General features: G+C 51.7%; 5 protein-coding genes across 5 annotated transcripts; 1 reads left to right on the top strand and 4 right to left on the bottom strand.

Annotated features, from left to right (window-relative positions):
- Positions 1–6622: 6622 nt before the first annotated feature.
- LOC125125156 (proteoglycan 3-like) lies at positions 6623–10738 on the bottom strand. Its single transcript, XM_047775701.1, has 6 exons — positions 10690–10738; positions 10203–10338; positions 9417–9727; positions 8536–8667; positions 7591–7702; positions 6623–6799 (listed from the first exon to the last, which is right to left on the bottom strand). The coding sequence occupies exons 2-6, from the start codon at positions 10261–10263 to the stop codon at positions 6741–6743; spliced, it is 675 nt and encodes a 224-aa protein (XP_047631657.1). The 5' UTR covers positions 10264–10338; positions 10690–10738; the 3' UTR covers positions 6623–6740.
- An 11446-nt stretch (positions 10739–22184) lies between these two features.
- Positions 22185–41885, bottom strand: LOC125124433 (uncharacterized). The gene is given in 15 exon segments (XM_047774542.1): positions 22185–22361; positions 23152–23263; positions 24097–24228; positions 24993–25036; positions 25039–25302; positions 25776–25911; positions 26263–26334; positions 26426–26493; positions 37723–37839; positions 37934–37981; positions 38771–38882; positions 39711–39842; positions 40564–40874; positions 41350–41485; positions 41837–41885. Coding segments are annotated over 14 exon segments (1668 nt in total). The 5' UTR covers positions 41411–41485; positions 41837–41885; the 3' UTR covers positions 22185–22302.
- A 5056-nt stretch (positions 41886–46941) lies between these two features.
- On the bottom strand, positions 46942–51048 carry LOC125125155 (proteoglycan 3-like). Its single transcript, XM_047775700.1, has 6 exons — positions 51000–51048; positions 50513–50648; positions 49731–50041; positions 48845–48976; positions 47900–48011; positions 46942–47118 (listed from the first exon to the last, which is right to left on the bottom strand). The coding sequence occupies exons 2-6, from the start codon at positions 50571–50573 to the stop codon at positions 47060–47062; spliced, it is 675 nt and encodes a 224-aa protein (XP_047631656.1). The 5' UTR covers positions 50574–50648; positions 51000–51048; the 3' UTR covers positions 46942–47059.
- Positions 51049–62020: 10972 nt separating this feature from the next.
- Positions 62021–86141, bottom strand: SLC43A3 (solute carrier family 43 member 3). The gene is made up of 13 exons (XM_047775699.1): positions 85967–86141; positions 84576–84944; positions 83982–84111; positions 81991–82037; positions 78378–78454; positions 78090–78182; positions 75490–75629; positions 72666–72763; positions 70971–71144; positions 70639–70758; positions 65376–65568; positions 64401–64524; positions 62021–63126 (listed from the first exon to the last, which is right to left on the bottom strand). Exons 2-13 carry the CDS (start codon positions 84757–84759, stop codon positions 63025–63027), a joined length of 1482 nt encoding a protein of 493 aa, XP_047631655.1. The 5' UTR covers positions 84760–84944; positions 85967–86141; the 3' UTR covers positions 62021–63024.
- A 31266-nt stretch (positions 86142–117407) lies between these two features.
- Positions 117408–133880, top strand: RTN4RL2 (reticulon 4 receptor like 2). Its single transcript, XM_047775698.1, has 3 exons — positions 117408–117963; positions 123739–124220; positions 132492–133880. The coding sequence occupies exons 1-3, from the start codon at positions 117933–117935 to the stop codon at positions 133239–133241; spliced, it is 1263 nt and encodes a 420-aa protein (XP_047631654.1). The 5' UTR covers positions 117408–117932; the 3' UTR covers positions 133242–133880.
- The last annotated feature ends 7039 nt before the right edge of the window (positions 133881–140919 follow it).

Here is a 140919-nt window from a genome sequence, read left to right as displayed (position 1 = left end):
TGGTACCTAGTTGCCCCCCCTTCCACAGAGTAGAGATAATAATAGTAATAACTAGCGGCCACAAGGCCTACCAGGTGCCAGGCCACATTTCACACCCATTATCTCCTTTAATCCTGAGAACAGTGCTACGAGGTAGAGATTCGTTTCCCTAGTTTGAAGATAAACTGAGGCTCAGAGAGACTGAGTCACTTGCCCCAGGCCACACAGCCAGGAATTGAGTGAGCTGGGATTTGAACCCAGGTCTGATTAACTCCATCACCCACACCCCACAAGGAGAGAACAAACGCCCAGGAGGTGTCGGCGCTGCTGCTTCAGGCTCCTCTGCTTTGACCAGGATTGGGGTCGGCTTCGTAAAGTAAGCCCCAGCCCATCCCCAGGAATGCGGCAGGTCCCATTTTAGGGGCAACCAGCCAGACCCCAGTGCAGGGCAACACTCTTCTCAGACTAGAGTGGGGTCCCCAATTCAGAAGGAAACAGGAGGCGTAACTGTCAGTGAATTTTTCCTTCCCTCAGCCCAAGCCAGAGCAGGGGCCATTCTTGCTTTCTCTGGGACCCCCACGTGCCCACACACATCTGGGCCCCTCACTGCACAGCTGTGTAGGACACGCCCCCCCCCCGCCCCCCTCACAGAGTGGGATGGGATTCCCGGACCTGGGAACACAATGATGAAAAGGTCCAGTAAGACCCAACACCCTGCACCCTGCCAGCAGGAGTTCAGCAGGGCTTTCCCCGTGGGGCCCCTAATGAGATGGTCGGTCTTCTAATGTCAGAAACTAAAAGGGTTTTAGGAACCATCTTGTCTGATTCTCTTGCTTATGGAAGAGCACACTGAGGCCAGAGAGGGAAAGTGACTTGTCTGGAGCTCATACAGTTACGGGCCCAAAGAGACCCAGGTGTCCTGCTGCTCAGGAAAGGAGGTGGGAGCAGGCGGCTGCAAAGGCTGTTGAGCAAGACAAGCCCACTTGCTTCCCTTTGCTCCCGACACCCCCTCCCATTTCTAGGCTTTTCCACAGTGGAGACCCAGGAATCTCACCAGGGTAGAGCTCAGGAGCAGATCCAGGTTTCTGAAGCCTGAAGCATATACAATATGGGTCTTCTTTTTACAAATGGTACAGAATTAGGTATTAGAAGGGACTTCGGTGGGCCCTGGAGTATACAGTCAACTTCTTCTTTTTTTTTTTTTTTTTTTCCTTTTTAGGGCTGCACCGAGGCATATGGAAGTTCCCAGGCTAGGGGTCGAATCAGAGCTACAGCCACAGCAACTCTAGATCTGAGCCACATCTACAACCTATACCACAGCTCACAGCAATGCCAGATCCTTAGCAGGAACTCCCTATACATTTCACTTCTCACTTGCTTCCCAGTAAATGTTCTGGAAAGGTTGGAGCACAGGCCTGATCATGAGGCCTTAGCAGAAACAAGTTTGACTCTTTGTGGAGGCTGGCCCCTCTATAGAAGGTGCGGGAAATGGGGTAGGGGCAGCCTGGGGAGTAGTTTGGGAGGACCAAGCTGTAGGCACTTGCAAAGGCCCACCCCAGTGATCCCCCACCCCAGGGGGAGGGGCAGTAAGATTCCCCCACACCAGGCCCATCACCCCTTTCCCTGCTCAGCCTTCACCCCCCACCCCATCCTTAGGATGGAATGGTAACACTTCCCCAGGGGCAGCCTAGGGGTGACGTGACCAGTAGACACCTGAGGGAAGCAGTCCTGGATTGGCCAACCAGGAGTCCCACAGGCATCCCCAGTGAATCCAGCTCTCAGGAGGCTGGGCTGAGGGTAGGATCACAGGAATGTTCTGGGATCTTGACTTCTGTGCCACAAGGGCCTGGGGAAAACTAAGTTTGTTGGCACCTTCTTTTCCATAGGTGTTCAGCTAAGCCAGGTTTTGCCTCGGTAACAAGTAAACTGCAAAATCTCAGGATATAATATAAGAAAGGAGGCTGGACAGCCCCCTCCACCTGGCAGCTAGGCCACCTGAGACACACACGGCCTCCCAGATCACTGTGGCAAGAAACGTGAGAACTGGAGGAACACGGGGACCATTGAAAGCCTGGGCCCGGATGGGGCTTCTGTCACTTCCAACCACATTGCACTGGCCAGACTGAGGATGGAGCTGCAGAGCCCAACTTTCCTAGAAGAAATACTGAAGAATGTAGTCTTCCAAGGTCCCAGGAAGAGAAAAAGGCGAACACAGCACTCTCTGCTTCATTATCTCCATTTTAATAGCTTTTCTTCTCCACTTTCCCCACCCATGCCCACTAACAGTTACACACATTTTTCCCTTCTGTGTGCCTTCTCACAAAACCTTGTTCTCAGCAGGTTACCAGTGAATCTCCCAGAGGTATTAAGAGATAGCACACTCAAGAGTTTCTTCTCCTAAGAATAGGTGCTCTTTAATCAAGGACTTCAAAACTGAAAGGCCTTAAACAGCCAAAGGAATGAATATATAATGGTTGAAGTTGAGGCTGTGCTGGATAGTTAAAGGACATCTAATTTACTGTGGCCTGCGTCAAGCAAGCTTCAGTCTGGAAGGGTCTAGGCACCCTCCCCACCCACCACTCTCCTCCCTCCTTCTACCTCTGGCCTTGGCTGGCAGTATACTGGAATACTGGCAATGGCTAGAGCCCACTCCCCAGGAAGGAGATAAGTAGAGGCTGATAAGAGGAAGCTTGCCATTCAAAGTACCAGTCTCAGAGCCACCTATGCGGAGCGCATCCTCCCTACCCCCACTCCCACTGCTCCTGATGCTTTAAGAATTACAGTGTCAAGGAGTTCCTGCCATGGTAAAGCAGAAACTAATCCGACTAGGAACCATAAGTTTGTGGGTTGGATCCCTGGCCTCTCTCAGTGGGTTAAGGATCTGGCGTTGCCGTGAGCTGTGGTGTAGGCCAGTGGCTACAGCTCTGATTAGACCCCTAGCCTGGGAACATCCATATGCCACAGGTGTGGCCCTGAAAAGACAAAAAAAAAAGCAAAAAAAAAAACAAGCAAAAAAAACTTAGCCTGCTGGTGTTCCCATCGTAGCTCAGTGGTTAACGAAACCTACTAGTATCCATGAGGACACTGGTTCAATTCCCTGGCCTTGCTCAGTCGTTAAGGATCCGGCATTGATGGGAGCTGTGGTGTAGCTGGTAGACCCGGCTTGGATCCCACATTGCTGTGGCTGTGGCATAGTCCGGCAGCTATAGCTCTGATTCAACCTCTAGACTGGGAACCTCCATGTGCCACTAGTGTGGCCCTAAAAAGACCAAAAAAAAAGAAAGAAAGAAATACAGCATCAAGAATTAGCCTGATGCAGTACAGGATGCAGGGACCTGGGGGGAGCCCTGACCCCAACCAGCACCCCTTCCATGCCCTTGGGAGACTGACAGGCAGTGATCGGGAGCTTTCTGGACCAGTCTCCATCCAAGGCAGAGGCACAGACCCCTCTACTGAGGACAAGCCTCTTCACCTAGAGGCAGGCCCTGGGGCCCAGCGCTGGTGAGGTTCAGGGCCGTGCCAAGGCCCATGCTCTCGTTGCCAGAGGCCCGCTCGTGTTCATCCCTCCTGCTTCATCACCAGCCATTTCCCCTGGGCTTCTCCAAACCTCTCCTGTTCCAGCAATTCCAGCACCTTTAGCAACAAAGCGCATCTGGCAAAGCTTGAATCTCCACCTCTTAGTCACGTGGCTGTTCGGATACACAGCCATGTACACACGCAAACGAAGACCTGCACACGCGTGTGCTCAGACACACACTGACATGCGTTCACACTCCCGAACACACTGGCCAAAGACACAGAGGCATGCACATATGCATGTGGACACAGATTCGGGTGTATCAGGAACAAAGCTACCCAGATACACACCCTCAAAAATGGACACACATACAGGCACATCCATGCGCAGAGATGGAGAAAATGTACAACTTCCTGTTGTGGCTCAGCAGGTTAAGAACCCAAGTAGTATCCACGAGGATGCAGGCTCCAACCCTGGCCTCTCTCAGTGGGTTAAGGATCTGGTGTTGCTGCAAGCTGCAGCATGGGTCCTGGATGTGGCTCAGACCTGGCATTGCTGTGACTGTGGAGTAAGCCTCAGCACAGCTCCTATTCAACCCCACCTGGGAACTTCCTTATGTCACATGTGTGACCATAAAAAGACCAAAAAAAAAAAAAATGAGCTCTCATCGTGGATCAGTGGAAAGGAATCTGACTTGTATCTATGAGGACCCAGGTTTGATCCCCAGCCTGGCATACTGGGTTAAGGATCCAGCATTGCATGAGCTGTGGTGTTGGTCACAGACGCAGCTGGCTGTGGTCTATGCCAGCAGCTTCAGCTCAGACTTGACCCTAGCCTGGGAACCTCCACATACCGCAGGTGTGGCCCTGAAAAGAACAAAACAAAACAAACAAAAAAAAGATTTGGAGTTCCCACTGTGGCACAATAGGATCGATGGAGCCTTGGGAGTGCTTGAACACAGGTTTAATCCCCAACATGGCACAGTGGGTTAAGCAGTGTTGCTACACCTGCAGCTTAGGTCATAACTGCAGCGCAGATCTGAAACCTGGCCTAAACTCCTTATGCCACGGTGTGGCCGGAACAGGAACAGGAAAAGAAAAAAAAAATCTATGGCGTTCCCATTGTGTCTCGGTGGGTTCTGTTGGGGAGATGGCTTGGATCGTCAATGTTGGAAAACGAGACACGTGAACACAGGGAGATCTCAGCAAGGCTCTTTACTTCTGCAGAAGGGCCCAAGTACCCAAAAAGCAAGGACAAGGAAGAAAAGGCCCTCCCTATTATCCATAACACAGTTGATGTACCTGTCCCCTTCCCATTGGTAGGGCAGGGGGCACATTTTTCTCAGTTGGCTAATTTGAAACGAATTGCTACTGGGGGGGGGGGGGGGCGCATCCCAGGAAGGCGTTTCAGCCTAAACCAGAACAAAATGAAGTAAATAAGATTTCCTTTGATGGAAAAGACATTATGTTACATTCCACAGATAAAAACCCAACTAGTATCCACCAGGATGCAGGTTCCATCCCTGGCCTTGCTCAGCGGGTTAGAGGATGTAGTGTTGCCTTGAGCTGCAGTGTAGGTTGCAGACTTGGCTCAGAGCTGACATGGCTGTGGCTGTGGTGCAGGCTGGTAGCTGCAACTCCTGTTAGACTCCTGGCCTGGGAACTTCCATATGCCACAGATACTGCTATTAAAACAAAAAGTGGGAGTTCCCGTCGTGGCGCAGTGGTTAACCAATCTGACTAGGAACCATGAGGTGGCGGGTTCGGTCCCTGCCCTTGCTCAGTGGGTTAACGATCCGGCGTTGCCCTGAGCTGTGGTGTAGGTTGCAGACGCGGCTCGGATCCCGCGTTGCTGTGGCTCTGGCGTAGGCCGGTGGCTGCAGCTCCGATTCGACCCCTAGCCTGGGAACCTCCATATGCCGCGGGAGCGGCCCAGGAAATAGCAAAAAGACAAAAAAAAAAAAAAAGTGTTCACACGAACAATGCAAATACATGCTGACTCACACACAGATGTATGCATTTGTACAAATACAGACTCACCTGCATGCGGTATGCACAGGCTTACAAAGACGGACTCAGGTACACACCAAGATACACGTCCACCCAGAAATACAGGTCCCATTTCCCAAGAAGTCACCCAGGCCTCTCTGCCCGCTGAATACCCAGTTTCAAGTCTGAGCCTCCCACGTCATCCAGCTCAGACCCTGACCAGATAGAGCCCAGGCTGGGACAAAGTCAAGAGCAGCAACAGCTCTCTCTCCACGTCCCTGGGGTCGGAGAAGGTGGGAGAAGCCTGGGGCTGTAGCACCAGGACTGCAGCCCCATGGCTACCAGAGGCCCTGGATTTGGCCTCAAGGTACAGGGGTGAGGGACAGGGAGCGCGGGGAGGGGGGGGGGGGGAAGAGGGGGGGCGGAAGGGGGCGGGGGGGCGGAAGGGGGCGGGGGGGGGCAGCTCCCTCCTGAGAATGTGGTCCCTCTAGGGAGGGAGGCGGGGGGTTGGGCTGGGGCTGGGGCTGGGGCTGGGGCAGCCACCCTCCTGGGAATGGACTAGGGAGCCCAGCTCAGAGGACGTTGGGGCCTTTCCACTCACCCACAGGTGGCTGGGAGGAGAATGGGAACTAGGGGCCACCATCAGAGGGGAGGAAGACCCAGGGCCAGAGAAGCCAGCTGCCCCTGGAGGCTCCTTTCTCCTCCCTCCCAGCCATTACCGCAGGGGGGACCTCCCTGCGCCACCCAACTCTTGAATCAGCAATATCGCCGCCTTTTGGTAAAACCGCCCACCTCCCACCCCACCCAGCATCCCTTCCTGAGACCCAGCGAAACTGGAGGGCCAGTGCCCCATGCCCTCACCAAAGGCGCTGCTCCCCTGGAGGCATGAGGGAGGGCCTTCCGCAGGGAGACCGCCGCCTAGTCCACGCTCCGCCCCGGGGTGGCGCTGCAGGAAACCATCCCAACGCGCCACCCCGTCCCCCCTCAATCCCGCTGGCGCTGGCCTCAGAGGTCTTTTACTTTCCTCAGAGCCCACCCCCCACCCCCACCCCCCACGAAGCAGGAGGGCGTGCTTCGAGGGTTTTCCAACCCAGAGGAGTCCTGCAAAGCGCACGAAGAAGAAACAAGGGTCGGGGAATGCTGTGGGAAGTCTGGCTTTATTAATCGGCTTGGCTGGGGCACAGGAGTGGGTGGGGGCATCCAGGAGGGCGTCGAGGGAGCGAGCGGCTCCAAGGCAGGGGCTCCTTGCCTATGGCTTAGATAGAGCAGACGAAGGGCAGACTCTTTAGGCATGAAATTAGTCGCCAGCGACCTCCTAGCGGTGGAGAGCACAGTGCTGTCAGGGATGTCAGCTACTTGGGAGTGGCCTGTGCCCCCTCCTTCCCTCCACAGGCACCTCCTAAGTCGGCTCTGCCTGTGGTCCTCCGGATCTGACAGCCTGACTCCCACACCCCTCAGCCAACGTCTGTCCATCTCTTCCCTGGCAGAGGCAACGCACTAAGAGCTTTCCATGGAGGATGGCTTCATCCTCCCCATGCCTCCCAGAGGTCGGTGCTCTCATCACTCCCATTTCACAGATGAGGAAGCTGAGGCTTGGTGGGTGTGATACCTTGCCTGTATCTCAGCCGGCAAGTGGCAGAGCCGGGACGTCAATGGCCGCATTCTGACTCCAGCCCATATGGTCTTAGCCACTGTACCAAGTCCGCTCCCTTACAACTGGCAGCCGTGCTGGTCCAGTCATCTGTCCGCCATCCCTAATTCCCACAACTGTTCCTCCTCCCTCAGCCCTACCTTACACTCACATCTGTTTCGCCCATCTCTCCCAGACTCACTCCTTTGTCACCATCATCTCCAAGGAGGGAAAGGAGTGCCCAGGCCCCAGGCCTAGCTCTGTGCCCCAACTAGCCCCTGCCCAGGGCACCCCATCACCTGATTTTGCTCTGAGGCATCCTGACATCTCAGCCCTTCTCACAAACAGGACGTTGTTTCTCCAGGTGAAAGAAGGGCATGGGTTTGTGGAGGTGTGTTCAGGCAGCTCAAAGGCTCATATGTGTGGGAGTCCACCTTGCCACCCCTTCCCCTGGACTGCTGCCCAGACCCACTCACCTCTGGCAGTCATGGACACGCAGTGACCACTCCCATTCCTAGGCTGCCCTGGGGCCCAGAATTGAAAATTCCAGTGACTCCCATCACTCCACTGAAATCTCCTGTACCGGGTCTGAAGAAGAGATAGGCTGGGTCAGAGGGTGGTGTGTGGGAAGACAGGCAGATTCTGGGGCTCCAGGGAAAGCACACGCAGTTTCCCTTTCTGGCACTGTAATCTCCTCTCACTGCCCACCTGGCTAGGAGCCAGGTACCTTAGAGATGCACCCCTGAGGGCTTGTAGGCAATGACAATGGCAGACAAAGCATCACTTGCAGCCTTCCCACAGGTTAAACTGCACAAACAGATCTCCTAGGGATCTCGTTCCAGTGCAGATTCTGATTCCAAAGGACCCAGCATTGTGCATTTCCAAGAAGCTCCCAGGCGATGTCCATATTGCTGGCCCAGGCAACACACTTGAGTGGCAAATATGACGGCACTTACTCATCCACAGTCCCAGGGCCACTCCGAGAGAAGGACCCCACTTGAGAGATGAGGAAACGGAAACTTGGAGGAAGTCCTTCGGCTAGTAAGAGACCGAGCTGGAGATGGGATTTATCTCCTCACTCCAGGGATGTGCTGGTAATCATTTAACAACCAGCCCCGGGGGAGGGAGAGAGGCACCGGGAGGGAAGAAACCTGATTTGTAACAACTGCCCATTCCCTTTGTGCAAGTACATCCAGCGGGGCCGATTTCAGGCTACAAGCATGTCATCCCTGAACATGGAGTTGGGAAGAGAAGCCCTCAGTTGTCAGTTCTCCTAAGCCAGGGCTAGCCAGCTAGAGCACGGCACTGTGCGCCACTCGAAGGCCACTTCAGGCGCCAGAATGAGGCCTGAAGCCAGCCAGTGTTCCATTGGGGGCAGTCAGAAAGACTACCCTGTACCTGGGAGTCAGCCCCTCACTTACCAAGGGCCCTAGGAAGCCTCCAATCCAGACCTGTGCTTGGTTGCGCAAATAGATCGCATTCTGGATGAAAGAGTTTATCTTGTAATTGTGGATGGAGGCCAAGTTCCCTCGGTAACACCTGCTGCAGACATTCTACAGAGAGAGGAGACGAGGTGGAAAATTAACTCTTTTTTCACAACAATACATGCCAAGTATTATTTAATCCTCACCACATCTCTAAGAGGTGGTACCATACATTTCCATTGACATGAAAACACAACAGCCCTGAGGGGCGAAGTGACCTGCCCAGGTAAAATAGCCAATGGCAGGTGGAGCCAGGACTTGGTACAAGTATATCTTACGCCAAAACCCTTTATCGAACTAAACCAGTGCTTCTCAAAGTGCAGTTGCCAGGCCGGAATTATCAATACCTGGGAATTGGGTAAAAATGCAACTTCTTAAGCCTTGGACTTACTCAACCAGAAACTGAGAGTTCACAGGCCAGGAATCTGTGAAGGGCTTTTTGGGGGTTGGGGCATTGGCCATACCTGTGGCATGTGGAAGTTTTTGGCCAAGGATCAAGCCTGAGCCACAGCAGTAACCTGAGCCATATGAGTAACAAGGCAAATCCCTAACTTCTAGGCTACCAAGGAACTCCCCAGAGACCTGTGTTTGAATAAGACTTCTAGGAGAGGCTGATGCATACATTCTAGGCTTGGAGAACCACTGCTCTATATAGATAGAGAACTGAAGGTTGAATCCACTCTCTTCTCCTCCCCCTGGCTCCCCTGCCACTCACCTGAGCTTTCCCAAATGTCCTTGGTCTAAAGGATAGGGAACAGAAGGATGAATCCACTCTCTTCTCCCTCTGCCTCCCACATAGTAGCCTCCATGCCACTTACCTGAGCTTGCTTAAATGTCCTTGGGCTCCTGACCAACAAGTAGAAGTGGGTCAGGCCCCCAGTGCTCGCCTGCATTTGAACACTGTCCTCTTCCCTGGGACACTCCACATTCTCATCTAGGGCAGCTTGGTCTGACTCCATGGCCTCCTCATCCACAAAGGCATCTTGAGAGCTGGGAGCCCTGGCCTCTCCCTCTGACTCAGGCACTTCATCATTCAGGGCCAGCTCTCGCTCCTGTTCTCCTGAGCCTTCCAGATCCTGCCTCAGGTCTGCTTGAGTCTCTCCTCTGCCCTGATAGGGAGCATCATTCTCTGGGAAGAAGAGGTAAGCTGCCCTCAGGCCCGGGTCCCCCTTCTTCCAGGACCACGGACAGCTCCAGTGGCCCCACTCAGCCTTCCTAGAATGCCATCTAGAACCAAGCCTGGAGGAATCGCCCTGGCCTTGGGAGACACCAGAACTCTTGCAGTACATGGACAGCTGCATGCGTGCGAAGCTGATGCTGCCTGACACCACCTGTGTGTGTGTGTGTGTGTATTTGCGGTGGGGGAGGGGGAGGAAGCGCCTGTGGGAAGTCCTTCCTCTTCACACATGGGCATTTCCCCTCGCAAAGGAGCCCCGAAGGAAAGCTCAGGTCACACTTCTGGGGGTCCAGGAGAAATCTCACTAGAGACGGGCTGGGTCACCTGAAGAGGGGAGGCTGTGGCCCTGGCCCCAAGAGCAAAAGAAGTCGCAGGGGGAGAGAAGAGAAACGAGGAAGATGGATGAGAAAGGGAGGGAAGGACTTACCCAGATAAAGAGCCGAAACTGTCCCCAGCAGCAGAAGGGGCAGGAGCAGGAGGCCTTTCATATCCACAGAGTCTTGGGACAGGGAAGACAGCTTCACCTGCCCTCCTTGGCGATGTCCTGTGTGTTTGCACAGCCCCTGGCACACGGCAGAGAGGCACTTTTTGCTTAACAGGTCGGTTAAAGGGCAAGCTGGAGCGCTTCCTTCTCCCCCAGTGAACAGACCAGGCGGGTTATCAGCTCAAGAACTGAAGTCCCTTTTTCCTGAGAGCTCCATCACTGCTCGCAGGAAAGATGGCCGCAGAGCAGTTGCCCCTGCGGAAACACGGCTGCGCACCATCAAGGCCAGTTTCACTGACACAGGGGAAGAAGGGGAAGGGCAGTGACCATTCGGGTCCTAAGGACAAGCTTCCTAGGTGTTTTCTCTATAGGCTGTGGCATCCTCCCAGCCCTGGGCCCGTCCTCCCTGGGCAGCAGAGGGAGCACTTACCTCTCCAGAGTCTGAAGCCCTCACACTCAGTGCCTCTGGCCGCTGGACCCCAGAGGCAGCCCTTATACTGGGCTTTTGGGGAAGTGAGAAGGGGCCAGGATGATTGCCCCAGGCTTGGGGAGTGGGCAGTGGAGCTGATAAGAGGTTTGCTTAATCCTCTCACCGGTGGGCCCTGCTCTCGGCTGGCACTCCAGGGGCCTGCCTCCTGCCACATGTAGCTGCCCCAACCCCCTAGTGGGCGCAAGACAGCTCCAGATGACTCCGATCCAGGCATGATTCTGCCGGAAGAGGCCCTGAACAGCACTCTTTAACATCAGAACAGCCTTCCTCTGGTCGGCATGCCAGCAAGCGAAGTGGAGGCTCCCAGGGAGCTCAGGAGAGGAGCCAGGAGGTGAAAGGGAGCCACAGCCCTGCTGAGCTCTTGTCTAGACCAGGCGCTTCACCTACATCACATCCCTGCCTCCTCACCTTCCTAACCCCTGTCCCTCGAGAGTGGGTGGTCAGCCCTGCCTCAGAGAGGTGAACAATGAGTCTCAGAGAGGGAGAGTGGCTTGCCAAGGTTATGCAGGAAGGGGGGGCACTCAGACCTCTAGTCTTTGGGGCTCCAAAACCACCTCCCTCTCTCGCTCTCTCGCTCTCCCTCTCACTCTCCCTCCATCCCTCCCTGCCTCCCTCCTTCACTCTCTTCCTCTCTGTCGCTCTCCTTCTCCCTCTCCTTTTTCTCCCCTTTAGCCTGTGCAGAGCCTAGGCGCTTGAGACGGTGCCTCTCCACCAAGGTTCTCAACCTTTAGGCGCTTCCCATTTGGAACCAAAGAGTTCTTTGCTGAGGGGGAGCCGTTCTGCGTCTTGCAGAAAGTTGAGCAGCATCTCTGGGCCTCTACCCACTAGGTGCCCATCATCCTTTCCCCAGGCGTGTCAATCAGAAATGTGTCCACACTTTTCCAAACGGCCTCTGGGAAGCAAACTTGCCCCCGGGGAGGGTCACTGACCTAGAACATGCCATTTTGTCCAACCTGGAGGCATATCTCTGGCCAAGAGGCAGCAGCTGGAATGGAAGCATTCCCATGCAGAGGCACTCAGGTGCTCTGTGGGCCGCCCTCCCCGCTCCCAGACTCCCCATCTCCCACCAGCCCTCCATCACCACCAGGGAGAGGACTAAGGGGAAGCCAGTGAGGCACTTGCTTGCCTCAGCTGCACAATGTCAGGGGACAAGTAAGAATTCAGTAGTCGAAATAAACAAACAAACATTTAATGCAATCTTTCTCCCCAAGTCAGAATCAACTGCAAAAATACCGTGATGAACAAAATGTCGGAACTTGAACCACTCATGTTCCAGCCAAACTCACTGCACTTCGGGGAGAGGCCAGCGAGTGCTGAGTCCTGTTTTGCTGGACTTCCATGCCAAGAGCCGGTGGACCTGCTGGTCAGGGTGACTCAACTCAGTGGTACCCTAGCTGGGCAGCACCAGTTTGTTCCTTGGCTTCCAGCCCGGCCCTCCAGGGCTCAGGGCACCAGGGACAAGCAGCCCAGAGGGTGAAAAGGCCTGGGTTCCTTCCCTTCCTCTGCTCTCCCCGTGCACCTGCAAATGGAGAAGTAAGTATCTGAGAGGTCACTCCTGGCCTGATTGCAGAGTAACGGTCTTGGCCGTTATCTCCCCAGCCCAACGGACCTGAATTTCGGCTTATCTACCTGACTTGGGGGTGGCGGGGGTTGTGGGGGTGGTGGGGATTGGCTAGTTCCAGGGCCCCAAACTGGTCTCTGGATTTCAAGCGGGAGATGTCCCCAGGGGGGTGGGGGTCGGGCAGGGAGGGAGGGTTTTGCCCCTCCCCATTGTTCTTCCCCCACTGTTCCCCATTAGAGTTTTACCAGCATTATTTGGTAAAATGCCCCTGTTGTACACATTAGGCCATGGCATCTCAGAGAGCTTAACTGAGTTGCCCAAGGTCACACAGCCAGTCAGAGACAGGCCCAAACTAGGTCCCCCAGCTCCTTATCCATCCATGGCTGCCTTCCCTCTGCCTCCTCTCACTGACTCCCCTTCCCTCCACTCTCCCCTCCCCATGTTGACCCTGGGCAAAGAATTCCCACGGACTTCAGGGACATCCTTGGTGACCTTGGTGTTGTGTGTCTGATTTAAAACTGGAAGTACCTTGTGTGTGTTTGTGTGTGTGTGTGTGTGTGTGTCTTTTTAGGGCCAAACACACCACATAGGGAAGTTCCCAGGCTAGGGGTAGAATCAGAGCTGCAGCTGCCGGCCTATGCCACAGCCACGGCACCTTGGGATCTCAGTACATCTGTGACCTACACCGCAGCTCATGACAATGCCAGCTCCTTGCCACACTGAGCAAGCCAGGGATCGAACACGCACCCTCAAAGATCATAGTCGGTTCCTTAATTGCTGAGCCATGATGGGAACTCCTGGGAGGAACATTCTTGAAGGCCAACCACGGACCAAACAGTATGCTTCAGTAAGGCTTCTACATCATCTTTATTCTACCTCATCTTTACAATCATCCCACAAACTAGTCACTGCCATTCTGGGCTCCATATCTGCTCCAAAAGCTCAGGGAGGTTAAATAACTGGTCCACGTTCACACACCTAGCAAGAAGTGGCATGTCGGACCCGAGGCTGCCTGACTCTCGTGTCCTGGCTTTCTTCGATTTGCCCAGATGCGTGACCTCCAGTCTAGCCAACGGTGCCCACCCTTTTCAGCACCCACAAAACTCCAGCTCTCTGGCTTCCTAAGAGGGATTTATATCCGCAGGGATCTCAAACTAAGCCCCTTGTCTCAGATTTCCCGCCTGCCCCACATTCTGTGGAAGGCAAGCTAGTGTGGTGTCCAACAGAATCACCAGTTCAGAGTCCACCCGTCTGGGTCTCAGTTCCCCATCCATAAACTGAGGCTAATGACAGGACCTGCCCCTCATGAGATCAGCTCCAGTAAACTCTCAGAACAGGGCCTGGCACGTGGGGTTGGGGAAGCCCTTGCCAGGAAACTGGGACTGAACTGTCACCTTAGTCAACAAGTAAACACCAAGAACTGGTTGAGCTCCTGCTCTGTGTGTTGTGCGATGTCAGGAATTCCAGGGAGTCCATTGTGGAGACACCAGCTGAGTTTCCCAGAGCTCACTTAGCATCTTTGTGGATGAGCAAAATAACACACAGGGACTTCTAGACATAGCTCAGCAAGATGAACCCGACGAGTACCCATGAAGTTGCGGGTTCAACCCCTGCCTGACCCAGGGGGGTTAAGGGTCTGGCATTGCCATCAGCTGTTGTGTAGGACGCAGACGTGCCTGGGATCCCCAGTTGCTATGGCTGTGGCTGTGGCTGGCAACCGTAGTCCCAATACGACTCCTTGTCTGGGAACTTCCATATGCCACAATATGGCCCTAAAAAAGCAAAAAAGCAAAAAAAAAAAAAAAAAAAGACAACACAAACCCATTTTGGGGATGGAAGGCCAGTCCTCTCATTTCATTTCTTTCACCCTTTGAAACCTTTTCTTGAGGATGGTTAGCGTGCCTCTTGTAACGTGGAGAGCTCGGGGGGGGGACTGTCGCAGAGGGAATGCACCCAGGACCTGTGCCCAGCTGAAGATAAGGATGTTCCTGGGAGTCCACACACCTCCTTCGTGCCCCCTTCTTCACGTTAACCCCCCAAAAGGGAACCTCCTTGGACCGGAAGTACACTTCTGCCACAAACACACAGAAGAGGCTTAAACACACAAGCTCTCCTTCACACAAAAAGAAGACAAAGTCCACCTAGCACAAAATCCCTTGGCACAGAGCTTGGCACTTATGAAATGCTCAATAAGTGGAAGGCTTTATTAGTCTTTGTTATTTTATTTGGCTGCACCCATGCCATGCACAAGTTCCCAGGCCAGGGATGGAACCTGCACCGTAGCAGCAACCCAAGCCACGGCGGTGACAACACTGTGTCCTTAACCTGCCGCACCACAAGGGAACTCCCTGTTACTCCTTATTATTAACGCTAGAATGAAGAGAAGCAATGCCTCCCCACACCAGAGTACAAAGTCCACAAGGGCAAGGGGGAAAGTTCTGCTCTAGCTGTGTCCTCCAGAGCATCCGGCACAGGGCTGAACCCATAAGAGTGTTCATAAATCCTCAGTCAATGAAATCAACAGCACAGCCGTTACAATGGCCTTCAGTTTGATTTCTATCTTTTTCAACCTACCATGCAACCTTGAGCAAGTAGTCTTTAAAAAAAAAATTCAAGTTCTTGGAGTTGCCCCTGTGGTGCAATGTATTAAAATCCAGCTCCTGGGGGTTCCCTTGGTGGCACAGCAGAAGCGAATCTCACTAGGAACCCTGAGGTTGCGGGTTCAATCCCTAGCCTCCCTCGTAGAGTTAAAGATCCGGCCTTGCTGTGAGGTCTGGTGTAGATCACAGATGCGGCTCGGATCTGGTGTTGGCTGGTGGCTGCTGCTCCGATTAGACACCTCACCTTGGAACCTCCTATACTGTGTGTGCAGCCCTTAAAAGACCAAAAAAAAAAAAAAAAGAGAGAGAGAGAGAGAGAGAAAATCCAACCACATATAGAGGGAACATACGTTAAACATAATAAATGTCATTCATGACAAACCCACAGCAAATAGAACACTCATTGGAGAAAAGCTGAAAGTCTTCCCACTAAAATCTGGAAGAAAACAAGGATGCCCACTCTCAGCACTTTTATTCAGCATAGTGTTGGAAGTCCTAGCCTCAGCAATCAAGCAAACAATACAAATAAAACTTATCCAAATTGGAAGAGAAGAGGTAAAATTGTCACTGTAGGCAGGTGACATGATACTATATATAGAAAACCCTAAGGACTCAACCCAAAAACTACGCAAAATGATCAACAAATTCAGGAAAGTAGCAGGGGGTAAGATCAACATTCAGAAATCAGTTGCAGTTCTGTATACTAACCATGAAACATTAGAAAAGGAATACAAAAATATAACACCTTTTATATATGTACCCCCCAAAAATCAAATACCTGGGAATAAACCTTACCAAGGAGGTACAAGACTTATATGCTGAGAACTATAAAACATTAGTCAAGGAAATTCCAGAGGATTCAAAGAAATGGAAAGATAGTCCATGCTCCTGGGCTAGAAAAATTAACACTGTAAAAGTGGCCCTCCTACCCAAAGCAATCTACAGATGCAGGGCAATCCCTGTCACACTACCCATGACGTTTTCCACAGAACGAGAACAAACAATCCAAACATTTATAGGGAACCACAAAAGACCCAGAATTGCCAAAGCAATCCTGAGGAACAAAAACCAGGCAGGAGCCATCACCCTCCCAGACTTCAGGCAAAACCACAAAGCCACAGTCATCAAGACACGTGTCGTACTGGTACCCAAACAGACATACAGACCAATGGAACAGAAGAGAGGACCCAGGAATAAACCCAGACACCTACAGTCAACTAATCTTTGACAAAGGAGGCAAGAATATAAAATGGGAAAAAAGACAGCCTTTTCGGCAAGGGGTGCTGGGAAAACTGGACAGCCACATGCAAATCAATGAAACTGGAACACACCCTCACACCCTGCACAAAATTAAACCCACAATGGCTTAAAGACTTAAGCACACACCAAGACACCATCAAACTCCTAGAAGGGAACATAGGCAAAACATTCTCTGACATCAACCTTACAAAGGTTTTCTCAGCTCAGTCTCCCAAAACAACAGAAATAAAAGCAAAAATAAACCAGTGGGACCTAATCAACCTGACAAGCACAGGCACAGCAAATGAAACTACAAAACAAAAACAAAAACAAAAACAAAAAAAAGACAACTGACAGAATGGGAGAAAAGAGTTTTGAACGATGCAACTGACAAGGGCTTACTCTCCAAAATATACAAACAACCTACACAACTCAACAGCAAAAAAAACCAACAACCCAATGGAAAAATGGGAAAAAGACCTGAAGAGACATTCCTCTAAAAGAGATATGCAGAAATAAAATACCTAGGGGTAAACCTACCTAAAGAAACAAAAGACCTATACTCTGAAAACTACAAGCCACTGATGAAAGAAATCAAAGATGACACAAATAGATGGAAAGATATACCATGCTCTTCCATGGATTTGGAAGAGTTAATATTATCAAAATGACTATACTACCTAAGGCAATCTACCGATTCAACTCAATCCCTATCAATTTACCAAGGACATTTTTCACAGAACTTGAACAAAATATTTTAAAGTTTATTTGGAGGCACAAAAGACCCAGAATAGCCAAACACATCCTGAAAAAGAAAAATGGAGTGGGAGGAATCAGGCTCCCGGGATTCAGACTATACTACAAAGAAACAGTCGTCAAAACTGCATGGTACTGGCACAAAGACAGAAATATAGATCAGTGGAACAGGATAGAAAGCCCAGAATTAAACCCACGCACCTACAGCCAACCCTTCTATGACAAAGGAGGCAAGAATACACAATGGAGAAAGGACAGCTTGTTCACTAAGTGGTGCTGGGAAAACTGGACAGCCACACGGAAAAGAATGAAATTAGAACACTCCCTAACACCATACACAAAAATAAACTCCAAATGGATTAAAGACCTAGATATAAGACCAGACGCTATTCAACTCCTAGAGGAAAACATAGGCCAAACACTCTCTGACATAAACGACAGCAACATCTTCTCAGATCCACCTATCAGAGTATTGACAATAAAAAGAAAAATAAACAAATGGGATCTAATCAAACTTCAAAGTTCCTGCACAGCAAAGGAAACCCTAAACGACACAAAAAGACAACCCACAGAATGGGAGAAAATCTTTGCAAGGGAATCGACTGACAAGGGATTCATCTCCAAAATTTATAAACACCTTCTGCAGCTCCATACCAAAACAACAAACAGCCCCATAAAAAATGGGCAGAAGATCTAAACAGACAATTCTCCAAAGAAGACATACACATGGCCAAGAAACACATGAAAAGATGTTCAACGTCACTCATTATTAGAGAGATGCAAATCAAAACCACTCTGAGGTACCACCTTACACCAGCCAGAATGGCCATCATCCAAAAGTCTACAAACAATAAGTGCTGGAGAGGGTGTGGAGAAAAAGGAACACTAGTACACTGTTGGCGGGATTGTAAATGGGTGCAACCACTGTGGAAAGCAGTATGGAGATTCCTCAGAAAACTAAACATAGAACTACCATTTGACCCAGCCATCCCACTTCTGGGCATCTATCCAGAGAAAACCACGACTCGCAAAGACACTTGCACGCCAATGTTCATTGCAGCACTATTTACAATAGCCAAGACATGGAGACAACCTAAATGTCCATCGACAGAGGAGTGGATCAAGAAGAGGTGGTACATATACACAGTGGAATACGACTCAGCCATTAAAAGGAACGAAATACCGGCATTTTCTGCAACATGGATGGACCTAGAAACTATCATGCTAAGTGAAGTCAGCCATACAATGAGACACCAACATCAAATGCTTTCACTGACATGTGGAATCTGAAAAAAGGACAGACGGAACTTCTTTGCAGAACAGATGCTGACTCACAGACATTGAAAAACTTATGGTCTCCAGAGGAGACGGTTTGGGGGGTGGAGGGATGTGCCTGGGCTGTGGGATGGAAATCCTGTGAAGTCAGATTGTTATGATCATTATACAACTACAGATGTGATACATTCATTGGAGTAATTTAAAAAATGGAAAAAAATAAAAACAAATAAATAGAAAGCAAAAAAAAAAAAAAAGAAAAGAAAAGAAAGATGTGCAGAGGGCCAACAAGCACATGGCAAGATACTCAACAGCCCTGATTATCAGAGAAAGGCAAACCAAAACGACTATGAGGTACCACCTCACACCAGTCAGAATGGCCATCATCAGTAAGTCCACAAGTAACAAACGCTGAAGAGGGTGTGGAGAAAAGGGAGCCCCCCTACACTGTTGGTGGGAATGTAAATTGGCGCAGCCACTATGGAAAACCGTCCGGACCTCCCTCAGAAAACTGTACATAGAACTACCATATGGCCCGGCAACCCCACTCTTGGGCATATATCCAGACAAAACTTTCCTTGAAAAAGACACATGCACCCGCGTGTTCATCGCAGCCCTGTTCACAACAGTGAAGACTGGGAGACAACCTAAGTGTCCATCGACAGGTGATTGGTTCAAGAAGATGTGGTGCATACTACACCCCAGGGACTACTACTCAGCCACAAAAAGAAAAGCTAATGCCATTTGCAGCAACATGGAGGGGACCAGAGACTCTCACACTAAGTGAAGGAAGTCAGGGAAAGAAAGACAAACACCATATGGTGTCACTTATATCTGGACTCTAATATGAGGCACAAAGGAACCTTTCCACAGAAAAGAAGATCTTGGTCTTGGAGGACAGACTTGTGCTTGCCAAGCAGGCAGGGAGTGGGGTGGACTGGGAACTGGGGGTTCATACAAGCAAACTCTTGCCTTTGGAATGGGTAAGCAATGAGATCCTGCTGTATAGCGCTGGGAGCTCTATCTAGTCACTTATGATGGAGCATGATACCAGGAGAAAAAGAATGGATATAGGCATGTGTGACTGGGTCATCTTGCTGTACAGCAGAAAACTGACAGAACACTGTAAACCAGCTATAAGGGAAAAAGGAAGACATTAAAAGCATAAAACTACTGGTTAGCAGTGGCCAGAGCCCACTCCCCAGGAAGGAGATAAGTAGAGGCTGATAAGAGGAGGCTTGCCATCCAGTCAAAGTACCAGTCTCAGAGCCACCTATGCGGAGCGCATCCTCCCTACCCCCACTCCCACTGCTCCTGCTGCTTTAAGAATTACAGTGTGAAGGAGTTCCCGTCATGGTACAGGGGGAACGAATCCGACTAGGAACCATGAGGTTGCGGGTTGGATCCCTGGCCTCTCTCAGTGGGTTAAGAATCCGGCATTGCCATGAGCTGTGGTGTAGGTTGCAGACACGGCTCGGATCTGCCATTGCTGTGGCTCTAGCAGAGTGTAGGCTGTCAGCAACAGCACCAATTACACCCCGAGCCTAGGAACCTCCATGTGCCCCTAGTGCGGCCATAAAAACACACACAAAAAAGAAGAAATACAGCATCAAGAATTAGCCTGATGCAGTACAGGATGCAGGGACCTGGGGGGAGCCCTGACCCCAACCAGCACCCCTTCCATGCCCTTGGGAGACTGACAGGCAGTGATCGGGAGCTTTCTGGACCAGTCTCCATCCAAGGCAGAGGCACAGACCCCTCTACTGAGGACAAGCCTCTTCACCTAGAGGCAGGCCCTGGGGCCCAGCGCTGGTGAGGTTCGGGGCCGTGCCAAGGCCCATGCTCCCGCTGCCAGAGGCCCGCTCGTGTTCATCCCTCCTGCTTCATCACCAGCCATTTCCCCTGGGCTTCTCCAAACCTGTCCCGTTCCAGCAATTCCAGCACCTTTAGCAACAAAGCGCATCTGGCAAAGCTTGAATCTCCACCTCTCGTCACGTGGCTGTTCGGATACACAGCCATGTACACACGCAAACGAAGACCTGCACACGCGTGTGCTCAGACACACACTGACATGCGTTCACACTCCCGAACACACTGGCCAAAGACACAGAGGCATGCACATATGCATGTGGACACAGATTCGGGTGTATCAGGAACAAAGCTACCCAGATACACACCCTCAAAAATGGACACACATACAGGCACATCCATGCGCAGAGATGGAGAAAATGTACAACTTCCTGTTGTGGCTCAGCAGGTTAAGAACCCAAGTAGTATCCACGAGGATGCAGGCTCCAACCCTGGCCTCTCTCAGTGGGTTAAGGATCTGGTGTTGCTGCAAGCTGCAGCATGGGTCCTGGATGTGGCTCAGACCTGGCATTGCTGTGACTGTGGAGTAAGCCTCAGCACAGCTCCTATTCAACCCCACCTGGGAACTTCCTTATGTCACATGAGTGACCATAAAAAGACCGAAAAAGAAAAAATTGGGGGAGTTGTCACTGTTTTGCAACAGGAACGATGGGGCCTTGGGAGTGCTACAACGCAGCTTTGATCCCCAGCCTGGCACCATGGCTTAAGGATCCAGCGTTGCTACAGCTGCAGCTTAGGTCCCAACTGAGGATCAGATCTGACACCTGGCCTGAACTCCCTATGCCACGGTGTGGCCAAAAAAGGTAAAGAAAAAATACAAAATCTATGAGGTTCCTGTCGTGGCTCAGCCCCTGGCCTTGCTCAGCGGGTTAGAGGATGTGGTGTTGCCTTGAGCTGCAGTGTAGGTTGCAGACTCGGCTCAGAGCTGACATGGCTGTGGCTGTGGTGCAGGCTGGTAGCTGCAACTCCTGTTAGACTCCTGGCCTGGGAACTTCCATATGCCACAGATACTGCTATTAAAACAAAAAGTGTTCACACAAACAACGCAAATACATGCTGACTCACACACAGATGTATGCATTTGTACAAATACAGACTCACCTGCATGCGGTATGCACAGGCTTACAAAGACGGACTCAGGTACACACCAAGATACACGTCCACCCAGAAATACAGGTCCCATTTCCCAAGAAGTCTCTCTCCCCCACCACCCAGGCCTCTCTGCCCGCTGAATACCCAGTTTCAAGTCTGAGCCTCCCACGTCATCCAGCTCAGACCCTGACCAGATAGAGCCCAGGCTGGGACAAAGTCAAGAGCAGCAACAGCTCTCTCTCCACGTCCCTGGGGTCGGAGAAGGTGGGAGAAGCCTGGGGCTGTAGCACCAGGACTGCAGCCCCATGGCTACCAGAGGCCCTGGATTTGGCCTCAAGGTACAGGGGTGGGGGACAGGGAGCGTGGGGGGAGGGGCGGGCAGCTCCCTCCTGAGAATGTGGTCCCTCTAGGGAGGGAGGCGGGGGGTTGGGCTGGGGCTGGGGCTGGGGCAGCCACCCTCCTGGGAATGGACTAGGGAGCCCAGCTCAGAAGACGTTGGGGCCTTTCCACTCACCCACAGGTGGCTGGGAGGAGAATGGGAACTAGGGGCCACCATCAGAGGGGAAGAAGACCCAGGGCCAGAGAAGCCAGCTGCCCCTGGAGGCTCCTTTCTCCTCCCTCCCAGCCATTACCGCAGGGGGGACCTCCCTGCGCCACCCAACTCTTGAATCAGCAATATCGCCGCCTTTTGGTAAAACCGCCCACCTCCCACCCCACCCAGCATCCCTTCCTGAGACCGAGCGAAACTGGAGGGCCAGTGCCCCATGCCCTCACCAAAGGCGCTGCTCCCCTGGAGGCATGAGGGAGGGCCTTCCGCAGGGAGACCGCCGCCTAGTCCACGCTCCGCCCCGGGGTGGCGCTGCAGGAAACCATCCCAACGCGCCACCCCGTCCCCCCTCAATCCCGCTGGCGCTGCCTCAGAGGTCTTTTACTTTCCTCAGAGCCCACCCCCACCCCCCACGAAGCAGGAGGGCGTGCTTCGAGGGTTTTCCAACCCAGAGGAGTCCTGCAAAGCGCACGAAGAAGAAACAAGGGTCGGGGAATGCTGTGGGAAGTCTGGCTTTATTCATCGGCTTGGCTGGGGCACAGGAGTGGGTGGGGGCATCCAGGAGGGCGTCGAGGGAGCGAGCGGCTCCAAGGCAGGGGCTCCTTGCCTCTGGCTTAGATAGAGCAGATGAAGGGCAGACGCCTTTTGCATGACGTTCGTCGCCAGTGACCCCCTAGGTGGAGAGCACAGTGCTGTCAGGAATGTCAGCTACTTGGGAGTGGCCTGTGCCCCCTCCTTCCCTCCACAGGCACCTCCTAAGTCGGCTCTGCCTGTGGTCCTCCGGATCTGACAGCCTGACTCCCACACCCCTCAGCCAACGTCTATCCATCTCTTCCCTGGCAGAGGCAACGCACTAAGAGCTTTCCATGGAGGATGGCTTCATCCTCCCCATGCCTCCCAGAGGTCGGTGCTCTCATCACTCCCATTTCACAGATGAGGAAGCTGAGGCTTGGTGGGTGTGATACCTTGCCTGTATCTCAGCCGGCAAGTGGCAGAGCCGGGACGTCAATGGCCGCATTCTGACTCCAGCCCATATGGTCTTAGCCACTGTACCAAGTCCGCTCCCTTACAACTGGCAGCCGTGCTGGTCCAGTCATCTGTCCGCCATCCCTAATTCCCACAACTGTTCCTCCTCCCTCAGCCCTACCTTACACTCACATCTGTTTCGCCCACCTCTCCCAGACTCACTCCTTTGTCACCATCATCTCCAAGGAGGGAAAGGAGTGCCCAGGCCCCAGGCCTAGCTCTGTGCCCCAACTAGTCCCCTGCCCAGGGCACCCCATCACCTGATTTTGCTCTGAGGCATCCTGACATCTCAGCCCTTCTCACAAACAGGACGTTGTTTCTCCAGGTGAAAGAAGGGCATGGGTTTGTGGAGGTGTGTTCAGGCAGCTCAAAGGCTCATATATGTGGGAGTCCACCTTGCCACCCCTTCCCCTGGACTGCTGCCCAGACCCCATCACCTCTGGCACACATGGACACACAGCGACCACTTCCATTCCTAGGATGCCCTCGGGCCCAGAATTGAAAATTCCAGCAACTCCCATCAGTCCACCGAAATCTTGTGCACCGGGTCTGAAGAAGAGATAGGCTGGGTCAGAGGGTGGTGTGTGGGAAGACAGGCAGATTCTGGGGCTCCAGGGAAAGCACACGCAGTTTCCCTTTCTGGCACTGTAATCTCCTCTCACTGCCCACCTGGCTAGGAGCCAGGTACCTTAGAGATGCACCCCTGAGGGCTTGTAGGCAATGACAATGGCAGACAAAGCATCACTTGCAGCCTTCCCACAGGTTAAACTGCACAAACAGATCTCCTAGGGATCTCGTTCCAGTGCAGATTCTGATTCCAAAGGACCCAGCATTGTGCATTTCCAAGAAGCTCCCAGGCGATGTCCAGATTGCTGGCCCAGGCAACACACTTGAGTGGCAAATATGATGGCACTTACTCATCCACAGTCCCAGGGCCACTCCGAGAGAAGGACCCCACTTGAGAGATGAGGAAACGGAAACTTGGAGGAAGTCCTTCGGCTAGTAAGAGACCGAGCTGGAGATGGGATTTATCTCCTCACTCCAGGGATGTGCTGGTAATCATTTAACAACCAGCCCCGGGGGAGGGAGAGAGGCACCGGGAGGGAAGAAACCTGATTTGTAACAACTGCCCATTTCCTTTGTGCAAGTACATCCAGCGGGGCTGATTTCAGGCTACAAGCATGTCATCCCTGAACATGGAGTTGGGAAGAGAAGCCCTCAGTTGTCAGTTCTCCTAAGCCAGGGCTAGCCAGCTAGAGCACGGCACTGTGCGCCACTCGAAGGCCACTTCAGGCGCCAGAATGAGGCCTGAAGCCAGCCAGTGTTCCATTGGGGGCAGTCAGAAAGACTACCCTGTACCTGGGAGTCAGCCCCTCACTTACCCAGTGTCTGATGAAGCCTCCAATCCAGAAACGTGCTTGGTTGCGTGAACTGGTCCAGCGCTGGATGAAACGGTTTGTCCGATAATTGTGGATGGAGATCAGGTTCCCACGGTAGCACCTTCTGCAAACATACTGCAGAAAGAGGAGATGGGGTGGAGAATTGACTGGTTTTTTTTGTTGTTGTTGTTCTCAACAACACATGCCAAGTATTATTTAATCCTCACCACATCTCTAAGAGGTGGCACCATACATTTCCATTGACATGAAAACACAACAGCCCTGAGGGGCGAAGTGACCTGCCCAGGTAAAATAGCCAATGGCAGGTGGAGCCAGGACTTGGTACAAGTATATCTTACACCAAAACCCTTTATCGAACTAAACCAGTGCTTCTCAAAGTGCAGATGCCAGGCCGGAATTATCAATACCTGGGAATTGGGTAAAAATGCAACTTCTTAAGCCTTGGACTTACTCAACCAGAAACTGAGAGTTCACAGGCCAGGAATCTGTGAAGGGCTTTTTGGGGGTTGGGGCATTGGCCATACCTGTGGCATGTGGAAGTTTTTGGCCAAGGATCAAGCCTGAGCCACAGCAGTAACCTGAGCCATATGAGTAACAAGGCAAATCCCTAACTTCTAGGCTACCAAGGAACTCCCCAGAGACCTGTGTTTGAATAAGACTTCTAGGAGAGGCTGATGCATACATTCTAGGCTTGGAGAACCACTGCTCTATATAGATAGAGAACTGAAGGTTGAATCCACTCTCTTCTCCTCCCCCTGGCTCCCCTGCCACTCACCTGAGCTTTCCCAAATGTCCTTGGTCTAAAGGATAGGGAACAGAAGGATGATTCCACTCTCTTCTCCCTCTGCCCCCCACATAGTAGCCTCCATGCCACTTACCTGAGCTTGCTTAAATGTCCTTAGTCTCCTCACCAACACATAGTGCAGGTCTGGCCCCCAGTGCTCGCCTGCATTTGAACACTGTCCTCTTCCCTGGGACACTCCACATTCTCATCTAGGGCAGCTTGGTCTGACTCCATGGCCTCCTCATCCACAAAGGCATCTTGAGAGCTGGGAGCCCTGGCCTCTCCCTCTGACTCAGGCACTTCATCATTCAGGGCCAGCTCTCGCTCCTGTTCTCCTGAGCCTTCCAGATCCTGCCTCAGGTCTGCTTGAGTCTCTCCTCTGCCCTGATGGGGAGCATCATTCTCTGGGAAGAAGAGGTAAGCTGCCCTCAGGCCCGGGTCCCCCTTCTTCCAGGACCACGGACAGCTCCAGTGGCCCCACTCAGCCTTCCTAGAATGCCATCTAGAACCAAGCCTGGAGGAATCGCCCTGGCCTTGGGAGACACCAGAACTCTTGCAGTACATGGACAGCTGCATGCGTGCGAAGCTGATGCTGCCTGACACCACCTGTGTGTGTGTGTGTGTATTTGCGGTGGGGGAGGGGGAGGAAGCGCCTGTGGGAAGTCCTTCCTCTTCACACATGGGCATTTCCCCTCGCAAAGGAGCCCCGAAGGAAAGCTCAGGTCACACTTCTGGGGGTCCAGGAGAAATCTCACTAGAGACGGGCTGGGTCACCTGAAGAGGGGAGGCTGTGGCCCTGGCCCCAAGAGCAAAAGAAGTCGCAGGGGGAGAGAAGAGAAACGAGGAAGATGGATGAGAAAGGGAGGGAAGGACTTACCCAGATAAAGAGCCGAAACTGTCCCCAGCAGCAGAAGGGGCAGGAGCAGGAGGCCTTTCATATCCACAGAGTCTTGGGACAGGGAAGACAGCTTCACCTGCCCTCCTTGGCGATGTCCTGTGTGTTTGCACAGCCCCTGGCACACGGCAGAGAGGCACGTTTTGCTTAACAGGTTGGTTAAAGGGCAAGCTGGAGCGCTTCCTTCTCCCCCAGTGAACAGACCAGGCGGGTTATCAGCTCAAGAACTGAAGTCCCTTTTTCCTGAGAGCTCCATCACTGCTCGCAGGAAAGATGGCCGCAGAGCAGTTGCCCCTGCGGAAACAGGGCTGCGCACCATCAAGGCCAGTTTCACTGACACAGGGGAAGAAGGGGAAGGGCAGTGACCATTCGGGTCCTAAGGACAAGCTTCCTAGGTGTTTTCTCTATAGGCTGTGGCATCCTCCCAGCCCTGGGCCCGTCCTCCCTGGGCAGCAGAGGGAGCACTTACCTCTCCAGAGTCTGAAGCCCTCACACTCAGTGCCTCTGGCCGCTGGACCCCAGAGGCAGCCCTTATACTGGGCTTTTGGGGAAGTGAGAAGGGGCCAGGATGATTGCCCCAGGCTTGGGGAGTGGGCAGTGGAGCTGATAAGAGGTTTGCTTAATCCTCTCACCGGTGGGCCCTGCTCTCGGCTGGCACTCCAGGGGCCTGCCTCCTGCCACATGTAGCTGCCCCAACCCCCTAGTGGGCGCAAGACAGCTCCAGATGACTCCGATCCAGGCATGATTCTGCCGGAAGAGGCCCTGAACAGCACTCTTTAACATCAGAACAGCCTTCCTCTGGTCGGCATGCCAGCAAGTGAAGTGGAGGCTCCCAGGGAGCTCAGGAGAGGAGCCAGGAGGTGAAAGGGAGCCACAGCCCTGCTGAGCTCTTGTCTAGACCAGGCGCTTCACCTACATCACATCCCTGCCTCCTCACCTTCCTAACCCCTGTCCCTCGAGAGTGGGTGGTCAGCCCTGCCTCAGAGAGGTGAACAATGAGTCTCAGAGAGGGAGAGTGGCTTGCCAAGGTTATGCAGGAAGGGGGGGCACTCAGACCTCTAGTCTTTGGGGCTCCAAAACCACCTCCCTCTCTCGCTCTCTCGCTCTCCCTCTCACTCTCCCTCCATCCCTCCCTGCCTCCCTCCTTCACTCTCTTCCTCTCTGTCGCTCTCCTTCTCCCTCTCCGTTTTCCCCCTTTAGCCTGTGCAGAGCCTAGGCGCTTGAGACGGTGCCTCTCCACCAAGGTTCTCAACCTTTAGGCGCTTCCCATTTGGAACCAAAGAGTTCTTTGCTGAGGGGGAGCCGTTCTGCGTCTTGCAGAAAGTTGAGCAGCATCTCTGGGCCTCTACCCACTAGGTGCCCATCATCCTTTCCCCAGGCGTGTCAATCAGAAATGTGTCCACACTTTTCCAAACGGCCTCTGGGAAGCAAACTTGCCCCCGGGGAGGGTCACTGACCTAGAACATGCCATTTTGTCCAACCTGGAGGCATATCTCTGGCCAAGAGGCAGCAGCTGGAATGGAAGCATTCCCATGCAGAGGCACTCAGGTGCTCTGTGGGCCGCCCTCCCCGCTCCCAGACTCCCCATCTCCCACCAGCCCTCCATCACCACCAGGGAGAGGACTAAGGGGAAGCCAGTGAGGCACTTGCTTGCCTCAGCTGCACAATGTCAGGGGACAAGTAAGAATTCAGTAGTCGAAATAAACAAACAAACATTTAATGCAATCTTTCTCCCCAAGTCAGAATCAACTGCAAAAATACCGTGATGAACAAAATGTCGGAACTTGAACCACTCATGTTCCAGCCAAACTCACTGCACTTCGGGGAGAGGCCAGCAAGTGCTGAGTCCTGTTTTGCTGGACTTCCATGCCAAGAGCCGGTGGACCTGCTGGTCAGGGTGACTCAACTCAGTGGTACCCTAGCTGGGCAGCACCAGTTTGTTCCTTGGCTTCCAGCCCGGCCCTCCAGGGCTCAGGGCACCAGGGACAAGCAGCCCAGAGGGTGAAAAGGCCTGGGTTCCTTCCCTTCCTCTGCTCTCCCCGTGCACCTGCAAATGGAGAAGTAAGTATCTGAGAGGTCACTCCTGGCCTGATTGCAGAGTAACGGTCTTGGCCGTTATCTCCCCAGCCCAACGGACCTGAATTTCGGCTTATCTACCTGACTTGGGGGTGGCGGGGGTTGTGGGGGTGGTGGGGATTGGCTAGTTCCAGGGCCCCAAACTGGTCTCTGGATTTCAAGCGGGAGATGTCCCCAGGGGGGTGGGGGTCGGGCAGGGAGGGAGGGTTTTGCCCCTCCCCATTGTTCTTCCCCCACTGTTCCCCATTAGAGTTTTACCAGCATTATTTGGTAAAATGCCCCTGTTGTACACATTAGGCCATGGCATCTCAGAGAGCTTAACTGAGTTGCCCAAGGTCACACAGCCAGTCAGAGACAGGCCCAAACTAGGTCCCCCAGCTCCTTATCCATCCACGGCTGCCTTCCCTCTGCCTCCTCTCACTGACTCCCCTTCCCTCCACTCTCCCCTCCCCATGTTGACCCTGGGCAAAGAATTCCCACGGACTTCAGGGACATCCTTGGTGACCTTGGTGTTGTGTGTCTGATTTAAAACTGGAAGTACCTTGTGTGTGTGTCTGTGTGTGTGTCTGTGTGGTGTGTGTGTGTGTGTGTGTATGTGTGTCTTTTTAGGGCCAAACGCACCACATAGGGAAGTTCCCAGGCTAGGGGTGGAATCAGAGCTGCAGCTGCCGGCCTATGCCACAGCCACGGCACCTTGGGATCTCAGTACATCTGTGACCTACACCGCAGCTCATGACAATGCCAGCTCCTTGCCACACTGAGCAAGCCAGGGATCGAACACGCACCCTCAAAGATCATAGTCGGTTCCTTAATTGCTGAGCCATGATGGGAACTCCTGGGAGGAACATTCTTGAAGGCCAACCACGGACCAAACAGTATGCTTCAGTAAGGCTTCTACATCATCTTTATTCTACCTCATCTTTACAATCATCCCACAAACTAGTCACTGCCATTCTGGGCTCCATATCTGCTCCAAAAGCTCAGGGAGGTTAAATAACTGGTCCACGTTCACACACCTAGCAAGAAGTGGCATGTCGGACCCGAGGCTGCCTGACTCTCGTGTCCTGGCTTTCTTCGATTTGCCCAGATGCGTGACCTCCAGTCTAGCCAACGGTGCCCACCCTTTTCAGCACCCACAAAACTCCAGCTCTCTGGCTTCCTAAGAGGGATTTATATCCGCAGGGATCTCAAACTAAGCCCCTTGTCTCAGATTTCCCGCCTGCCCCACATTCTGTGGAAGGCAAGCTAGTGTGGTGTCCAACAGAATCACCAGTTCAGAGTCCACCCGTCTGGGTCTCAGTTCCCCATCCATAAACTGAGGCTAATGACAGGACCTGCCCCTCATGAGATCAGCTCCAGTAAACTCTCAGAACAGGGCCTGGCACGTGGGGTTGGGGAAGCCCTTGCCAGGAAACTGGGACTGAACTGTCACCTTAGTCAACAAGTAAACACCAAGAACTGGTTGAGCTCCTGCTCTGTGTGTTGTGCGATGTCAGGAATTCCAGGGAGTCCATTGTGGAGACACCAGCTGAGTTTCCCAGAGCTCACTTAGCATCTTTGTGGATGAGCAAAATAACACACAGGGACTTCTAGACATAGCTCAGCAAGATGAACCCGACGAGTACCCATGAAGTTGCGGGTTCAACCCCTGCCTGACCCAGGGGGGTTAAGGGTCTGGCATTGCCATCAGCTGTTGTGTAGGACGCAGACGTGCCTGGGATCCCCAGTTGCTATGGCTGTGGCTGTGGCTGGCAACCGTAGTCCCAATACGACTCCTTGTCTGGGAACTTCCATATGCCACAATATGGCCCTAAAAAAGCAAAAAAGCAAAAAAAAAAAAAAAAAGACAACACAAACCCATTTTGGGGATGGAAGGCCAGTCCTCTCATTTCATTTCTTTCACCCTTTGAAACCTTTTCTTGAGGATGGTTAGCGTGCCTCTTGTAACGTGGAGAGCTCGGGGGGGACTGTCGCAGAGGGAATGCACCCAGGACCTGTGCCCAGCTGAAGATAAGGATGTTCCTGGGAGTCCACACACCTCCTTCGTGCCCCCTTCTTCACGTTAACCCCCCAAAAGGGAACCTCCTTGGACCGGAAGTACACTTCTGCCACAAACACACAGAAGAGGCTTAAACACACAAGCTCTCCTTCACACAAAAGAAGACAAAGTCCACCTAGCACAAAATCCCTTGGCACAGAGCTTGGCACTTATGAAATGCTCAATAAGTGGAAGGCTTTATTAGTCTTTGTTATTTTATTTGGCTGCACCCATGCCATGCACAAGTTCCCAGGCCAGGGATGGAACCTGCACCGTAGCAGCAACCCAAGCCACGGCGGTGACAACACTGTGTCCTTAACCCGCCGCACCACAAGGGAACTCCCTGTTACTCCTTATTATTAACGCTAGAATGAAGAGAAGCAATGCCTCCCCACACCAGAGTACAAAGTCCACAAGGGCAAGGGGGAAAGTTCTGCTCTAGCTGTGTCCTCCAGAGCATCCGGCACAGGGCTGAACCCATAAGAGTGTTCATAAATCCTCAGTCAATGAAATCAACAGCACAGCCGTTACAATGGCCTTCAGTTTGATTTCTATCTTTTTCAACCTACCATGCAACCTTGAGCAAGTAGTCTTTAAAAAAAAAATTCAAGTTCTTGGAGTTGCCCCTGTGGTGCAATGTATTAAAATCCAGCTCCTGGGGGTTCCCTTGGTGGCACAGCAGAAGCGAATCTCACTAGGAACCCTGAGGTTGCGGGTTCAATCCCTAGCCTCCCTCGTAGAGTTAAAGATCCGGCCTTGCTGTGAGGTCTGGTGTAGATCACAGATGCGGCTCGGATCTGGTGTTGGCTGGTGGCTGCTGCTCCGATTAGACACCTCACCTTGGAACCTCCTATACTGTGTGTGCAGCCCTTAAAAGACCAAAAAAAAAAAAAAAGAGAGAGAGAGAGAGAGAGAAAATCCAACCACATATAGAGGGAACATACGTTAAACATAATAAATGTCATTCATGACAAACCCACAGCAAATAGAACACTCATTGGAGAAAAGCTGAAAGTCTTCCCACTAAAATCTGGAAGAAAACAAGGATGCCCACTCTCAGCACTTTTATTCAGCATAGTGTTGGAAGTCCTAGCCTCAGCAATCAAGCAAACAATACAAATAAAACTTATCCAAATTGGAAGAGAAGAGGTAAAATTGTCACTGTAGGCAGGTGACATGATACTATATATAGAAAACCCTAAGGACTCAACCCAAAAACTACGCAAAATGATCAACAAATTCAGGAAAGTAGCAGGGGGTAAGATCAACATTCAGAAATCAGTTGCAGTTCTGTATACTAACCATGAAACATTAGAAAAGGAATACAAAAATATAACACCTTTTATATATGTACCCCCAAAAATCAAATACCTGGGAATAAACCTTACCAAGGAGGTACAAGACTTATATGCTGAGAACTATAAAACATTAGTCAAGGAAATTCCAGAGGATTCAAAGAAATGGAAAGATAGTCCATGCTCCTGGGCTAGAAAAATTAACACTGTAAAAGTGGCCCTCCTACCCAAAGCAATCTACAGATGCAGGGCAATCCCTGTCACACTACCCATGACGTTTTCCACAGAACGAGAACAAACAATCCAAACATTTATAGGGAACCACAAAAGACCCAGAATTGCCAAAGCAATCCTGAGGAACAAAAACCAGGCAGGAGCCATCACCCTCCCAGACTTCAGGCAAAACCACAAAGCCACAGTCATCAAGACACGTGTCGTACTGGTACCCAAACAGACATACAGACCAATGGAACAGAAGAGAGGACCCAGGAATAAACCCAGACACCTACAGTCAACTAATCTTTGACAAAGGAGGCAAGAATATAAAATGGGAAAAAAGACAGCCTTTTCGGCAAGGGGTGCTGGGAAAACTGGACAGCCACATGCAAATCAATGAAACTGGAACACACCCTCACACCCTGCACAAAATTAAACCCACAATGGCTTAAAGACTTAAGCACACACCAAGACACCATCAAACTCCTAGAAGGGAACATAGGCAAAACATTCTCTGACATCAACCTTACAAAGGTTTTCTCAGCTCAGTCTCCCAAAACAACAGAAATAAAAGCAAAAATAAACCAGTGGGACCTAATCAACCTGACAAGCACAGGCACAGCAAATGAAACTACAAAACAAAAACAAAACAAAAAAAAAAAAAAGACAACTGACAGAATGGGAGAAAAGAGTTTTGAACGATGCAACTGACAAGGGCTTAATCTCCAAAATATACAAACAACCTACACAACTCAACAGCAAAAAAAACCAACAACCCAATGGAAAAATGGGCAAAAGACCTGAAGAGACATTCCTCTAAAAGAGATATGCAGAAATAAAATACCTAGGGGTAAACCTACCTAAAGAAACAAAAGACCTATACTCTGAAAACTACAAGCCACTGATGAAAGAAATCAAAGATGACACAAATAGATGGAAAGATATACCATGCTCTTCCATGGATTTGGAAGAGTTAATATTATCAAAACGACTATACTACCTAAGGCAATCTACCGATTCAACTCAATCCCTATCAATTTACCAAGGACATTTTTCACAGAACTTGAACAAAATATTTTAAAGTTTATTTGGAGGCACAAAAGACCCAGAATAGCCAAACACATCCTGAAAAAGAAAAATGGAGTGGGAGGAATCAGGCTCCCGGGATTCAGACTATACTACAAAGCAACAGTCGTCAAAACTGCATGGTACTGGCACAAAGACAGAAATATAGATCAGTGGAACAGGATAGAAAGCCCAGAATTAAACCCACGCACCTACAGCCAACCCTTCTATGACAAAGGAGGCAAGAATACACAATGGAGAAAGGACAGCTTGTTCACTAAGTGGTGCTGGGAAAACTGGACAGCCACACGGAAAAGAATGAAATTAGAACACTCCCTAACACCATACACAAAAATAAACTCCAAATGGATTAAAGACCTAGATATAAGACCAGACGCTATTCAACTCCTAGAGGAAAACATAGGCCAAACACTCTCTGACATAAACGACAGCAACATCTTCTCAGATCCACCTATCAGAGTATTGACAATAAAAAGAAAAATAAACAAATGGGATCTAATCAAACTTCAAAGTTCCTGCACAGCAAAGGAAACCCTAAACGACACAAAAAGACAACCCACAGAATGGGAGAAAATCTTTGCAAGGGAATCGACTGACAAGGGATTCATCTCCAAAATTTATAAACACCTTCTGCAGCTCCATACCAAAAAAAAACAAACAGCCCCATCAAAAAATGGGCAGAAGATCTAAACAGACAATTCTCCAAAGAAGACATACACATGGCCAAGAAACACATGAAAAGATGTTCAACGTCACTCATTATTAGAGAGATGCAAATCAAAACCACTCTGAGGTACCACCTTACACCAGCCAGAATGGCCATCATCCAAAAGTCTACAAACAATAAGTGCTGGAGAGGGTGTGGAGAAAAAGGAACACTAGTACACTGTTGGCGGGATTGTAAATGGGTGCAACCACTGTGGAAAGCAGTATGGAGATTCCTCAGAAAACTAAACATAGAACTACCATTTGACCCAGCCATCCCACTTCGGGGCATCTATCCAGAGAAAACCACGACTCGCAAAGACACTTGTACGCCAATGTTCATTGCAGCACTATTTACAATAGCCAAGACATGGAGACAACCTAAATGTCCATCGACAGAGGAGTGGATCAAGAAGAGGTGGTACATATACACGGTGGAATACGACTCAGCCATTAAAAGGAACGAAATACTGGCATTTTCTGCAACATGGATGGACCTAGAAACTATCATGCTAAGTGAAGTCAGCCATACAATGAGACACCAACATCAAATGCTTTCACTGACATGTGGAATCTGAAAAAAGGACAGACGGAACTTCTTTGCAGAACAGATGCTGACTCACAGACATTGAAAAACTTATGGTCTCCAGAGGAGACGGTTTGGGGGGTGGAGGGATGTGCCTGGGCTGTGGGATGGAAATCCTGTGAAGTCAGATTGTTATGATCATTATACAACTACAGATGTGATACATTCATTGGAGTAATTTAAAAAATGGAAAAAAATAAAAACAAATAAATAGAAAGCAAAAAAAAACAAAAAACAAAAGAAAAGAAAGATGTGCAGAGGGCCAACAAGCACATGGCAAAATACTCAACAGCCCTGATTATCAGAGAAAGGCAAACCAAAACGACTATGAGGTACCACCTCACACCAGTCAGAATGGCCATCATCAGTAAGTCCACAAGTAACAAACGCTGAAGAGGGTGTGGAGAAAAGGGAGCCCCCCTACACTGTTGGTGGGAATGTAAATTGGCGCAGCCACTATGGAAAACCGTCCGGACCTCCCTCAGAAAACTGTACATAGAACTACCATATGGCCCGGCAACCCCACTCTTGGGCATATATCCAGACAAAACTTTCCTTGAAAAAGACACATGCACCCGCGTGTTCATCGCAGCCCTGTTCACAACAGTGAAGACTGGGAGACAACCTAAGTGTCCATCGACAGGTGATTGGTTCAAGAAGATGTGGTGCATACTACACCACAGGGACTACTACTCAGCCACAAAAAGAAAAGCTAATGCCATTTGCAGCAACATGGAGGGGACCAGAGACTCTCACACTAAGTGAAGGAAGTCAGGGAAAGAAAGACAAACACCATATGGTGTCACTTATATCTGGACTCTAATATGAGGCACAAAGGAACCTTTCCACAGAAAAGAAGATCTTGGTCTTGGAGGACAGACTTGTGCTTGCCAAGCAGGCAGGGAGTGGGGTGGACTGGGAACTGGGGGTTCATACAAGCAAACTCTTGCCTTTGGAATGGGTAAGCAATGAGATCCTGCTGTATAGCGCTGGGAGCTCTATCTAGTCACTTATGATGGAGCATGATACCAGGAGAAAAAGAATGGATATAGGCATGTGTGACTGGGTCATCTTGCTGTACAGCAGAAAACTGACAGAACACTGTAAACCAGCTATAAGGGAAAAAGGAAGACATTAAAAGCATAAAACTACTGGTTAGCAGTGGCCAGAGCCCACTCCCCAGGAAGGAGATAAGTAGAGGCTGATAAGAGGAGGCTTGCCATCCAGTCAAAGTACCAGTCTCAGAGCCACCTATGCGGAGCGCATCCTCCCTACCCCCACTCCCACTGCTCCTGCTGCTTTAAGAATTACAGTGTGAAGGAGTTCCCGTCATGGTACAGGGGGAACGAATCCGACTAGGAACCATGAGGTTGCGGGTTGGATCCCTGGCCTCTCTCAGTGGGTTAAGAATCCGGCATTGCCATGAGCTGTGGTGTAGGTTGCAGACACGGCTCGGATCTGCCATTGCTGTGGCTCTAGCAGAGTGTAGGCTGTCAGCAACAGCACCAATTACACCCCGAGCCTAGGAACCTCCATGTGCCCCTAGTGCGGCCATAAAAACACACACAAAAAAGAAGAAATACAGCATCAAGAATTAGCCTGATGCAGTACAGGATGCAGGGACCTGGGGGGAGCCCTGACCCCAACCAGCACCCCTTCCATGCCCTTGGGAGACTGACAGGCAGTGATCGGGAGCTTTCTGGACCAGTCTCCATCCAAGGCAGAGGCACAGACCCCTCTACTGAGGACAAGCCTCTTCACCTAGAGGCAGGCCCTGGGGCCCAGCGCTGGTGAGGTTCAGGGCCGTGCCAAGGCCCATGCTCCCGCTGCCAGAGGCCCGCTCATGTTCATCCCTCCTGCTTCATCACCAGCCATTTCCCCTGGGCTTCTCCAAACCTGTCCCGTTCCAGCAATTCCAGCACCTTTAGCAACAAAGCGCATCTGGCAAAGCTTGAATCTCCACCTCTCGTCACGTGGCTGTTCGGATACACAGCCATGTACACACGCAAACGAAGACCTGCACACGCGTGTGCTCAGACACACACTGACATGCGTTCACACTCCCGAACACACTGGCCAAAGACACAGAGGCATGCACATATGCATGTGGACACAGATTCGGGTGTATCAGGAACAAAGCTACCCAGATACACACCCTCAAAAATGGACACACATACAGGCACATCCATGCGCAGAGATGGAGAAAATGTACAACTTCCTGTTGTGGCTCAGCAGGTTAAGAACCCAAGTAGTATCCACGAGGATGCAGGCTCCATCCCTGGCCTCTCTCAGTGGGTTAAGGATCTGGTGTTGCTGCAAGCTGCAGCATGGGTCCTGGATGTGGCTCAGACCTGGCATTGCTGTGACTGTGGAGTAAGCCTCAGCACAGCTCCTATTCAACCCCACCTGGGAACTTCCTTATGTCACATGAGTGACCATAAAAAGACCGAAAAAGAAAAAATTGGGGGAGTTGTCACTGTTTTGCAACAGGAACGATGGGGCCTTGGGAGTGCTACAACGCAGCTTTGATCCCCAGCCTGGCACCATGGCTTAAGGATCCAGCGTTGCTACAGCTGCAGCTTAGGTCCCAACTGAGCATCAGATCTGACACCTGGCCTGAACTCCCTATGCCACGGTGTGGCCAAAAAAGGTAAAGAAAAAATACAAAATCTATGAGGTTCCTGTCGTGGCTCAGCCCCTGGCCTTGCTCAGCGGGTTAGAGGATGTGGTGTTGCCTTGAGCTGCAGTGTAGGTTGCAGACTCGGCTCAGAGCTGACATGGCTGTGGCTGTGGTGCAGGCTGGTAGCTGCAACTCCTGTTAGACTCCTGGCCTGGGAACTTCCATATGCCACAGATACTGCTATTAAAACAAAAAGTGTTCACACAAACAACGCAAATACATGCTGACTCACACACAGATGTATGCATTTGTACAAATACAGACTCACCTGCATGCGGTATGCACAGGCTTACAAAGACGGACTCAGATACACACCAAGATACACGTCCACCCAGAAATACAGGTCCCATTTCCCAAGAAGTCTCTCTCCCCCACCACCCAGGCCTCTCTGCCCGCTGAATACCCAGTTTCAAGTCTGAGCCTCCCACGTCATCCAGCTCAGACCCTGACCAGATAGAGCCCAGGCTGGGACAAAGTCAAGAGCAGCAACAGCTCTCTCTCCACGTCCCTGGGGTCGGAGAAGGTGGGAGAAGCCTGGGGCTGTAGCACCAGGACTGCAGCCCCATGGCTACCAGAGGCCCTGGATTTGGCCTCAAGGTACAGGGGTGGGGGACAGGGAGCGTGGGGGGGGGGGTGTCGGGGTGGGAGCGGGGCGGGCAGCTCCCTCCTGAGAATGTGGTCCCTCTAGGGAAGGAGGCAGGGGGTTGGGCTGGGGCTGGGGCTGGGGCAGCCACCCTCCTGGGAATGGACTAGGGAGCCCAGCTCAGAAGACGCTGGGGCCTTTCCACTCACCCACGGGTGGCTGGGAGGAGAATGGGAACTAGGGGCCACCCTCAGAGGGGAGGAAGACCCAGGGCCAGAGAAGCCAGCTGCCCCTGGAGGCTCCTTTCTCCTCCCTCCCAGCCATTACCGCAGGGGGGACCTCCCTGTGCCACCCTACTCTTGAATCAGCAATATCGCCGCCTTTTGGTAAAACCGCCCACCTCCCACCCCACCCAGCATCCCTTCCTGAGACCGAGCGAAACTGGAGGGCCAGTGCCCCATGCCCTCACCAAAGGCGCTGCTCCCCTGGAGGCATGAGGGAGGGCCTTCCGCAGGGACACCGCCGCCTAGTCCACGCTCCGCCCCGGGGTGGCGCTGCAGGAAACCATCCCAACGCGCCACCCCGTCCCCCCTCAATCCCGCTGGCGCTGGCCTCAGAGGTCTTTTACTTTCCTCAGAGCCCACCCCCCACCCCCATCCCCCACGAAGCAGGAGGGCGTGCTTCGAGGGTTTTCCAACCCAGAGGAGTCCTGCAAAGCGCACGAAGAAGAAACAAGGGTCGGGGAATGCTGTGGGAAGTCTGGCTTTATTCATCGGCTTGGCTGGGGCACAGGAGTGGGTGGGGGCATCCAGGAGGGCGTCGAGGGAGCGAGCGGCTCCAAGGCAGGGGCTCCTTGCCTCTGGCTTAGATAGAGCAGATGAAGGGCAGGCGCCTTTTGCATGACGTTCGTCGCCAGTGACCCCCTAGGTGGAGAGCACAGTGCTGTCAGGAATGTCAGCTACTTGGGAGTGGCCTGTGCCCCCTCCTTCCCTCCACAGGCACCTCCTAAGTCGGCTCTGCCTGTGGTCCTCCGGACCTGACAGCCTGACTCCCACACCCCTCAGCCAACGTCTGTCCATCTCTTCCCTGGCAGAGGCAACGCACTAAGAGCTTTCCATGGAGGATGGCTTCATCCTCCCCATGCCTCCCAGAGGTCGGTGCTCTCATCACTCCCATTTCACAGATGAGGAAGCTGAGGCTTGGTGGGTGTGATACCTTGCCTGTATCTCAGCCGGCAAGTGGCAGAGCCGGGACGTCAATGGCCGCATTCTGACTCCAGCCCATATGGTCTTAGCCACTGTACCAAGTCCGCTCCCTTACAACTGGCAGCCGTGCTGGTCCAGTCATCTGTCCGCCATCCCTAATTCCCACAACTGTTCCTCCTCCCTCAGCCCTACCTTACACTCACATCTGTTTCGCCCATCTCTCCCAGACTCACTCCTTTGTCACCATCATCTCCAAGGAGGGAAAGGAGTGCCCAGGCCCCAGGCCTAGCTCTGTGCCCCAACTAGTCCCTGCCCAGGGCACCCCATCACCTGATTTTGCTCTGAGGCATCCTGACATCTCAGCCCTTCTCACAAACAGGACGTTGTTTCTCCAGGTGAAAGAAGGGCATGGGTTTGTGGAGGTGTGTTCAGGCAGCTCAAAGGCTCATATGTGTGGGAGTCCACCTTGCCACCCCTTCCCCTGGACTGCTGCCCAGACCCACTCACCTCTGGAAGAAAAGGACACACAGCGACCGCTCCCATTCCTAGGATGCCCTCGGGCCCAGAATTGAAAATTCCAATGACTCCCATCAGTCCACCGAAATCTCCTGTACCGGTGCTGTATTAGAGATAGCCTGGGTCAGAGGGTGGTGTGTGGGAAGACAGGCAGATTCTGGGGCTCCAGGGAAAGCACACGCAGTTTCCCTTTCTGGGCACAGTAAGCTCCTCCACCCACCTAGGAGCCAGGTACCTTAGAGATGCACCCCTGAGGGCTTGTAGGCAATGACAATGGCAGACAAAGCATCACTTGCAGCCTTCCCACAGGTTAAACTGCACAAACAGATCTCCTAGGGATCTCGTTCCAGTGCAGATTCTGATTCCAAAGGACCCAGCATTGTGCATTTCCAAGAAGCTCCCAGGCGATGTCCATATTGCTGGCCCACGCAACACACGTGAGTGGCAAATATGACGGCACTTACTCATCCACAGTCCCAGGGCCACTCTGAGAGAAGGACCCCACTTGAGAGATGAGGAAACGGAAACTTGGAGGAAGTCCTTCGGCTAGTAAGACACCAAGCTGGAGATGGGATTTATCTCCTCACTCCAGGGATGTGCTGGTAATCATTTAACAACCAGCCCCGGGGGAGGGAGAGAGGCACCGGGAGGGAAGAAACCTGGTTTGTAACAACTGCCCATTTCCTTTGTGCAAGTACAAATCCAGCGGGGCCGATTTCAGGCTACAAGCATGTCATCCCTGAACATGGAGTTGGGAAGAGAAGCCCTCAGTTGTCAGTTCTCCTAAGCCAGGGCTAGCCAGCTAGAGCACGGCACTGTGCGCCACTCGAAGGCCACTTCAGGCGCCAGAATGAGGCCTGATGCCAGCCAGTGTTCCATTGGGGGCAGTCAGAAAGACCACCTTGTACCTGGGAGTCAGCCCCTCACTTACCCAGTATGTGATGTAGCCTCCAATCCAGTACAGTCGTTGGTTGTACCTACTGGTCCAGCGCTGGAAGAAACGGTTTGTCCTGTAACTGTGGATGGAGATCAGGTTTCCTGGGTGGCACCTGCCACAAATTTTCTGCAGAGAGAGGAGATGGGTTGAGAATTGACTGTGTTTTCTCAGAACTCTAAGAAGTAGTACCATACATTTCCATATACATGAAGACACAGGAACCCTGAAGGGTGAAGTGACCTGCCCAGGTAAAATAGCCAATGGCAGGTGGAGCCAGGACTTGGTACAAGTATATCTTATATCAAGTAGAGGTATTTTTATAGTGCTAAACCACTGCTTCTAAAAGTGCAGTTGCCACATTGAAATTATTACCTGGGAAACGGCTAAATGTGCAACTTCTTATGCCCCAGGTGCACTGAACCAGATATTGATGTTTTACAGCCCAGGAAACTGTGAGGGGTTTTTTTTGAAGGGTGGGGAGATTTGGCCATGCCTGTGGCATATAGAAGTTTTTTGGCCAAGGATGAAACCTGACCAAAAGCAGTAACTTAAGCCATACCACAGATACTGCAAATCCATAACCGCTAGGTTACCAAGGAACTCCCCAGAAACCTGTGTTTGAATAAGACTTCTAGGAGAGGCTGATGCATACATACTAGGCTTGGAGAACCACTGCTCTATATGATAGAGGACTGAAGGTTGAATCCACTCTCTTCTCCTCCCCCTGGCTCCCCTGCCACTCACCTGAGCTTTCCCAAATGTCCTTGGTCTAAAGGATAGGGAACAGAAGGATGAATCCAATCTGTTCTCCCTCTGCCCCCCACATAGTAGCCTACATGCCACTTACCTGAGCTTCGTTAAATGTCCTTGGGGTCCACACCAACACGTACAAGGGGGAATGATCCCCAGTACTGGCCTGCATTAGAACTCTGTCCTCTTCCCTGGGACACTCCACATTCTCATCTAGGGCAGCTTGGTCTGACTCCATGGCCTCCTCATCCACAAAGGCATCTTGAGAGCTGGGAGCCCTGGCCTCTCCCTCTGACTCAGGCACTTCATCATTCAGGGCCAGCTCTCGCTCCTGTTCTCCTGAGCCTTCCAGATCCTGCCTCAGGTCTGCTTGAGTCTCTCCTCTGCCCTGATGGGGAGCATCATTCTCTGGGAAGAAGAGGTAAGCTGCCCTCAGGCCCGGGTCCCCCTTCTTCCAGGACCACGGACAGCTCCAGTGGCCCCACTCAGCCTTCCTAGAATGCCATCTAGAACCAAGCCTGGAGGAATCGCCCTGGCCTTGGGAGACACCAGAACTCTTGCAGTACATGGACAGCTGCATGCGTGCGAAGCTGATGCTGCCTGACACCACCTGTGTGTGTGTGTGTGTGTATTTGCGGTGGGGGAGGGGGAGGAAGCACCTGTGGGAAGTCCTTCCTCTTCACACATGGGCATTTCTCCTCGCAAAGGAGCCCCGAAGGAAAGCTCAGGTCACACTTCTGGGGGTCCAGGAGAAATCTCACTAGAGACGGGCTGGGTCACCTGAAGAGGGGAGGCTGTGGCCCTGGCCCCAAGAGCAAAAGAAGTCGCAGGGGGAGAGAAGAGAAACGAGAAAGATGGATGAGAAAGGGAGGGAAGGACTTACCCAGATAAAGAGCCGAAACTGTCCCCAGCAGCAGAAGGGGCAGGAGCAGGAGGCCTTTCATATCCACAGAGTCTTGGGACAGGGAAGACAGCTTCACCTGCCCTCCTTGGCGATGTCCTGTGTGTTTGCACAGCCCCTGGCACACGGCAGAGAGGCACTTTTTGCTTAACAGGTTGGTTAAAGGGCAAGCTGGAGCGCTTCCTTCTCCCCCAGTGAACAGACCAGGCGGGTTATCAGCTCAAGAACTGAAGTCCCTTTTTCCTGAGAGCTCCATCACTGCTCGCAGGAAAGATGGCCGCAGAGCAGTTGCCCCTGCGGAAACAGGGCTGCGCACCATCAAGGCCAGTTTCACTGACACAGGGGAAGAAGGGGAAGGGCAGTGACCATTCGGGTCCTAAGGACAAGGTTCCTAGGTGTTTTCTCTATAGGCTGTGGCATCCTCCCAGCCCTGGGCCCGTCCTCCCTGGGCAGCAGAGGGAGCACTTACCTCTCCAGAGTCTGAAGCCCTCACACTCAGTGCCTCTGGCCGCTGGACCCCAGAGGCAGCCCTTATACTGGGCTTTTGGGGAAGTGAGAAGGGGCCAGGATGATTGCCCCAGGCTTGGGGAGTGGGCAGTGGAGCTGATAAGAGGTTTGCTTAATCCTCTCACCGGTGGGCCCTGCTCTCGGCTGGCACTCCAGGGGCCTGCCTCCTGCCACATGTAGCTGCCCCAACCCCCTAGTGGGCGCAAGACAGCTCCAGATGACTCCGATCCAGGCATGATTCTGCCGGAAGAGGCCCTGAACAGCACTCTTTAACATCAGAACAGCCCTCCTCTGGTCGGCATGCCAGCAAGCGAAGTGGAGGCTCCCAGGGAGCTCAGGAGAGGAGCCAGGAGGTGAAAGGGAGCCACAGCCCTGCTGAGCTCTTGTCTAGACCAGGCGCTTCACCTACATCACATCCCTGCCTCCTCACCTTCCTAACCCCTGTCCCTCGAGAGTGGGTGGTCAGCCCTGCCTCAGAGAGGTGAACAATGAGTCTCAGAGAGGGAGAGTGGCTTGCCAAGGTTATGCAGGAAGGGGGGGCACTGAGACCTCTAGTCTTTGGGGCTCCAAAACCACCTCCCTCTCTCGCTCTCTCGCTCTCCCTCTCACTCTCCCTCCATCCCTCCCTGCCTCCCTCCTTCACTCTCTTCCTCTCTGTCGCTCTCCTTCTCCCTCTCCTTTTTCTCCCCTTTAGCCTGTGCAGAGCCTAGGCTCTTGAGACGGTGCCTCTCCACCAAGGTTCTCAACCTTTAGGCGCTTCCCATTTGGAACCAAAGAGTTCTTTGCTGAGGGGGAGCCGTTCTGCGTCTTGCAGAAAGTTGAGCAGCATCTCTGGGCCTCTACCCACTAGGTGCCCATCATCCTTTCCCCAGGCGTGTCAATCAGAAATGTGTCCACACTTTTCCAAACGGCCTCTGGGAAGCAAACTTGCCCCCGGGGAGGGTCACTGACCTAGAACATGCCATTTTGTCCAACCTGGAGGCATATCTCTGGCCAAGAGGCAGCAGCTGGAATGGAAGCATTCCCATGCAGAGGCACTCAGGTGCTCTGTGGGCCGCCCTCCCCGCTCCCAGACTCCCCATCTCCCACCAGCCCTCCATCACCACCAGGGAGAGGACTAAGGGGAAGCCAGTGAGGCACTCGCTCGCCTCAGCTGCACAATGTCAGGGGACAAGTAAGAATTCAGTAGTCGAAATAAACAAACAAACATTTAATGCAATCTTTCTCCCCAAGTCAGAATCAACTGCAAAAATACCGTGATGAACAAAATGTCGGAACTTGAACCACTCAAGTTCCAGCCAAACTCACTGCACTTCGGGGAGAGGCCAGCAAGTGCTGAGTCCTGTTTTGCTGGACTTCCATGCCAAGAGCCGGTGGACCTGCTGGTCAGGGTGACTCAACTCTGTGGTACCCTAGCTGGGCAGCACCAATTTGTTCCTTGGCTTCCAGCCCGGCCCTCCAGGGCTCAGGGCACCAGGGACAAGCAGCCCAGAGGGTGAAAAGGCCTGGATCCCTTCCCTTCCTCTGCTCTCCCCGTGCACCTGCAAATGGAGAAGTAAGTATCTGAGAGGTCACTTCTGGCCTGATTGCAGAGTAACGGTCTTGGCCGTTATCTCCCCAGCCCAACGGACCTGAATTTCGGCTTATCTACTGACTTGGGGGTGGCGGGGGTTGTGGGGGTGGTGGGGATTGGCTAGTTCCAGGGCCCCAAACTGGTCTCTGGATTTCAAGCGGGAGATGTCCCCAGGGGGGTGGGGGTCGGGCAGGGAGGGAGGGTTTTGCCCCTCCCCATTGTTCTCCCCAGGCCTAGACCCAGGTCAGGGGCATCATTTCACCCAGTGCTTGGGATGACCAGTAAGGTCAGCCACTCTCATGAGAAGCTTTACAAGCCTTCAAAAAATAAAAATAAAAATAACAGTTTTGCCAGCATTATTTGGTAAAATGCCCCTGTTGTACTCATTAGGCCACGGCATCTCAGAGAGCTTAACTGAGTTGCCCAAGGTCACACAGCCAGTCAAAGACAGGCACAAACTAGGTCCCCCAGCTCCTTATCCATCCATGGCTGCCTTCCCTCTGCCTCCTCTCACTGACTCCCCTTCCCTCCACTCTCCCCTCCCCATGTTGACCCTGGGCAAAGAATTCCCACGGACTTCAGGGACATCCTTGGTGACCTTGGTGTTGTGTGTCTGATTTAAAACTGGAAGTACCTTGTGTGTGTGTCTGTGTGTGTGTCTGTGTGGTGTGTGTGTGTGTGTGTGTGTATGTGTGTCTTTTTAGGGCCAAACGCACCACATGGGGAAGTTCCCAGGCTAGGGGTGGAATCAGAGCTACAACTGCCGGCCTATGCCACAGCCACGGCACCTTGGGATCTCAGTACATCTGTGACCTACACCGCAGCTCATGACAATGCCAGCTCCTTGCCACACTGAGCAAGCCAGGGATCGAACACGCACCCTCAAAGAACATAGTCGGTTCCTTAATTACTGAGCAATGATGGGAACTCCTGGGAGGAACATTCTTGAAGGCCAACCACGGACCAAACAGTATGCTTCAGTAAGGCTTCTACATCCATTATTCTACCTCATCTTTACAATCATCCTACAAACTAGTCACTGCCATTCTGGGCCTCATATCTGCTCCAAAAGTTCAGGGAGGTTAAATAACTGGTCCACGTTCACACACCTAGCAAGAAGTGGCATGTCGGACCCGAGGCTGCCTGACTCTCGTGTCCTGGCTTTCTTCGATTTGCCCAGATGTGTGACCTCCAGTCTAGCCAACGGTGCCCACCCTTTTCAGCACCCACAAAACTCCAGCTCTCTGGCTTCCTAAGAGGGATTTATATCCGCAGGGATCTCAAACTAAGCCCCTTGTCTCAGATTTCCCACCTGCCGCACATTCTGTGGAAGGCAAGCTAGTGTGGTGTCCAACAGAATCACCAGTTCAGAGTCCACCCGTCTGGGTCTCAGTTCCCCATCCATAAACTGAGGCTAATGACAGGACCTGACCCTCATGAGAGGGGTGCTTCGAAAATTGGACAGCCACATGCAAATCAATGAAACTGGAACACACCCTCACACCGGTGCACAAAATTAAACCCACAATGGCTTAAAGACTTAAGCATACACCAAGACACCATCAAACTACTAGAAGAGAACATAGGCAAAACATTCTCTGACATCAACCTTACAAAGGTTTTCTCAGCACAGTCTCCCAAAACAACAGAAATAAAAGCAAAAATAAACCAGTGGGACCTAATCAACCTGACAAGCTCTTGCACAGCAAAGGAAACCACAAAACAAACAAACAAAAAAACCCAAAAAACAACTGACAGAACGGGAGAAAATAGTTTCGAACGATGCAACTGACAAGGGCTTAATCTCCAAAATATACAAAGAACCTACACAACTCAACAGCAAAAAAACCAACAACCCAATGGAACAATGGGCAAAAGACCTGAAGAGACATTCCTCTAAAAGAGATGTGCAGAGGGCCAACAAGCACATGGCAAAATACTCAACAGCCCTGATTATCAGAGAAAGGCAAACCAAAACGACTATGAGGTACCACCTCACACCAGTCAGAATGGCCATCATCAGTAAGTCCACAAGTAACAAACGCTGAAGAGGGTGTGGAGAAAAGGGAGCCCCCCTACACTGTTGGTGGGAATGTAAATTGGCGCAGCCACTATGGAAAACCGTCCGGACCTCCCTCAGAAAACTGTACATAGAACTACCATATGGCCCGGCAACCCCACTCTTGGGCATAAATCCAGACAAAACTTTCCTTGAAAAAGACACATGCACCCGCGTGTTCATCGCAGCCCTGTTCACAACAGTGAAGACTGGGAGACAACCTAAGTGTCCATCGACAGGTGATTGGTTCAAGAAGATGTGGTGCATACTACACCACAGGGACTACTACTCAGCCACAAAAAGAAAAGCTAATGCCATTTGCAGCAACATGGAGGGGACCAGAGACTCTCACACTAAGTGAAGGAAGTCAGGGAAAGAAAGACAAACACCATATGGTGTCACTTATATCTGGACTCTAATATGAGGCACAAAGGAACCTTTCCACAGAAAAGAAGATCTTGGTCTTGGAGGACAGACTTGTGCTTGCCAAGCAGGCAGGGAGTGGGGTGGACTGGGAACTGGGGGTTCATACAAGCAAACTCTTGCCTTTGGAATGGGTAAGCAATGAGATCCTGCTGTATAGCGCTGGGAGCTCTATCTAGTCACTTATGATGGAGCATGACACCGGGAGAAAAAGAATGGATATAGGCATGTGTGACTGGGTCATCTTGCTGTACAGTAGAAAACTGACAGAACACTGTAAACCAGCTATAAGGGAAAAAGGAAGACATTAAAAGCATAAAACTACTGGTTAGCAGTGGCCAGAGCCCACTCCCCAGGAAGGAGATAAGTAGAGGCTGATAAGAGGAGGCTTGCCATCCAGTCAAAGTACCAGTCTCAGAGCCACCTATGCGGAGCGCATCCTCCCTACCCCCAATCGCACTGCTCCTGCTGCATTAAGAGATGCAGCATCAAGAATTAGCCTGATGCAGTACAGGATGCAGGGACCTGGGGGGAGCCCTGACCCCAACCAGCACCCCTTCCATGCCCTTGGGAGACTGACAGGCAGTGATCGGGAGCTTTCTGGACCAGTCTCCATCCAAGGCAGAGGCACAGACCCCTCTACTGAGGACAAGCCTCTTCACCTAGAGGCAGGCCCTGGGGCCCAGCGCTGGTGAGGTTCAGGGCCGTGCCAAGGCCCATGCTCCCGCTGCCAGAGGCCCGCTCGTGTTCATCCCTCCTACTTCATCACCAGCCATTTCCCCTGGGCTTGTCCAAACCTGTCCCGTTCCAGCAATTCCAGCACCCTTAGCAACAAAGCGCATCTGGCAAAGCTTGAATCTCCACCTCTCGTCACGTGGCTGTTCGGATACACATCCATGTACACACGCAAACGAAGACCTGCACACACGTCTGCTCAGATACACACTGACATGCGTTCACACTTCCAGAGGAGTCCTCCAAATCGCACGAAGAAGAAACAAGGGTCGGGGAATGCTGTGGGAAGTCTGGCTTTATTAATCGGCTTGGCTGGGGCACAGGAGTGGGTGGGGGCATCCAGGAGGGCGTCGGGGGAGCGAGCGGCTCCAAGGCAGGGGCTCCTTGCCTCTGGCTTAGATAGAGCAGATGAAGGGCAGGCGCCATGCGCATGAAGTTAGCCGCCAGCGACCTCCTAGTGGTGGAGAGCACAGTGCTGTCAGGGATGTCAGCTACTTGGGAGTGGCCTGTGCCCCCTCCTTCCCTCCACAGGCACCTCCTAAGTCGGCTCTGCCTGTGGCCTTCAGCCTGTCTCCCACACGCCCCCAGCCAATGTCTATCCATCTCTTCCCTGGCAGAGGCAACGCACTAAGAGCTTTCCATGGAGGATGGCTTCATCCTCCCCATGCCTCCCCGAGGTCGGTGCTCTCATCACTCCCATTTCACAGATGAGGAAGCTGAGGCTTGGTGGGTGTGATACCTTGCCTGTATCTCAGCCGGCAAGTGGCAGAGCCGGGACGTCAATGGCCGCATTCTGACTCCAGCCCATATGGTCTTAGCCACTGTACCAAGTCCGCTCCCTTACAACTGGCAGCCGTGCTGGTCCAGTCATCTGTCCGCCATCCCTAATTCCCACAACTGTTCCTCCTCCCTCAGCCCTACCTTACACTCACATCTGTTTCGCCCATCTCTCCCAGACTCACTCCTTTGTCACCATCATCTCCAAGGAGGGAAAGGAGTGCCCAGGCCCCAGGCCTAGCTCTGTGCCCCAACTAGTCCCTGCCCAGGGCACCCCATCACCTGATTTTGCTCTGAGGCATCCTGACATCTCAGCCCTTCTCACAAACAGGACGTTGTTTCTCCAGGTGAAAGAAGGGCATGAGATGCAGATGTGTGTTCAGGCAGCTCAAAGGCTCATATGTGTGGGAGTCCACCTTGCCACCCCTTCCCCTGGACTGCTGCCCAGACCCACTCACCTCTGGCAGTCATGGACACGCAGTGACCACTCCCATTCCTAGGCTGCCCTCGCTCCCAGTATTGAAAATTCCAGCAACTACCATCAGTCCACAGAAATCTCCTGTACCGGTGCTGTATTAGAGATAGCCTGGGTCAGAGGGTGGTGTGTGGGAAGACAGGCAGATTCTGGGGCTCCAGGGAAAGCACACGCAGTTTCCCTTTCTGGCACTGTAATCTCCTCTCACTGCCCACCCGGCTAGGAGCCAGGTACCTTAGAGATGCACCCCTGAGGGCTTGTAGGCAATGACAATGGCAGACAAAGCATCACTTGCAGCCTTCCCACAGGTTAAACTGCACAAACAGATCTCCTAGGGATCTCGTTCCAGTGCAGATTCTGATTCCAAAGGACCCAGCATTGTGCATTTCCAAGAAGCTCCCAGGCGATGTCCATATTGCTGGCCCACGCAACACACGTGAGTGGCAAATATGACGGCACTTACTCATCCACAGTCCCAGGGCCACTCTGAGAGAAGGACCCCACTTGAGAGATGAGGAAACGGAAACTTGGAGGAAGTCCTTCGGCTAGTAAGACACCAAGCTGGAGATGGGATTTATCTCCTCACTCCAGGGATGTGCTGGTAATCATTTAACAACCAGCCCCGGGGGAGGGAGAGAGGCACCGGGAGGGAAGAAACCTGATTTGTAACAACTGCCCATTTCCTTTGTGCAAGTACATCCAGCGGGGCCAATTTCAGGCTACAAGCATGTCATCCCTGAACATGGAGTTGGGAAGAGAAGCCCTCAGTTGTCAGTTCTCCTAAGCCAGGGCTAGCCAGCTAGAGCACGGCACTGTGCGCCACTCGAAGGCCACTTCAGGTGCCAGAATGAGGCCTGAAGCCAGCCAGTGTTCCATTGGGGGCAGTCAGAAAGACCACCCTGTACCTGGGAGTCAGCCCCTCACTTACCCAGTATGTGATGTAGCCTCCAATCCAGACCTGTGCTTGGTTGAAAAAAGTGGAAAAGCGCTGCATGTGATGGTTTGTCCGATAATTGTGGATGGAGATCAGGTTCCCTCGGTAGCACCTTCTGCAAACATACTGCAGAAAGAGGAGATGGGGTGGAGAATTGACTGGTTTTTTTTTTCTCAACAATACATGCCAAGTATCATTTAATCCTCACCACATCTCTGAGAGGTGGTACCACACATTTCCATTGACATGAAAACACAACAGCCCTGAGGGGCGAAGTGACCTGCCCAGGTAAAATAGCCAATGGCAGGTGGAGCCAGGACTTGGTACAAGTATATCTTATGCCAAAACCCTTTATCGAACTAAACCAGTGCTTCTCAAAGTGCAGTTGCCAGGCCGGAATTATCAATACCTGGGAATTGGGTAAAAATGCAACTTCTTAAGCCTTGGACTTACTCAACCAGAAACTGAGAGTTCACAGGCCAGGAATCTGTGAAGGGCTTTTTGGGGGTTGGGGCATTGGCCATACCTGTGGCATGTGGAAGTTTTTGGCCAAGGATCAAGCCTGAGCCACAGCAGTAACCTGAGCCATATGAGTAACAAGGCAAATCCCTAACTTCTAGGCTACCAAGGAACTCCCCAGAGACCTGTGTTTGAATAAGACTTCTAGGAGAGGCTGATGCATACATTCTAGGCTTGGAGAACCACTGCTCTATATAGATAGAGAACTGAAGGTTGAATCCACTCTCTTCTCCTCCCCCTGGCTCCCCTGCCACTCACCTGAGCTTTCCCAAATGTCCTTGGTCTAAAGGATAGGGAACAGAAGGATGATTCCACTCTCTTCTCCCTCTGCCCCCCACATAGTAGCCTCCATGCCACTTACCTGAGCGTGGTTAAATGACCTTGGTCTCCTCACCAACACGTAGTAGCAGCTCTGACACCCATTACTTCCCTGCATTAGAACTCTGTCCTCTTCCCTGGGACACTCCACATTCTCATCTAGGGCAGCTTGGTCTGACTCCATGGCCTCCTCATCCACAAAGGCATCTTGAGAGCTGGGAGCCCTGGCCTCTCCCTCTGACTCAGGCACTTCATCATCCAGGGCCAGCTCTCGCTCCTGTTCTCCTGAGCCTTCCAGATCCTGCCTCAGGTCTGCTTGAGTCTCTCCTCTGCCCTGATGGGGAGCATCATTCTCTGGGAAGAAGAGGTAAGCTGCCCTCAGGCCCGGGTCCCCCTTCTTCCAGGACCACGGACAGCTCCAGTGGCCCCACTCAGCCTTCCTAGAATGCCATCTAGAACCAAGCCTGGAGGAATCGCCCTGGCCTTGGGAGACACCAGAACTCTTGCAGTACATGGACAGCTGCATGCGTGCGAAGCTGATGCTGCCTGACACCACCTGTGTGTGTGTGTGTATTTGCGGTGGGGGAGGGGGAGGAAGCACCTGTGGGAAGTCCTTCCTCTTCACACATGGGCATTTCTCCTCGCAAAGGAGCCCCGAAGGAAAGCTCAGGTCACACTTCTGGGGGTCCAGGAGAAATCTCACTAGAGACGGGCTGGGTCACCTGAAGAGGGGAGGCTGTGGCCCTGGCCCCAAGAGCAAAAGAAGTCGCAGGGGGAGAGAAGAGAAACGAGAAAGATGGATGAGAAAGGGAGGGAAGGACTTACCCAGATAAAGAGCCGAAACTGTCCCCAGCAGCAGAAGGGGCAGGAGCAGGAGGCCTTTCATATCCACAGAGTCTTGGGACAGGGAAGACAGCTTCACCTGCCCTCCTTGGCGATGTCCTGTGTGTTTGCACAGCCCCTGGCACACGGCAGAGAGGCACTTTTTGCTTAACAGGTTGGTTAAAGGGCAAGCTGGAGCGCTTCCTTCTCCCCCACTGAACAGACCAGGCGGGTTATCAGCTCAAGAACTGAAGTCCCTTTTTCCTGAGAGCTCCACCACTGCTCGCAGGAAAGATGGCCGCAGAGCAGTTGCCCCTGCGGAAACAGGGCTGCGCACCATCAAGGCCAGTTTCACTGACACAGGGGAAGAAGGGGAAGGGCAGTGACCATTCGGGTCCTAAGGACAAGGTTCCTAGGTGTTTTCTCTATAGGCTGTGGCATCCTCCCAGCCCTGGGCCCGTCCTCCCTGGGCAGCAGAGGGAGCACTTACCTCTCCAGAGTCTGAAGCCCTCACACTCAGTGCCTCTGGCCGCTGGACCCCAGAGGCAGCCCTTATACTGGGCTTTTGGGGAAGTGAGAAGGGGCCAGGATGATTGCCCCAGGCTTGGGGAGTGGGCAGTGGAGCTGATAAGAGGTTTGCTTAATCCTCTCACCGGTGGGCCCTGCTCTCGGCTGGCACTCCAGGGGCCTGCCTCCTGCCACATGTAGCTGCCCCAACCCCCTAGTGGGCGCAAGACAGCTCCAGATGACTCCGATCCAGGCATGATTCTGCCGGAAGAGGCCCTGAACAGCACTCTTTAACATCAGAACAGCCTTCCTCTGGTCGGCATGCCAGCAAGCGAAGTGGAGGCTCCCAGGGAGCTCAGGAGAGGAGCCAGGAGGTGAAAGGGAGCCACAGCCCTGCTGAGCTCTTGTCTAGACCAGGCGCTTCACCTACATCACATCCCTGCCTCCTCACCTTCCTAACCCCTGTCCCTCGAGAGTGGGTGGTCAGCCCTGCCTCAGAGAGGTGAAAAATGAGTCTCAGAGAGGGAGAGTGGCTTGCCAAGGTTATGCAGGAAGGGGGGGCACTGAGACCTCTAGTCTTTGGGGCTCCAAAACCACCTCTCTCTCTCGCTCTCTCGCTCTCCCTCTCACTCTCCCTCCATCCCTCCCTGCCTCCCTCCTTCACTCTCTTCCTCTCTGTCGCTCTCCTTCTCCCTCTCCTTTTTCTCCCCTTTAGCCTGTGCAGAGCCTAGGCGCTTGAGACGGTGCCTCTCCACCAAGGTTCTCAACCTTTAGGCGCTTCCCATTTGGAACCAAAGAGTTCTTTGCTGAGGGGGAGCCGTTCTGCATCTTGCAGAAAGTTGAGCAGCATCTCTGGGCCTCTACCCACTAGGTGCCCATCATCCTTTCCCCAGGCGTGTCAATCAGAAACGTGTCCACACTTTTCCAAACGGCCTCTGGGAAGCAAACTTGCCCCCGGGGAGGGTCACTGACCTAGAACATGCCATTTTGTCCAACCTGGAGGCATATCTCTGGCCAAGAGGCAGCAGCTGGAATGGAAGCATTCCCATGCAGAGGCACTCAGGTGCTCTGTGGGCCGCCCTCCCCGCTCCCAGACTCCCCATCTCCCACCAGCCCTCCATCACCACCAGGGAGAGGACTAAGGGGAAGCCAGTGAGGCACTCGCTCGCCTCAGCTGCACAATGTCAGGGGACAAGTAAGAATTCAGTAGTCGAAATAAACAAACAAACATTTAATGCAATCTTTCTCCCAAAATCAGAATCAATTGCAAAAATACCGTGATGTGAGTTCCCGTCGTGGCGCAGTGGTTAAGGAATCTGACTAGGAACCATGAGGTTGCGGGTTCTATCCCTGGCCTTGCTCATTGGGTTAATGATCCGGCGTTGCCGTGAGCTGTGGTGTAGATTGCAGACACGGCTTGGATCCAGTGTTCCTGTGGCTCTGGTGTAGGCCGGTAACTACAGCTCCAATTTTACCCCTGGCCTGGGACCCTCCATATGCCACAAGAGCCGCCCAGGAAAATGGCAAAAAGACAAAAAAAAAAAAAAATACCATGATGAACAAAATGTCAGAACTTGAACCACTCAAGTTCCAGCCAAACTCACTGCACTTCGGGGAGAGGCCAGCAAGTGCTGAGTCCTGTTTTGCTGGACTTCCATGCCAAGAGCCGGTGGACCTGTTTTGTTGGACTTCCATGCCAAAAGTACCACTCAACTCTGTGGTACCCTAGCTGGGCAGCACCAATTTGTTCCTTGGCTTCCAGCCGAGCCCTCCAGGGCTCAGGGCTCCAGGGACAAGCAGCCCAGAGGGTGAAAAGGCCTGGATTCCTTCCCTTCCTCTGCTCTCCCCGTGCACCTGCAAATGGAGAAGTAAGTATCTGAGAGGTCACTTCTGGCCTGATTGCAGAGTAACGGTCTTGGCTGTTATCTCCCCAGCCCAACGGACCTGAATTTCGGCTTATCTACCTGACTTGGGGGTGGCGGGGGTTGTGGGGGTGGTGGGGATTGGCTAGTTCCAGGGCCCCAAACTGGTCTCTGGATTTCAAGCGGGAGATCTCTCCAGTAGGAGAAGCGGGGAGGGTTACATTGACCTCTACCCACACCGGACTCACTTAGGCCCTCTCATCAGCAACTTTTCTTCTTGAACCCCAAGCTACAGTGGGCTCAGCATATTTGGATTTTTTTTTTTTTTGGTCTTTTTAGGGCCGTGCTTGTGGCATATGGAGGTCCCCCCACTACACCCACAGCCACCGCAATGCGAGATCCGAGCCGCATCTGTGACCTACACCACAGCTCACGACAAGGAGGGATCCTTAACCCACTGAGCAAGACCAGGGATCACACCTGCATCCTCATGGATACTAGTCATGGGAACTCCAGACCTTGATGTTGAATGGAGGCAGAGACCTCGAGGTCTTGGGGCCCAGTGCCTTGGAGCCTCAAGCCTCCTCTTTTCTCCTAAAAAGTGTTGGCCCAACATGGCAAGATCCCAAGTCTTAGGAGTTCCCCTTTCCATCTGCAAATTTCCTATAGAGCCTGGATGACCCTAAAGAGACTCAATCATCTTCTTCCAAATCAGCACTCCTTCAGGGCATCCCAATGGACTCCCCCTGCCCTATCTCCCATTTCATCGTCCCTAACATCATCATCAGGGGCTCATCCCCACCTTAGGCTCATGTGAGAGCTTGCCGTAACTGCAGCACATCCTGTCCAGAGGTAGACCTGGCAACTGAGGGATCTGCCCTGCCACAAGTATGGATTGCTGCACAGTGAGCATATGTGAGTACAGGGCACCAAGCAGAAGTCACCTTGGCAATGATGGCCAATATCAAAGACGCTTGCTTTAAATCTTTCCCATGACCAACCCACAGTAGCTCAAAGGTAGGAAGCTTTGCAGCTCCAGAGACCCAGCTCACCTGTGGAGCCCTCATCTCCCCTTGTACCCTCCTCAATGCCCTGGCCCAGCACTTGTCTACCTTGAAACAATGAATGGGTTCAAGGTGCTGTGAACTCTGCAATCATAGACAACGTACCACTGGTTGATGTTCCTAGGGTGAGGGTCCAAACCATCCATGAGGTCTTCCCAAAAGGCAAAAAGACTTCTAACTTTACTAGGTGATTTGTTCTCAAATTGCCAGGAATGACCTCCAATCTTCTTCACCAAAAATATCCTGCTTGGGAGTTCCATGGTGGTCAAGAGGTTAGGATTTGGCACTTTCACTGCTACAGCCTGGGTTCAATCCCTGGTCTGGGAGGTGAATGAGATCCCACATCAAGCAGCTAGATGCCATAGCCAACAATTTTTTTTAGAAAGAGTCTCGCTTGGCGCTTGTGATATACAGAATTCTCAGATGCCTCCCCCACACCTTTCTCCCATCCCTGTGCACACATACTGCACAGTCCCTGGAACTGTGCATATGATGGATTTGACTCCTGTGCTTGTGTTTTATTATATGGCACAGTTGATCTTATGAAAGGGAGAATATGCAGGATGAGTCTGACTCAGTATGGTGAGCTCTTTAAAGGGACTGGATTCTTTCTGAAGTCAGAGATTACAAACATGAGCAGAACTCAACCCAAGGGAGGTTCTCCACTGCTGGCTTTGAAGATGGAGTGGGGCGCTATGTGGCAAGGAGTGTGAAGCAGCCCCAAATCTGACAGCCGGCCAGGAACAGCACAAGGAACAGAATTCTGCCACAACCACACAAGTTTGGAAGAGGACCCCGAACTCCAGAGGAGAACACAGATCAACCAATACCTTGAGTTTAGCCTTGGGAGACCTTGAGCAGAAAGTCCAGCCATGCTATGCCCACACTTCTGACCTGAAGCACTGTGAGCTAATAAACGTGTGTTGTTTGAAGTCACTACTTTTGTAGCAATTTGTTACCTGGCATAGAAGATGAATGCAACCCTCAAGGCACATTTCCTTCCCAGGATGAAATTTACAGTTGTTGTGATTGATGGAGGGAGGTTGATGGGCTACGTGGAGTTTCCCAAATGGGCTGGAGAACCTTCTAAAGAACCTAGGGACAGAATGTCAGAAAATATAGACAGTGGGGAAGAGAGGTTTGACTCAAGCCAGAGGTCCCACCACCCTTCCCCTCAGACCTTAAGAGACTGGTTAGTCCCTTCTAGCTCTAAGTCCTGCCCTCAGAAAAGCAATGAACACCTTGATGATTTGGGGTTTCCTGGAGGTTAAGTCAAAGAATGAGGTGGCTCCTCTTCTTTGCACCAAAGCCAACCTCCTCAATGAGCAGTGTAGACTTGCTGGTCAGCCCTTCAACCCCCTCCAACTCTTTGCACCATAGTCATCTGGTTTCTGCCCACCCCCTAGCTTCATGGACACACGATTGCCAAGGTTCCCTCTGACCACATAATTGCCACACCCAGCAGACACTCATCAGTTCTCGCTCTACTTGACCTTTGTAGTGCCTGATCTCTCTTTACCTCCTCCCCTCCTAAAAACCGCCTTTTTTCTCAACAACCTTTCTAGCCATTCTTCCCACTTGCTCCTGGTGGAGTCCTCTTCCTCTTCTGGAAAGTCAAATATTCGCCGTCACCTGGTTTCTCGGTGCCTTTCTTTCTTAACGCTACACACAATCCATGGGTTCTCTCATCTACCCCACATGTCTCAAGCTATGAAATATATACTGATCACTTCCACATCTTCATCTCCAGCTCCAGATCTGCTCCTCACCAGGTCTGGTCCACAACTGAGGACTCACATACGTAGTCCTGAGTATGTGACTCAGAAGCTTCCCAATTTTGAGGTCCCACGAGCATAATGAATTAAGCATATATCAGATTGAACTCATCATATTCGCACACACACATACACACACCCTCTTACACAAACCTGCTCCCCTTTTTGTGGTCAGTTTTTCAAAATAAATCATTACCTTGCCCCTAGATGCCCAAGCCAGGATTCTGGGGCCATCCTATCTCCATCTCATCTACATATCCATCCCCATTTATTCTGCTGCTGTGCTAACCATCCACTAACCATCTTTCACCTGGATTATTTCAATGGCTCTCAAATCATTTTCCCTTCTTCCTCTTACCATCACCTCCCCCCATCTCTGATACGTTGTCTGTATGCTGCCAAATGAACTCCTAAATCTGGAGCCCACACACAAACACTCTTCAATTACTCCTTTTTCTCTGAGATAAATACTTTTTTCATGATCTGGCCCCTCCTAACCTCAGGCTCAGCATTACTGATATTTTGGTTGGATGGTTCTTGTTGTGGGGGGCTGTCCTGGGCAATGTTGAGTGTTTAGCAGCAATGACCTCGCCCTCTAGATCCCAGTAGTACCTTCCCCCCCAAGATATGGCAATCAAAAATGGCTCCAGAGGAGTTCCCTGGTGGCTCAGTGAGTTAAAGATCTGGTGTTTTATCACAGCTGTAGCTCAGGTCACTGCTATGGGTTCTACCCTGGCTCAGGAACTTCTGTGTGCCATAGGCGTGGCCAGAAAAAAAAGTCTCCAGATATTCAAATGTCTTGTCATAAAATACAATATTTCATTACCTTCTCCAACATGACACCGTCAGAAATACGCCAAATGTTTTTAAAGCCTCTTGACTCAAGTCACCTGGTAGTTTCCTCAAGCAAGTCCCTGCAAGTTGGGGATGGAAATCTCAGGGTGGCGGAAAGTTAAAGAGGCTCCTTCCTTCCATCATTCATTCATTCCTTCTCTTTCCTCCCCTTCTTCTCTTCTCTCCCTTTCTTTCCTCCTTCCTTCCTCCCTTCCTCCCATCTCTCTTTTTTTTGGGGGGGGGGCGTCTTTTTTAGGGCCACACTCACAGCACATGGAAGTTCCCAGGCTAGGGGTTGAATTGGAGCTACAGCCACAGCACAGCCACAGCAATGCCAAATCTGAGCCACATCGGAGACCTAAGCCACAGCTGGCAGCAAAGCCAGATCCTTAACCCAATGAACGAGGCCAGGGATCGAACCTGCATCCTCATGGGTATGAGTCAGGTTCTTAACCCACTGAGACACAACGGGCCCTCTCTGTCTCTCTCTTATAGATACAGTATTTCTTGAACCTCCAATCTGTGTTAGGCAGGTAAGGTGCAAACTCCTAAGGATACAGAAGGTAATAAAAGATACACTTAGTGCCCACATGGAGTTCCCAGCCTCATGGAAGCTGAGATTTTTTTTTCATCTTTTGTCTTTTTAGGGCCACAGCTGCGGCATATGGAGGTTCCCAGGCTAGGGGTCCAATCGGCCTACACCACAGCCACAGCAACTCGGGATCCAAGTCGCATCTGCGACCTACATCACAGCTCATGGCAACACCGGATCTGTAACCCACTGATGGAGGCCAGGGGCTAAACCCGAGTCCTCATGGATACTAGTCGGGTTCATGAACCACTGAGCCACAATGGGAACTCCGAGATTTTTTTTTAACTGTATATTAAATGGCAATCATGACAAGCTCTGTGCTGGAGAAGGGCCTGGTGCCATGAAAACCTGTACAAGGCAGCAGGCTGGAAAGAAGGGAGGTCCGAGCGGAGAGCTGGAGGAAATGTAGGAATTAACTATGGCTGGGGTGGGACTCGTTCCAAGACAGGAGAATATAACCATTTCGCTTTTAAAGAGTCCGCTTGACCTTTACTCATGATACTGTGTCTATCATAAAAATTAATAGCTTCCGTTAATTCAGAACATACTGTGCGTCAGGGCCAAGCGCTTTTCATGTGGAGCCTCATTTAATCCTCACCAACGGTGACGGCTACCACGTGTTCAGCCTGAGGACGTGAGAAAGAGATGCAGGGCTGCCTGAGCACCTGTCCATACCCCTTCCTCGGCCCCACCCATCTCTGGCCCCCAGCCCCTAAAGGAGTATACAGCTCTGTCCCTGGTGATTGACAATTGCACGCTTGAAGACTTTCTGCCTTGACTGCGGAAGCATCAAAGAGTAGTGCAATAATTGAATATGGAGATTGACATTTTTTTTTTTTACTGACTTTGGTTTAAGATTTGGGATAATTAGAAAGGTTTTTGGACTTCCTATTCTGGCTCAGCGGTAACAAGCCCTACTCATATCAATGAGTACTTGGGTTCGATCCCTGGCCTCGATCTGGTGTTTCTGTGAGCTGTGGTGTAGGCACAGATGCAGCTCAGATCCGGCATTGCTGTGGTTGTGGTGTAGGCCGGCAGGTGTAGCTCCGATTTGACCCCTAGCCTGGGAACTTCCATATACCACAGGTGCAGCCCTTAAAAAAAAAAAAAGAAAGAAAAAAAAAAGGAAGTTTCTTTCTAGGAGTTCCCGTTGTGACTCAGTGAGTTAAGAGCCCAACTAGTATCCATGAGGATTGGGGTTCGACCCCTGGTCCCACTCAGCAGATTAAGGATCCGGCATCACCATGAGCTGTAGTGCAGGTTGCAGATGTGGCTTGGATCCAGCATGGCTGTGACATAGGCCAGCACCTACAGCTCTGATTTGACCCCTAGCCCAGGAACTTCTATATGCCACAGGTGCAGCCCAGAAAAGAAAATCTTTTTTTTGTTGTTTTTGGCCTTGAAATTTTCTCTTTCTAAATGCAAGAGTATCTGTGGCTTTGTTGGAAACAAGTTTGAGCAAATGCTTGCAGGGCGGTTTCTGTCCAGAACAAATGCAGAGACATTCCAGCTCCACCAGGAGTGCAGCACCTCGGTCTATACACACACACACACACACACACACACACACGGGAGTCAGAGAGGTTAGTGGTAACACGTGCTGGCACAGCTGCTGCATGCCAGGCGGTTTAGGACATGTTTGAAGTGCTTTACATTCATTCCTTTTTTTTTTTTCTTTTGTCGTCTTTTCAGGACCATACCCGTGGCATATGGAGGTTCCCAGGCTAGGGGTTGAATCGGAGCTACAGCTGCCGGCCTATGCCAGAGCCACAGCAACGCCAGATCCGAGCCGCGTCTGTGACCTACACCACAGCTCACAGCAATGCTGTATCCAAGACCCACTGAGTGAGGCCAGGGATCGAACCTGAAACCTCATGGTTCCTAGTCGGATTCATTTCCGCTGTGCCACAACGGGAACTCTCATTCCTTCTCTGAATCCTTACCATTCTGTGATATAGTTGTATCGTTATCCCCACTTTACAGATGAGGAAATAGAGGCACCATGAATCTAAATCCCAGCATCGTTGGGGAAGGAGCTGCAAGTTGGTCTTGGATAGTCCAACTGCTGAGCCCAAGCTGCCCCTACCTTTTATTCCTGAAAAGTTCTCTCCAGTCTTCCCAACCAGCCCCCACGGTATCTAACATCCCCTGGGGTGGGGGGGGTGGGGAGGGTGAGGGCACGGAGGCTCTGAGTGATTAAGGGTTGCTTCACACAGCTGGTCAGGGTCTCAAAGCCCAGAGCCTTTACCAGGCACCCACTGCCTGAGTCCACCTTCCGGCCTGGGAGCTAACACTGAACTCAGGAAATGGGACACTGAGGGGCCTGAGCGAGGGCCTGGGTCTAATCCCCCTGCCGGTGAGTCAGCACCACTGTGGGCAGCCATGCAGGCCCCAGCGGGCCCAGGAGCGGTCAGACAGGCCCATCTGCAAACTCCTCATCGCCAGCAAAGATGGGAACCCGGCCTGGAGCCTGTGCCTTGGAGGCTGGATGGAAGGGTTCTTTCCGCAAAATATTAAAGGATGGACTCGCTGCTTTGGGAAGTCATCCCCAATGCATCTGGGAAGCATCTACCCCCGAGGGGCTGGCAGAAGAGGAGCTCCAGGACATAGCCGCTAGGCCCCATGCTTTGAATCTGGGGAAAAGGGTCAACAGCCCCCGAGAAGCCAACACCTCAGGCTAAAGAACAGTTAGCACTGGATTAAAGGAAGATGATTCATGGAAGTGGCAATGTCCCCTAGAAACTTCCAAGGTGGCTCTTTTAGCTCCATTTTATTTACACACTCAGTTCTGCTGCCCTCGGCTGTTCTCATGCTTCATCTGGGACCCTCTGCTCAGGCAGCAAAGAGGGGACAGAAAGGGAGTGGGGCCACAAAGTCCCAAGATGTGTGTATGAGGGGAGACCCAGGATGGAGCGGGGGGGCGGGGTGAAGGGTGACAGAGCCTTGAGATGGGGTTATAAGCAGCTGTTTACAGTCAGGCTTTTGATAGCTCTTTGATGAAAGAAAGAGAAGCTTCTGAGATGGTTTCCAACATCATACGCAGTCGTACCGCTATGAAGACACGTGCCAATATGTTAACCTCAGGTATTTCTTCCCTTTTTTGGCAGTGCCTGCAGCATATGGAAGTTCCCGGACAAGGGATCAAAGCTGCACCACAGCAGCATCCCAAGCCGCTGCAGTGGTAACACAGGATCCATAACCTGCTGCACCACCAGGGAACTCCTAACTTCAGGTATTTCTGAGTGCTGCAATGAACAGTAATATTTGTTTTTCATGTAGTTCTTTATTTTCTGATCTGTTTTGCAACAACCATTTTTTTTCCCTTTGTTTCTTTTTAGGGCCGCGCCTGAGGCATGTGGAAGTTGCCAGGCTAGGGGTCTAAACGGAGCTACAGCTGCCAGCCTACACCACAGCGACAGCAACACAGGATCCGAGCCAGGATCCAAGCAAGCACTGGTCCCTGGGTCGGGTGAGACCCAGAGGAGGAGGTGGTCATGAGAGGACACAGGTGCCAGGGTGACCAAGGCCCAGGAACTCAGCTGCTGGAGAGCCCAGTGAAAGGTTGTCAGAGATGAGCCCAGCGGACCAGGCACATTTCCCTGCAGAGATGGTGGTGGGTGAGGGTGGGGGGCCCAGTGCAGAGGAATCGGTGTGCTCCCGGATGCCAGATAAGAAACATGGGTCCACAGGGACGAATTCTGTGTCCTCAGAGGTGGGAGGTGAAGAGGGTGGGGGAGAGGGTGGGATCCCATGGCTCACAGCCTGGACTGCTGGGGTGCAATCTAGGTTCTGTCCTATGAACAACAGGGAGCCACTGAAAGCTTTTAAGCAAGATAATCATTAGTGGAGTTCCCACAGTGGAAACGAATCCAACTAGTAACCACGAGGTTGTGGGTTCAATCCCTGGTCTTGTTCAGTGGGTTAAGGATCCAGCGTTGCCATGAGCTGTGGTATAGGTCGCAGACGCAGCTCAGATCGGATGTTGCTGTGGCTGTGGCCTAGGCTGGGAGCTGTAGCTCTGATTTGACCCCTAGCCTGGGAACCTCCATATGCTGTGGTACAGCCCTAAAAATCAAAAAAAAAGATAACCATTAGTGCTCCAGCATCTGTCTTCAGACCCAGGTCTAGGCTCCTGGAACTTACACCCTCAGCAGCTCACAGAAGAGCTGGCTTCAGACCCTTGTGCATCTTTGAATCCTAGAACAGTGCCTGATGCATTGTCGTGGCTCAATAAACATTTCTTGAATGAACGAATCTGCCTGCCAGTCCCTCTCCCTCAGTCTTCTCCTGGCTCAGACGAAATGAGACACCTGGTCCAATGCTCCTGTCTTAACAGCCCCCCCATCTCTCACCTTCTCCCCTTAGGTACCAATTTCTTCTCCAGTCATGAGCCAATAAAGGAACAAAGTCCCCCCGCGCCCCCCCCCACTGACTTCCACCACGTGCTAGACAGCAGAAATGACTTCCAAATGTCACAACTGTCCTCAGGGATGGACACGACGAACTGCTCTTTGCAGTTGAGGACGTGATTCAAAGCGGTTAAGGGTCTGTCCCCAGACCCACGCCGGACTTTCTGACTCCATCCAGTGCTTCCAGCTGAGGGGGCAGAGGGTGGCGGTGGGGGTGGGGTAGAGAGGAAGAAGAGGAGACCCAGGGAGGGACTGTTGAGAGCCACATCCTGGGACCGGGGGTGCTGGATCCTGGTCTGAGGGCTCGGCTCCTACCCCGTCCCCAGGTCCAGCTACCACACGCGGCAGGAGGCTACAGCCACTCCTCCACCCCACCCCTGTCCCGGTCCCCAGGCTGAGACGAAGCGGGGGGTGGGGGGGGGACACACAGGCAAGCACACAACAGCCCCAAACCTAGAGAGGCAGAGCAGCAGTTGCCTTAGGCAGAAAGGCTTTATTTTTCTAATAAAATCATTTAATATATAATTCAATGTATTATAAAATTATTCCCCAAAGGACATTTTTACATAAAGCCCAAGTAAATAATCATCCCCCTTCTTAAAGAGGAAAACATCGCCAAAACGCTTCCTCCAACATCCTTTGGTCAAGCAGGTCAGCTGGTTCCAAGGCCCCTCCTGTGGCCTCTTTGTCACTGTTCTCAAAACCTAGAACATGAGCTCCAGAAAGAAGCTACAACTCCAAACCCCTCTCCTTTCACAGATAGGAAAACCAATGCTCGGCGAGGAGATGGGTCTGCTCAAGGTCATCCAGCGTCTCTGGTGGAGCTGGGACCCTGGGGGCCCAGGGACCCCCACCGCACCCCACCGGCTCCTCTTCTTCCCCGGGCTCAGCTCCATGCTCTACCTGAGGGAGAGCTGGGTGCCTCTGCTGAAGGCCGGGTGGCAAAGCTGAGGCCATGACGACCTCACTCTTTACTGGAGACTTACGTGGCAGCACAGGGCCCAGGCATGTACAGGCTTTAGGGACAAAGAGGCCTGGAGACGCAGGGGACACACCTCCTTCCCAGGACATCGGCCCGCCTCGGGCCAAGCATCTGCCAACACCTTGTGTTGTTATTCTGAAACTAAGAACTTCTGCTTGCCATGGCTTTTTTGTTTTTTGGATTTTGTTTGTTTGTTTGTTTTTTGGCTGCCTCCACAGCATGAGGAAGTTCCCTGGCCAGGGGCTGATGTGCGCCACAGCAGTGGCAATGCCGGATCCTTAACCTGCTGAGCCACCAGGGAACTCCCTGCCTTTGCTTCTTGTCGAGCTGGTAGAAAGTCTTGGCGGACAGTTAAATACATCTTTTGATTTTTAGAAAAATGGCTCCTGAATACAAGTAACCTGGGTGGGTGAAGTCTTCCTAGATACGGGCTCCTCAAGGCTGGAGGAAGACTACACATCCTTGGGGCTAAAAAGGGAGAGCTTCTGAACTAGGCGACCTCCTGGGGCCTGTCTTGCCGCCGGCACTCCCGGTGTACCAGGAAGGGGTGGACGAACGTCAGAAGAGTGAGAAGCACCAGCATCACATTCACCTGGAGAGAGAGGACGAGGTGAGGCCAAGTCCACCCCAACCGAGGGGCCAGAATTCTGCCTGGTTTATCCTCTGTCCACTTAGCCCTGACCGTGCCCTTTAGGATGGCCTTCTGGTTATCCTTCCTCCTGCCCCATAGAGCAGAGTGGGGAGAAATATTATGCCAATTTCACAGATGAAGAAAAAGAAGCCCAGAGAACATTCAGTGATCTGCTCAGAACACAGGGGAAGTTGGTGGAGGCACCAGCTAGAACACACTTTTTTTTTTTTTTTTTGGCTGTGCCTGTAGCACATGGAAGTTCCCACGCCGGGGAATGCAACCTGCTGCACAATGCTGGATCCCTTAACTACCTGGCCACCAGGAAACTCCTAGAACGCATGATTTAGGGTTATCTGATATCACAAACAAGTCATTCTCCTCAGGTTTTTAGTTCAGCTTCTGAATTCCTAAGACACGAAACCCAAATCTTGAAGCCTCAGTCTCTTCAATCTGCAAAAAGCTGGAGACTAGAGTTCCCGTTGCAGCTCAGTGGAAACAAATCTGACTAGTATCCCTGAGGACACGGGTTCGATCCTTGACCTCACTCAGTGGGTTAAGGATCCGGCATTGCCATGAGCTGTGATGTAGGTCACAGACCTGGCTTGGATCTGGCATTGCTGTGGCTGTGGTGTAGGCCAGCGGCTACAGCTCCGATTCGACCTCTAGCCTGGGAACCTCCATATGCCGCGAGTGTGGCCCTAAAGAGACCAAAAAAAAGGAGACTCATGCCCACCTCCCAGGGCTGGGCCAGTGAGCATCCCCTCCACCCCACCCCACCCCTTTGTGTGGGGATCTAGGACTGAGAGTACGGGGCTCCCACCATCTGGACCAACTGTGGAAACCAACACAGGTTGTAGCCCTAAGGCCAGGGCCAAGGCCTGCCCATGCTCACCACAGGCAGGAAATCTTTGAAGTCTTAGGTTTTATTTGAAATGTGATAATTTTGCATTCTCCTCCAGAGTATGTCTACCTGTTTCCACACACATAACCTATTTTCTTCCCAAATCTCTGAATAACATGGCCCTCCGGGAAGCTGTGCCACATGAACCCTTTGGCGTCAGGGACGCCCAGCACAAGGCAGGGGACTTCCACTGACCCCAGTTTGAGAAGAACAAGGATGTGCCCATGTGCAGAAGAAATGCTCCTGCAGGGACCACACCCAGGTTTGGGGGCGCCCCTCCTGGGGATGACAGGCAAGGTCTAAGGCAAGGTCACCCCTCCCCACAATTACTCACGTAGAATGGGTCATTCTTGAGGGGCCCTTTGCTGAGGGTGAAGATGGGGAACTGGAGCAGAGACACGACAGCCGACAAGGCCATCACCAGCCCAAAAAGCTTCCCAAAGTGCTCGGAAGGGAACCTGGAGAGAGAAGCACATGAGGTCCCAGTGAGCTTTGGGGTCCCTCCATGCAGGGACCCGGCTTTGGTGGGCCTTGATCAGCACCCCCCATTCCCCTGACTAAACCTTCCTTCACCCTCCCACGCAGCCCTCCTTCCCCTCTGCTTAGGCTTTTAAACCACAGAGCACAGAGAGGGCACTGGGCTCCACCCTGGGAAAACAGCAAGGACCCAGACACAGGTGTGTCCCAGGAAGCTTTGAGGAAGACACACAAATAAATCGCTACATGCCAGATGATACATGCATGATCAGAGGAAGCAAGAACAGAGTGCCAAGGGCACAAAGAAAGAGGAGTTCCTGCTGTGGCACAGAGGGATCAGTGGCATCTCTGCAGCACCAGGACACAGGCTCGATCCCCAGGGGGCTCAGTGGGTTAAAAGATCTGGTGTTGCTTGTAGTATAGCATCGGATGCAACTGAAGCTTGGATCTGAACCCTAGCCCAAGAATTCCACGTGCCACAGGGCGGCCAAAAAAGAAATAGTAAAAAAAAAAAAAAAGTGCCACATTAAAAAAAAAAGAAAGAAAGATGCTTTCTTTCTACTCTTTCCTGGGAGAGATGGAACAGAAATGGGCCTTGGAGGTTGAATAGGAGTTCACCAGTAGATAACAGAGGGGAGGAGACACGAAAGCTCAGGTATGTGAACACCCTGTCCCTCCCACCAGCCTCCACCTCCTCCACAGCTGCTCCCAGACCCTTCGCCTCCTCTGACCACCTCCAGCTCATCCTCACCTCCTGCTCCTTTGCCCCCAGCACACCTCTGTTTGCCCCGAGGGTGCCTCCTGTCTGGTTACGCACACCAAGCCCACTTACGCGAGGGTGAGGAAGGCAGCGTTGCCCCCGTAGAGAAAGGAGCGGCTGACCACCTGCAGGATGAAGGTGACGTACTGCAGGGGGAGGACGGGGACTGAGGCACAGAGGGCGAAGCCCAGGCACAGCAGGGACGTCAGAGCCAGCGAAGGCACCGCCGAGGACAAGGCCACCACCGAGGCCGAGGCCGGGGACCCTAGTCCAAAGAAAAGAGGAGAGGCTGCTGACAGGCCCGCAGGGACGTCATCTGGAACCCCTTCTCCACATGTCCCAACTCCAGTCCATCCATAAATGCTGATGATGCACCTCCTGAATGAATATCATTCACATGTCCCCGGTCCTCCCCATCCCCATGGGCTCATCCTAACTGTAGGCCACCATCTGTCACTCAGAGGTTACCATGGAGGCCCCTCAACCCTCAGCCAGACAACTCAGGTAAAGGGCTGCAAAGACCCACAGCAGCATCGGCAGAGGAACGTGGCATCAACTACGCTGCAGCCACATTAGCAGAGAACTGGGCAGGGGCCCAAGGCCTGAAAACCCAGCTGTGCAAGCTCAGGCAGTTACACAGAAAGAAAACCGCAGGACGGGGTGTGCGGGACTGTCTTCTATCCAAGGAAGAGAAAACTGGAGATACAGACAGAGCCTGTCTTTACGGACAAAAGAAAAATACAAATAATCACCTAAGGAAAGAGGAGAAAAAAGGCGGACAGGACACAGAAGGAAACTAAACTTCTTTGACTGTATCTTGTTTCACGGTTTTGCCTTCAGAAAAACATCCGTGTTTGCTACGTAAACGTTTTTCAAATAAAATTGAAATAATAGGAGGAAAACAAGCAAAGCAATTCCCAGAAAAAAATCCAACAAGATGAAAACAATGAACAAAACTTTATATCACGTTGGTGACTCTTAAAATACAGGAATTTGACTGACAGCTCATATGAGCTGGATTCTCAGGAGAATGGAAGGAAGGAAGCAGGGGGAGGGAAGGAGGGAGCAAGAGCAGTCATAGTGTTAGTAAGAGTATTAATGTTGTTGAAACAGTAATTACACATAAAATATATTTTTAAAACACTACTTATAGGAGTTTCCGTTGTGGCGCAACGGAAATGAATCCAACTAGGAATCACAACGTTGCGAGTTTGATCCCTGGCCTAGCTCAGTGGGTTAAGGATCCGGCATTGCCATGAGCTGTGGTATAGGTGGCAGAGGCAGCTCGGACCCTGTGTGGCTGTGGCTGTGGTGTAGGCCGGCAACTGTAGCTCCAATTAGACCCCCTAGCCTGGGAACCTCCATATGCTGCAAGTGCAGCCCTAAAAGGCAAAAAATAAAAATTAAAAAAAAACCCACTATATATATATATATATTCACGCATGCACACATACATGTGTATATAGGATACAGTGTATGTATATATAGCATATATATTAATATAGTGTATATATATATAATATTTTAGGAACCATGATTTTCAGAAGTGATACAAAGGTGGAAATCAAGAAAGTAAAATTTGAACTAAAATATCAGTATTTTAATATATTCTTTTATCCCAAAAATTATGTACATCTTACCTCCATCTAAGGACTAAAAGCAATGACAACCTAGGAGTATTAGAAAGCCTGGCATCTTGCATAGTTCCCATCGAGGCTCAGCAGAAACAAAGTGACTAGGATCCATGATGCATGCAGGTTCGATCCCTGGCCTCGCTCAGCGGGTTAAAGATCTGGTGTTGCCGTGAGCTGTGGTGTAGATCACAGATGCAGCTCGGGATCCTGTGTTGCTGTGGCTGTGGTGCAGGCCAGAAGCTGTAGCTCCAATTCGGCCCCTAGCCTGGGATCCTCCACATGCTGCGGGTGTAGCCCTAAAAAGCAAAAGAAAAGGAAAGGAAAGAAAAGAAAAGAAAAACAAGAAAGCCTGGCATCTTGCAATCTTTAAATACCATTTCCCATTTAAAGGGACCCAGGAGTCTTTGGAGAAATGGCTCATTTCAGGTCTGGGTCAGGAAATGTACCCAAGGAAATGGACCCAGACATGTTGTGCCAGAAAGGAAGACACTCTCTAAAATTCACGAGATTATTTGTAAAGGACACAGATACTGGATCGGGAAAGTTCCCAGTGTCCAAAGAATGGACAATCTGAGCATCCAGAAGAATCAGAAATGGATTGAAACTCATCAAGTATATTTTTTTGGTTTGTTTTTAAGGGCCGCATCTGCAGCTTGTGGAAATTCCCACATCGAATGGGAGCTGCAGCTGCCAGCCTACATCACAGCCATGGCAACATGCCAGATCTGAGCTGTGTCTACACCCTACATACACCACAGCTCAGGACAACACTGAATCCTTAACCCACGGAGCAGGGTCAGGGATGGAACCTTCGTCTTCACGGACACTAGTTGGTTTCGTTATCACTGAGCCACAATGGGAACTCCTGAAACACATCAAATATATTTTAAAAGAGAAACTAAGGGAGGTCCTGCTGTGGCGCAGTGGGTTAAGAATCTGACTGCTCAGGTCGCTGCAGAGGCACAGTGGGTTAAGGATCCGGCATTGCTGCGGCTGTGGCATAGGTTGTAGCTGCAGCTCAGATTCGATCCCTGGCCCAAGAATTTCTAAACGCCATGGGTATGGCCATAAAATTAAAAAAAGAAAGGAAAGAAAGAAAAAATAAAAAAGAAAAGAAACTATGAGTACCATCTTACTTTTCTGAAATTCATAAATAGAGACAAAACCATGCATTTATTTCGGAGTATCAAAATAGTTAATAAGGAAAGTGTTGCTTTCTAGAGGAAGTTTGGGTATTAAAAGCAGAAGGAAAGATAAAAAAATCACCCTTTTGCAACCCTAATAAAATAATGGGTCTGGGCATCAATCACCAATAGCTGCTAAAATCACAGCTGATGGGAAACTATAATGGGTGGATCAGACTGACAATGTCTGAACCCATTGATCAATCTTAGCATCGTAAGAACAAGACAGCCAATACCAAGGGCCTGCTGATGAGAGCTCACAGGAAGCCCACGGTTCCACCTCTGAATTATCCCTGCCAAAAAATATTAAACCGAGTCTCCGCAAGCCTCCAATCTGCCTGTTTACAGGAAAGACCCAATCCAAGAAACATTTTTAAATGACATGAAAAGGATGCCAAGTCCAAAATGTGGGAATCTGACAGGACAAATAACTCAGTTCCTTCAATAAATAAACAACAAGAAGAAAAAAGGGGGGGAGGGGGGGAGAGACAGAGAATTAAAAATACAGAAAAGCCACATCCATACATTGCATGGACCCTGTACAGATCCTCACTTGAACAAACCAATTATAAAAAGACAGAGTTGAGACAATGAAGGAAATCTGAAAATGACTACACAGTGAGATGACACTAAGAAATTACTGGGGGTGGTTTTAGGTGTGGTAACACTATGAGGGGAATGTTTCTTTTTTTTCGTCTTTTTCTTTTTGTCTTTTGTCTTTTTGAGGACTGCACCCGTGGCATGTGGAGGTTCCCAGACTAAGGGTCTAATCAGAGCTGTAGCTGCTGGCCTACACCACAGCCACAGCAACACCAGATCCGACCAGCGTCGGTGACCTACACCACAGCTCAGGGCAATGCCGGATCCTTAACCCACTGAGCAAGGCCAGGGATCGAACCCAGAACCTCATGGTTCCTAGTTGGATTCGTTTCTGCTGCGCCACATGGGAGGGGGGGAGATGTTTCAATAAAAGAGGTCTTATTTGTTGGAGCTACAAACTGAAGTATTTACAGATGAAATGACTTGATGTCTGAGATTTGTTTTAAAATATATCTAGCAGGAAACTAATATATGGCACAAACGAACCTATCTATAGAAAAGTAACAAACTCAGGGACATGGAGACTTGTGGTTTCCAAGGAAGGGAGGGAGTGGGATGGACTGGGAGTCAGGGGTTGATAGATGCAAACTATTGCATTTGGAGTGGATAAGCGATGAGATCCTACCGTGTGGCACAGGGAACTATAGCTAATCATTTGTGATGGAACAGGATGGAAAATAATGTGAGAAAAAGAATGTACATATATGTGTAACTGGGTCACTTTGCTGTACAGCAGAAATTGACAGAACATTGTAAATTAAGTATAAAAAAGAAAATTCCAGGAGTTCCCGTCGTGGCGCAGTGGTTAACGAATCCGACTAGGAACCATGAGGTTGCGGGTTCGGTCCCTGCCCTTGCTCAGTGGGTTAACGATCCAGCGTTGCCGTGAGCTGTGGTGTAGGTTGCAGACGAGGCTCGGATCCCGCGTTGCTGTGGCTCTGGCGTAGACCGGTGGCTACAGCTCCGATTCAACCCCTAGCCTGGGAACCTCCATATGCCGCGGGAGCGGCCCAAGAAATAGCAACAACAACAACAGTAACAACAACAACAAAAGACAAAAAGACAAAAAAAAATTCTAAAAAAAAAAAAGAAAATTCCAGCAGGGGTAGAAGCAGCAGCTCAGGGAGATGGGGACTGGGAGAGATGAAATGACAGGGGTAAAGGAGAAATGTTGCTATCCACTTTTACCTCCCCACCGCTGAGCCCTGCAGGGTAAATAAAACACCTTGGCACCCCCATTCCTCCATTCTTGTCCAAGGATCATGTCCAAGTTCCTTGGCATGAATGACACTGCCTGCCCCTTCCCTTCTGTCTATCTCTCCAGCCCCCTTCCTACCACTGCTCTGTGCCCTGGCCAGCCCGCACCACTTTCTGGGATTCCTCCAATTCCTCAGGACTTCACTCTCCCCTTCACCACCTGGACCCCACTTATATTCCTGGACCACTCACCCAGAGCCCTCCTCTTCATCTTCCCACTTCTTACTCATCCTTTAGGTCTCGGCTTAGATGCCACTTCCTCCAGGAAGCCTTCCCATCCTCACCCAGAACAGGTTATGTGCCCCTCTTTGTGTTCCCATAGCTCCTTGCAGGTTTACTTCATGGACTGTAAAACTGACGACTTGTGTTTCCCCATTCTCTAGACAGAGAACAGCTCGAGAACAAGGATATTTCTGTCTTATCCACTATTGAATCTGAAACAACGGTTGGCACAACCTTGGCACTTAGTGACGAGTGGCTGACTGGCTGGCTGGCTGGCTGACTGGATGGTGGATGGATGAATGGGTGATGGATGGATGGATGATGGCCAGGTGATGGATGACGAATTCATGAATGAACAAATGCAAGTAGACAGGGATTAAGAAGAAAAGAGACGATGGGCAGGGAAGTGTACAAAGATTGCTCCTCTCCTGGTCTCACCTTTCCTTCTTGCTTCCTTCTGGTACTTCTGTTTAAGCCGATCCATGAGGAGCCCATTCCAGGGGGCACACAGAACTCCAAAGAACTGAGTGATGGCAAAGGCATTTGTGTAGGTGCTGACTGCAGAGGGCAGAGAGGGGTTGAGTGGTAGGTACTTTCCAAGACAGCCTTACAGGAAAGCACTGCCCCACCCTGCCCTTCCCCTGCCTGACCCTCCTCCCCACACCCCTGCTCAGATCTTCCTCCGGAGCACACAGCCCTCCTGGGCTTAGCACCTCACCGCACGCTTCCAAGTCCCCAGAGAGGAGCTGCCTCCCAGCCTCGCCACATACCAAGTGCCTTGTCCCCACGGGCCAAGATGGTCAGCAGGGAGTTGAAGGTGCCAATGAAGAGGTAGTGCCACAGCTGTATCACAGACAGCCACACAAGGTGCCAACCATAGCGCCGAGAGAAAACACAGCTCCAGAAAGAGCGGGGTTCCTGCGGCTGCCCCGGTCCTGAGATCTCTGATGTCAAGAGGGAGAGACGAGCAATTATAATTAAATTGGGGGGGGAGGGGCAATGGGCTGGGCAAGAGTGGAGAGGTCTTAATGAGACAGCCTGAGGTCCAAGTCACCTGCTCTTCTCATCTCCCCAAACTCACCCAGCATGCCCTCCAACTGGCATGGCCCTGCCTCTAGTGCATCATCCTGGCCCTTTGCCCTTGAATGACCCCCACCCCATGTTCTTTGCCTGCTGAAATCTGATCTGTCACAGCTCGGACTCAGTGCCACTTCTAGTACTAACAATTCTCCGACCTTTCTCAGCCAGGAGAAAGGACAAAGAAAGAAGAGAAAGGACAAAGCAGAGGAGAAAACGAGAGATGAAATGAGGGTTCATGGCAGAACTAATATTATTTCAGCTGCTCTACATCCCCTCCCTTTCCTTCTTTCTTTTCTTTCTTTTCTTTCTTTTTTTTGCTACACCCAAGGCATACAGAAAGTCCTGGGCCAGGGATTGAACCCGAGTCACAGCAGCGACCTGAGCTGCAGCAGTGACAACACCAGATCCTTAACCTGCTGAGCTACCAGGGAACTCCTCCCCTCCCTTACTTTAGGTACCAGGATCCTGAGGCTCTTTCCCTGCCCCGTCCTCATAGTCCAGATGGGACTGTGAATTAAGTATTCCATGGAGTTCCTGTGGTGGCTCAGCGGTAACAAACCCGACTAGTATCCATGAAGACACAGGTTCGATCCCTGGCCTCACTCAGTGGGTTAAGGATCTGGCGTTGCCATGAGCTGTCTTGTAGGTCACAGACCCAGCTCGGCTTTGGCGTTGCCATGGCTGTGGCGTAGGACAACAGCTACAGCTCCAATTGGACCCCTAGCCTGGAAACTTCCATACACCACAGGTGTGGCCCTAAAAAGACACACACAAAAAAAGTATTCTGTTCCTCACCCCAGGCTGACCAATTTGATGGTTCTCCTGGAGACAGAGACTGGCTGTGACTTTAGACCGGGCCCCCCCAGAGGTAGCCTGGTTCTACTCCTCCTGGATGGAGGCTGGCAAGTTCATTTTTCTCTCAATTTTGTCAGCTTCCCAGAATCTTATTCTTTCTACCTTAGCCAGCAGTGGTTCGTGCTGTTTATAACCAAAGACCCAAAACAGACAGAGGAGAGAGAGGAGGCAGCGATGGAGATGGGACAATGAGAGGACAGATGCAGGGGACCTGCAGAAATGGGGACAAATAAACCAGACTTAGGGCCAAGGAGGGGGAGAGAGGAAAGACAAAATGACGGAAGACTGACGCTGGGGGAAAGGCGTGTAATGAGAAAGAAAAGGGGGACAAAGAGGAGACGCGAGGCAAACCCGTTGCCCCTCTTTGGACCCCTTATAAACTGAGGGGGTTGAGAAGATCCTCCAAGTTCCTTCTCTACCTGGCCTTTCCTGATTTTGAGTCCTGGGAAAGTTCTGGAGATGAGGGACCAGGTCAGCCACAGGGGGAGGCCAGGTTCTGGAGGGGAAACGGACTAAGCAGCAGGGCTCACCTTCCTTTGGTGAAAGGGACTCCTTGGACTGGGGCTCCAGCTTTTGGGACTCAGTTGCTGTCTTCCCTTCCTCTCTGGGGCCATCCCTAGAGCAGAGGCTGTGGAAACAGAAGCCATGTCAGCCGAACCCAAGGGCCATGAGCTGGGCCTGGCATTCAGTCTTGGGGGAACAGTACATTTCACTGTATGCAGCAGTCACCTTTGCACAACCCCAGCACCTGGTATCAGTACAGACCCCTTGAATCAAGAATATCTGGGTATGGAGTTCCCGTTGTGGCTCAGGGGAAACGAATCCGACTAGTAACCACGAGGTTGTGGGTTCGGTCCCTGTCCTTGCTCAGTGGGTTAATGATCCAGCGTTGCCGTGAGCTGTGGTGTAGGTTGCAGACGCGGCTCGGATCCCGTGTTGCTGTGGCTCTGGCGTAGGCCGGTGGCTACAGCTCCGATTCAACCCCTAGCCTGGGAACCTCCATATGCCGCGGGAGCAGCCCAAGAAATAGCAACAACAACAACAACAAGACAAAAGACAAAAAAGACAAAAAAAAAAAAGAATATCTGGGTGTGGAGTACCCGTTGTGGCTCAGGGGAAACGAATCCGACTAGTAACCACGAGGTTGTGGGTTCAATCCCTGGCCCCGCTCAGTGGGTTAGGATCCAGTGTTGCCGTGAGCTGTGGTGTAGGTCGCAGACGCGGCTTGGATCTATCTGGCATTGCTGTGGCTGTGGTGCAGGCCTGCAGCTGTAGCTCCAATCAGACCCCTAGCCTGGGAACCTCCATGTGCCGTGAGTTTGGTCCTGAAAAAAAAAAAAAAAAAAGAGTATCTGGATGTGGGAAAGAGGCTCCCATATTTATTTTTAAAAAGATTTCCGGAGTTCCCATAGTGGCGCAGTGGTTAACGAATCCGACTAGGAACCATGAGGTTGAGGGTTCGATCCCTGCCCTTGCTCAGTGGGTTAAGGATCCGGCGTTGCCGTGAGCTGTGGTGTGAGTTGCAGATGCGGCTCGGATCCCACGTTGCTGTGGCTCTGGCACAGACCAGCAGCTACAGCTCCGATTCGACCCCTAGCCTGGGAACCTCCATATGCCGCAGGAAAGAAGAAAATGGCAAAAAGACCAAAAAAAAAAAAAAGATTTTCAAGTAATCCTAGCAATTCTAATAGGCAGAACCACTGAAGTGTGGAAGAATACGACAGGCCTGGGTTCAAATCCCAGCTCTGCCTCTTTCTGGCTGCGGCAACACGGCTCAGACCCAACTCTTCTCCTTTTTTTTTTTCTTTTTTTGTCTTTTTAGTTCCCAGGCTAGGGGTCAAATCAGGGTTACAGCTGCTGGTATATACCACAGCCACAGCAATGTGGGATCCCAGCCACATCTGCGAGCTACACCACAGTTCGCAACACCTCCAGATACCTAACCCACTGAACAAGGCCAGGGATCGAACCCACATCCTCAGAGAGACAACACTGGGTCCTTAACACACTGAGCCATACTGGGAACTCCTTTTGTGGCTGCACCAAAGGAATGCAGAAGTTCCTGAGCCAGGGATCAAACCTGCGCCACAGCAGTGACAACGCCGTATCCTTAACCCACTGAGCCATCAGGGAACTCCTGATCTAACTCTTCTGAGCCTCATTTTTCTCACTTGGAAAATGGAAATAAAGACATGTGTCTGAGGATTACTGTGAAATGAAATCAGCACACAGGGCTGGCAAACTTTGAGTGAGTGGCAAACAAAGGCCCGCCCTCTACTGCTTGTGATGACTAGCTGCAAAAATAGTCCCATTTCTTCACCTCCTCTGTGTTCTACCCTTTACAACAGAACCCTGCGGCTCTATCTCCCCACCCTCTGACTCTGGGCTGGCCTCGTGAGCTGCTTCAGCCAAGATAATCCAGCAGAAGTGATGTTGTGCTGGAGTTCCCGCTGTGGCACAACAGGATTGGAGGCTTCTTGGGAGTGCTGGGACACAGGTTTGATCCACGGCCCGGCACAGTGGGTTAAGGATCCAGCATGGCCACAGCTGCAGTCTAGGTCGCAACTGCAGTTCAGATCTGATCCCCGGCCTGGGAACTCCATATGCCATGGGGCAGCCAAAAGAAAAAAAAGAGAAGTGATGTTGTGCCAATTCCAAGACTAAACCTGAAGAATCTTGTGCATTTCTGCATTCTCTTAGAATCCTGGCATCACCAGGTGAAGCCGCCCGAGCTAGCCTACTGGAGGATGAGAGCCACATGACCCAGATACCCCTGCCACTCCAGAGGACCAGACAAATGCCCTGTGAGTGAGGCCATCCTAGACCAGCCAGCCCCCGCCTAGCCCACCAGATGACCAGAGGCACAAAGAAGCCCAGTCAAGATCATCCAAGTAGGTCCCCAGTCAGTAGAATGAGCCAGCTACCCACAGACCTGTAGGCTCAGAAAGCTCACAAGGAGATGAAGAGAAAGGAAGGATAAAGTCAGTGCAACAGCCACACTGATGGCAGCATTATTCACAATATCCAAAAGGTGGAAGCAGACCAAGTATCCAACCGTACATGAAGAGTCCAAGGAAATGTGGTACCTACATACAATGGAACATTATTCAGCCTAAAAAAAGAAAGCGATTCTGGTGTTCCCATAAATAATAAATGCTTGACGTTTTAAGCCATGGAATTTTTGGGGTGATTTGTTACACAGCAATTGCTAACTGATACACCCCTCGTCTGGTCCTCCTCTCCTGGGACAGGTTTTTCCAGCCCTATGGAAAGCATGACTGTTCCATCCCCGGCTTCCTACTCCAGCTCAGATGAGGGGCTCTGGCCACACCATCACTGGTCCACAGGCCTTACCCATAGTTGTAGTTGGGGGGCAGCGGGTAAGGGATGTGACCCCGGGGCATCAGGAGGAAAGTACGCCCAACATGCCAGGCACTGCAGACCGAGATGAAGATGAAGGAGGACCTGAGATCAACGTCCCATTCATAAAGGAGCTGCAGAGAAAGGAGGGAAGAGGTCAGTGTAACAGCCACGTTAGTGGCAGCATCATTCACAACATCCAAAAGGTAGAAGCATGGAGTGCGCGTTGTGGCGCAGTGGAAACAAATCCGACTAGGAACCATGAGGTTGAGAGTTTGATCCCTGGCCTTGCTCAGTGGGTTAAGGATCCAGCGTTGCCATGAGCTGTGGTGTAGGTCACAGGCGCGGCTCAGATCCTGCATTGCAGTAGCTGTGGTGTAGGCCGGCTGCTGTAGCTCTGATTGGACCCTTAGCCTGGGAACCTCCATATGCCACAGGTGTGGCCCTAAAAAGCAAAATAAATAAATAAATAAATAAATAAAAATTAAAAATCGTTTCAATTCTCACTTAAAATAAAAAATAAAAAATGAAAAAAAATTGATCTATATTAAAAAAAAAAACAAAATTGGAAGCAGACCAAGTATCCATCCATAGATGAATGGACCAAGGACATGTGGTACCTACATACAATGGGACATCATTCAGCCTTAAAAAAGAAAGAAATTCTGGAGTTCCCATTGTGGCTCAGCAGGTTAAGAACTCAACTAGTATCCATGAGGATGCGGGTTCAATCCCTGGCCTCACTCAGTGGGTTAAGGATGCAGTGTTGCCGCAATCTTCGGTATAGGTCACTGATGTGGCTCAGATCTGGGTATTGCTGTGGCTGTGGCGTAGACCGGCACGTACAGCTCCAATCCAACCCCTAGGCTGGAAACTTCCATGTGTCGCAGATGAAGCCATAAAAAGAGAAAAAAAAAAAAAAAAAAGGAAAAATATTCTGGGAGTTCCTGTCATGGCTCAGAGGGTTAAGAACCCAATGTTATCTCTGTAAGGATCTGGGTTCCATCCCTGACCACGCTCAGTGGGTTAAGGATCAGGCGTTGCCATGGCTGTGGAGTAGGCCACACTGCAGCTCCTGTTTGACCCCTGGCCCAAGAACTTCCATATGCCATAGGGGCATCCTTAAAAAAAAAAGAAAGAAAGAAAAAAAAGAAATTCTGACACCTGCTCCAACATCAATGAACTTTGAGGACATTATACTAAATGAAACAACCTGGTCACAGAAAGACAAATGCTATATGATCCCACTTACATGAGGAACCTGCCGTAGCCGGATTCACAGAAATAGAAAGTAAAATGGGTGGGTGCCAGGGTCTGGAGGAGGCGGGGGGTGAGGGGTGGAGGACTGGGGAGTTATCTTTTAAGGGGCACAGAGCTTCAGCTTTACAGGGTTGAGAAAGGTTCTGGAGATGGATGTGATGATGGCTACAAAACGAAAGCTTAATGCCACTGAACGTTCGCTGCAGGTGTGGCCCTAAAAAGACAAAATTAAAAAAAACAACAACAACTAAGAACTCCTGCTCCTGCTCTGTCCTCACTCTCCTCTCAACTCTGAGAGATAAAGGAAGGCATTTCTGGGGGAGAGGGGAGAGCATGAAAAACAGCTCTTGCATCAAGGGTACAAAGGCTTGACTAAGTGCCCCAGGGTCTAACCACTGGGTGACCCTCCAAAGCCAAGGTGCTTGTGGGACTAAGCTAGTCTCATATCTGGGTAGTGACTCCCAGAGAGCCTCTTCTCTTCCCCCAGGGCCACAGACTGTGCCAGCTGCCTCTGGCCCAGCACAAAGCCCGGAGGGAAGTCACAGGCTGGACATCTAGGGGCACCAAGGACCCATAATGTTCCACTCCTTTTGCCCAGTCATCCTTAGAGTGTTGGCTTTTGTTCTCCAGCTTGTTGCCGCATGATCACAGCATGGCTGCCACAACCCCAGGATCACACCCTCCCACCACAACATTCAAAGAGGAAGGGTGGGAAGAAGGATCAAGGAGGAAGGCTTTCCTTTTGCTCTGCTCTCACTTTCCATCAGCGAAAGGCAATGTCCCCTGAAGTCTTCCAGTATCTCATTAAGAAGGACTGCCCAAGATGACCACCTCTACCCACCAAGCAGGATTCATCCCCTCGGCTGAGCACATCACTGCCCAGATGAAACTGTTAGCAATGAGGGTGGAATGCCCATTGCGTGGGCCACTCTTAGCACTGGCAACAGCCCATCACCCTAATCCCCTTTAGGAGAGCTGGAGTGGACTCTGTGTCTGCCCCTATTGTCACCCCCGGCCACCTCCTACTCCCTTGTCCAAACCGGAAGCTCACGGGTGCATACTACCCCACTCCAAAGACTCCCAGCCTCTGCCCACCAGCCCCAAGCACATCATAGCTGTGTCTTCCCTTAGCCTCTGCCCCAAACTCCAAGGTCAATATAAAGGAGCTTAATCATTACAAGTTTAGCCTCTAGAACTGGACAGGCCTGGGTTAAGGTTAAAGTCATGTTTACTGCAGGAGGATGGATGGAGAGAAATCATACAAAGTTCACAAGACAAGCGTCTGGCCTATACATATAAGTGTTCAATAAATGTTGGCTATTGCTATTTTTCACCTTAATGATAAGGAAGACCGCTGAGGAAGAGTCAAAAGCTCCGTTATAGAGGGTGATGATGGTGGAGCGGTGTCTGCCAAAGAGGTTCCCAACCTGGAGAACACATGACCAGATCATGTATTTATTCGTGAAATAAGCATCTCCCCATGTCCCCAGGCCCTCATACCCAGACCCACCCTCCAACCCAGAAGCGACCACCCTGGCTTGGGCCAATCCCATTTGAAGCAACCAATGCTGAAAAGTGCTTCTCCTTCCCCGCACCCCCCACCCCCAGCCTCCTGCTCACACCTGCAGGTTGGTGATGAGAAACAGGATTCCTCCAACGGTGAGCATGGGCATGGCCAGGAAGAGCAGCATGGCTGAGTCTGGAACAATCAAAGTCAGAGGTGGGGTGGTACACGGTGCAGCCCAAACGTGGAGCCCCAAACTCTGGCCCCCACCTGCTTCAATTCCCCCACAATCCTGGGCCCCTGTTCCTGGCAGCCTCCCATCATCCTTCAAGGATCTTAGGGTACTGGTCCCTCGCAAGCCCCTGCGAAGTCACCCTCTTTCCCACCAAAGATGATCCTTGGTCGGTGGCAGGCTGGAGGTTGACAGAGAGAGGCAGGACTCCAGCCAAGCCACCACCCCCTTCCCTCACCAAACCACAAACAGTCCCTCCATTTATCTTTGACACCGTGGGGGACAGAGGGCTGGATTCAGCCTCCAAGCCCAGCCTATAACTCACTGCACTGAGCTGGATTCTGAATCTGTGACTCAGTCATCTCATCTGATAAATGGGAATAAGCATCCCTACTCTTCCTGCTTCACTAGATGCTGTGAGATCTGAGTGAGAAAACGGCAGTGGACTATCGTTCCTTTCCTTTGTTCATTAGACTTTGAGTATCTCCTTTGTGGCACTGGAAAAGCAGGATGAAAAAAGGATACTTCCTGCTCTAGAAAAGACTGACATGCAAAAATCATTCCAGGAGTTCCTGTCGTGGCTCAGCAGTAACAAACCCAACTGGTATCCATGAGGGACGTGGGTTTGATCCATGGCTTCACTCAGTGGGTTAAGGGTCGGGTGTTGCTGTGAGCTGTAGCGTAGGTCACAGATGTGGCTCAGATCCCCTGTTGCTAGGGCTGTGTTGCTTGCAGGCCAGCAGCTGCAGCTCCAATTCAACCCGTTGCCTGAGAACTTCCATATGCCATGGGTGCAGCCCTAAAAGGACAGAAAAAAAAAAAAAAAAAAAAAGCATTCCAAAGGGTCTGGAAAGTGTTGCGTAACAGCTGAAAAACTAAAAACAACTCAAGTGTCAAGGGCCAGGGGAGCCCTTCATAACTTAGCCCATTTGCCAAAATGTTTCTAAGTTGACTCACTTTTACCCAAAAGAAATCTATCATTTTTAAAGGGAACTTTATAGCACTAGCATAAATGAAAAGCAACTTGTGTTGCTTGTTGTGAATAAGAAGTAACTGTAAAAATAAATACGATGAACACTGTCATTAAATGGTATCTGGATGCAGTTACCGGTCAAATCCCCAAACCCACTCTTGCCACAGTGTTAAAATATCCCAGCCCCACATCAAGACTTTGGGGCACGAAATCAGAGAACTGAAATAGAAATAAAAAGGGAATAACTTCTCCACTAGGTGATTTGATGTTAATAAAGCCACGTGTATACTTCCAAATAATATTCTCCAAAGAAATTCTTGTTCTAGTAATTACTGTCCTATACCTTGAGAAGCACAGTAAACTTTCACATTTTAGAGTCTCCACATTATTGCTATTATTTTTTTGCTTTTTAGGGCTACAACCCCGGCATATGGAGGTTCCCAGGCTAGGGGTCTGATCGGAGCTATAGCTGCTGGCCTGTGCCACAGCCACAGCAACACAGGATCCAAGCCGCGTCTGCGACCTACACCACAGCTCACAGCAATGCTGGGTCCTCAACCCACTGAGCAAGGCCAGGGATCGAACCCACAACCTCATGGTTCCTAGTTGGATTCGTTTCCATTGTGCCAGGATGGGAACTCCAAGAGTCTCCACGCTCGTTGCCATTCAATTTCTGTCTCTGTAAAAGGCACCTCTCTCTGCATGCACTAAAGGTTGGTTGAGATTCTTTTGACAATAGCACCACTGTGGTCTCAACATGTTTTCCAAAACCAAAAAGCCCTGTTTTATTTATGCGAGAAGGGAAAATTAGTGCTCCAATGATTCATGAATGTGAGTCAAACATTCCCAGCCATCACCTCCACATTCAGCCGCTTGAAAATCTTGCTTAGGCTATTAGGTAAAAAGAAGCTGGTTTGGGAGTTCCCGTCGTGGCGCAGTGGTTAATGAATCCGACTAGGAACCATGAGGTTGCGGGTTCGGTCCCTGCCCTTGCTCAGTGGGTTATCGATCCAGCGTTGCTGTGAGCTGTGATGTAGGTTGCAGACGCGGCTCGGATCCCGCGTTGCTGTGGCCTTGGCGTAGGCCAGTGGCCACAGCTCCGATTCGACCCCTAGCCTGGGAACCTCCATATGCCGCGGGAGCGGCCCAAGAAATAGCAAAAAGCCAAAAAAAAAAAAAAAAGAAGCTGGTTTGATGAGGATGGTGGTTTGCAAGCACTGGCTCAAGGCACCAGGCTATCTCACGAGTTCTGCTTGAACAAAGACCCTCAGTCAGCCTCTGTTCACTGAGCACAAATGGAGATAACCAGCTTTAGCACAAAGAAGACACACAGGAAAATTAGGTACTTTTATTTCCTAACTGCCAAACTTGAGTCGTGATCTGATTCCAGGGAGGGATAATGGAAGGCATCTCTTGTCCTTTATAACCAAGAGGCTAGCAAAGGGCACAGCCAGGGGTCCTGGACCACTTGCCACTAACTTGCTCCATGAACCTGGGCAAGTCTTTGCAAGGGGGTCTCTCTCTGACCTAAGTTTTGACCCCTACCTAATGGAGGAGGTGGGGAATAAACCAAACTAGAATTCCCAGATTTGGGAATTTTATACACTTATAGACCAGTAAAGTTTGAAAAGGAAAAAAAAAAAAAAATGGTGACTACATGAGTTCTCGCTGTGGCATAAAAGGATTGGCAGCATCTCTGGAGCACTGGGATACAAGGTGATCCCCTGCCTGGCATAGCAAGTTAAGGATCCTTAAGGACCAGGTGCTGCCGCAGTTGCAGCAAAAGTCTCAACTGCAGCTCGGAACTGATCCCTGGCTGGGAACTCCGAATGTCACAGGATGGCCAAAAAATAAAAAAAAAAATATGACTACAACATGCTGTCAATTTTTATATTGCTAAGTCGGGATATTTTCAAAAACTATCATTCATTTCATGTTAAAGAAAGAGGACAGTTTAGGAGTTCCCATCGTGGCACAGTGGTTAACGAATCCGACTAGGAACCATGAGGTTGTGGGTTCGATCCCTGCCCTTGCTCAGTGGGTTAAGGATCTGGCGTTGCTGTGAGTTGTGATGTGAGTTGTGAGTTGTGAGTTGTGGTGTAGGTTGCAGACTCGGCTTGGATCCCGTGTTGCTGTGGCTCTGGTGTAGGCCAGCGGCTACAGCTCCGATTAGACCCCTAGCCTGGGAACCTCCACATGCCACGGGACGTGGCCCTAGAAAAGGAAAAAAGTCAAAAAAAAAAAAAAAAGAAAAATGACAGTTTAATACATACAAGAGGAAGGACATGATTCTTTTGAATAAATTCGCTCTGAAGCAGTGTCGCCAATGTCCTTACTCCTTGTATTTTTCACTAGACTAAACTTTTTATAGACCAGCAATAATAACTCTCTCAAGGATGCTTTCCAGCTCTCAAAGTCTGGGGCTCTCTGAATTGCTGCAAGGGTCAGGGTGTTCTGCCCATCACTTTCTGCACCTGTCCCACCCACCAGGTGCCCCCGAGCCCGGCCCCTCCCAAGAGCACTCACCTGCAGAGGTGAAGGCTATGATGAGTGTGGCACTGGTGTAGAGAAATCTGAAACACAAAACGGGAGATGAAGAATGTTGCTAAGAGAGAAACCTGGAGGGGCAGGGATCGTGGAGCCAATGCACTTCCACCTAAGAGTTCCAACAGGTTAAGAAGAAAGCAGTTAGTACCTGGTCTACAAATTATAACCCTGAGTTCTAACTCCTCATTGCTGTGTGACCTCAGGCAAGGTACTGCCCTTCTCTGGGCCTCAGCAGCCTTTTCTATAAAAAGAGATGATTGGACTGATTTCAACCCCAACCTTAAAGTTCTAGGATGCTATGATTTCAGGAGCACAATCCCAAAGTTATAGGGACCTCTTAGAAGTTTGGGGGTCTTGTGAGGCAAACTTCTCTTAGAAGATTGGGGGTGCTGGAGTTCCCAGTGTGACTCAGCAGTAACGAACCCGACTCGTATCCACGAGGCTGTGGGTTTGATCCCTGGCATTGCCTTGAGCTATGGTACAGGTCACAGACGCAGCTCGGATCCCAAGTTGCTGTGACTGTGGTGTAGCCGGCAGCTGCAGAAGTTTGGGGGTCTTATAAGGCATGGGGTAATAAAAGCAATGCTTAAGTATGATTTTCTCATTTATAATAAGAAATATATACTTAGTCCTTGTCCCCAGTCCCTCACACAGGGCTCCTAAAAACCTTGCCAATTTCTATGCCATAAGAGCACTAGGAGCATCTTTTCTTCTAATGTGGTGACTCTGGATGGGTCCCGGATGGGGGCTGCTCACCAGCAACACTGGTCATAATTAGACACTTGGAATTTTCAGCCCACTCCCACCCCACTTCTCTGGAGAGGGGAGAGGAACTGGAAATGGAGTTAATAATTCATCATGCCTACATAAGGAAGCCTCTATAAAATCCCAATAGTGTGGAGGTTGGAGAGCTTCCAGCTTGATAAACACAGCCATGGACCAGAAGGGTGCTGCACCCTAACTCTGCACAATCGAAGCTCCTGAGCTTAGGACCCTTCCTGACCTGGCCCTATGTGGCTCTTCATTTGTATCCTTTATCATAGCCTTTGTTGTTGTTGTTGTTGTTGTTTTTTAGCTGCGCCCACAGCATGCACAAGTTCCCGAGCCACGGGTCCAACCCACACCACACCACCTCAGTGACCTGAGCTGACGCAGTTACACTGCCAGATCCTTAGCCTGCTGCACCACAAGGGAATGCTCAGACTGAGTTTTTACGCACTAAAGGCTGGAGAAGAGGGAGGGGACACAGAGAAGAGGAGGAGGAGACAGGAAACCAAAATCCAAGAGAGACAGAGACAGTCATCACACACCCAAAGGCTTACAGAGCAAAGGACTTGCTTTCCTGCCAGGCTACTTCCTGGCCCAGCCACCTTCCAAATCCCCTGACAACTAACTTCCCGCATGCCGTCCCACAGCGCCTGCTCTGAGTCCTATCAGTCCCTAGCAGGCCACCGCTTGATGCCCAGCCTGGCCAGCTGCAGTGGCACCCTGTGTGAGCCAGCAAGTCCTATACCCCCATGGTCTCCCTGCCATCCGAGGGAACCTGAAACCCCACCAATGGAGACACCCAGGACCCTAAGTATCTCAGGAGTGATGGGGGGAGGGTGGGAAGGGGGGGTGACAAGGGTAACGATGAAGCCTGAGTCATTTGGGTATCACCTGACAAGGTCAAGGGTCTCCAGGGGAAGGAAGAAAGTGGCAACTCTAGGCTTTGCTCATTTCATAATCCTGGCCCCAGCCAGCCCTCCCAGGAAGTAGGCCTGGGCTCAGTGCAACACATCATACACAGAACAGAGGAAGGAGGCGAGGAAAGGGGAAGTAGGCATGTGGGAAGAGGGCAGGTCAAGACAGAGTCTACACACGGGGCAGCTTAAAACAAAGCTGCCCAGCTGCCTGGCCTGGGTCTCCCTCCCAACAAAGCCGTGAGACTTCCTCTTGGCCAGCCCTGCTCAGATCCCCTTGGGACCTACATGGCTAGGAGGCGGGTCACGGTGGTCTTGAAACGGTCAAAGATGAAGCCGGTGGGGAATGTCATGAAGTTGTTCATGAAAGAGGCCACAGTGAAGATGAGTGAGAACTGTTCGTCCTGGGCGCTGCAGTCTGGAAGAGAGAAGCGCAGGTCTCAAGAGCCCAGGATGGGTGGGCTGATCCCCCCTCCATCCCCCGCCCTCCTGCCAGGTTAGGGTTAGGGTTAGGGTTAGGGTTAGGGTCTGGAAGAGAGAAGCACAGGTCTCAAGAGCCCAGGATGGGCGGGCTGATCCCCCCTCCATCCCCCGCCCTCCTGCCAGGTCTAGGGCCGCCTCTTCTTCCTTGGACAGCTTGCCAGGTGGAAAGTTCTCCCTTAGGTGAGGTGACACGTGACTGCCCCCCATTACCTCTGGTCGGGGGGCTGGTACTTCCCTCCCCAGGCCCCTCCAAGGCCACGGCGGAGGGTGGGAGAGGCTTTCCCCTCACCATAGAAAGGCTGGCAGGGAGGGCAGAGGGGGGAAGTTCTTCCTACCCCTTCTCACTCCCCCGACCTGGGAACCAGACTCAACTTCCCAGAGATGTCCTTGCTCCCTTACCAGCTGGCCCTGTGGCGTTGCCCATGAGCGTGGCATTCGGTTCACACAGGCTCTCAAAGTAATGTTCTGTTTTGAAGACGAACACCAGGGATGCCCAGCCGAAGAGGACACCCGCAAAGCCGATGCATTCCAGCAGCCCCGTCAGCAGAGTGGCCATCCGAAGGGGCAGGCTCGCACCCTGCATGGTTCCAGGTGGAGCTGACCCTCAAATCCCAAGGGCGGTCTCCTGGGCTGACCACAGGCGCTGCAAAGCCTGGCGTTCCAGCACTTGGAAAATCCCTTTGGCAGGCCCTCTGTTCAGGAAGCTCTCTGGCTGTTCTGGCTGTTCCAGGCTTGGGCAAAACCCATCAATGGGCGATTCTCTGGATCCTATAAAGTAAGGCAGAGGCTGCTGGGTACAGGAGGCTTGAGGGAAAGGCAGAGGTGTACAAAGCGTTCTCTGTACGATAAAGAGGCCAGCGGTTAGAAACAGCCAAAAACAGCTGCAAAGGCCTCTCTATCCCACAACTGGCAACAGGTGGGAAAGCAGAGACAGAGCCCCAATTCAGGAGACATCCGCTAAAATAATAGCAGCAATTCTGAACCAGGAACAGGGGATGGGAGACTTGACACATGTCCTCACAATATCCTGGCAAAGTGGGTGTTTTCTTATCTTCAATTGACCGACAAAAGGCTCAACTTCCCCAGGTCACATGGGGCAGTCACGTTGCAGGCCAGTCTAATGCTAAAAACATCCCTACCTCTCAACACGATCCTGCCTGACCCTCGGCTGGGACTCCCCCAGTCTCCCATTTCCCCGCCGCCCCCCTCACACCACCATCTGCCGGGAAAGCGCCCAGAAGCCGCTCACCCCCACCCCGCTCTCCCTCCGGCACGTGCTCTGAGATCCTTGGGGCAGAAGCTCCCCCCCACCCCCGCCCCCGGTCGCCTGCCCTCAGGGCGTCATCACTCCCCGGCCCCGGGACCTCGCCGCCTCCAGCCCTGCGCCGCAAGCTACTCGCCTGCCTGGCTCCGAGCTCTCCGGGATGCGGGTTTCCGCGCCTTTGAAGATTTGGATTCGCGCCTCCCGCCGCCCCTCCCAGTCCCTCCACGCCCCCAGCAGTCCCGGAAGGGCCGGGGTGAGCGGGGCGGCGCCTGGCAGGTCCTCCACCTCCCGCTCGCCATCATTTCCTTCTTCTCCGAGCCTCACAGTCTTACGCTCTTTTTGACCACGCCCTGGAATCCTCCCTCTTCCACTCGGGTGGACCTCGCCGGCGTGCACCTCCTGATCCCCTTTCCGCTTCTCTTCTTCTCTGCGCCTTCTCCCTCCCCTGACCGAGATCGTTTCAATCCCGTTGCTCACACTGGCAACGGGAAAGGTCACGCACTCACAGCACACACGGACGGCTTACCTGCGGACACGGGGACACACACGCGGACGCTGTATTCCTTGTGCTCTGCGTTGACCACGTGGGTGGGCAAAGAACACGTTTTCCCCTATTTGTGCAGACAGAAGATGTTGCCTGGCATTTCAGGAAACAAAGAATGTTGCCTGCCACTTCTGTACCTTGCAGCCTACCAGACAGTGTGCCCCGAGGGAAATTCAGGAGGGAGAAAAACAGGAAACGCCCCCGCCCTGGATAGTTAAGATGCCTATCTAGGAATAACTTCAAAGACCTCAGATTCTTGCCTTTTCTCATACTTAGAAAACTACAGTCATGAACTTGTCTGCTTTTGCGATTAGCAGTAATCTTTTCCTGCTCGACTGCATGGATTTTTATTTTTATTTTTTTCCAGCAAAACCTCCTAGATATCCTGGCTCCTGCCTTTACCTCTTGGGAGTATTCCCCAGAATATCTAAGAGGCTGTGTCCCAAGCTATAGTCCTCAGTAAGTTCCCCGGATAAAACATACCTGGCAACTTGGAGGCCATGCAGGATTTTTTTTTTCCCCCCACTGACAGCAGCTTTCCAGAAACCATCCCCTTGAAGCAGTATCCTGCTTTTTCACCACCAAGGACCTCTTTGATTGCTCCCTGCCTCACCCCCAGCCCAGGTTCTGAAAGAGTCTACCCGCCAGACTTTGTTGATTAAGTATTCATTCATGGCTCCATTTTTTATTAATCAAAGACATATATAATTGCCCGTCGGAGCTTGTGATCAGCATGAGATAGCCAGCTGAACCAGCTGCGCTGCTATCATTCCGAGCCCAGTGCAAGTGAGTTCAGTGGCCATTTCCTCCCAGCCCCGCTTAGAAAGCTGAATTGGAGGGAGAGCTTCTTGCATATTTAGAGTAGTCTACAAACTCCCAAGCCTAGCCTCCTGGTTTCCCCTGCAGCCCAGGGACTCAAAAGATTCTAAGCCCACCCTTCTTTTTAATGAGAAAGAAATAAAAGATTAGGACAGTGGAAAGCCAGAACCAGAGAGTATTTTCCAGATCTCTACTAAAACACGGAGGATAAAGAAAGGTAACCACCCAAAGACAGGTTCTATACCCAGGTGCTCACTAGGTACATAGCCCCAAGCAAGCCCTTTGACTGCCCCACCTGTAAGATGAGGCCTGCAGCACCTTAATTATCTTAATTATAATTAGAAATATGAGCTGGGTTGATGAAGTCCCTGCAAGTATGTTAGTCAGTAGCCAGACTGCTTAAGAATAGCACTAGGTTCTCCAGGGTCCAGATACATAGAGTCAGAGAAGCAGCCTTGGGAGGAGATTTCAGAGCAACTTCACTCTACATGTGCTCTTAACATGCCCACGAACTTCTAACTGGTTAAGGATCCATTGTTGTCACTGCTGAGGCTTGGGTCACTGTATCACAGGTTCGATTCCTGGCCCAGGGAACTTCTGCATGCCATAGGCACAGCCAAAAAAAATACTCCCAGACTTCACATGGACTAATGGGACATTAGAGAAAACAAATCCTTTCTTTAAAAATTAATCAATGAGTTCCCTTCATGGCTCAGTGGTTAACCAACCCGACTAGGATCCATGAGGATGTGAGTTCAATCCCTGGCCTCGCTCCGTGGGTTAAGGATCTGGTGTTGTCGTGAGCTGTGGTGTAGGTCACAGACACAGCTCAGATCCCACATTGCTGTGGCTGTGGCATAGGTGGCTGTAGCTCCAATTTGACCCCTAGCCTGAAGAACCTCCATATGCCTTGGGTACGGCCCTAAAAAGCAAAATAAATAAATAAATAGGGAGTTCCCGTCGTGGCGCAATGGAAACTAATCCAACTAGGAACCGTGAGGTTGAGGGTTCCATCCCTGGCCTTGCATAGTGGGCTAAGGAGCCAGTGTTGCCATGAACTGTGGTATAGGTTGCAGATGCAGCATGGATCTGGCCTTGCTGTGGCTCTGGTATAGCAACAGCACTGGTTAGACCCCTAGCCTGGGAACCTTCCACATGCCGCTGATGCAGCCCTAAAAAAAAAAAAAAAAAGACAAAAAAATAAAAATAAATAAATAAATATAAAAAGTAATTTAAGGCGCGGGGGGGGGGGGGATACAGCAGCCCTAGACAAACAGGACTTAAGATGCAAGATTTTTTTCTTTTACTGCAAGATACAAAAACACTGACATGAATTCAAGCCCTGTCTCTTGCTCTGGTTTACATTTAGGTCTCCGGAGGACTTGCAGGATCAGTGAGTGTGAAAGTAGCAAGAGAGGAGCACACAAAGTCAAAGCAAAGAGAGAGAGATTTAAGAATGTAAATTTGCAGGAGCTGCCAGAAAGGCCCAGCTCCAGGGCTGTCTGTGCATCCAGGACTGGAGCTCAGGACCCGGACAGGTCTCTGGGGGTCTGTCCACCTTACATGTTCTTTCTCTGGGCCCTTCGTGGCCTTCTGCCACCCCCACATCTATGTCTGCAGAAGGCCCTGCCTCTGGTAATGTGACTGTCCTACTGACCAGTCAGATGGCATAACCAAATATTCTTTGAACCGCTCCAGTTTTATTTGGTTCGAGTTCCAGCAGCTAGCAGAGGCAGATGCTATTCAGATCACTCTCAGGCCTCACTCCGATGAGGATTAGTGGGAAACATCAGAGAGAGGGGTGATTATAATAAGATCTGACAATGCGCCCGATATCTTCATTCCTTCCCCTTCACCTTGCTTCTTTTTTTGTTGATTGATTCTCTCAACATCCATACTTGGCACTCTAGGCTTTGGGCCCGGTGCCCGAATTCAGAGAGAAAAGTTTCAGCACCTTCCCTCAAGGAGCTCCTTCTCTAGTTGGGGAGATAAAGGAACCCCAGATTTCTGGAGAGAGGGGGTGGTCGTCCAGGCAGAAGCCAGCACAATGCATTCAGAGCCTGGGCAGAGTGAGAACCTTCAGGAACCGGCTAGAGTGAGAGGAGTGGCTGCGCTGGAGGCTGGAGGGAGAGGCTGCCTAAGTGATGACCTTTGGACTTCTGCCTCTATCAATCAATCAGGTACTATTGATTCTACCCCTTAATCTCCCTCCTTTCCATCTCCGGTCACTGCCCTATTCAAGCACTCACCATCTTTATCTCTCACCTGGATATTACCTGTTTCCAAGCTATTGTCATTTCCAAGCTATTGCAGCAGCAAGAGTTGATTTCCATGGTTCCCATTTGATGACAGTAGTTATGTGCTCAAAACCCCTCCCAGGCAGAGAACCAGACAACTGGTGAGAGAAGGCCAGTCCAGGCTCTGGGGATACCAGCCATGGAATGTTATCTCCCTTAGTAGGGGGAGAGGGAGCATAGTACTGGGTCTCTTGTCCCCAAGGCCTGGTGCTTTGGGGTGGGGGGTCCCTTCCCATCACAAACATGTCAGGATACCCAATCTCCACCGTATGGATGTTTCTATGACGAGGGGTTGGAGAGGTGGGTATATTTATTTGGGTCAGGGAACAAGGGTTTGCCAAACAGGGCAGGAGGAATGAGCTGCACCAAGTCATCCCCTTGGCACAAGCAGTGGCTGGTCCTCAGCAAGGCCACCTTCCACTGCAGCCCCTGCCTCTGCATTGACCTCTTTTTGTTTGTTTTGCTTTTCAGGGCCGCACCTGAGGCGTATGGAAGTTCCCAGGCTCTGGGTTGAAAGGAGCTATGGGAGTTCCCGTTGTGGCACGGCGTAAACGAAACTGACTAGGAACCATGAGGTTGCAGTTTCGATCCCTGGCTTCACTCAGTGGATGAAGGATTCGGCTTTGCTGTGAGCTGTGGTGTAGGTTGCAGACATGGCTTGGATCCTGCATTGCTATGGCTGTGGCGTAGGCCAGCAGCAATAGCTCTGAGTCAGCCCCTATCCTGGAAACCTCCATATGTCATGGGTGTGGCCCTAAAAAGCAAAAAAAAAAAAAAGGAAGAAAAGGAGTCGTAGCCGTCAGCCTGCACCACAGCCACAGCAACGCCGGATCCTTAACCCACTGAGCAAGGCCAAGGATCAAACCCGTGTACTCAGTGGATACTAGTCAGACTGGTTTCCACTGAACCACAATGGGAACTCCTGCACCGACCTCCTGCCTCTAGCCTCCTCCAAATAACCTCAGCCTGAACCGACCCCCACCACCAACCTGATGGCCACTCTTTGGGAAGGGTCTACATACTTTTTCTTGCCCATCATTCCCTTCCAGATTTTTATATGTGGATAAACTGTGAGCCATTCCTCTAAAGGGCTTTGATTCTGATATGCCAAGCAAACAAACAAATAAAACAAAACAGAAACTTCTTGTCCTTTCAAAATCTGGGTTCAGTGCAAAGCAAACTGTTTGGTGTTCTCAGCTATGCTTCTGAATGAAGTTTCAAGGCTCCCCTTCAGAAGAAAGAAAAGTAAATGCACACATTTTCTATTTCATTTCAACTAGAGAGAAAAATACTAAGCATCTTGAGGCAGTGACAAAAATAAAAAATAAAAAGGGGAGTTCCCGTCGTGGCACAGTGGTTAACGAATCCGACTAGGAACCATGAGGTTGCCGGTTCGGTCCCTGCCCTTGCTCAGTGGGTTAAGGATCGGGCGTTGCCGTGAGCTGTGGTGTAGGTTGCAGATGCGGCTCGGATCCCGCGTTGCTGTGGCTCTGGCCTAGGCCGGTGGCTGCAGCTCCGATTCGACCCCTGGCCTGGGAACCTCCATATGCCTCGGGAGCGGCCCAAGAGATAGCAAAAAATAAAAAGGACACAGTTATTGGGCCAATTACTGATTTTACTGATCCCTCTGGGCTTCAGTCTCCTCCCCCGTAAAACTGGAATCAGCTTTCAGACTGTCCTAGGCTTAAAGGCGTAAGAAGGAGTTCCCTGGTGGCTCAGTGAGTTAAAGGTCAGGCATTGTATCACTGCTGCAGCTTGGGTTGCTGCTGTGGCTGGGGTTCAACACCTGGCTTGAGAATTTCCGAATGCTGTAGACTGAACCTCCTCCAAGACACAAAAATGTGAGAAAATCGCCTGATTAGTACACTAGCTAATTAATAAATAGCAGATATAGTAGTTCCTGTAGTGACCCAACGGGATTGGCTGTGTCTCTGCAGTGCTAGGACACACGTTTGATCCCTGGCCCCTCACAGTAGGTTAAGGCTTGGCCTCAGCTGTGGCATACATCACAACCAAAGCTCAGCTCTGATCCCTGGACCCAGGGCGGCCAAAAAAGAAGATTAAAAAAAAAAAAGCGTTGAAAATAAATAAATAAATAAATAGCAGGAGTTTCCCTCGTGGCTCTGTGGGTTAAGAACCCCGTTAGTACCCATGATGTTGTGGGTTTGATTCCTGGCCTCAATCAGTGGGTTAATGATGATGTGATGTAGGTCACAGATGAGGCTCAGATCCAGTATTGCTGTGGCTGTGGCTGTGGCTGTGGCTGTGGCTGTGGCTGTGGCTCCGATTCAACCCATTGCCTGGGAACTTCCATGTGCCGCGGATGTGGCCCTAAAAAAGCAAATAAATAGCAGCTACTGTCATTAACAAACATTATTCAGTTACTGAAAAACAGAGAGGACATCATGGAGGGGTTTTTTTAATGTGATAGATTTTGTATTTGTATTTGTACAACTACAATTATCACAATGTAATTGTAGAACATTTTCATCCCAAACCTCCAGGCCACCCTCCCTCCCTCCTGCCTGGAAATTGTGGAGTTACATTTGTAGAGGATGGTAAAATGCTCCTACCCTAAAAAGAAAGAAATGGGAGTTCCCGTCATGGCGCAGTGGAAACCAATCCGACTAGGAACCATGAGGTGCTGGGTCCGATCCCTGGCCTCACTCAGTGGGTTAAGGATCTGGCGTTGCAGTGAGCTGTGGTGTGGGTCGGCAGCTCAGATCTGTTGTTGCTGTGGCTGTGGTGTAGGCCGGCAGCTACAGCTCTGATTCGACCCCTAGCCTGGGAACCTCCACATGCCACGGGAGCGACCCTAGAAATAGCAAAAAGACGAAAAAAAAAAAGAAAAAAAGAAAGAAAGAAAGAAATGAGGGGAAAAAAATCATTGTTTAATGGATGATCTCAGTCCTCTGTTCCAGAAGCCGCCGGGCCCCCCCCCACCCTGCCCCCGGCCCCGAGAACAGATCTCTAGGAAACTTGAAATGCACGTCTGTGTAACCCAAGGTGATTCCCCTGGCCCCCACCTCCTAACTGGACTGGTTCAAAGCAGGGGCGCAGTTGACTGTACTGTGAGCTGGGGAAGGAACTCTGTTCAGGAACAGGAGTAGACAGACAGGAAGGAGCGGAGTCTAGCAGCTGGGCCCCTCAGCTTGACTCCTGGTGTGTTCAAAGCAGTCAGTGAGGGTGGGGAGCCACTACAGAGCCCTGAGTGAAGATGAGGCCCCCTGCTCTGGGAAGACCTTTTCTTTTTAACCCAGGCTGAATCTAGATGGACCCCTGAAGAGGCATTGAGGAGAGGCGGTTGCTCTGGCCCATCGGGTCAGCCAGCTCAGCCCTGGTGGATGCTGGAGTCCGCAGATGTTGCAACCAGATCAGCCTGCCTACCATGGTGCAGAGAACAGGGCTCCCTTACCAGCCACCAGGAACTTTGGGGCCAGTGCTGTAACGGAAAAGGGAGTCACAGACCTCACCACACTCAGCCTTGTGATCCTCCTGCTGCCCGCCCCCCTTCACCCAGCTCTAAATCCATGTCCATCAAGCAACCCTTTGTTGGTAACTTCCCCTCCCATGTAGACTCTGCTAGAACAGAGTTCCCTGGTGGCTCAGTGGGTTAAGTGTTGTCACTGCTGTGGTTCTGGTCACGGCTATGGCATGAGTGCAATACCTGGCTCAGCAACTTCTGCATGTCATAGCCCCGGCCCCCCGAAAAAGTTCTCATGACAAGAAAAAAAAAAAGGCAGGGGAGTTCCTTCATGGTTCAGCAGTAACAAACCCAACTAGCATCCATGAAAATGCAGGTTTGAAACCTAGCCTCAATTAGTGGGTTAAGGATCCAGCACTGCTGTGAGCTGTGGTGTAGGTCACACAGAGAGGCAGCTCAGATCCCACGTTGCTGTGGCTGTGGCATAGGCTGGCAGCTGCAGCTCCCATTCAGCCGCTAGCCTGGGAACTTCCATATCCCACAGGTATGGCCCTAAAAGACAAAAAAAAAAAGAAGAAGAAGAAGAAGAACATTGTGCTTTAGGTGTACTGATGACTTCTGAATCTCCAATGCTAAGGACAAGGCTGGGGGACACCGCCAGCACTGAGGCATCCTCACCCCTGAGAAAAAGAATAACATGTATCAGAAGCTCCCGTTGTGGCTCAGGGGAAACGAACCTGACTAGTTCGGGATCTGGCATTGCTGCTTACTGCAACATAGGTCACAGACAAGGCTCCGATCTGGCATTGCTGTGGCTGTGGCATAGGCCAGCAGCTGTAGTTCCAATTCAGCTCCTAGCCTGGGAACTTCCATATGCTGCACCTGCGCCTCTAAAAAGGGAAAAAAAAAAAAAAAGAATAATGTGTATCAGTAGTACCTAGACTTGGAGTTCCCCAGTGGCCTAGTAGTTAAGGATCTGCTGTGGTCACTGCCATGGCTCAGGTCACTGCTGTGGCACTGGTTTGACCCCTGGCCTGGGAACTTCTGCATGCCGTGGGTGCAGCCAAAAACAAAAGAGTAGTACCTAGTCTTCACTGAGCCCTGACCAACTGTCAGGCACTCTTCTAAGTGCTTTGAGCTTATTCTCTCTCTGAATCGCACAACAATCCTTCCTGCGGGCTAGGTGTTGTCATTAGCATCCATTATCTGGGCCAACAGAGGCCCAGAGGGATTAAGCAACTCCCCCCAGATCACACCTGCAATAAGTGCCAGGGTTGGGCTGTAAACCCTGAGGCTCTAACACCGGCAGATGTTCTTAACCAGTACCTCACCTGTCCCCTCTCTGGGGGCTCCTGAAAGTGCTGGACAGAACATGAGCTGGAATTACGTTGACAGATATCAGTTATTAGTAATAGGAATGGGGATGGGTACCCCTTTCAGGAGGCCTCACTGATTAAAACCAGAGAGACACCCAGGGGTCTGTGTCTCCCAGCCCTACCCACCCAACCACCCATACCCACCCACGTGCCTGTTCATGAAGAGAAGAAATGGACCAGGCCTGAATCAAAACAGCAGACTTTTTCAGCTGCCCAACTCCCCCAAGATAAAAAGAGCAGGAAAGAGCTGTTTTGAATGAATGAAACACTTCTGTTTTGAGGAAAGGCAAAGGGAAGTGGGAAGAAACCAGTTTCCATGGTGCTGGAGGGGGGGGGGGGTGGGGGTGTCAGAAATTAACCAGGAGGAGGGGGAATCTCCATTTGCCAGAAGAGCGCACACACGATGGAAACGCTGGCGCTTCCCCAGTGTGCCTACCCATCCCTCTCTACCCTTTCTTCTTGCATCGACCCGAATCAAATTCGCGGTGGAACTAGGGAAGGCCCCACCAGGATCTGAGGACAGAGCATTGGACAAAGAAGCAAGAGACCTGAGGTCTGGGCCCAGCTCTGGAGAACCCTCCCTCGGTGATCTGGAGTATCTTTTCTTTGGGGAAAGCTGTGCAGCCAGTGCTGAGCTTCGCTCATCCCTGACTCCCTGTGATGCTGGGACTCACTGCAGAGGCGGAACATGAACAGGGATCTGCCGCTGATACTGTGTGGTGCCCCCTCTGCACCTCCGACACACACAGAGGAGGGCAGAAAAGGCAGATACGGTGAGTCCGCCCTGGGAGTTTCTGCTTGGAAGCTGAAATGGCCTGACAGTGACTCAGAAACCACGGAAGTTCTCGAGGCTGATGGGTTCTTATAGATTGTACAGACACATCTCCTTGTGGGCTGCAAAACCACAGGACAGGCTGTGACCACTCTCAAGGAAGGAGCTGGATACTGCAAAGAGTTTTCTGCCCTCTGGGTCATAAAGCAAATACAGACTCAACTCACTCCTTTTGAGGCAAAATTGCCTCTGGGGATCCAGTAAGGCTCTGTGTATCTCCTGCTAGAATTCTCCTCAATGAAAACATCATTTGAGGTATTAACAATGACAACAGTAATGACACCCATTCTGAGTGTGGCTTGTGGGCTCAGTATAGAGCTAAAAGCTATACATATTACATATAACCCTTTCATCCTTACAGCCACCCCATAATGTGACTACTCTTGTTATGCCTGCTTTAAAGATGAGGAACCAGGAGTTCTCTGGTGACCTAGAGTTTAAAGGATCTAGCGTTGTCACTGCAGTAGCTCAGCTTCGATCCCTGGCCCAGGAACTTCCGCATGCCGAGGTTGCAGCAGAAGGGGAAAAAATAAAAGAGGAACCTGAGGCCTAAGGAGATAAAGTAACTTGGCTAAATCATACAGCCAGTAAGGGGAAAGACATTCTCTTCTAACCCAAGTAGGCAGCCTCCAGCGCCTGTGTGTCAGCCACTATGTGTATTGTCCCTCTTCCCATGCCAAAGTCGTTCTCCTCCAGGAAGCCTTCCCTGATGCTCCCTTCCCCACACAAAGTCCTCTACCATTTCACAGGGTACATTTTCAAACCATTCTTTGGAAATCTCTCTTATACATCCCTGATGGTGTTTCTTCTGCAGCCTCTCCCTAGGAGCTTAATGGCTGTGATTAGATGTGGGGGAAATGACCTCCACTAAACAAACTCGCAAGAGACTGATTGTTAAACCTGAAATGTAATTTATTAATTTACACTGAGAAATGAAACCACCTAGGAGACGGGAATCCTGAGGTTGACTGGTCAGCACAATCTCTTTCAGGAAGGATAGACTTTTGGGAAAGGAAATCAATACCAGAAAGGTTCTTTGTTCAGTACAAAGTCGGAATGAAGGGAATTTATGGATCGACACTAAGGTGAAGTCTGACACATTCCTCTAAAGCCTCCTACCTGCCAAGGGACCAAAATATCCAAGGCAGGAAGCCGTGTGAGTGCCCTCTTCTCTGGACAGTGCTGGATTTTTCCATGAAGATCCTAACTTTCTGGCTGCATTTATCAGGATCATGGCTGGCTTTTTTGTTCACTTGTTTGTTTAGATTAAATTCTGCATATTTGACAGAACTCAAAGGCAACTTCCCACTGAGACCTGCTAAAGAATTATCAGTGACGTGGGAGTTCCCAACATGGCTCAGTGGAAATGAATCTAACTAGTATCCATGAGGACGCATGTTCGATCCCTGGCCTCGCTCAGTGGGTTAAGGACACAGCATTGCCATGAGCTGCAGCAGTGCAGGTCACAGATGTGACTTGGATCTGGTGTTGCTGTGGCCGTGGCGTAGGCTGGAGGCTACAGCTCCGATTGGACCCCTAGCCTGGGAACCTCCATATGCTGTGGGTGCGGCTCTAAATAAACCAAAAAAAAAAAAAAAGGAGAAGAATTATCAGTACATATCAGCCGTGCTGCCCTTTGCAGAACCTTCACATCCACGTTATCATTTCAGCTCCACATTGCCTGGCAATGGAGGGATGGCAAATGATACAAAACGTGAAGCCAGCCTGCCTGGGTTTGCATCCCTCCAAGTCAGCCTCTCCGTTGGAAAGCATAATGACACCCACCTCATCATTTGTTGAGAACTAATGAGTTAATACACATAGAGTGCTTTGAACAGTGTCTGGCATCTGATAAGCACTCAATACTTGTTAGCAATGATTAATAATTCATTTTATAGATGAAAAAACTGAAGCCCAGAGCGATTAGAAGTCAACTCATATCATACAGCCAGTAAGCAGGGAAGAAATAATTCCAAATCAGACTGGCTTCCTTCAAGTGCCCAAGTCTTTCCCCGAACCAGTTTCTTATCCTTTATCCTTCACAGGAATTCCAAGGAGAATCGGTTTTAAGAAATGCAGATACCCACCCACCAGAATAGATAAAGTTTGAGAGGGTGAGGAGATCCAGGAATTCCCTCATGGGCGTTCCCACCGTGGCGCAGTGGGTTAAGAATCCGACCTTAGCAGCTCCAGTTGCTGCAGAGGTGTGGGTTCGATCCCAAACTGGGTCAAAGGATCCAGCATTGCTACAGCTGTGTACAGCTGTGGCTTGGATTCTATCCCTATCCCGGGAACTTCTGTATGCAGCGGGTGTAGCCATTAAAAAAAAAAAAAAAAAAAGAGTTCCCTTGTGGCGCAGCAGGTTAAGAACCTAGTGTCGTTGGAGTTTCCATCATGGTGCAGTGGAAACAAATCCAACTAGGAACCGTGAGGTTGCAGGTTCGATCCCTGGCCTCGCCCTTAAGGATCCAGCGTTGCTGTGAGCTGTGTATAGGTCATAGACCCTGCTCGGATCTGGCATTGCTGTGGCTGTGGAGTAGGCCAGCAGCTATAGCTCCGATTCGTCCCCTAGCCTTGGAACTTCCATATGCCGCAGGTGCGGCCCTAAAAAGCAAAGAAAAAAAAGAATCTAGTGTTGTTGCTGCTGTGGCTCAGGTTCAATCCCTGGCCCAGGAACTTCTGCATGCTGCAAGTGCAGCAAAAAAAAAAAAAAAAAAAAAAAAAAGATCAAAGTCTGGTGAAGATGCAGCCCAGCTGGAGGGAAGGAGTAAGAACAGCCACTTTGGAAGAGTGTTGGAAGTTTCTCTTTTTGCTTTTTAGGGCTGCACCTGTGGCTTATGGAAGTTCCCAGGCAAGGGGTGGAATCGGAGCTGTAATGGCTGGTCTACACCACAGCCACAGCAATGGGGGATCCGAGCCGAGTCTGCAGTCTACACCACAACTCAGGGCAACGCCGGACCCTTAACCTACTGAGTGAAGCCAGGTATCAAACCCGGGTCCTCATGGATACTGGTTGGGTTCGTTACCACTGAGCCACAGCAGGAATTTCCAGGCAGTTTCTAATTGAGTTAAACCAACACCTACATTATCAGCCAGGTTCAACCCGGGGAGCAGAACTGCTACATATATGCATCTGTCACATGGATTCAGCCTCATTCAGTGTGGGAACTGGTTAAGCAGTCTTGCAAAGCTATTCCTTTGCATCTCATTTAGAGCTGGAATTCCATAGGTCAGGCAGTTGGGAACGGAAGGTGAATGTGAAGTGGGGGAGATCAAAAACAGGCTGGACCCCAAAGCCCTAACCAGAACCACACAAGGGTGGACTGAATCCCTGAAACGCATGTCAGTTTTTGTTGCCTCTGTCATTGATGATGTGGGTATTTTGCAGAAGCCAGCATTCTCTCAGCACAGAGCTAAACACACACACACACACACACACACACACACACACGCATGCACCACACATGCACATGCGTGCCTGACTCAGGAGGAAAAGCCAAAAGAGGAGCCAGCTGCTGCTCCCTGACAGCGGAGTGTGTCAGCAGAGCTGCCACAAGGTATGAGCTGCACAAGAGCTGCTTCCCTTTTACCCTCCAGATCCCCTTAAGAACCTCCCCCATGGCCCACTCGAACCAGAAACATATAAGAAAGGGAATTCAGCCTTGCTAAGTCGGTACATCCCAAAGCCATGACTAGATATTGACCCGGCAGAAATGAGTGCCTGTGTTCACCATAAGGCATGTACAAGAATGTTCATAGCAGCTTTGGGAGTTCCCATTGTGGCTCAGTGGGTTAAGAACCTGACATAGTGTCTGTGAGGATATGGGTCCCATCCCTGGTCTCACTCAGTGGGTTAAAGATCCAGCGTTGCTGCAAGCTGTGGTGTAGGTCGTGGATGTAACTTGGATCCGGTATTGCAGTGGCTGGGGCTGGCAGCTGCAGCTCAGATTTGACTCTTAACCTGTGAAGTTTCCTATGGCGCAGGTGCAGCCATAAAACGGGGGGGGGGGGGGGAGTATGTTCATGGCAGCTTTTTTCATAATAGCCAAAGCTCGGAAACAGCTCAAATGCCCATCAATGAGAATATAGATAAGCAATTGTCCTACATTCACACAGTGGAATACTGCTTTTCAATAGAAAGAACAAACCATTGGTATACACGACATAGATTAATTTCACAGACATGATGGGAACAGAAGAAACCGGGCAGAAAAGAGTACACGACGTACAATTCTATCTGTGCAAAGTTCAGCAGGCAAAATGAGCTGATGGTGATGAAAATCAGAATGGTGGTTGATTACTGCTGGAAGGAGAAATGTGGGTTGATTGCCTCTAGGGGGAAGAGGGGTGATAAAACCTTGGGGTGCCTGGAAGGGTTCAATGTCTTGTAATTGCATAGCTCTATTTATTGGTAAAATGTCTTTGGGCTACTCACTTAGGGTTTGTGTTCTCTGTGTTATGATAGACCGTCGCTTAGTTGAAAAGCAGATTCCTAGGTCCCACCCCCAGAGGTTTCTGATGCAGTTTAAGGACCCCTCTGGAGACGACTCTGCCCTGTGCCTCATTTCTTTTGAATGTGCTCCCCGTTTTGGATAGTCACTCATCCTCGAATTCATCCTAGAGCCAACTTTTTCAAGGAGTGAGAACATCCGATTTTAATCCTACTTCTCTGGGATTTGACAAGGCAAATTTCTGTTCAAACAATCACCCCGAGCGTGGGACTTAATCAGACAAAGCTTCCGAGTAACAGCCTCAGAAGGTGTGTTAACAAGCTATGCAGCTGAATCACTCTTGATTTTAAGATGCCAAGTCTCTTAATAGTTTCCCACTTTCACAGACCATCCCTTTGGAATTGGAACATCTCTGTTTTCATAACAATATTCCATGTCCCAAACTCAGCCGCCCTCTCCTGGTGTGAACAGGCCCAGTGCAGCTGCCTCCATCGTTGGAGGCTGAGTTTTTCAGGGACTGAAATTCTTCCTCCCTGAGGGGAGGGGGAGCCTCCCTGGGGAAAGTTCTTGAACGTCCTAAGAGCCCTGGAGGCAAGTGATCCAAGTTTCCCACAGTTCAAGTTGAGCATAACCCCCTCCCCTCCCATTTGGACTCAGGTCCACCTGTGGAGGAGATGCGCCAATATGCACTCAAGTCCCCGGCTGTCCCTACCTCTATCTCCTCCCGGAGCCTGAGTTTCCAGTCCTCAGAGCTGAGTATAGGCTTGGGATGCTGCTTCCTGATGGAGGAAAGGGAACAGTCACTCAGATGTACACAGTTCTTTACAATTTGTCAAACAGAGCTCTTCCCAAGGCCCTCCCATCAGATGGGATGCAGGCAGAAGCTTTGTGGATGGTTTGGTATCAAAGTCCTCACTGAGAAGCAGACACACCTCCCAAAAGTAACACAGAGATGCTATCAGCTGTTCATCAGCCCACACCTAATAGGTATCTGGGCTCAGGGGAAGTGACACAAAGAGGTGCCGCTAACAAATGTAGCCATTAGGCTCTGACCCAGCAGTAAGGTGAGAGAGGCAGGGGTGGAACAGAGATACTGAGATTCCATTTTTCTAATCAGCCCGCGGCTTCTGGAAGAGCAGACGTGGCTGAGTGTACTTTCTTTGCAATCTCACCCTGCCACCAGGTGATGAGTCAGCCACAGAACTCCCTTCTGTCTAACAAAGCCAGGAGTTCCCTGGTGGCTCAGTGGGTTAAGAACCTGACATAGTCTTCTTGAGGATGCAGGTTCAATCCCTGGTCTTATTCAGTGGGTTAAGGATCCGGTGTTGCCACAAGCTGCAGTGTAGTTTTCAGGTGTAGCTCTGATCCAACATTGCTCTAGGCCTGCAGCTGTAGCCTCCATTCAACCCTTAGCCCAGGAACCTCCATATGCTGCAGGTGTGGCAAAAAAAGGATCCAGCATGGGAACTTCCACATACCAGGGGCATGGGGGAAGGTGGGGGAAGGTGGGGGAAGGTGAGGGGAGGTGGGGGAGCCAGGTGGCCAGTGCAGCCAGAGAGCCCGGCTGAGGAGGAAGAGTACCTTCCTGCACTCTGCCTCAGTCTTCAAACTCACGCTGCCCCCTGGGCACTGAAGTTTGCGCAGATTGTAGCTCATCTGCCTCATCCTATCACCTGAGCACCTCAATATCAGCACTCATCAGAGTATCTGCCACCCCAACTCCCCTCCATAGGATCAGCCTCTAAGCCACAGGAAGGTGCAAAGCAGAGACCTGCAGCCAGATCTGGAAATAAAGAGGTCCAAAGCAAGTAATGGGATCGGAGGATCCCTGACACAGGGCTCCTGGCGGATAGACTCAGAAGGGTGATGGGAGTGAGCTGATTCCTTTTGAGCTCAGAGCAGGGCTCTGCCTATACATGGTGGTGCTGATGGATTGGATTTAAGGAGGATCCCTGGGATTGGGGACCAGGAGGGTCCAGTGCTGTGAGGGATCCTGATTGCTGTAGGCCTACAGCAATGTTGGATCAGAGCTGCATCTGAAAACTTTGGACTTCAGATGATCAAACACCAGCTAGGACTGGAGATCCTGCCATGGTGAAGTGGGTTAAGCAGCTTGTGTCCCTGCAGATGCATGGGTTCAATCCCTGGCCCGAAGCAGTGCATTAAAGGTTATGGCCTTGCCTCAGCTGCAGGGGAGGTTGCAGCTGAGGCTCAGATTCAATCCTTGGCCCTCGAACATTCCGATGCTGTGGGTGGGGCCATTAAAAAAATAAATAAATAAACAGGTGGGACTAAGGCTGTTCCCACCTGAGAGGAGTTCCCAGGGAGGCTAGAATCTAACCCTGAGGCAAGATCGGGAGGTCTGGGGCCACACCTGGGAGCCCCGGCTTGACAACACCCTTGAGAAAGATGCAATCTGGGCTGTTTTTTGACCTAGCTCCTAGTCACTTGTCCAGATCCCCCAAGGCAGGAGATTCCAAGGAAACGGAACAAAAACTGCCTTGGGATTATACTGAAGAATTTCAGGGAGTTCCCATTGTGGCTTAGCGGTATGTGGGTTAAGGATCTGGTGTTGCCATGTGCTGTAGTATAGGTTGCAGACATGGCTCAGATCTGGCATTGCTGTGCCATGGCATAGGCCAGCAGCTACAGCTCCGATTCAACCCCTAGCCTGCAGGTGAAGCCACAAAAAAAAAAGTTTCAGTATTAGGAAGAAGGTAACCCTTCCCCCTCTCAGCCAGGAAGGGGCTGCCAGCAGCAGCAGGAGAGGAGGAAGCACAGCTGCAAGATGCTTGGGACACGCTGGCAGGGGTGGTTTGGGAGGACTTTGCCACCGGTGAGTCCGCAGAATTGAAGATTGGAAGTCATGATGATCCTTTTCCAAGCCCGCGATGGCCACCCTTCGTCCATCCACAGCCTCTCTCCAGCTCTGAAACACTCTCCCTGTGTGTCCATGAATGTCTCCTCCCTTGAGCCTCTTCTTGAACCTGAAAAGAGACATGAAATAGCACTGGGCTCCCTCCTGGGGCTCGGTGAGCATCACGTGAGCTTTAGACACCCTTGTTCTGAATCCACCCTGCACCATCCTCTGTGCCCTCCACCATCAGCCTTGTCAGATGCAGGCCAGAGAACTCTGGCACCGAGAGAAGACCTCTGGCTGAGAGCAGCTTGGGTGCTGAGACTCTGGGGCACACAAGAGGCCTGGAAACAGCCAATGTAGAGGTAGAGGCACTTGTCACCCTCCTGGGCCCAGCACCTCATGGCACCTGTGCATCAGCCCTGGGGAGAGCTGTTACTCTCCCTTTATATTTTTCATTTTGTTCATGTCTTGCTTTTTACTGGTTACACCTGCTGCATATGGAAGTTCCTGAGCTAGGGGTCAAATTGGAGCTGAAGCTACCAGCCTATATCACAGCCACAGCAACCCTAGATCCGAGCCACATCTGCAAACTACACCACAGCTTGCAGCAACACTTGCTCCTTAACCCACTGAGCGAGGCCAGGGATTGAACCCACATCCTCATGGATATTAGTTGGGCTCTTAACCCACTGAGCCGCAACAGGAACTCCTACTCTCCCTTTATTAAAGTCACCTGAAACTTTGGACAGGCTGCAGTCTCCTGGGCCTCACTGCTCCTCACCACTCTGTGGGAGAATCTACCAGGCCCTCTGCCCAGCCCAACTCTTGAGAAAAGCCTCCTACTCCGTCCCTCACCCCCCCCAACCAACTCCTATTCATCCTTCAGAGCCCGGCTCAAATACCACTTCCTGGAAGATACCATCCCCCAACCCCAGGACTGGCACAAGTGCTCTCACTGTGGCCTGTACTCTTTCATCACAGAATATATCCTTGCTCGTAATTACATATTTGTGAGTGGGATTATCTGAGTTCTGAGTCCCCACCACCACCACACACGCAGGTAAACACTCAAAGGCACACAATGAGGGCAGGGACCTTTGGTCACTTATTCAACAACTTTATTTATTTATTTATTTATTTTGTCTTTTTGCCATTTTCTTGGGCCGCTCCCGTGGCATATGGAGGTTCCCAGGCTAGGGGTCCAATCGGAGCTGTAGCCGCCAGCCTACCCCAGAGCCACAGCAATGCAGGATCCGAGCTGCGTCTGCAACCTACACCACAGCTCACGGCAACGCCGGATCCTTAACCCACTGAGCAACGCCAGGGATGGAACCTGCAACCTAACCACTGAGCCATGACGGGAACTCCTCAACAACTTATTTATTAAGTGACTGCAGATGCCAGGGACTGTGCCAAGGGTGGCAGGTACCTCAGTTGAATAAAAAGCAAAAAACAGGAGTTCCCATCATGGTGCGGCGGAAACGAATTGGACTAGGAACCATGAGTTTGTGGGTTCAATCCCTGGCCTCGCTCAGTGGGTTAAGGATCCGGCGTTGCCATGAGTTGTGGTGTAGGTCGCAGACTCAGCTCGGATCCCACGTAGCTGTGGCTGTGGTGTAGGCTGGCGGCTACAGCTCCAAATGGACCTCCATATGCCGCGGGTACAGCCCTAAAAAGACAAAAGAAAAAACAAAACAAAAACAAACAAACAAACAAAAACCTTGCTGTCATGGGGTGTGGAAAGACCTGCGTGCCAGTGGGGGAGCCAGAGGTGCACAATTAAGCAGGGAGTTCAGGGAGGTGGAAGCAAAGCCTTGAAGGAAGCAAAGGACTTGGCAGAGAACGGCTGCTCACTGCTAATTTCCAGCCCCTGATGGTCACCCAGTACCTATTTAATACATTGTTAAATGGATGGATGTGTGGCTGGATGGATAGATGGTCTTTCTTTGGCTTAATGTCCAGCCAAGACACGACCTACACACACACATATTCTTTTTCAGATTCTTACAAGATATTGAATATAGTTCCTTCTGCTATACAGGAGGTCCTTGTTATTCATCTTTTTTTTTTTTTTTTTAATGGCTGCAAGTGCGGCATATGGAAGTTCCCAGGCTAGGGGTCCAGTTGGAGCTGCAGTTGCCAGCCTATGCCACAGCCACAGCAATGCTGGATCTGAGCCACATCTGCAACCTACATCACAGCTCACTGGCAACACCAGATCCTTTACCCGCTGAGCGAGGCCAGGAATCGAACCAGCATCCTCCTGGATGCTAGTCAGGTTGGTAAAGCTGCTGAGCCACAAAGGGAAATCAATTGTGTATCTATTGTGTACACAGTAGTGTGTATCTGTTCATCCCAAACCCCTAATTTATCCCTCCCCGCTGCAACTTTGTAACCATAAACTTGTTTTCTATGTCTGTAAACCTATTTCTGTTTTGTAAATAAGTTTATATGTAGATCACCTTCCAGGTGAAAATTATCTGTTTCAAGCAGGTTCTACCCTAAGACAGCCCAGAGAGAAAGGAAAGCTTTTTATCCCACGACAAGAAAAAGCCTGCTTCTCCCCCTGAAGATGGGCAAAGAGGGCTGGTTCAGCCCGTTGGGGTCGGGTTTTCTGTAACTTGCACTCCCAGATGAGAGGTATCCCTTCTATTCCCACCATTACCCTTCTGCCCAGGTCATACACAGAGAGGTGTCCCCATTGTCCTGTCCCATATTTGGGTACCGCCCAATAAGCTCCTGTCTACTCAAATCACCCCATGAAATATACATCACCTCCATCTTAGAAACAAAGAAACAGCCCCTGGACTCAGAGAAGACACTGAAATGAGTCTGGACTGAGAACCTGCCTCAGAAGACGTCAATCACTGGTCAGAGAAGGGAGAGGATAAAATCTTCAACTGAAGAAGGACAGAGGGTGCCCCCGCCCCGCGTGGGCTCTGGAGGAGCTCCGCCTGCAGTCTGAGAGTCTCTATGTATTAGGTGGGTCTCCCCTCGGGCAGGAGATTCTTCTTTTTTTAATTTTAAGTTGTAAATTATTAAAGAGGTAATCCATGCACAGGATTTTTAAAAAACCAAACAGCACGAAAGGTTACAGAGTAAAACATAAGGCTCCCATGATGGAGGGGCTGTGCCTGGGGTGGGCGGCTGAGGTGGGCATGTAGGTGGGGAGATCTCTGCTACTTGAATCCACAAGCCCCTCAGAATACCCTGGAGCTCAATACAGACTGCTGGCTAGACCAACACTGCTGCAAAACCAGCCCTTCCTCCCATCTCAACTAGAGTCATCCCAATACGAAATTCTGGGCAGCTACTCTCACCTGTTTTATTTATGATTTTCCAGAGGTAGTCTATGCATTTATCACTATATGTGTGTATAATTTTATATATATTTTTTTTTCCCACATGGTTTTGGTACAAATGGTAGATACTTTGGTAAAGCACTTTGCTTTAACTTAGTGTCTTTAAGATTATCCCCCGTAAGAACTTATAGACTTTCTTCATTCCTTCTTTTTCTATGTTTTTTCTTTCTTCCGTTTTATTTTATGAATTTATTTATTTATTTTGACCTGCCCAAAGCATGTGGAAGTTTCCAGGCCAGGGACTGAACCTGCACCACTGCAGCCACCCAAGAATGTTCATAGCAGCTTTGGGAGATCCTTAACCTGCTGTGCCACAAGGGAACTCTTTTTTTTTTCTTTAATTTTCTTTTTATGGCTGCACCTGCGGCATATGGAAGTTCCTGGGCTAGCAGTTGAATCAGAGCTGCAGCTGCCAGCCTATTCCACAGCTCACTGCAATGCCAGATCCTAACTCTACTGATTGAGGCCAGGGATCGAACCCACATCCTCATGGACACTATGTCAGGTTCTTAATCCCCTGAGCCACAATGGGAACTCCTCTTCATTCCTTTTGATGGCTATATGGATGTACTAAAATGTAGGTAATGAATCCCCTCTTGATGATACTCAGGTTGTGTTCCCTACATCCTGCCCTACCGCAAACAAGGTTATATTGCTATCAAGCTACAGATGTCTTTGTGTATATTTCAAGAATAGCCATAGGATGGTTTCTCAACCATGAATTTTAGGGTCCATGAGCATGTACCTTTTAAATTTAATAGCGGTTGTCAAATTCTCTTCCAAAGTGGTGGTACCCATTGAGAGCCCCCACACGTAATGAATAAGAACCACTTTTCCCCACACTCTGAAGAGGCAAGAATTCAGACGCTCACGTTGGAGAGCACAGAGGAGAGAGCCGTTGGCTTATGATATAACCCTCATCATTAATAAGGCCCAGGACCAGAGTGGTAAGGAGGACTTTGGGGTCAAACAGTATTAGACTTGGGAGTTCCCTGGTGGTCTAGCGGCTAAGACTCGGCACTTGTCACAGCCAGCGGTTCAATCCCTGGTCTGCGAGCCACGGCCAAAAAAAAAAAAAAAAAGTGGTATTAGGAATTCCCACTGTGGCCCAACGGGATCTGTGGTGTCGTGTCTCTGGAGCACTGTGATGCAGGTTCAATCCCCAGTCTAGCACAGTGGGTTAAGATTTGGGCATTAACGTGGATGCAGCTGAGGTCACAATCGTGGAATTGGATTCCTAGCCCAAGAGCTCCATACGCTGTTGGAGGGCCCCCCCCCAAAAAAAAAAAATTATTTAAAAATTTAAAAGCAATTTTATTTTTTATTTGTTTTTTTTTTTTTAGGGCCACACCCAAGGCATATGGAGGTTCCCCAGGCTGGGGGTCGAACTGGAGCTGCAGCTGTTGGCCTACACCATAGCCACAGCAATGCCGGATCCTTAACCCACCAAGAGAGGCCAGGAATCGAACCTGCGTCCTCATGGATGCTGGTCAGATTCATCTCCGCCAAGCCACGATAGGAACTCCCTAAAAAAAATTTTAAAAAACAGTATTAGACTTGAATATGAGCTCTGCTAGCTCACTTGCTGTGTGACTTGACAAATGCCTTAACTCCTGTGGGCCTCAGTTTCCTGACATGTAAAGTAGAAACTAAGAATTATATCCTGGAGTTCCCGTCGTGGTGCAGTGGTTAACGAATCCGACTAGGAACCATGAGGTTGCGGGTTCGGTCCCTGCCCTTGCTCAGTGGGTTAATGATCCGGCGTTGCCGTGAGCTGTGGTGTAGGTTGCAGACACGGCTCGGATCCCGCGTTGCTGTGGCTCTGGCGTAGGCCGGTGGCTACAGCTCCAATTCGCCCCCTAGCCTGGGAACCTCCATATGCCGCGGGAGCGGCCCAAAGAAATAGCAAAAAGACCAAAAAAAAAAAAAAAGAATTATATCCTGGTGGACTTCCCTTCGTAGCTCAGTGGTTAACGAATCCAACTAGGAACCATGTGTTTTCGGGTTCCATCCCTGGCCTTGCTCAGTGGGTTAAGGATTCAGCGTTGCCCTGAGCTGTGGTGTAGGTTGCAGATGCAGCTTGGATCCTGCGTTGCTGTGGCTCTGGCATAGGCTGGCGGCTACAGCTCCGATTCGATCCCTAGCCTGGGAACCTCCATATACCACGGGAGCAGCCCGAGAAATGACAAAAAAGACAAAAAATAAAAATAAAAAATAAAAATAAATAAAAATAAATAAATAAGAATTATATCCTGGAGTTCCCTGGTAGCCTAGTGGTTGGAGACACAGGGCTGTCGATGCTGTGGCTCTGGTCATTGCTGTGGTGTTGTTTCAGTCCCTAGCCCAAGAATTTCCACATGCCACAGGCATGGCCAAAAAGAAAAAAATTATATCAATTGCACAGGGTCATTATAAGGAGCTGATAGTAAATTTTAGTTAAGATGAATAAGTTCTAGAGATCTGCTGTGTAGCATTGTGCCTATAGATAATAATGCTGCACTGTACCCTTAAAAATCTGTTAAGGAAGTAGCCTCATGTTAAATGTCCTTACCATAATACTATGCAAATAATCTTTTTTTTTTTTTTTTTTGGCTATGCCTACAGCATGTGGAAGTTCCTGGACCGGGGATCAAACCTGTGCCACAGCAGTGACCTTAACCTCTAGGCCATCAGGGAGCCCCCAAAAGTATGTGGGTTTTTTGTTTTTGTTTTTTTTTTTGCTTTCTGACAGCCGGATTCTTAACCCACTGAGCAAGGCCAGGGATCGAACCCACAACCTCATGGTTCCTAGTCGGATTCATCAACCACTGTGCCACAAAGGGAACTCCAAGGTTTCTAATCTTTAAAATACTGATGATACTAGTGTTTATTCAAGGGGTTGACATGAAGATCCAATGAAATCACACGAGTGACTCGCCCACCTCACTGCCTGAATCGTAGTAAAAAGCTAATAAATGTGATCATTACTCTTAAAATTAATTAACTTAAATTTTTACTTTTTTTTTTTTGTAGCATATGGAAGTTCCCAGGCCAGGGTGAAATCAGAGCGGTAGCTGCCAGCCTGTGTCACAGCTACAGCAATGCCAGATCTGAACCACACCCATGACCTACACCACAGCTTGTGGCAATGCCAGATCCTTAACCTGCTGAGCGAGGCCAGGGAATGAACCCACATCCTCATGGATACTAGTAGGGTTCTTAATCCACTGAGCCACAATGAAAAATCCCTACATTGATTATTAATATTTAATTAGTGTTTATAGTGAGCATAGGCTAAAGGGCTTTGATTTTATTCTATAGCAGTAAAATAAGTTCTTTTTTTTTTTTTGTCTGAGCCCGAGACATGTGGAATTTCCAGGGCCAGGGATCGAACCCGCACCACATTAGTGACACCTCTGGATCCTTAACCCCTTAACTGGATAGGCCACCAGGGAACTCTGGGGTTTTGTTTTATACTGTTCATTCTGTTTTGAAAATACTATTTCAACATTAACAAAAAAAAGATTCTTTTTTTTTTTTTTTTACAAAGAAGTCTCTTAAATGAAAAGGAAAACCACTCATCATTTCCCCAACCTTAAATAATTTTCACTTTTGCATATTTTCCCCCAGACTTTGTCAACATGAATACTTAACTATCCATGGTTGCAATCACAGTGTTCATGCAAATTGTGTATCCTGCTTTTTCTCAACAAACATGTTATAAACAGTTTCCATACTTCTGCATATTCTGTATAATTATCTTTTTTGTGGCAGCATCATATTGCACTGACTAGATTAGGCATGGTTTTCTTAACCATCTCACTGCCTAGAGAAATACAGGAGGAAAATGCCAGTGGCATGCCTGGAGCTTTTTTTCTTCTGTTGAATTATGTTAAGATCAATTCCCAAAAGTGAGATCAGTGGGTCCGAAGGCAATAATATTTTCAAGGCTCTCGTTACATGGTACTAGATTGTTTTCAGAGTTTTGCACACTGCTTCCAAAGACGGAGGAGCACAGATTTCGTCCAACCTTGCCAGCACTGGGTGATGGTGTTTGTAAATTCCACTAATTTAATAAGTATGAAAGGGTTTCTCCATACTGCTTTCATTTGCATCTCTTTGATCACTAACCAGCTGAACTATTTTCCAAGTATTTGTTTACTCTCTGCTTGTCCTCTTGGGTGAAGTAGTGGTCCACATCCTTTACCTGTTTATCTGTTGGAGTCTTGAGGCCTTTCTTATCAATGTAAACGAGGAATTTAAGAGTTGATAAATATTAATCATCTGCCAGCCCGACTTGGCCATCGGAGGCTTCTGAGCAGGGGGGCGGGCACATATCAGAACTACGGCTTGGGAAGATTAATTTTGAGATGAATTGAGGAAAGTGGGCCCAGAGACAGAGAATCTGTCAGTAGGCTACTAGACTCCATCCTGAAGCAGAGGGAATGAGCAAGAGGGTCCCTGCCCCCACACTAGAGCCTGTGGCTCTTTGCATTTCTTCCAACAGTACCTTCACTCCCCCTTGCAAATTCAGTGGCTTCAGCCCATGGAACTGGAGGGGAAAGGGATTGCTGTGTCCTGTTCACTCATTATGCAGGAAAGAAAAGTGTTACCCACGGAGGATCCCACAGTGAGGGGATGCCATAGGCAACTTCCTTATCCAGTGTCTCCAAAGTAGGTGAGAGAGGGGTGGAAATTAGCACAACAGGGTAGGGGAGTCATCAGTCTTTCACCCTATAGTATGGGTTCCCAGACTAATGGAGTCTAAGGCAACTCATCCAATAGCCACCCCCAGGCAAGGCTTCCCCATACCGCCCCACACCCACTGTCCATCCCAGACTTTCCGGCCATTGTTGGGTATCAGCAGGACCAGCAGCACCTTGCACCATGATCGTTTGATCAGCATCTTCCCACTAGATTGCAGGTCCCAAAGGTCAGCCACATGTGCTGAGTGCCTTCTCTGGGGTGGGCTGTGCCAGGTGCATGAAATAAACAAAGTCAAAGAAGATAGGGAGTTTCCACTGTGGTGCAGTGGGTTAATGATCCGGCTGGTCTCTGTGGAGGCGCTGGTTCAATTCCCTCCTCTGGGAACTTCCCCATGAGGCAGGTTCAGAGAAGATATGGACCCTGCACTCAGCGAATTCACAGAGGCTCTCTTTACTGGAAAGAGCACTGCAGCAGACACAACAGGACCCAACCAATAGACCTCCAGGGAGCCAAAATGCTGACTTTTGGTCATGACAGGCATGGAGCTTCATGAAAGAAGGAAAGACCCAGACAGACCTGGATTCAGAGCCTAGCTCCATGGCTTCCTAGGCATGTCATCTTTGGGGGAGAGGTGGGGTGGGACACGCTTGCAGCATGTGGATGTTGTGGGGCCAGAGAATCCATTGAACTCAAGCCAGGGCAGGGAGCAGGACACAGCAGTGACAACACCGGATCCTTAACCGGCTGCGCCATAAGGGAATGCCCCTAGTTATGTCACCTTAGATGAAGCCACATGACCTCTTGGTCCCGCTGCCCTTCATATTTGCAGGATCAAGGCAGAGTACAAATAGAGGTTCTGGTACCAAAGACTGAGCAATACCTCTGCACCCCCACTGGTGGATGCTGGGCAAGCCCCGCCCACGAGGTACCCCTAGCCTCCTACCATACCAACAGTTCTCTTTTGTGTTCTTCAAAGGAACCTGACGTTGGAAGGCTAGGTTCAAATCCAGAAAAATCCGACTCCTTGGGGTTCTATGCAGAAATATAGCCATCTCCTCTTCTCTTCCAAAACAGAGCTCCGTCCCAAATGAGGGGCCTCACCAAACATGCTTGGGAATGTCCCACCCACACCTCCGAGCTCTGCCCACACTCCCGCTGCCCCTCAGCCGCCCTAGGAGTACACACACTGGCAGAAAGATAGATGGAGAACATGCCCACGCTGGCCCTAGCAGTGGACTTGGGCCATTTGAGCAAGTGATTCCAGGGTCCTGGATACCCAAAGTGTGGTCTTAAAAGAGGAATGGAGGCTCCCAGAGGACACATCCCCTTGGTCTCATGGACTTTTTGCCCCCTGGAGGGATGCTGGATGGAGAAGGACAAAGCCAAACCCTCTAAAGTGTGGCACCCACTGGAGTTCCCATTGTGGCACAGCAGAAATGAATCCAACTAGTATCCATAAGGATGCAGGTTCAATCCCCGACCTCGCTCAGGGGAGGATCTGGCATTGCCGTGAGCTGTGGTGTAGATCACAGACACAGCTCAGATCCCTCATTTCCGTGACTGTGGTGTAGGCTGACAACTGTAGCTGCAATTTGACCCATAGCTTGGGAACTGTCATATGCCGCAAGTGCAGCCCTAAAAGGCAAAAATTAAAAAGAAAAAAGTGTGGCACTGAGGACAAGACCCTTCTTGCCCAGATCTAAAATTAGTACTACCTCTCTGAGTTTGTAGCTCCGTCTGTAAAAAAAAAGGGGGGGGGATATTAATAGACATCTCCCCTCAGAGAGCTGCTCTGAATGTTAAATGAGCCAATACCCATAAATTTATAATATGAAGCAAGCAGTTAATAACGGCCAGTTATTATAATAGAGATGGACAGAGACGCTAGAAACCAAGCAGGGAAGGAAAAAGCATGCTTGGACACCCTTGCCCTTTAAGTGAATTTAGTTTAGTTTTTCTTCCCTGTTTTTATTTATTCATTTATTTATTTATTTCGGCCCTCAGAAGTCATGCAGAAGTTCCAGGGCCAGGGATCAAACCCCTGCCACAGCTATAACCAGAGCCACAGGAGTGATGGTACTGGATCCTCAAACTGCTGAACCACAATGGGAACTCCTCTGGGTCCTTTCTAAAACAGGGAAGAGGAGTTTCCTCGTGGCTCAGTGGGTTAAGGACCCAACATTGTCTCTGTGATGATATGTGTTCAATCTCTGGCCTTGCTCAGTGGGTTAAGGATCTGGCATTACCACAGGCTGTGGCATATAGATAGGGCAGATGTGGCTTGGATATGGTGTTACCATGGCTGTGGCATAGGATGCAGCTGCAGCCCCGATTGGATCTGTGGCCTGGGGACTTCCAAATGCCACCGGTGCAGCCTTAAATAAATACATGAAGAAAAAAAGAAGAAAGAAAGAAAGAGCGAATGAACGAACCTGGAGAAGAGCCCTTCCCCATCAGGTCAGGCAGAGTAAGAGCTGGAACACAGGCAAGGTTCTAGAGGGCAAGTCCAGGTCCAGCTCTTTCCCCTCCCTCCAGAGTATTCGATCACTGACAGGTCAAGGGCAGGCCTGGTGGTCGGTGGGAGTGCGGAGGGGCCCAGAGCAGGGCCTGCGGGACACCCTAAAACTTCTGATCTCCCTCTGGAGTCCACATCGCCAGCCCAGAGCTGGGAAGGTGGGGGCAGCATGGAATCTAGCTGAGGGGTTTCATTTTCAGTGGCTTCTGATTCCAGAGTCTCAGAGAAAGGAGGATGTCATCAAGTCATGGCTTTGGAAGACTTTTTAAGAGTATTGAGTCCAAGATGTACCTTTCGATAATGGGGAGCCCGAAGCCCAGAGAGGAAAGAGGTCTGTTACCCAGTCTTTCGGAGGAAAGAGTCTAGGCTAGAACTCAAGACATCTAATTCAGGTCTGGATTGCTATTGTCACACTGAGCAGACAGGGGGAGGGGGAGATGTGGACCCCCCCACACACACACATACACACAGTGGTAGGTTCTAAGAACCAACTCCCAGGGAACTCCCATTGTGGCTCAGCAGTTAAGAACACGACTAGTACCCATGTGGATGTGGGTTTGATCCCCGGCCTCACTCAGTGGGTCAAGGATCTGGCATTGCCATGAGCTGTGGTATAAGTTGCCGATGTACCTCGGATCTGGCATGGCCATGGCTGTGGCGTAGGCCGGCAGCTGCAGCTCCAGTTGATTCAACTCCTAGCCTGGGAACTTCCAAATGCTGCAGGTGTGGCTTTAAAAAAAAAAAAAAAAAAGAACTGACTCCCAGACCCAACTCCGCCCCTCACGACTTCTGAGACCTCAGGTCATAACTTTCCTTTCTGCCTCTAAATGGCAACATCTATTTCTTCAGGTTGCTGTTAGGCTAAACAAGACAATTTATACTAATATTATTAGCATTTATTGAGCACAGGGTCATCCTCTTGGTTAGGTTCTTTTGTGCTTTATCTCATTTAATCCTTAAGCAGCCCAATGAGCTGAGAACTACTATTGCCCCCTCCTTCCAATTTTCTGGATGAGAAAACTAAAACGTAACAAACAGAAACACCTAGAGTTCCTGTCATGGCTCAGAGGTTAACGAACTCGACTAGTATCCATGAGGATGCGGGTTCGATTCCTGGCCTCACTCAGTGGATTAAGGATCCAGCGTTGCCTTGAGCTGTGGTGTAGGTTGCAGATGCAGCTTGGATCCCACTTTGCTGTGGCTGTGGTGTAGGCCAGCAGCTACAGCTCTGATTAGAGCCCTAGCCTGGGAACATCCATATGTTGTGGGTGGTGCAGCCCGAAAGAAAGGAAGAAAGAAAGAAAGAAAGAAAAGAAAGAACAGAACGAAGAAAGAAAGAAGAAAGAAGAGAGAAACGAGAAAAAGGAAAAGAAAAGACCGAGAAAAAGAGACGAGCTCCTTCTCTCCTGGAGCCCTCGCCTTCTCTCACGCCCTACGTCCTGCGCCTCCCCTCCCTCCCGCCCGAAAGAAAGAGATAGCTACAAGAGAAAGCACGTACCCCGGAAGGAAATAGCGAAATAAAGAAGAAAGAAAGAAGGAAAAGAAAAAACTGAAATGCCTTGCCCAAGGTTGTGTAGCCAAGTGAGCAGCAGAGCCAGGGCATGAACCCAGCAAAGTCTCTGCTCTTTGAACACCTAGTCACCTCATATGCTGACTGTCAAGTGTCCTACAGTGAAAGTGCCAAACAGGTGGAGAAAAGAACCAGGGAAGTTCTGTGGCCTTAGTAGACGGTGTCCCCCAGAAGGAAGAGGGCTCCTGTGTGTCACACTGAGAGTAGGGGTGTTGGGAATAAGTGGGAACTCATAGAGGAAGTTAAAATTCATCTAGTTTGAGTCAATGTTCTGTTTCATCTACATAACCTCTTTCCCGAAGCTTGCAGCTCTCCACTCAATGAATCCTCCTTCTCAGGGAAAATCCATCCTCAACCCATTTCCCTAAGATCCCTGGCTTCCCTTGGGGCTGTAGATCCACCCGTAGCCACCAGAGGGCGGGCTAGCTCTGTGGCAAGTCCTGAGTACACAGTACCTGCCTGTACCTGGCCAAGTGTCCAGCCAGGAAGGGACCTAAATGCCCTAAGGCACAACCCTGCTACTTCTGCCTTGGTTACATCAGTGCACTCCCTTAGATCTCAAAAAGGCTAACTGCAGAAGTTGAGCTCGATCAGACATGGTGTCTGATTCTACTGAGATAAAGACCTTAAGAATCACCACCAAAACAGTAATGACAACAGCTACCACCACAGACACTGGTGAGAACCTCATTTTACTAAGCACTTTCTCATACCTCGACTGGCTGGAGATTTGCTGTGTCAGCTGAAGCTTATGAGTAAGTGGTATCATTCCATTGTACAGATGAGGAAACAGGCACCAGGAAAGGGAGTAATGGGCTTAGGGTCACCTAGAGGGACTCTGGTCTTCAGGGAGCACTCTTTTCAATTCTCTGCCTGTCTGGAGGGGGCTTGTGGGGTGGAAGGACTGCAAATGTGGATAGGGAGAGGGTCAGGATACTCTACTTGGAAGACCAAATGCATTGTGGTATTTCCTGTAAACTGAGACCAGCCATCCATGCGCCATTCACCCATCCAGCAGTGTTCATTGAGCACCTGCTGGGGACAAAGACGGATGAGAGGAATTTCCTGGCCTCAAAAAGCTGGCAGTCTAGTAGAGAAAAGTGGTGAATCAGCAGATGATTATAGGGAATGAACGCCCGTAGAGTGGGGTACCGGCAGAGAGATTTTTGACCGTCTAGGGCACACTCAAGTTCGAGGTGTCTCTTGGGGCTTCCAGGCCAGTTCTTCAGAACTGTTGTCAGGGTTACCTCCTTTCCCGCACCTCACCCCAGGATGGGGGCTCCCTCCCAGCTTCGGGTCCTTGCCTGTGTTGGGAGGCCCAGGGGTCCCCCACCCCCCGCACCCTTCTCAGAAGAGCGCCAGCCCAGGGAGCCGATGACAGCACACACCTGAGTCAGCCCGCCGCCCACCCGCCCCTCAGCGTCTGTCTCCGCATCTTGTGATATTTCGCTCCCCGGGAGCCAGCCCCACTGCGCTCCGGAGGCAGCTCGGCAAACAAACCCAGCGACAGATTGTGCCGCGGCTCATTCCGGGGAAGCACGCCAAATCCCACCCTGCTACCCCCAACACTCCCTCCCCACCGCCCCCTCCAGGCACTCCTCTCCGGAGCGGGCGCGCTCGGTAGGGTGGGTCCCGGGAAACGCTGCCTTCTAGAGATGGGAGGGGGACGAGGACAGGAGCCCCAGAGACGCCCGCTTTCCACTCCTGCCTTGCCTGAGCAAAAGACCGGCAGGGAAAGGAAATTTAAGGGTTGCGAGGGCCCGGGAGTCCAGGAAGGGCAGAGGCTGGAACCAGCAGGGGGCGCCCGAGCGTCCAAGTGCAAGAGGGCTGGGAGCCGACTCCCGAGACAAGGTAGAAAGGGAGATAGAGACAAGAGAGACAAGAGACGCAGAAATGGAGAGACAGGGAGGCATAAGGACAGAATGGAAGCGACAGAGACACGGACAGAAAGTGAGAGAGAAAAGACAATGATAGAAAAAGGCAGATGTATAAAGGAAGGAAATGGCAGGGAGAGGGTAAAGACGGGAGGGAAAAAAGAGTCGGAAACCATAAAATATGAATAAGAGTGGGGGGGAGAAAAGGAGAGAAATAGAATGAGAACGAGGGAAGAATGACATTATGGATGGAACAGAGAATGAATGGGACAATGAGATTAGCATTTATAAAGCGCCGACTGTGTGCCAGGCGCTGCGTTGGGCTCTGCGCAGCCGGGAGAGGAGGAGCTAGAGAGGCAGGCAGAGGGGCGAAGGGTTTCCTTTCTTCGCTCGCAGGAGCGGCCGCCCGGGACTCCAGCTCTTCCTCGGGCCGGGCCGGGTTTCGCGCAGATGGCCCTGGCACCGGCCGTACGCGCCGCTCTAGCAACCCGAACCTGGCCTGCGCCGTTTGGCCATGGTTCCCGAAGCGGCTACACTGAGGGGCCCGCGCCTGTCCCGCGCCGGGGCGGTTCCCAAGGTCTGGATGCCCGAAGCTCTGGACCAGGTCAAGGCCAGGGTGATCTGCATCGCCACCTTTGATAGGAAACGCTTAGGTCGCCGGTATCGCCCCGAATGAGACCACCAGGGGCGCAAGGGGCCCCGAAAAGATCAGAATGCATCCCTCTTTAAAAGGAAGTAGAAGCTCCCGTGAAGCCATCGCTCTCCTCCCACCTTTGAGTCTTCTGTCCTCTTCGCGGGCGATGAGACACACGCGTACCCAACTTGCACCCGCTTGCCAGTGCATTAAGGGGCATACACACGCCGAAGCACACGTACCCTGGCCACCCGTCCCCAAGCGCACTCGCACCAAAGTCACAGCCGCATGTTTCCCACCAGCACAGACACACATGCTGGCGGGCACTCCAGCGGCTCATCCGTTCGCACACTCACGTGCCCCTGCTTCCTCCGGCCTGTATAAAAGATAACGTGCAAGCACCCAGTCACACCTGCACAAGCGTCCTTGCGCGCGCGTGCACGCTCACATGCCCTCGATCCTGCATCCACAAACTCTTGCACATACTATTCTTATAGTCGCACACACCGGCTTTGAGGTCTGGGAACGGAAGGCAAAGTGAAGTCTTAGAGCCCTCCCAGAGGAGAGAAAGGATGGAAGCCTAGGCTTCGGTGCCGGAGACCTGGGACCCGGGAGCACATCTCCTCAGGGAAAGTTGGGAGGAGGGAACTGGGCAAGTCCACGGGGTTCCCTTACGCTACCGCACCCCCTCAGGAAGGGACTTCTCTAAAAGCGTGGCTCCGCGAGGGCGGCAGCGTAGAGTCCTCCGGGTCCCCCAAGAAAGGGAGGGGGCCGGTATGGAGGGGGCTAGAAAGCCGCTCCCTCCGCCTAGTGGTCAGGAAAGGGTTAAGTCGGGAAGCTAGGAAGCGAGGGAGGAGCCAGCGAGTGCGGGAAGGAGGGGGGTGGTTAGGAAGAGCTTCCTCGCTGTCCCCACTCTCCCTCGGCGAGCAGCCGGGGCGCACGGACCGACGGACTGACGGACCCGCGCGCTGCCTGCGCTGCTGGGGGGCGCGGGCACCCGGCGTCGACGGCCAGCTCCAGCCCTCCCCGCCCCGTCGCGCCCCGCCCCGTCCCGTCGGGGCCGATGGCTCCCCCCGAGGTTCGCAACCCAGGGGGCGCAGGGTAGAGCGCCGCGGCCCGGCCACACAGCCCGGGGACTCCCGGGCCCTCCCGGAGCCCCGCGGAGTCCCCGCCGTCCGTCTGGCGGGCTCAGGGAGCGAGTGGGAGCGCCCTCCCCCCGCCGCCCCCTCCCCCGAGCGTCGAGACAAGATGCTGCCCGGGTTCAGGAGCCTGCTGCAAGGTAGGGACCCCAGCCTGCGGGAGGGCGGAGAGCATCCTGGCGAGGGGAGCTGGGCGCCCCCTCCCCCAGGGCGCGAGGGTGGGGCAGTAGTGGGGGTGGGGGTAGCTTTGGAGCGAGAAAAGCTTAGCCCCGGCCCCGCTCCCGCCCCAGAGCTTCCGGCTGGACCAGCGTTCTCGCCTGCCGGGCTGTGCCGGGAGCTCGTGACCGAGGGGGGAAGCAAGGGGCAGGCGGACCGGCCCAGGAGTAGGGGTGGGGGTGGGGAGGGAAGCTCAGGTTCCGCTGTCCCAGCTCCACCTGCTACGGGGGACGCTGAGGACTCGGGCCGGCTGAGGAAGCGCCGACTCAGCAACTTCTGCCCCGTGCCTCAGCACTTTCCAGTCACCTGGGAAGATGGGGGTGAGGGTAGGGGGCTGGCTGGGAGCATAGGGGGCGCCGAGGGAAAGCCTAGTGGCCTTCCCTGGTAGAACGGATGGAGGACGCTAGAAGGGGCATAGTTCTACGGATTGAGTGACCGATTGAGTGACGGACAGACAAGGATGTGGGCCACGGACTGGGGGTGGGGAAGGGGTCAGAGGGAGGGGGCTAGGAAGGGGCCAGTCAAAGATGGAGAGAGTGGTGAGGAGAGGAAGATGGGGCGGGGGGAATAAAGGTTAGACGGGAAAAGCTTGGAGGAAATTGAGACCCTGGAAGGGCGGAGGAAGAGGGAAGGAGAAGGGAGACCAGCTTAGGGGAGGGATGGAGAGAAGACTGGGGACATGGACCCAGAATCTGAGGGGTGGGAAGAATGGGGAAGAGAATGAGGGCTGGGATTCCAGGGTTGGAAGGAAAACGGAGTGGGACGATCAAAAACCCAGAAGCCAGAGGAGGATGGGCATGGTGGCTAGACTTGGGGTGTCAGGAACAGGGGAGGAGGATCAGGCTGAGCGCTAGGGTTGGGGGTGGGAAAACCAGAGATGGGAAGAGGGGCTGGGGTTGAGCAGGCTGGGGATGGGGGCTGGAAAGGAAGGAAAGAAGAGAAAGGGATGGGAAAGAGAGACCAGCGGGGGGGCTGCCCAGGGATGAGACAAAGAGACTTCTGGTAACCACTTCCACGTGGGAAGGGAGCCCTCCATTTCCAAAGCGCCTGCCTGTCACATCCCTTCTCCCAGGGAGTGGCCAGTGGGCCTACCCCTGGGCTCTGAGCATAGCACCTTGGGGGCAGCTGTGAGTGGAAAGGGGGAGGACACTCAAGTGGGGTGCCAGCCTCCGAGGGTGGGCACCCTGGCTGGCTCCGTGCTGCCATTTATATCTCTCGGCCCCGTCGTCGGATCCTGCCGCCACCACCGCCACGGTGGCTTGCTTATTTTGGGGTGTTACATTCTGGCAGAGTGAGAAGCTGTTTGCAGCAGCTCTAAACCCCCGTCACCCGCGTCAGTGCCTCCCCAGGCCCCTGCGTCACTGGCATCGCCACCACCTCCGTGCTGCTCCTCGGCTCCCACCTCCTCAGCCCCTGCCCCCTCAGCATCTGCCTGGCAGGGCCCAGCCCTTCCTGGCTTTTAGGATGTGGAGCTGTTGCTTTTGGTCTGGGACCCTGTGCCCCTCCTTCAGAGCCAAAGGCCTTGACTCCCTTTCCAGGGAACACTTTCCTGAGGCTGTTCTGCCCTGTGGGTTGGTACCCTGGCTCTTGCCTCTATGCCACCGTCCATCTGCTCCCTCCTCAAGTTCTTTCTTTCATGGGGGTCTCTGAACAAAAGGGTAGTTCCAGGGCTGAGAACTTCGTTTGGGAGCCTCGGTGCTCCAGGGTGATAGCCCAGAGTCCTCGACAATGGTCCCTGCATGAATGGATCTTTTTTGGCTCTGGGCACCTCAGCCTTCCGGGATCAATACCTTGTTCTGGCCTCTCTCCGTCCCCTCTTTGGGTCAGTTCTGGCCGCCTCTTCTGGACACTGGTCATCTCTTTCTGACTCCCAGATGGGCTGTCTCTTAGAACCTCTACGGTCTGGAGCCCAAGAGGGGAAAGCTGCAGAGAGCCTGGGTCCCTTCGTAGCCTTGACTCTGAACAGCCCAACAAGCCTGGTGTCATTGCCGTCCCAGCCCTGTGCACCTGGGTGTAATTTCCATCCTCCCTTTACCTTGAGCGCAGCAACGCTCACACTCGGGGGTGGTTTCTGTGGATGATGAGGTTCTCCCAAAGACAGAGCGTCCCTTTGGACCTGAATTTGTCCAGTGTGGGTTCCGCCTGGTACTAGCTACATGGCCTGAGGCAACTCATTTCATGTTCGTGAGCCTCCCTCCCCTCCTCTGCAACCTGGAGGCCACAGTATTGATCTCACAGGGATCACTGTGTTGTATTCTGGGCATAAAGACATGCGTGAATACAGTGGCTGGCACACAGTAGGTGCTTAATAACAGATGGTTTCTGCCCCTCCCTGCGCTATGCTCCCCTGCCACTCTAGCCGTCACCTGCTGACTTTAGAGAAAGGAAAAAAAAAAAGCAAGAGGAAAGAGATAGGAGGGGATGAGCAGAGATGGTGGGGGAGGCTGTGATAGGGGCTTTCCTTGGCCCAGATAGTGGTAGGGATGAAATGAAGCCTTCCAGAAAGATGTCGAAGGCAGATGGACAGAGATTCGAGTCAGGAGGCCTGGGCTGCTCGCTCCGAAATGGGCCCTCCCCTTCCCCAGCCCTCCGTGGTGTTGCCTGTGAAATAAGGGGTTTGCTCCTGATGGCCAATGGGGTGTCCCCCCTCCTCCCCACCACACCCTGTTCCTGCTCTGACAGGGAGCATCTGGCCCCAGTTTTTGCCAGGGATTCACAAAAAAAAAAAAAGGGCCGGGAGAGGAGCTGAGGTCCTGGGGGAGAAAGAGAAGACACGGGCCTGGAGAGAAGGAGTGATGGTGAAAAGCCTAGAGGAGCAGGGGGTGGGGAGCGGATGGTGGCGAGAAGGAAAAGGGCACCCACTGGGCAGGGGCGGAGGGCGGAGGAAGGAGAGAAAGGCACAGCTCACCAGGCCCTGCCGCCTCTGCCCAGGAGTGCTCCAGCCAGGCCTGGGGGCAGAGCGATCCAGAGCCCCCCCACCTTCCCCTCCTCCTTGCTTCCAGTGAGAGCCGCAGCCTGAATTATGGATGAGGCTCCTTGGGTTACAGCTGCTTTGCACGGCCGCGAGGGCCAGAAATGGCAACAGAGTCACTGTTACGAAGCAGCTGTCATGTTGGGGCCCCCTACTCAGGGCCCCTCCTCAGAGAGCCGGCAGGAAGCACTGTCTTGGCCATGGGGAGGGGGCATGGGGAAAGAAGAGAGGAGCCTCCTAAGGTGGGCAAGCAGGGGGCCCGGGAGTTGTGGGTCAGAGGGATTCGAGGCTGCTCTTGCCAGCCCCTGCTGAGCTCGGCCTCAAGGCTGAAAGAGACCCTGGTGTCAGGGCACTGGCTCCTGACCCCCGAGCACTCTGGGATTGCACATCCTTCCCTGTGCCTCCCTGGGGGGCGGGGGGAGGGGAAGAGTCAGCCCTAGAGCCTGGGGAAAGAGCTCCATAATCCTCCCAAGGGCTGGCGGCCTTCTGAATGCACACTCTGTGAGCTTGTGGATAAGGGGTGGGATTAAGGGATCAGAGAGGGATTTGGCTTTCTCTGGTGTCAAATCCTTGGGGAAGGGAGCTCAGAGGGTGACTCCACCAGGAAGGGAAGTGCTTTGGCCAATCATCAAGAGACTGCTTTCTGGTCTTCGCTCTGCCAACCACTTTGCTGTGTGACCTTGGGCAAGTCACTTGCCCTCTCTGAGCCCCAGCTGTCACCTGGAAGGAACCAGAGTTTGAACCAGGCAGATAAACCTGAAGGATTTTTCAGCTCTGAGATCTCGCATTCTGAGCCCTAAGCCTCAGCCCTCCAGAAACCCACCCAGGGCTCCCTACCAGGCTGCTGCACCCCACCCCTGCCTGGTTTGGTTGAGGGGTGAGAGACATGCTCCTCCACCCCACGTGGCTCTGAAAAACTCGGGAGGAGAAAGTAATCGTGAAACACCGCACGGGGGAGGGGTGAGAAGGGCCGAGAAAGGCGGAGGTGGTGTGAACGAATGGAACAGCAGCCGCTGTGTCACTGAGTATTACATCACACCCAGCCTACACACGCACGGGGCCCGGCACTCACACACACGCGGAGGACCCCGACACACACTTGCACGCACCGGCGCAGCGCGGGGAGGAGCCAGGGACGCCGGTGATGGGGTGGGCCAGGTCGGCGTGGGAATGGGGTCCCCCACCCTGCACTTTCGTGTTCCCCCACAGCAGGAGGCACAGCCGAGCATCCGTGATGCCCACACCACACGCGGGGCCTGTCGGCACCCTGTGCCCACCCTGCACTCAGCAGCGCTTCATGTTGAGAGCACCAGGCTCACGTACACATTTACACATGGCAGCCTTTGACATGGGTGTCTCTGAAAGTCACAGACTCCTCAGTCTCTCCCCCTGGGTCTCTGAACCCCTGAGAGCCCGGGATCTCGGGTCCCTGGGCCCAAGGGCATGAACTTCCTCTGCCTTTTACAGGCCTAGCACCTTGCTCAGAGCAGGAAGTGCTCATTGCACGTGGGCCCAGGGAATGACGGTCTGGCTTTGGGGCGCAGGCTTCCCTTCCCCCTGGCAAACCTGCCAGAAGAATATCTCCAGATTCACATGGAAGTCATGATAAAGGGTGAAGGTCAAGCTGGTCCCAGCCCAGAACTTTATCAGCTGCAGTGAGAGTCAGAAGTCCAGGAACCAGGAGGGATGGAGGGCCCCACAGTCCTGCTGTAGCTCGGGGATGCTGGGGCCTGGACAGCACTCTTTAACCCCTAGGCCCTTGGGCCTCTCTGGGCCTGTCCCTCCATCTGTATAAGATTGGATCATAGCCACCCTTCAAAAGTTACTTTGAGGAGTTCTTCTGTGGCTTCCATGTGCCACGGGTGCAGCCAAAAAAAAAAAATTATTGTTTTAAAAGTTACTTTGAAAAAAAATTTTAAGTGACTTTGAATGAGAAGAGCCTGGGGCATAAAATGCAGATTCCTGGGCCATCCCCCAGGAATGCTGATTCTGCACCGCCAAGGGAGTGGTATTCTTTCCAGGACCCCCGGCTGATTCTGTTGCAGGTGGCTGGTGTCCCCAATTAGAGACCAACTCCCTCCAGTCCCTAAGATCCCTTTCAGTCTGGACCCTTGAGGGAGGAGGCTCTGTGGTCACCAGGGGGCCAGACAGAGGGCCGTTTTACGTGGGCCTTAGCTTCACAGAGGGTCTCAAGTTAGTTCCACCAGTTCTCAAATGGACTTGATTTTGGTCCCCAGGCACTATCTGGCAATGCCTAGAGACATTTTGGTCATTGTTGTGGAGGTGGGGGAGCTGTGCGACACATCCAGTGCGTAAAGGACAGGGATGCTGCTGAACACCCTCCATAGGAGACTCTCAGACTGCCCCCCACACCAAGCACTCCCCACCCAACTCTCCAGACCAAAGCTGAGAAGCCCTGCCAGTCAACATGACCCAACCTACCATCGTGAAAACAGGAGTGAACAACTTTCCCCAAATAACTTTGAACCTATCACGGTGCTTCCTACAATGTCCTCTTGGCATCTCTCCATTTTTTTTAACATACCAGGAGCCTAAAAAAGCCAAGGTGGCCGGGGCCTCTTGCAAGTCTGAGGTGGCACCCAGAACCACCTCCCCCCCCCACCCCACTTGGGGCTCCCCACAAGGGTTGGGGGTGGTTGGGCTCCCGGGGCTGGCGCTCCCACCCCCACAGCCCGCCCAGAGAGGCCTCCCCTCTGTCTCCCCACAGGTCCCGCCTCAGCCTGCCTCCTGCTGATGCTCCTGGCCCTGCCCCCAGCAGCCCCCAGCTGCCCCATGCTCTGTACCTGCTACGCATCCCCGCCCACCGTAAGCTGCCAGGCCAACAACTTCTCGTCGGTGCCGCTGTCCCTGCCGCCCAGCACGCAGCGCCTCTTCCTGCAAAACAACCTCATCCGCACACTGCGGCCCGGCACATTCGGGCCCAACCTGCTCACCCTGTGGCTCTTCTCCAACAACCTCTCCACCATCTACCCGGGCACCTTCCGCCACCTGCAGGCGCTGGAGGAGCTGGACCTGGGCGACAACCGGCACCTGCGCTCTCTGGAGCCCGACACCTTCCAGGGCCTGGAGCGGCTGCAGTCGCTGCACCTGTACCGCTGTCAGCTCAGCAGCCTGCCTGGCAACATCTTCCGCGGCCTGGTCAGCCTGCAGTATCTCTACCTCCAGGAGAACAGCCTGCTCCACCTCCAGGTGAGCCAGTCCCACTGGACGGACGGACACACACACACAAACACACACACACACAGTCCTCTTCTGCTTTCCTCTCTCCTGGGGCCTCTTGGCTCCACTGTCTCTGGGTACAAGGCGGGGTCACCCTTCCTGCCTTAGGGTCTCAGCACCTCTATTTCTCTGTCCCTTTTCTAAGTTTCTGTCCCTCCCACTTTCTCCTTCCTTTTGCCTCTTCCGACCACCTCTCTCTGTCACTAACTCCCCGACCCCCCATCTGACTCCCTCTGCCTGTCTGTCTGTCTCTCTCTTTCTGTCCCTCCCTGTCTCACTCACCAACTTGCCTCCCCCATCTGTCTCCTTCTGCCTCTTCTGTCTGTCTCCCTTCACTCGCCCACTCCACACACACCCCCATGTCTGTCTGGGTGTGTGTGTCTCTTTCTGGGATCTCTCCTTTCCCCCTGGTTTGCCTTCGGGGGACTCTGCCTTTCCCCAGGCACCCCAGCCCGAAGGCCCCATGGTGGCTTTTCTCACCCACCCCACACACACCCTCCCACGTCATGGGGAGGTGGAGCCAGAGGGCAGAGCCGCTGCAATGGGTATCCCATAGAAGGTTCCTCCTCGCTCCACCTTGCTGGATGGTGGGAGAGGGAGAAACCTACCCTTTCTAGATTCCACCCCCCAAATCTATTACTGCCTCAGTGCAACAGAAAGAAAAAAAGAGTAAACAGCCGTTGAGTGGCTGGAAAATGGATTCTCTGAAAACGGAAGGAATAACAGTCATTGCTATTTATTGTTATTATTATTGATCTAAATATTGTTTATTGTTGTTGTTACACTGTTTGACAGTCAGATCGTCCCATTCTGTTTCCCCAGGAAGCAGTAACACACCCTCCAAACCACTCTGGGAGAAAATTCCCTCTCAGCAATGCGGGCTCTGGGCAGCCAAAGTCTCCCCTCTCCCCACACTCAGCCTGGAAGGCGCTTCCTCCTCCCCCTCCTGGGTTGCGGCCTAACTGGTCACCAATGTATGGAGTTGATGCTGATAATAATAACAATAGCAATAATAATTTAACATTCACTGAGCACCCAGTATGAGCTTGGTGCTGAGAAAAGGGCAGTGAGCAAAACGGACAAAACTCCTGCCTTCACAGAGTATGGTCTAGTGGTGGAGAGAAACGAGAAGTAAAATATATAGTATGTTGGGAAAATATGTTGGATGTTATCATTGTTACATACGTATTATTTGTGTTATCATTATTACATAAATAATAATAATAATACCCCACTAGCCCTAGCAGGCACACTTGGGTAAGGACTTTACAGGTGACAACTCTACCATTTACAAGTGTGTGACATTTTTAACCTCCCCAAGCCTCAGTTTTTCCATCTCTAAAATGGGGGTAGGAGTTCCCGTGGTGGCGCACTGGTTAACGAATCCGACTAGGAACCATGAGGTTGCGGGTTCGGTCCCTGCCCTTGCTCAGTGGGTTAACGATCCGGCGTTGCCGTGAGCTGTGGTGTAGGTTGCAGACATGGCTCGGATCCCGCGTTGCTGTGGCTCTGGCATAGGCCGGTGGCTACAGCTCCGATTTGACCCCTAGCCTGGGAATCTCCATATGCTGCGGGAGCAGCCCAAGAAATAGCTAAAAAGACCACAAAAAAAAAAAAATTAAAAAAATAAAATAAAATAAAATGGGGGTAGCCATAGCACCATCTTCTAGGGATTTTATAGGCATTAAGTGCACGAGTAATTTGTAAAGCACTTGGAATACTGCTTGGCGTACAGGCAGAACTCTATACATGCTTGTTAAAATGCTATTTTAAAAAGAGAAACACGTCTCATTTAACATGACGTCTCAGTGAAATGGCCCGTGTTGGACCCTGTCTTGGAGATGTGGGCCAGCTTCCTTTGTTTTGTTTTGTTTATTTATATTTTCCGCTGTACAGCCTGGGGACCACGTTACACATACATGTATACATGTTTTTCCCTCCCATTGTTGTGTTGCGATATAAGTATCTAGACATAGTTCTCAGTGCTACACAGCAGGATCTCATTGTAAATCCATTCCAAGAACAATAGTTTGCATCCATTAACCCCACACTCCCGATCCCTCCCACTCCCCCCCCCCCCCCCGCCCTCCCTCCCAGGGAACCACAAGTCTATTCTCCAAGTCCATGATTTTCTTTTCTGTGGACATGTTCATTTGTGCTGGATATTAGATTCCTCAGCTTCCTAACTTTGTACCCCATGGTTTCCAAAGTGTGCTAAGCCACTTCATCTCATTTCTACAGCCCAGATGGGACACTGTTTACACCTCTTTACAGATGAGGAACTGAGACCAAGGATCCCAAAGCCTTTGTCTCTTTCCCTCTTTTTTTTTTTTTCCTTTGCTTTTTAGGGCCGCACCCAGAGCATACAGAAGTTCCCAGGCTAGGGGTCGAATTGCAGCTGCAGCTGCTGGCCTGTGGCCTGCACCACAGCCACAGCAACGCCAGATCGGAGCCGAGTCTGCTACCTCCACCACAGCTCATGGCAGTACGGGGTCCTTAAACCCACTGAGCAGGGCCAGGGATCAAACCCGCATCCTCATGGATACTAGTCAGGTTCATTACCCCTGAGCCACAATGGGAACGCCCCCCAAAGCTTTTGTCTCTTAAACCATTGTCCGTGTGACTGGGGGCTTATGGGTTCTCAGCATCATGTCAAACCTCACAACCAGCCGGCCATGGGATCGGTTAGGGGCAGTAGGGGCACAGAATGAAGTTTCTGAGGCCACCCAACCAAGAAGAGCTGGTGGCACTTGAGCCTTTGTGGTCTGACGACCTTGCAGGCCATTTTCCTCACTCAGAACGTTCCACTGGCGTCTGATCAGGTGCAGGGGCAATGGCACTCAGAAGTACAGCAGTGCAGGCTGATTTTTGAAAAGCACACGGCTAGTGTCTGCCAAGCCCAAGTTCAAAGTCCGCCTCCCATGTGACTTTGGAATAATTACTGAATTTCTCTCCATCTCATCTCCATTTCTTTTTTCTTTTCCCAAAATAGCTGTCATGACACCTCCTTTTCTTTATCTGTAAAAAAGCAATCATAATACTACTAAATAATACTCATCTAAGGAGTTTTATAGTAATTAAAATTTAGTACAGGGCAATGTCAATATATGGGTGCTATTTTCTCACTTATTTAGCTGTAGGCAAGTTGTGTCGCAGGACCCCTCTGAACCTCAGTTTTCTCATCCTTAAGATGGGAATAATACAAATAATGCCTTCCCTACAGAACAGCGGTAAAGAGTAAACGAGTTCGTATACATGAAGCACATAGTTCAGTGCTGAATAAATTTTGTCATCATGACCTGATTCTTCATCACAAATGGCAGCCAGGGCTTGGGGACAGGAAAGACCTGGGCAAGGGGGACCTTGAGTGGACGCTGGGGACTTCTGAAATGGGAAGTGTTGGCTCTGCACACCCCTGGCATGAATGGTACGGAGCATCATGGGAAGGAAGCATCTTCACACCTGGCCCTTTATAGAAGAGAAAGAAAAAGACAGCCCCTGCCTGTGAACTGCCGGGAGAAACTAGGCTGGGAGATGCCACAGGCAGGTGAGGAAGCATGCGGGCTGGGGTGCGATCCACAGAGAGCAGGTGTGACCCAAGATGGAGCCGGGCCTGCCCTGAGAAGGGAGCTCTGGAGGAGGGAAGAGGACCATGGCTTTTCAGGAGGAGGATGGTGGAAATGGGGTGGGGCAGAGGTTCTCACGGACTGTCCGCTAGATGCCAGGCACCGTGCCACATGCATTCATCACAGGTCCCTATTGAGCACCCACTGCATGCCAGGCAGTGTTTTGGGTGCCAGGGATTCAGGAGTGAAGGGAAACCAGTATCCTTGCTCTTCTGGAGCACATTTCTTACTGGAATGGAACCAGAAGAGAGAGACATCCATCCCTCTTTTAATCATTAGAGCAGCCTGCCTGGCGGTAAAGAATAGTCTTTACATTCAGGCAGATTTGATTTGCTCTGTGGCTTTGGGCAGTTTACTTCACCACTCTGAGCCTCAGTGGACCCCCGATCTGTGAAATGGAGAAAATGACCTGTACCTCGAGGGTTTGTTGTGAGGATTAAAGGAGATGCTGCTTGAAAACATATGCAATCCAGAGTAAGCATCATGTCCCCCACTCAACAGCTGAGGACACTGAGGCTCAGAGAAGTTAAGGTCAAGGTCACCCACCTCGAAAGGAGCACAGCTGAGAATTAGCCCAGGTCTGTCTCACTCCAGAGCACAGCTGTTCAGAGCCCTGTCTCCAGAGTTCACATCTGCATTCCACTATATAGTAGCTGTTGAACCTAGGCCGGTCACTTGCCTTTTCTGAGCCTCCCTCTCCTAAACTCTGAAAGGGAAGAATAGTATCATTGGGGAGTTCCTTTTGTGGCTTATTGGAAATGAACCCAGCTAGTATCCCTGAGGACGTAGGTTCGATCCCTGGCCTCTCTCAGTGGGTTAAGGATTGGGCATTGCCATGAGCTGAGGTGAAGGTCGCAGATGTGGCTCGGATCTAATATTGCTGTGGCTGTGGTGTAGGCCAGCCGCTATAGCTCTGATTGGACCCCTAGCCTGCAAACCTCCATATGCTGTGGATGCGGCCCTAAAAACACCAAAAAAAAAAAAAAAGAGTAGTATTATCGGCTTCCTAGGGCTGTGATGATTCAGTTACTACATGGGATTCGTGGAGCACAGGGCTTGGCACATGGTGAGCGCTTAGTTAGTCAGCTGCTGACGCAATTGATGGCGATGATACCCAGCGTAGATCGGTGAACACTGAGTGGGGGTGCCTGGCACAGAGTAGACACTCGATACAGCTTTGTTGAATGAATGAGGTACATTCCAGAGCTCACTTGCTCATTAATATCAGATGAGGATGGATCTTAATGATCAACAACCTCACTTCCTTTGTTTCGCAGATGAAAAAAAACAAAACAAAACAAAAAACTGAGGCTCAGAGAGGTGCCTGGAGCTGCTCAAGGTCACGCAGCCCAGCCACTGATTTGATTAGTGCAGGAGACTGGAGCTAGGAAGTTGGAGGGAGGCAAGGTTAAGAACAGGATGCTGTCCAGGGAAGGGGGCAGAGATGCTGCATTGAGATTCCAAATGGATGCGGAGAGCTGTGAACCGGCCAGGGAGGTGAGGGAAATGTGGTTTTCAAAATGGAAGAGGATGACTTTAGCAGACGCTCTCTGCCCAGAGGGAGGGGGTGATAGGGAGGGTGGGGTGGGGAGGGCGAGGGCTGTGAAAGTCAAGAGCTTATTAATGCACAGAGAACAGTTTTAATGGGGTGGAGAGAGGAAGGACCGGATTTGAAAGCTGCAGTAGGATTTGGCAGCAGCTTGGACGGGGGGAGTGGGGAGTGGACCCCCAGACTGAGGCTCTGAGAAGGGAGAGTCAGGACTTTTGCAGAGGGACAAAAGGGAATGAGAGGAGATTGGACTCAAGGAATTCTGTAGCCCCCAATTGGGGCTGTGGGTTCAAGGTGCCTACATCCCCTAGGATCTCTGGACTTTTGGTCTCCCCTTCCTGATGGCCCCGGAGTCCCCATAGTGCCCACTATCTCTGCTCCTCCGACTGCCCCCCTCCCCACCTTATTGATGCTTTGACCAGGTATCCTGGGTGCATCCTACTCTTGGCTGATACTCATAAAAAAAAGTGAAGCCCTAATTAGGTGTCTCTGGATGGGCCAGGATGAAAAGGACAAGGACACCAGGCCAAGTTGGGCCAGGCTAAGGCTACGGAGGTGCCGGGAGCCCACTGGAGACCTGAGCTGGGCATGGGGTGGTGGCAGCAGGGGGTGAAGAACGCTGGTGTCAGAGGGAGCCGAGAAGGTGGAGGGGGACGGATCTTAATGTGGCCAAGAGGAGGGATCTTGGCAGGCTCAGTTCCTGTAGCGGAGAGGGCGGAAGCCAGATGGGAGGGGGCGAGAAAACGCAGGAGCACAGGAAGGTGGAGGCTGTGGGTGTGGGCCGGGAGTCAACGCCCTCCCCCAACCTGAGCGCCTGCGACCAGGCTCCTGGGTGGGGTGGGAGGATCATCTCCCCAGGCAGGAAAGGGTGGGAGAGCCACAGCCAGGGGACCCCAGGGTGAGCTGGCTTGAGCACAGAGGATGCTTCCGTCCTCCAGAACCAGACCTCATGGGTGTGCCGATCGGCCACAGTGATGTCCTCCACAAGAGGGGAGGACCTCAGTGCTAGAATCTGGTCCCCTCTCTGACAAGCCCTTCATCTCCCTGGATCTTAGTGCTCTCCTCTTAAAAAAAAAAAAAAAAAAAAGACAAGACTGGTGTACCCAGAAGTGCTAACTCCCAAATCTGGTTGACCATCACCAATACCTTGGTGAACTGGTTAAAATGCATAGCCCAGCGCCCCCCCCCCCCCCCCCCATGGAGCGTATGCGCTCCTCTACTTGCTGAACCATGGTTCAGGGTCCTTCCAGCACTAACATGGTCTGACTCAGAAACTCCCCAGCCTTGGGCAGGTGCATAGCCCCTCTCAGGGGGACAGTGATGCAGAGCCTGGAATAGCAGGCTTCCTCCCCTTCTCCAGTTGCCTCTGGGCAGGGTGGTGGTGGTGGTGGAGCTGACAATTGGTCCCCTTAATATCTCAGCCCAGTAGCCAAATTTTGGGGCCCCAGGAAGCTCCTTTGTTAGAAGAAAGGGACAGGACCTAATTCTGAGTCCCTATTGTCATAGTAACCACCATTTATTGATGGGTGTCTACATGCCCACCAGGTTCTGATCTCATATAACCCTCCCTCAGCCTGCTGAGAGGGTTGTTTTCTGAAGTATACATAATGGGGAAACTGAGGCTCAGTGAGGCTAAATAACTTGCCCAAAGTAACGTGGCTGGGAAGAAGGCAAGCTAGATTTGAACCCAGACTTTGCTGACCCGCAAGCCTATGGGCTTCACCTTTGGACCAAATCCCAATGTGCCAGGCCCTGTGCCCAGCATCTCACCTATCTGATCTCTATGTGGATTGTCTTCTTTAATCCTCGGAACAAACTCAGGAAGAGATACACTTACCCGCATTTTATAGATGAAGAAACAGATTGCTGGCTTGGCCAAGTTCACAGTAATGGCTAACTCATAGAATGCCCAACATATTGATATATGTTGCTTCAGAGTTCCCGTGGTGGCTCAGCAGTAACGAACCCGACTAGTATCCATAAGGATGCAGGTTTGATCCCTGGCCTCATTCAGTGGGTTAAGATCTGGCGTTGCCATGGCTGTGGTATAGGCCAGCAGCTTCAGCTCTGATTCGATCCCTAGCCTGGGAACTTCTATGTGCAGTGGATGCAGCCCTAAAAACAGACAAAAAAAGAAAACATGTTGCTTCATTTAATCGCGACACCTTACAGATGAAGAAACTGAGTCACGGGGATGTGGAGTGACTCGCTCAAGTGACAGCTAATGATAGGGCCAGGATTTGAAGTCAGGAAGTCTGCAGGCTTAGCCAAACCAGGGGTTCTTATTCTCCAAGCGTGGTCCTCCCACCAGTAGTAGCAGCAGCACCTGGGATCTTGTAGAGACAAGCAGAATCTTTCCCCACCTCCCCAGACCTGCTGAATCAGAAACTCCAGGGGCAGGGCTCAGGGAACAGCAGGGGACTCTGACGCACCCCCGAGTTTTAAGAACTATATTGCCTGTCTCAACATTAACTTCTAAGCAGGTTAGAGGGAGTTCCTGTTGTGGTTCCGTGGTTAACAAACCCGACTAGGAACCATGAGGTTGCAGGTTCGATCCCTGGCCTCGCTCCTGGGGTTAGCGATCCGGCGTTGCCATGAGCTGTGGTGTAGGTCGCAGATGCAGCTTGGATCCCAAGTTGCTGTGGCTGTGGCGTAGGCCAGCAGCTACAGCTCCGATAAGACCCCTAGCCTGGGAAACTTCATATGCAGCGGACACGGCCCTTAAAAAAAAAAAGAAAAAAGACAAAAATATATAAATAAATAAACAGGTTAGAGGAGGAGCTCCCCTGTGGCTCAGTGGGTTAAGGACCTGGTGCTGTTACTGCGGCGGTTCAGGTCGCTGCTGTGGCGCAGGTTCGAACGCTGGCCCGGGGAACTCCCGTGTGCCGCAGGGTCGGCCCTCCTAAAAAATAGTTTAGAGGAGGCAGGATTCGAACCCAGGACTCTAAGAATCAGGTCAAACTCTTTGTAGTCTATCATCTATCATAACGCTCCCCTTCTTTCCTGGATTTCTTCTTTCCCTGTCTCAAGACCACTCTATTCTTCTCGCCTCCCTAACCCCCAAAGGATGACCTGTTCGCGGACCTGGCCAACCTGAGCCACCTCTTCCTCCACGGGAACCGCCTGCGGCTGCTCACGGAGCACGTGTTCCGCGGCCTGGGCAGCCTAGACCGGCTGCTGCTGCACGGGAACCGGCTGCAGGGCGTGCACCGCGCGGCCTTCCGCGGCCTCAGCCGCCTCACCATCCTCTACCTGTTCAACAACAGCCTGGCCTCGCTGCCCGGCGAGGCGCTCGCCGACCTGCCGGCGCTCGAGTTCCTACGGCTCAACGCCAACCCCTGGGCGTGCGACTGCCGCGCGCGGCCGCTCTGGGCCTGGTTCCAGCGCGCGCGCGTATCCAGCTCCGACGTGACCTGCGCCACCCCTCCGGAGCGCCAGGGCCGCGACCTGCGCACCCTCCGCGAGGCCGACTTCCAGGCCTGCCCGCCCGCCGTGCCCACGCGGCCGGGCAGTCGCGCCCGCGGCAACAGCTCATCCAACCACCTGTACGGGGTGGCCGAGGCCGGGGCGCCCCCCGCCGACCCCTCTACCCTCTACCGAGACCTGCCGGCCGAAGACCCGCGGGGGCGCCAGGGCGGGGACGCTCCCACCGAGGACGACTACTGGGGGGGCTACGGGGGCGAGGACCAGCGGGGCGAGCAGACGTGCCCCGGCGCTGCCTGCCAGGCGCCCCCGGACTCCCGCGGCCCTGCGCTCTCGGCCCGGCTCCCCACCCCTCTGCTTTGCCTCTTGCTGCTGGCGCCCCACCACCTCTGACTGCGGTGCTGTGACTGAAGAGGCCAGTGTGTTCCCCTCCTGCCCCCTTCCCTCATCCCCCATGCGGCTCTGGCCCAATCCCCGCCCCGGCCTTGTGGCCTTGCTGCCTTCTTTCCTCGCCCAGGTCCTCTCTTCCCCAGGACCAGGCCACCGCTCCCCGCCTCCCGGGCTGCTGGCTTACGGCAGCCCCAAGAGGACCTGTCTGGCGGCTCAGCCCTGTTCGGCCCACCTCTGGCCATTAACCGATCCCATCCCAAGGCTGGGGTGGGCGCCCCTGGCAGCCGCTGACCCCTTTTCCCAGCGCCCACCGTGGACTCGGGAGGGGCTTTGTCTGCAGAGCATCTTCCACCAGCAGAGCCTTTGGAAGCTCCCGGGGCGGGAGCCCCCCACCCCCACCCCCAGGAGCCCTTTGAAGGGATGCTTCAGCCGGGGCCAGGCCAACACTAGGCCCCCGCTTATCCTAGCCATCCTCAGCCTCCCGACACTGGAGAAATACTTTTCTCCTAAGTCTACCCTGGACACTTTTTAGGGTGCCTGGAGAGAACTTTCGTCTCCACCACAGCCCCTGTGTGGTGAAGATCAACAGAAGTTGTTTGGGGAAAAAAAAAAAAAAATTTATTAAAAAATTCTATTATTTTATCTTCTGTTAAGATTTGTTGGCTCAGGACCTCCAGTATGGCAGGGGATGGGGTTAGAACCATCAGGCTTTCAGGACCAGGAGGGTTAGAAAAAGGGGAGCCATTCTGCACCATCACAGTGCTTCTTGCTCTTCACCCCGTGATGAGGAGCTGAAGCCCGAGGAAGGGGGGTGTGACTCTGGAATCTCAGGCAGGCCGGGTGAAATCTGACAGCCAGGAGTGGATGCTGATGGCACCTCCCCTCCCCATTTGTCCAGAAGCAGCAGCTACAGCCAACCCTGAGTTGTCTGTGCCAGAGGAGCTAAGCCTGGGGACAGTCTCCCTCCTGGCTAATGGTTCTCTTCCAGGCCCTGTTCCTTTAGGAAAGAAGAGCAGTGATCACTTTTCCCTACAAGGAGGAGTAGCATGGACAGGCATGGTCATAGCCAGCCCAAACATGGCTTTGGGTAAATCTGAAAAAGCTACCTTTTCCCCAGGGGAAGCCAGCCCCATACTAGAGCAAACACTTTAGCAACCAGAGCCTAAGGCTGCATTTCAGCTCACAACTGCCCCCCTCAGCTGACTACCCTTGTGCAGTGTACAGCCTATATAGCTGTACACAGCAATCCTGTAGACAAATGATCTCTTTCCTTTGGATCCTATGAGGTAGAAGGCAGCAGGGAGGAGTCAGGTCAGATAAGCAGTTCTCTAGGCAGGTTAGAAGAGAAACCAAGGGGCCAGGGTGATCAGAGGGATAGGAACCCCAAGTTGGAATGTTTTGTTGGCTTGAGGTATGATCAGAAGTTTCATCTTGTGTGTGGAGGAGAGGCTGGGGACAGGAAAGAGCCCTGGCTAAGAAGGACTTGAATGAGTCTCATCTGATAGAAGCAATTGGGGAAAGGTTTGATGGTTTAAATTTAGGGTTAAGGATCTAACTTGGGGAGTTCTCATTGTGGCTCAGCAGGTTAAGAACCCGACTAGTCTCCATGAGGATGCAGGTTTGAACCCTGGGCTGGATCAGTGGGTTAAGGATCCAGCATTGCTGTGAGCTGTGGCATAGTTTGCAGGTGCAGCTGGGATCCTGCACCACCGTGGCTGTGGCATAGACTGGAAGCTGCAACTCCAATTTGACCCCTAGCCCAGGAACTTCCAAAGAGGAAAAAAAAAAAAAAGCGGGGGGGGGATCTAACTTGTGAGTTTGGAGTGCAAGAGAGGGGACCTGGGTGCTAGAGCTCAAGGATGCTGAGATTCTGTGGCCCCTGCCAGACAAGTAGGAAGAAGGTGGGACGAGGTGGTTGAAACAGGAGAGTAAACACCCAAAGCCTGAGGCAGGTGGACTTTGGATAAAGCTGTGGGGTTGGAGGTGAGGGGGAGAGTGCCAAATCTGGGGTCTCCTGGGGGCCTGCATCAGGCTGGTTTTGAGGAGGCTAGGAGGTGGGACTTGGGGGGCCAGGCAGGCAAGAGCTCTGAAGGAGGAGAGGCCTGGGCGGGGGGAGAAGGAAGGATGCTGGTAAATCAGAAGCAGGCTGTCCAGGTCACAGAATTATCGTTGTGAAATATTCATGGGCCTTTGGTCCAGATGCTATTTCAGAAGAGTGAAAGCAGGAGGAGTGTGCGAGTCTCAGGAAGAAGCCTACAGCAATGGCACTTTCCCCCCACCCCACCCCCACCCGCCCAGACAGACCCTCGGACGCCCATCACGTGCACACCCACGCTCTCTCACACACACTCACACAGAGCGGAGCCGGGGAGCACGTGCAGGCATGCCAACACCCACGGGTCCCACAGGCGAGCAGATGCCCCCCAAATACTGACGGGCATGTGCAGTGGCTCACAAGGGTCCCCCCCACAGAGACCACCACCAGAAAGCTCACACACAACCCCAGCCTCCCCAAACCATGCAAGTTTACAAGCCTGAGCCACACACCCTGACATGAGGGGGATTTCAAAGGCATCCAGGCCCACCTCCAAGGATGCTCTGAGGGAGCAGTGGAGGCCCAGAGAGGGGAAAGAATTTGTCCATGATGCCTCAGCCCTGAAGGAAACAAAACTCATTCACCTCTCCGTATCTGTGTTCTTTTCCTCTGCCTGACACCTAGCCGAATTAAGCCTGCCTTTTCTCTAATCTCTCCCGGTTTACCCCGTCTCCCTCTCGCCCCAATCCAGCCCTTCCTTTCCATCCTCCTGCTACCTCCCTGCTGCATCTCCTCATTACCTCATGCCTAGAATGTAGGAGAAAATAGCAATAACCTCCTCGCTGGTTTTCCTCCATTCAATCTCTCTCTCCCTCCTACTCAGCTGGCCCATGTTAGCCAGATTCATCCGACCAAAATTTGCATTATGTCATTTTGTTTTTACTCAGGAACCTACACCGGCTCCCTATTGCCTACAGGTTAAAGAGAAAACACCTAAGCAAAGCTTCAAAGAGTCCCTTCAGAGGCTGGTCCCAACTGCCTCTCCAGCCTTTTCTCTCGTGTGGCCTTGTCCCAAAAACCTTCCCTCCGGCTAGAATGACTATATCATGCTGGCCATCGGTCAGCATGCACTTTGAAACCCACAAACCTACTTTGAACCCTTTCTAAAATTCCTCAGTCTCTCCCCCAAATGAGGAACCCTCTCCCCTGTCCTCAGATGACAGACTCCTGGGCCCTTCCCCAAGGCCAAAACTGTGTCTTGCTGACGTTGTCAGTGGTGGGGGGGGGAGGCCAGGTTCTTGTCCTTCAAAGCTGCCTGTAGAGGCTCAGGCTAGGGTTCCTTCCCTCCTAGCAGATGGCAGCCCCCCGCTGGCCACCTTGGGTATCATAGCCAAGCTCAGTCACCCTCAACTGAGAGTGAGCAGCTATCTGCTTGGGGAGAGGGATAGAAGGACGCCAGATGACAAGGTTTATAAGCCCTTAAACCTCTAAGGTTCTTACCCTCTAGGTGGGGGGGGACGGCTTTCAACCCTGCTTTCTGAGCTGCTGGCTCCTGCCTTTAACTTCCTGATCCGTGCAAGAACCCCTCTCCTGTGAAAGACAAAGACTTGGGGGCTCCCAGGACCCTGCTGAAGGGAAATTTGCCCCCCGGGCCAGGGACAGGCCAGGTGGCAGGCCCAAGGTCCAGCGGGGGTCAGGTTTCTACATGAATTTTTAATGCTTCCAGACTTGTCAGATGTTCCGAAACCTGAGCATGTCCTTTCATCCGTGTTCATGGTGCCAGTCCCCCTGGGGGTGGCGCAGGGAGGGTAGGCCTGGGTCAGCTACCCAGTTGCCTCTTGAGCAATGATTTGGGGGAAGCAGAAGGGTGCCTGACCTAGTTATTTTCCCACTTACTGTGTGACCTTGATCAAGTCACTTAACTTCTCTGAACAGCCCTTGTTTTGTTGTGTTTTGGTTTGCATTTATAACCTGGGGGCACTAGCGTCTGCCTAAATTGAGTCCTTGTAGGGAGTAAGTGCAATAGCCCACGGAAAGGTGACCTACATCTTTGTAGTTATTATTATCTTTCCTCAAGCCCTGCCTCCCTCCTCCTGTTGTCTTCCAACCCTCGGGGTGCCTTTGCCTCTTTCTTTTAGAGGTGGGGGTTTTGGCTCTGCCATTACCCCCTAAGATCCAAACTGCCTACCCCAAGATTCTTTGGCCTTCTTCAGATGAGGGGGCAGTGAAGCAAGAAGATGAGGCAAGGCTGGTGGTTGAGAGAGGAGGGAAGCAGGCAGTGGAGAGAGAAGGGTACAATCCCGCTCAGCTGGAAGAGTCAGGTGCAGACTCTATCTTTCTTTCTCCCTCCTTCCTCCCTCCCTTTCCCCCTTCCTTCCCTCCTTCCTGGCACCTTCCCCATGCCCTGGTACTCTCACACCGGAAGCAGAAATGGCCATGCTGAGCAGAGGTGAGGTCAGGAGCATGAAGGAGGGAGTGGGGAGCTGTTGACGGAGGCTTGTCCAGTCTTTCCAGCCCACCAATTCCCTGCAGTGCGTTTCCAAAAGGAAGGTCTTTTCTATCTGATGTAGGTGAGAAAGTGCTAAGATGCAAATTCCTGCCTGAGTGCTTCAGACCTACTGAACCAAATCCCGAAGGGAGCCCTGGAACCTGCATTTTAGCACATGGGGGTGGGTTATGAAGCTCTCTAAAGGCCAAGAAGCAGCTCCTCAAAGGTGGGGTGGTCCTGGGGGGACAGACAGGAGAAAGCAATAGGAGCAAAGTTAGATTCCCCACCAACACACACACACACACACACACACACACACACAAACACGCCTGGTGGGAGTTACAGACTACACCCTTGCATGGAGAGAATGATGGCAGGGATGGGGAAAAAAGGACAGAGTGAGAGGAGGATGGAGACAAATGCGGGAGGGGGGAAGCAGTAAATGTGACCCAAGGTAAGCAGCCACAGTCACTTGCATGTTGCCCCACCCTCCTGGTCCATCTGAGGTCGTGACCCTCTGGTCCCCAGATGTGGAGACTCTGGAAGTCCCGTGTCTGGAGCCCTAGGGTCAGGGAGGAGGCCTCACCTCCAGAGACCAGCGGTCCTCCCCCGAGGTTCAAAGCGCAGGTAAACCCGTGGACAGCTCCCCCTCACTCCTCTGGCAGGAGACCTTCAGGCCTGCCTCGGGTCGGCACCGTCCGACCTTCTCCCTCCCTCTGCCCTCCCCAACCCCCCGTCCCAGCTCATCTGCATAACGTTCCAATTAACACGTTTCCCCACAGCTATTTACAATCCCTGAACTCGATCCCTGAACTCGCTCCCAGCTCTGGAGCCCACTTCCCGCCGCCCCCTCGCCCCTCCCCCGGAGAGTGGCCCCATTAACCCTTACGACCCAGGCCGCTCCCTGCGGCCTTGACTCCGCCGTCTGGGGTGAGTCTAAGGGGTGAGGGGCGCGCCTGCGGGGGACGGCGGGGTCTGCTGCGGGCCCGAGGCCAGGGCTCTCCCCGTAAAAGGCAGGCGCTAGCCCGCCCCTCTTTCTGGGAAGAGACCGGGAGGGGGGCTTCTCCTGGGAGACTCGGGGCGTCGAAATTCCACGTTCCTCATCCTCCGGCCCCCGCACCCCTCCTCCTCCCCGCCACGTACCCTCTCCCCTCCCCAGCCATCTGTTCCACTCGGCAGCGCCGCGACAAACACGGCTCCAGCTCGCTTCCTCCCCTGCCCAGCCCCCCTCCCCAAGTTCCCCATCCCAGAACGGGGAGAGGGGAGACATCCCTCCCCCAGGAGTCCGAGATCTCTGCTAGCATCTCCCAACGGGTCCCAGGCCACAGCTGGGCAGGGGGAGTGTCGAGACCCCTCCTTCAGTCTCCAGAGTCGGTGGGGCAGGAGATAAGGGTGGAAGGGGGGGGGGGCGTGGCGTGGGGGCATCTCAAAGGAGGGCAGAGCAAGCCAGGGTAGAGGTCTGGAGATCGAGACCCGGGAAAGGCAGACTAGTGGGTATGGGGTGTATGCGGAGGGGTGTGAGGGTTCCCTTCCTGGCTCGCCGCCCGCTCCCACCCAGGTCCAGCCGCGGCCACGCAGCGCCGCCTGCTGGGCACACCGAGTACCCGGTGCACACGACTTGCCTCCTCCGTCCGCCGCACTTTTCTGTTCATCGCTTGTGATCAACCTCCACCAGACTGTGCGGAGAGTCAAAGTCCGGGACAGGGAGTGGGGTGAGACTCGGGCGGGAACCCGTTCAACCCGTTGATGGGTGCTGTCCAATCCTGATTTGATATTTTGCGAAAAGGGAACTGTGTTGGAAGCCAGGAGTCTGGGCTCAGAGCAGCCAGGGATCTGCTATACGACTTTGACAAGTCTCCAGACCCCGGTGGATGTTGGTAAAACGAGTGGGTCAGTCTGTTTTAGCAATTTCAAACTAGAGTTTAAGACAAAGGGAGGGCATACCTAGAATACTGTCTTCCAAGGTTAATATTTGGGGATTCTCCAAGGGATTTTTTTTTTGCGTGTGGGGTGGGGAGTGGATAGGGCCTTTGCGGTCATTCTTAGCCCTCAGAGGGCAGCCAGGAGCTGGGCTATCTTGGAACCTCCTTTCTGCCACTGATTGCCTTAGCAGCCTTGTGGTTAGGACTCAGCCTTCACAATTGGAGGTTTCCAAGCACAGCTTCACTACCTACCAGCTGTACCCTTGGGTCTTGTGCCTTCCTCTCTCTGGGTTTTCCTCAACCTACAAAACAGCCTGAAGACACAGATCATTGATAGTTAGGAGGAAATGAGATACCTGTGTAGCTAGGACAGGCAGATCCTCAGAAAATATTGGTGGCCCCTTCCTGCATTATGCCTCCATTCTGTGACTTACTCCAGCCTCTAAGGCTTATGACCCAGGACAGAAACAAATGCAGGAGTGGGATAAATAAGGTATCGCTTCCTGGAAGGTCCCATGTCCTTAAAGATAGTGTCTTCCTTGATGCACATGATTGTCTTTCTTTCTTTTTTTTTTTTTTTCCACATCTGCGGCATGTGGAAGTTCACAGGCCAGAGATCAAACCAGCAACACAGCAGTGACAACACTAGATCCTTAACCCAGTGAGCCACCAGGGAACTCTGATGCAGGTAATTTTAAAGCCTAACTTTATTTCTAAAGGTCAATATAAATAGAGCATAAAATGATGCTCGAATTTGCATAAAGTTTTAAGATAAAATATTTTAAGAAAGTGTTCCTTACAAGAGACCTCCAGGGGTGCTTTGATAGAAAAGTCTGAGACTCATTCCTTAGCACTCTTTCCAAAGCATCCTTCCCTGATCCCCTGTAGGGACAAAGGCCAAGCACCCAGAGGTGCCCCAAACCCTAGGAAGTGGTGGACAGGAGCAGAGGGCAGGGATCCAGACTCCCTGCAGACACTTAAGGGCAGGGCATGGTTGAGAACAGGAAGGTGAGCCAGACAGCCAGAGGTGGACAGGCTGGCACTTTGGGTGTCCTACTTAATGCCCAACTGAGTGTGGGTGAGGAAGAGGGATGGGGGTGTGGGTAAACACCCCCCTCCCACCCCGAGCCAAAGAGAGACACACCAGTCTCTCGCTTCCCTTTTAATTTCCTCTAAGATCTGCAAGCAGCAGCACCAGGGAGGGAACTCACCCTCCAGCTCTAGGAAGGGGCTCCC

The sequence above is a fragment of the Phacochoerus africanus genome, chromosome 4, assembly GCF_016906955.1.
Source record: "Phacochoerus africanus isolate WHEZ1 chromosome 4, ROS_Pafr_v1, whole genome shotgun sequence".
Lineage (NCBI taxonomy): Eukaryota > Metazoa > Chordata > Mammalia > Artiodactyla > Suidae > Phacochoerus > Phacochoerus africanus.
The sequence above is the reverse complement of the archived record's forward strand: the minus strand, read 5'-3'. Positions and strand labels throughout refer to the sequence as shown.

Excerpts from the sequence above, each read along its gene's own strand:
- RTN4RL2 (XM_047775698.1), top strand. The coding sequence starts at position 117,933 with ATGCTGCCCGGGTTCAGGAGCCTGCTGCAAG. Across the intron at positions 117,964-123,738 it reads GTTCAGGAGCCTGCTGCAAG|GTCCCGCCTCAGCCTGCCTC; the intron begins GTAGGGACCCCA and ends GTCTCCCCACAG. Across the intron at positions 124,221-132,491 it reads ACAGCCTGCTCCACCTCCAG|GATGACCTGTTCGCGGACCT; the intron begins GTGAGCCAGTCC and ends TAACCCCCAAAG.
- LOC125125156 (XM_047775701.1), bottom strand. The coding sequence starts at position 10,263 with ATGAAAGGCCTCCTGCTCCTGCCCCTTCTGCTGCTGGGGACAGTTTCG. Across the intron at positions 9,728-10,202 it reads AGTTTCGGCTCTTTATCTGG|AGAATGATGCTCCCTATCAG; the intron begins GTAAGTCCTTCC and ends TCTTCTTCCCAG. Across the intron at positions 8,668-9,416 it reads GGACATTTAAGCAAGCTCAG|AATGTCTGCAGCAGGTGTTA; the intron begins GTAAGTGGCATG and ends CTCTCTCTGTAG.
- SLC43A3 (XM_047775699.1), bottom strand. The coding sequence starts at position 84,759 with ATGCAGGGTGCGAGCCTGCCCCTTCGGATGGCCACTCTGCTGACGGGG. Across the intron at positions 78,183-78,377 it reads TTCTCATCACCAACCTGCAG|GTTGGGAACCTCTTTGGCAG; the intron begins GTGTGAGCAGGA and ends TGTGTTCTCCAG. Across the intron at positions 63,127-64,400 it reads TCAAGAATGACCCATTCTAC|GTGAATGTGATGCTGGTGCT; the intron begins GTGAGTAATTGT and ends CTCTCTCTCCAG.
- LOC125125155 (XM_047775700.1), bottom strand. The coding sequence starts at position 50,573 with ATGAAAGGCCTCCTGCTCCTGCCCCTTCTGCTGCTGGGGACAGTTTCG. Across the intron at positions 50,042-50,512 it reads AGTTTCGGCTCTTTATCTGG|AGAATGATGCTCCCCATCAG; the intron begins GTAAGTCCTTCC and ends TCTTCTTCCCAG. Across the intron at positions 48,977-49,730 it reads GGTCATTTAACCACGCTCAG|TATGTTTGCAGAAGGTGCTA; the intron begins GTAAGTGGCATG and ends CTCTTTCTGCAG.